General features: G+C 43.2%; 1 protein-coding gene and 1 long non-coding RNA gene across 2 annotated transcripts; one reads left to right on the forward strand and one right to left on the reverse strand.

Moving 5' to 3' along the window:
- Window positions 1–65,744: 65,744 nt before the first annotated feature.
- On the reverse strand, window positions 65,745–107,033 carry PTCHD1 (patched domain containing 1). The gene is made up of 3 exons (XM_086767128.1): window positions 106,249–107,033; window positions 92,219–92,879; window positions 65,745–73,260 (listed from the first exon to the last, which is right to left on the reverse strand). The coding sequence occupies exons 1-3, from the start codon at window positions 106,675–106,677 to the stop codon at window positions 71,606–71,608; spliced, it is 2,745 nt and encodes a 914-aa protein (XP_086623254.1). The 5' UTR covers window positions 106,678–107,033; the 3' UTR covers window positions 65,745–71,605.
- Window positions 107,034–109,031: 1,998 nt separating this feature from the next.
- Window positions 109,032–112,335, forward strand: LOC147602281 (uncharacterized). The gene is made up of 2 exons (XR_015257623.1): window positions 109,032–109,102; window positions 111,415–112,335. It is a non-coding gene; the product is annotated as an uncharacterized LOC147602281 (long non-coding RNA).
- Window positions 112,336–144,179: the final 31,844 nt, after the last annotated feature.

Genomic DNA, 144,179 nt, shown 5'->3' on the forward strand with positions numbered 1-144,179 from the left:
AATAGCAGCAGTACTCACAGTAACCATTTTGGTCCACTAGGAAATGTGACATTTTAAGGAGAAATGACATCTTTTTTAAAATCAGTTGATACAGGTTTTATAGTAGCACTTCTGTTAATGTTGAACTTTATAGGAAAAAGTTCCCCTAGGCAAATTCATGCCTTTCTGCTAAAAGACAGGTAAATACTGATATTCTACCCAGAGAGAGACTTTTTCAGTGCTTTTAGGTGACTGACTAATAAAATTGGAACTGCTTCAAGAAGGGGGCATCTGTATCCAAGTGTAGCCAGTTTGCAGATGCTACAAAACTGGGAGCAGTAGCTGATACACCAGATGGTTGTGCTGCTGTTTAGAGGGACCTCAACAGGTTGGACAAATGGGCTGACAAGAACCTCATAAAATTCAGCAAAGAGAAAGGCCAAGTCTTGCTCCTGGGGAGGAATAACCTCAGGCATCAGTATACATACACTGGATGGAAAGAAGGTTTGCAGTAAAGGACCTAGGGATCCTGGTGAACACCAAATTGAACATGAGCCAGAAATGCACCCTTGTGGCAAAGAAGGCCAATGGTGTCCTGTGCACGTTAGACAACATATTGCCCACAGGCTGAGGGAGATGATGCTTCCCCTCTACTCAGCATTGGTGAGACACATCTGGAGTGGTGGGTCCAACTCTGGGCTCCCCAGTACAAGACAGGCATGGACGTACTAGAGAGAGTCAAGTGAGGAGCTGTGAAGATGATTAAGGCACTGGAGAATCTGACATACTAGGAGAGGCTAAGAGAGCTGGGTATGCTCAGCCTAGAGAAGAGAATGCTCAGGATGGACCTTATCAATGTGTCTAAAAACCTGATGGGGGATGTAACAAAGATGGAGCCAGACTCTTCTCATTGGTGCCCAGTGATAGGATGAGAGGCACAACCTGAAATACAGGAAATTCCATTTAAACATAATAATAATTTTTATTTTTATTTTATTCACTATGAGGGTGATGCAACACCAGCAGAGGTTTCCCAAAGAGGTTGTGGAGTCTCCATCCTTGGAGATATTAAAAACCTGACTGGACACAGCCCTGAGCAACTGTGTCTTGCTGACCCTGCTCTGAGCACAATGTTGAGTTGGATGATCTACCTTCCAGCCTCAACCGATCTATGATTTTGTGAACCCAGAATACATTTTTACTCAGTGGTTAGAATCCTCTCATGGGAACAAGAGCAGAGAACAAAGCCCAGCTGTCCTGAGGGGTAGTTGAAGAAGATTCCACAAAGAGTTTAACTCTGTTGAATCAAACTGAGCTCCTCAAGTTCTTTAGCATTTTGCCCTTTTCCTGAAAAAACAAAGTCCCATGCAGCTTTCAGACAACTGTCCTCCTGGGGACTGGCTGTGATTCCAAATTCCAACCCGCCATCCATGGAAACTGTGAAAGATTTGCCTTTGCCATAAGTGACTAGCACTCAGAGCAATCTTCCTTTCTCACATCATTTTGTAAATAATGCCAGCTTTCCATGTCTTTTAAGATCATAGAATTGTAGAATGACTTATGTTGGAAAAGACCTTTAAGATCATTGTGTCCAACTGTTAACCTAACACTGCCAAGTCCACCACTAAACCATGTCCCTATGCACCACATCAACATGTTGTTCTTTTAAATACCTCCAGGGATGGTGACTCCACCACTTTCCTGGGCAGCCTGATCCAATGCTTGACAACTCTTTCAGTGAAGAAATTTTCCCTAATATCCCATGTAAACCTCCCCTGGTGCAACTTGAGACTGTTTCCTCTCATCCTGTCACTTGTTACTTGGGAGAAAAGACCAACACTCCCCTCACTACAGCCTCCTCTCAGGTGGTTGTAGAGAGTGATAAGGTCTCCCCTCAGCCTCCTTTTCTCCAGGCTGAACAACCTCAGTTTCCTCAGCTGCTCCTTATAAGACTTGTTCTCTCAATGTCGCAAGGAGGCAGCAAAACCTTTCCAGCCTCTCTTAATCAGTGCTCATTAGGAAAATTCCTTCTTGGCCAGCATGAAATCCACTGGCTGTCTCTCGGTGGTGGATCACAGGGCTGTCACTCTGCACTTGATGCTGGGTGAAGAAGCTTGGGCTAATCTATCCTGCCCTGGTCCTGAAGCAGGGTGGTGGCTTCCTATGGGAGTGCTTGTGTGATCACCCTTTGCCCTGGGTGTACTTGGCTTTTGTTGTGTCCCTAACCACTGTGGGCTGATTTATCTTCAAGCGGCCCTAATAGCACCACCTGCAAATGGCAAAAGCAATGAGACATGCAAATGGTCAGATGCTGAGGTTTGTAAATCCTGGTGGGAGCCTGAGTTTGAGCTAGTCCCTGTCTGCTTAGCACTGTGTGGACATGCTCAAGGACTGAACTTTAAGAACCAGAGGAGCGTTAAGGCTGAAAATTCAGTTACCTATAGACAGAATGTAGCACTAGACTCTGAATATGTGAGTGAGATCCTCACTTTTTAGTTTTTCAGGGTCTCAGTATTGGACTGAAGTGCCTACAGGGGTCAGTAGAATGCTAATTTCCATTTAATCCCATCACAGATAGTTGGGTTTTTTTTGGGGGGGGGGGGGTGGTTTTTTTTTTTTTTTTTTTTTTTTTTTTTTGGTTTTTCCCACCCCCCCCCCCCCCCCAAGGGAAAGATCTGCCTGTTTTTTTCTGCAAGTGCAGAAATGACGGAGCCAGTGGTTGTCACATTTACCACAGTCAGGGAGTTGTTACAGTAGTGTGAGCACCATGTTTCACCTCACCTGGCTGAAGTGCAGTGCAATACTGTTGTGGCTGCACTGTTTTTGCGGAGCTGATAAGTGTTGCGCTGTCCTGGTTGTGCTGACTCAGCAGTTTCATCACTGTGCCTTGGCATACCAGCAGTGTGGCCAAAAGGATAAATGAACCTCTCTGGGAGGTGGTTTGGTCTAAGCATAAAATTAGTTCATTGTAGCAACATAATGGGATAAAGTAAAGTGGAGAAAACACTCCTATAAAATAAATCAGATACAGAAATTAAATATCATGACTCTAAGACAGAAGCTGAAAATGTTCTATGTAATGCATTTTATTTTCCAAGCATTTGCAGTGGAAATTTTTCCTTTGAAATGGACACACTTTTGAAAATCTTGTGATTAAAGAAATTAAATTAAAGTATCATCTGCCCTACTTAAAAACTTCTATCTTTTTATATTTTATTTCTGTAGATATTAAGATTAAAAGAAGTGTAAGATAAAAAAAGTAGATATTTGAAAAGCTGCTTTGGGTCATTGTCCTCAAGCAGTTGCCACAGCTCCTAAGTGACAACTTAGGCAGAGTGTTGCAGGGGTGTGAGAACTGAGGCTTGAACTTTAGGGGAACTGTAGGAGATTTTGTGCTAAGACAAGTGAAGGCCTGAGTCCCTGCACCTGGTGGAGATGCAGTCAGAGACCACACAGGATGCAACATGCTAACATAAAAAAAAATCAAAACCACTTTCACAGTGAGAAAGTTCATAAGAAATTGGCTGCTATCTGATTCTAAATTTGCTTAAATAGATAATTTTATCAAAGAGTCAAAGCTGATCTATTCAGCTGGATAACATCTCCACAAAGAAGCAGCATATTTGTCTAATATGTGAACTGCAACCGCAACTCCGATTATAAAGCTTTCATCTTAGTTTTGACGGTAATCAAATGCTTCCTTTCCTTTCCTGTAAGCTGTTGCCCTGCCTGTATAATACAGCCCACTCAACAACCAGGGCTCCATCAATTTTATCAATGGTCAATAATTATCAGCAATTGCAGGTGGTAGTTCCCCAGTCTCAGGACAGCTAAAAACACATGAGTAATTTTGTGTGTTATTTGTGGCGTGTTTCCTTCTTGTATGAAGCTTGTGTGAGCTCACAGATGTGCACACTTAGACCCCAAGCACAAACACATCTGGTCCCCTTCTCATTTCAGGTCCTGAAACTAAAAAAGATGGAATTATCCCAAATGATAAGACTGAATGTCAAAACATATGAAAAAGGAAAGTTTGGATTCCCGTGGCTCTGGGCTTTGTGTCTGGATCCTCTGCAGCTTACTAAGGTGTGAGCGCTCAGTGAAGCCTTTCGCCACGCTTAAGATATTCATAACTGCTTACTTTCTATTTCTCGTGTGCAGTGTGGTTTCTAGAGAGGCGGCAGATTGTTCAACAGCCTCTCCCTCACAGGCAGCATTAATGACGTCTTTCTCTTCCGCCCACACCCTGTTTTCTGAAAATGTGTAGGAACTTAATATCTTTAAGACTTCTTGCTTGTCTTACTAGATCGAAAGTGACCAATGGGCTCGCAGAAGATTAGGGAAGAGACACCTAAACAAAAGACAGAGAGGCACAGGTGCAGACCCCAAGATCCTTGTTTCTTTAAGAAATGTTAACATTTTAGCTTTCACTCTTAAAATGAGGACCAAAGCTGACTGAAGGAATGTCTGGAAAGAAATGGTGCTTTTCTGCTCATGCTGTTCTTCAGACCTGGAGACCTGCAGGACAGGTCAGTGACTGGAGAAGTCTGGTTGCTGGTGTCAAGGTCTCCTCTCCCATGCTTCATCAGTTTGGGCAAATCTGAACATCACTCTGTCCCTGCTGACTTGCTGGCTCACAGCAGGGCTCCATGGGTTGCCCCTCACATTTGCAGTCTTTGCTGACTCTCGCTTGATCTACATTTCCTGGTGGACTTGGGTTTAATGTCTTCCAGGGTATCCACTCTGAGCTGAAGGAAGACATCATTAGCATGTGTCAATGTGGAAAATGTTCCTCTAATTCAATCCTTTAACAAAATATTCAGAGTTTTGCTTTCCTCAGCAGCTTGCTTGCAATGATCCTTCTTTCTCCCCTTTCCTGCTCCCAAGTATCAAAAGCCTGAGTAGATGAAACCTCTTGTGAAAGACCTGATATCCAAAGAGTTAAGTGAAACAGACTTCTGTCATTGCTGCTGGTATCGAGCTCTTCCCATGGAGGCTTTAAACTGGGCCATCCTTTACTCTTCCTCTTCCAGCTACTGAGTTTCCAAGTGCAGATGTTCTGTGCCGGGAATAACTCACCGCTTACAGTCACACACCAGAGCTATAACCACTTACTTCTTGTCTAGATGGGTTCTGGATAGTCCCTCAGCCACAGCAGTGTCTTATCGCTGGTGCTTGATGAGCCTTTTGCAGGTACCTTCAACACTGTCCTGTAAAATACTTGCCAGCAAACCTTGGCTCCCTCTTGTCCTTGCCCCGGAGCCCTGCCCAGCTGCTGGGGCTGGCAGGAGGAAAAAGTCCAGTATGGCTCCCACCAAACTGCTGGCCAAAGTGGCAGCCCCAAAGTCTGAGCAGTCTTGTGTCCCAACAGGACTTCTCCTTTTATATAACTGCATGTTTAAAATAACAGCAGCTTGAAATTTTCTCAGAGGGCATAGAAGGATGTATGTTTTGGAAACAGCTGTGCTCATGCAGGTTGTTACTGTGGTGTGGGAAGTCTCAGAGCTTGCGCTCCAAGGTTTCATTTTGATTGAATTGAAACAGTTGAAATGAAATTAAATAGCAGTGCTTAAAATATTTTCTCTAGACTTTTTCCTTTTTTGTGGGGAAAATTAAGAAGAATATTTTAAATTCTAGACCAGAAAGGATATTTCTTTTCAGAATTACCTGAAGATGTGATTTTGGAGCTCTTTGGTCCCAAAGTCAAGATTTCTTGTCTGATAATTCCTAACAGCTCCTTGTGCTATGGAAAGCAGGGGCTGTTAGCTTGAACACAGCAGATGACTACAGATGCTGTAATATTTGACTTTCAGCTATGCTGTTAAAAGAAAAGCAGAGACAGTCTTACAGGTTGTTAGGCGTCAGGTGGTTTAGTGTACCATCAAAATGACATCACAGTAGCTACCTACAACTTAGTGAAGATGGAAAACACCAATTTAATGTGGAGTCATTACTCATAATTATGTTCAAATTCTGCTTTAATAATGTTGTCCATATTTGCAATACTATAAACGTGAAAATGAATTTGACTGAAAGAGTGCCAGTGTGAAGCAGCATATAATTTTGTTTTTGTTTGTGCTGTACTCTGCATAATTACTGTAATTATGCATATGAGGCTGTTCTGTGTAATGGCACCAGAAGGTAGATTATTTTGTCAATAACTGGCTGCAGCAGCTTGTATGCATTTTGCACCATCCACAGAAGTGCTTTGAAGATCATTTAGAACTGCTGATTTGCCCATAATAGGTCAGAAATTATCGCTCCTGTTTCCAGAATGTCTATCTGGAAGAATTGTCTTCCAGAAAAAAATTAGGTGCTACTGAAAAAATCAGAACTTTTTGTCTGAGAAAACAGCAAAAAAAAATGGGCACACATTTTCAAAGAGGGTAAAATCTTTAATTAGCTGATAGGGCTACTATCAGTGTAATACGACAAGGAGCTGCAGCAGCTTTGAAATCCTTAGAGGTGTATTTCAGGTCAGATTATACTTTGTGCAAGAAATTGCAAATATGCTCAATGCCATTTACTTCTTTTTCAACAGAGTAAGTTTATATCAAGATACTTTAATGAACTGACATGAAAACTTAATTTTAAAATGAGACTAAGCGGAAGCACATTGATAATAGGGAAAATAAACGGGGGAGGAAATGCAGGTGAGACTGGCTCTCCTGCAGCTCTGGCTCCATGTGGCCGCTTAGTTGCAACGCGTGAACCTTCCTCAGCACCGAAAAACCTGGCATGGTGGGTCCTGAGGAGCCAAGCCTGTCCCTCTATTTGAGGCGGGGGTTTCTGGGTGGTGGCCTGCAGATGCTGTGACCTGGGAGAGGCTGGTGCATGGATCTGTACGCTGGTCCTGTGCCCTCTGTGAGCAGCGACCTGCTGGGAATAGCCATTTTCACAGCTGTGTTGCTGTCCCTCAGCACGATGGAGATTGCACAAGGCTTTTTTTTTTTTTTTTTTTTCTGCTGAAAGAAACGTGGGTGGATGGGTAGTTACTCATTTGTCAGAAAAGTTTGGAAACCAGTCACTGAAAACAAATGTGTGGAGATGCTGGGGGAGATGAGCAGGGCATGGGGTATAAAGCTGTCGCGATTTGTTTCTGTACGTTATGCTCCACACACTCATCAAATTAGGAGTCGGGAAGGGACGCCTGAGTGACGCTGCTGGTTAGATGCGTTAAAAATGCCCTCAGCCCTGGAGAAGCAGGAATGCTGCTGCTAGATAAGAGCAGTTTCTCTGAGAGGATCTGCTCCTGCTTTATGTCTCCTTGGGTTGAATGGATTCACTCTGAAGTACAAGCCGCGTGAAATATTTCAATGTCATTTTTAGCTCTGCTTCAACAGGCATAGTTTGGCAGGTCTGATTTAAGATAGGCAGTCTGTGTGGGGTACATTGGTATTTATCGTGTATTGACCTGATAATAATAAGCCGTGCTTTCCTGAGATGCAACGCTTGTGACTCCCTTCTTGTTTGGCAAAACTGACCTGCCGCTTGCAATTCATTCAAAATGCAGCAGCACACCTTATTGTGGATTTGAGCTAGCACATCCTGCTCTGCTTTCTTTTTCTTTGCCCAAATCAGAGTAGTTATACATATATATAGCCCTGAAAGGGACTAGCATTGGTTGTATACAAGAGCCTCTGTTTGATAGGAGTCTGCACTCGCATGCTGTGTGGGATTCTGGGTTTTGCCATCATGCTAGAAGTCAGAAAGTAATTACAGTTTTGCTATGGCAGCTCTGGCAAAACATCATTTATTCCCCTCTGAAATTTGGCTAAACTAATTTCCACTCTTAAAAGCAGTCACAGATAAACATATTTTTCCCTGAGTGATTTGAAATGATGATTGTTGCTTTATTGACTGATGTGTTTTTCAGTCAACCCACTGTTATTCTGTTGACTCTGTAGAATATTTAAGTTAATAAAATGTTGCTTTGTGTTTGTTGGTTACCTCAAACATATTTGTGCTCTTCAGATAAAATTGTTATTGCTTTGGTTAGTGTCTAAAAAAAAAATTACAGAAGTTGCATAGCATTGTTTATCAGCACAAAGTCCCAGGGAAGAATGCTGTCATAATTTAAAACTCAAGTCAAATTCTCTCCTTAATAAGCAGGGTCAGGAAGTCCAGTCAAGTGACAGAACATTGGTAAGAAAACATAAAATTAATCTGAAAATTCAGAATTAAATCAGAAAAAAAAGAGAGAGCTCAGCGGCTCACCTGCGCCTCCCCCTGCTAAGTACTGAGCATGGCGTTTATGGCATGGAATACTCTCTTTGGCCAGTTTGAGTCAACTGTTCTGGCTGTATCCTTCCCAGCTTCCTGCACCTGGACATTAGTGAAACCTGGGAATCCAGACAGTGACCTTGGTCTCTTTAACAACAACTAACAACATCAGTGTGTTTATCAATACTCTTCACATATGAAATCCAAAACACATCAGCTACTGAGAGGAAGATTAACTCCATCCTAGACAAAACTGGGACACGAAGGTAGCGGGACTGTCACTGTGAGAATGCTAAAGAACAGAATTTGAGCTCTACAAGTTAATAAGTTTTCTATCAATTTCCAGTCTAATTAGAATTTGTAATAAGTCAACTTGCTTTTTGAATATTTTGCTTTTAAATCACATTTTGCGTTTAAATCACATTGACACCTACTGATACTTCAAATCCAAATTTCAAAGCTACTCTCCCATAAGCAATGAAGACATGAGACTTGGGCAGGAGTGTTGATCTGCTGGAGGGCAGGAAGGCCCTGCAGAGGGATCTGGACAGGCTGGATTGATAGGCTGAGGCCAACTGTATGAGGTTCAACAAGGCCAAGTGCCAGGTCCTGCACTTGGGTCACAACAACCCAATGCAACGCTACAGGCCTGGGGAAGAGTGGCTGGAAAGCTGCCCAGGGGAGAAGGACTTGGGGGTACTGGTTGACAGCTGGCTGAACATGAGCCAGCAGTGTGCCCAGGTGGCCAAGAAGGCCAACAGTATCCTGGCTTGTATCAGGAACAGTGTGGCCAGCAGGAGTAGGGAAGTGATCATCTCCCTGTAGTCAGCACTGGTGAGGCTGCACCTTAAATACTGTGTTCAATTTTGGACCGCTCAGTACAAGACATTGAGGCACTGGACCATGTCCAGATAAGAGCAATGAAGCTGGTGAAGAGTTTGGAGAACAAGTCTTATGAGGAGCAGCTGAGGGAACTGGGTTTGTTCAGCCTGGAGGGGAGAGGAGGAGGGGAGGCTGAGAGGAGACCTCATTGCTCTCTACAGCTGCCTGAAAGGAGGTTGTAGCGAGCTGGGTGTTGATCTCTTCTCCCAAGTAACAAGCAATAGGACAAGAGGAAATGGCCTCAAGTTGCACCAGGGAAGGTTTAGATTGGATATTAGGAAAAATTTCTGTAGCAAAAATGTAGTCAGGCATTGGAGCAGGATGCCTAGGGAAGCAGTTGAGTCACCATCCCTGGAGGTATTTAAAAGACACGTAGATGTGTCACTTAGGGACATGGTTAAGTGGTGGATTTGGCAGTGCTAGGTTAACGCTTGGACTTTATGATCCTAAGAGTCTTTTCCAGCCTAAATGATTCTATGATTCTAAGATGTTCACTGCATAGGTCTGTCCCTTCCCAATGGATTACCTGCACTTGCCTTCACAGGGATTTAAGCATACATTTGCTATCAGCTAGGGTCCAGTCCAGTTTCTTATTTGTAATTTGCAAATGTAGGGTTTAGATTTAGTGTTCAGTGGGCAGAAATCTCTCGGGCACTCCTTCTCCAGGATGAGTGACACCTGCCGTTGGGTACTGGGATGGAAGCTGTATGGCCTTCTCCATGGCCTTCTGGAGTCTCTGGTGGGGCTGGGGCTGGTGTTGTTCAGATTGCCTGAGGTCTGAACACCTTCTTTCCCCAGTAAATTTTTTAGCTGAAGAGTCTCTGCGCTGCTTTCTTCTGATGGCACAGTTTGTAAGCTTTGCTAGCTGCTGCTCTGCTATTAATACTCTTGTTCTGAGAACATCTTAGCCCCAATTTTTAATCTGTGCTTTCATTTCATTCCTGAGATAATTTTTATCATTTGTATAGAAGTGTATAGCAAAGAGGAGGCCAGACAGATGGAAGCATAGCCTCACTCTGTGCTGCACGTCCCTCAGTGATACAAGTAGCTCTCAGAGTGCTTCCTACAAGGTCAAGCAATTCAAGTGTACTTGAAGAGTTTAGACATAGACTTTCACTCTGTTTTTTTTTCAGGAGATCTCAAATGAAAGTCTGTCTTGTTTTGATGCATGAGACTTTAGTGGTGCTGCTTGCCTAAACTAAATTCTCCAGCACAAAATCAATCAGATATTCAAACTAGTATAGTGGAAAGTCTAAATGTCGTTCATTTACTTGCAGGGACATGACAGTCTTTATTGACTTCTTAAAAGTAGTGACTTATTTGCATTCCTTAGAATATCAAAAAAAGGAGAAAAGGGATCTAGGGAAACTGATATGCCTCATTCTTTTTCTGAATTCTGAATATCAAATTATGGTGAGTATTCCTACCTAACGTAAGCAAAGACATACTGTGGCAAGACCAGGGACCACCTAAACAGGTGTCCTGCCTTGTGTCCAGGAGCAGATACTTGAGCAAGAGAGGAAGACCAATGAAAGTACACAGTGATACTTCCCCAAATACTCTCCCAAATGCTAGGGATTTGTGGCTTAGGGTCTGCCTCACTGCAAGCCTAATCCTAAGTCTGTGGTTTGGTACTCTGAAGTCAAAACTCTCTTCAGACCTGCTGCAGAAAAAGCCCTAAGCCTAGAGGAGCACTTGAGATTCTTATATGTCACAGGCCATGCTGGAGACCTCAGCTGCCCATGATGCGGAAAGATCACCTCCAGCTATGTGAGAAATGCTGATCTTGGCCCAGTTGGAGGAGCAATTGGAGCTGTGAGGCAGAGAAGGCCAAATGTTAAACGTTGTAAGCCACACCGCAGATGAGCAATTGTTCTGGTCACCATCCCTGCAGGGAAGTGCATGATCTGCCCTGACACTGATCCGACCCAACTCAACAGTGTAACTGCAGGTGGAAATCCTTACAGCATCTATTCCAGCATGTGGAAGTGGGCCTTCTCACCTCTTTTCATGCACACTTGTTTATTCCTGAAACTGTAACAGTTGTTGTAGAATCACCTGTATAAATAAGTCTGTGCCAATTGTTAAACCTGAATAGTTCCTTCATGTTAATAACGCTAAATGATTATAGCAAAGTTGTCCTTTCTAGAAGAAGTACAGGACAGACTTGCACAAGTTTTTAAAAATAGTTGTGACTCCCAAACTAAGTTATGATTTTTTAGGTACAAGCCCAACAGAGTTCAATTAGTAAAGACTTGACTATTGGCAATGCTTAAATTGTTTTACTTCAGGTAAATAATAATACATGAAATAAGTCATATGCTGAGCAGATCATGAACAAATAAGTTTCTTTCTTAGTTAAATTTGCTAGTGTGTTCCCAAAGAAGGACATTCTAGTTTTTGATAGAAAAGCAGTTTGGTCTGTTTTTGAATGAGTCAGTTAATTTTTTGCTTACTGCAGCTTTGCTTGGAGTGGATGATAATAATTTGAAAATTGGATGAAGTACCATGAATTCTTTTGTTGTCAGTCCTATGGATTATAACTCTGCCTTAATGAAGAAAATCAATATCCCCACACTATCAATATGTGAGAAACATTGGCCTTAAAACCCAATGTGCTCCCAAATAAGATTTACAGGGAAAAGTTTAGACAATTTTTTCAGGAAAAGCACTATGTCTTCTCTTTGTGTTCTTCTTGCTGATGTGATTTCTTTTAATTATATGTTTTGTGTATGTATAGCAGTAATCTATTATGACTTGCTTAATTATTTTCTACACCTTACTTATTTTGCCTTCAGCTATTACATCAGCACATCCTGGGTGATGTCTAAGTGATTTCAAATGTTAAGATCAGTGACTGAATTCTGCTACTTATTTGTGGTCGTAGTGATAGAACCTAAAAGCTAAGAAGTTACTTTGACTTTAATTAGTAGTTTTCGTTTTGCAATGTTTATTAAAACTCAAGTTAATTTTGAACTGACAGAGATCTCCAGATACATGTAGAATGCTGCCATGCATACATGACTACATCAAGCACCTTCTGAACCAGTTCAGCTACCTTACAGTTATAGTTCATTAAAATAGTTAATATTTTCATAAAATATTTTCAGATGCTTTAGTGTGTGTGTCTTCACATTATTTGAAAGCTTTACCTATGCTTTCTTGTAAAGAGCTGGTGCAGTTGTAGGTAGAGATCTGCCATGGAAACCTACCAAGTGCTATATTGTCAGTAAATCTCCACATGAAAAGCGAATTGTCCAAAGGAGTTGTCCACTCCACTTGTCCAATTCCACTGCAGTGACACCGTCCCTTGGGAGATTTCTTAAATCATTTACCAGCAGAATAGGCAGCAGTATTCTAGCTGCGAGTAATTAATAATGTCTTTAATTTATTATATTTATCTGTAAATATAAACACACATACATATATACACACACATGTATAAAATTGAAATTGTCATATGCAATTGTGCACCAGGGATAATTTTTTATGTCCATGCACACAGTTATAAACAGGATTTCCTCACTTCTAATAATGAGTGTCCAAGTTACAGAGTGGATATTCTTTCAGAAAGGGCACTCAGGGAACAGCCTGATGTCCAAAGAAGAAGGCATGTAACTCCACTCATACTGAGACACACAGGGCATTTTGAATGACTAGGCCTTTGGAGGCGTAAATCTTGTTCCATAGTTTGCTAAGCTTTTGTTGTTTTTAAGAGAAATCATTGCTGTCCCTTTCTAGCTTCTGGCAGATAAAAATGGAAATTATATTTAGGAACAGTATACAGGAGTACATACAGTACAGGAATATTTGACTTTCTTAACCTCTTTTTTTTTTCTTTAGAAGGTTACATTCAAGGTTGAGAATGACAGCATGTATTGATGCAAATGATTTACCGGTTCCCTAACAGATTATGTTGAGAAGAAAACAACAAATCCAACAAGGAGAAAAACCAAGAAGAGAATAGATGCAAATGTTTATAGGCTCATGAGTGAATACAGATACAGATAATTCATGTTGCGCTCTATCTTGCAAGAATTTGTATTAGAAAAATTCAGGCAATGTGGAAATACAAGTGCTTTTGAACACTGTAAATGAACTCCCTCTTTTGAGTCCCTGTTGAAAGGAAATTAAGCCTAATGTAAGAGTATCATATTATCATTAAAATAACTTCATAAAATAACATCACTTACATAGCAGAGGGCAAAAGTTGTAGGGAGAGGCCTGCAGATTTACTGAGGTCCATTCAATCATGTACGATGCAGATAACAGCAACTTGAGTTCCTGTTTTTAAATCAGCACAGATAGTCAGATAAAAGAACAGAGAAAGAAATAAAAAGTCTAGACATTTTAAAAAAATGTTAACAGCACTTACCTGATTTCTTATTCTTATTTAATTTTTAAATTTCTAGAATAAGTGTGTGGAATGTCCTGCCACTAACAGGGCAAGGCCATTAAGCCCAAATGGCAGTGCCATTCACACTGGTGATGATCCTGATCCTTCTGACCATTTCTTGAGACATGTGATCCTTTATGGGTTTTGGTTTTCTTTACTACCCACCTGAAGTTCACTGTAGCTTGCTGGAGTGCTTCATGGCTTGCTGTGACTGGGAGGGAGCAGTAGTCCTCCACGGTACCTGTGATTATCGGGGACTGGACTTGAAGTGATCCATAGATAGATTATGTCTCTCCTTGAAGTTACCATCTCCATTTTCTCATCCTATGTCATCTAAGTTCCTCAGTGGCTTTTCTGTCTATTAGCTAGAAAAGGATCTTAAAGTTTGGGAACATTGCCAGGACTGGTTTTAAGGATGAGACCAGACCCAGGAGGGAGAAAGACAGTGGTAGGCGAAGGCTTATCTCAACTGTTGTGTGTGTCAGCTGCAGCTTTGGCTCTGCTAAGAGGTTGGATATTCTTCTCGTCTTGTCCTGCTGTGGCTCTGGATGGAAGAAGCGCGGTTCTCCCTGAAAACTTGCTCCTTCGGTCCCGCACTGCAGCCTCTAGCGAGACTCAAATGCCATGGAGAGTGCTTGTACTTCTCTTCCTTGCATGTTTTATGTGACCTATTGTCAGGCAAAGAGAAGTCTGAAGTCTTGGCCTGATCACATGCATGAGTTACAAATGTCCCACATGGAGTCAAACTTCCCCTTCCAAGGTGTGCATGAGATGCATGGAAATCTAAGCAAAATTTTATCTCTGAGACTGTCTTCTTCAGGCTTGAAAGGTAGGGCAACATTTTTGACTTTGATAACTTTTTTTTTCTGTGAGGAAGATGGGATGAAATGCACTGAAATGATGGATGAGCTGAGACTAGAGAGAGTCCTTGCTGTAGCATGAGGCGGTGCCAGTACAATCATCGCTGGTGCCAGTGCAGGCTCCGAGCTGACAAATGCTGACTTCTGTAACTCTGAAAACTGCAGAGAGAATTGAAGTTATACACAACCATAAATATTTAATTCCTATTATTGCATACTGACAATTGCAGCACTGTCTGCAAAACACTATAAAACATAGCAGCGTAAACCGTATCAGGAATGCAAATTTGCTGTAAATACTGCAGGGAAAACAGAAGTCTAAAATTAACTCTTAAGCTTATTTATAACTATAGATCTCAGGATTCTCTTGTGCATTGTGGTGATATTTTGTAATTATACCAGAGTTCAAAATGACAAATTTTCTCCTGGCATAAAATATGTTGCGATTTAATTAAAGCAGAAAGCTAATTTAAGTGGAATTGAGAAAGACTAAATCAATTATGAAGAATGCTATTATTAGATTTGAGAATCTAGCAAAATTAGTCAAGTTGTATAGCACCACATTTTCTCCTTTTTAATATAAGAAGAGAGATTAGTCCATCACTGTTTCCTATGGTTCAAGGAGGACAATTCACAAAATTTGAGGAGGTAGCATTTTCAATCTTAAAGATGTAATACAATGATCACTTAGACTTCAATAGCAGAAATAAGTACTTCTTTTCATTGAAAACAGAGGTAGTCCAGCCAAAACCTTGCTTTTGTTTTTGGAAGTGCTGTGCCAAATCCTTAAGAAAGCTGTCATTTATTTTCCCCATGCCTCCATTCTCCCCTGTCAGCCATATTTCCCAGAAGCAATGATTTTCATGAGTGAGGGCAAGTGATGTCTTCAGGCATGATGGGACATGCAGTCGGACCACAGAGCTTGGCCTGCAGCAGGGGCAACACAAGTTGCTCAAATTAGAGCTACTAGTTCTGCTTTGACAGCGTTTTTGATGAAAATATATTCATATTTGAAATGTTGTTTTTCTGTAGCAAAAGTCAGAAAGAGTAGTCTGCTTTTCAACTCTCTGTTTTCAATAAATTTTTTTATCAAGTAGTTTTAAAGAATTGTCCTCCATTGCCTTTATCTCCTCTGTTGACCTACACACGCTGTGTATCTGGATTGGTGGTTACTTTTCAAATGCATTTATTATTCCTGAATGTTGTGATGTGCCAGTCTTTCCACATTGCCAGACAAGAACATTGTGTCTTCTCAATGCACATCCTTTCTTCTGCTCTTCTCTGCCCACTCAGTAGCTTGCTTATAGAAACCTAATGAATGCTCAACTGAAATAAAGATACTATCAACTTTTCTAGGTAGGAAAACTCTGCAGGGGGTATTTTATGGGGCTGGAGCTGCTAACAGAAGTTGTACCAGTGTAGCTTCAAAGAAGTCCTATGGCCAGGGAGCTGAGGTCTGGTAGGGTCAGAGGTGCAGGACCGAATCTTTGCTGATCTGTGATTTGGGGGGTGATATTTCTGCCTGTTCAAAGGAGGGATGGAGAATTGACCATAAATCCTGACAAAATGATGCAAGTGGAGCCCTAGGATATATCTTCTCGAGTCATGGCCATAGGCTACTCTAGAAGACACACAGTGTAGTGGAATAGCTTTACTGCCCAGCCCTCCTATGGTATCATCAGACAAATGCAAAATCCCGAATTGAAGTGGTTGAGAAGGTTTTCAGCACAGAAGCTGTGACTGCTTAGCTTGCTTTCAGACTGAAAGTTGTTTACTGAAGCTGTTCAGGGTGTGGGAGTCGTGATTTCTCCCTCAGTATCAGTGCTGTCTCAAGCTGTCTGAGTTGGAGTAATCCAAACCACTGCACTTTATACTAAACTGGACTGAGGAGATGTGCAAAACTGGTCACTACATCTCAGATATAACCTCTCGCTGAGCAGTAGTAATTTCATTGCTTACGGTTGTGTAATATAGCTGTATAAGCTTCTAACACCAAAAAGTTACATTTGGTATTGTTATGTATACTAGGTATATGAATAAAACAAATGAGGTTAGCTAAAGTAATTTTCCAACAGAAGTACTTCTATGCTGTCAGGTCTAAAAATATCATATGTTCTCATTTCTCCTCTCCCTTCTTTCTTCCCACTATGCCCTCCTTGCTCCCTCCTTCCCCATATAAACATAGGAGGTTATTATACTGGCAAATATTCCAAGAGTGGACAGAGTGGACCTTGCCTTAGATAAGGTGACAATAAAACCTCACTACAGGGAAAGAAAACTCCAACAGATATTCCCACTAGGCTGTTTAACTCAAATGTCTGTATGCTTTCACTTTTTGCAGTAAATCTGTGTCAGTCTGACAATGCTTTAACACTAATTCTGGATGTTCTTGCTTCTGATGGACAGTCTCACCTACCAACACCATTCTCCAGCTTCACCATTCAAGAGTTTCTTCCTCCTATCATAGCAAAAAAAAATATCCTAGAAGTTTTAAAATGCTATCTAATGACTGGTCATACAAATTCGTAAGTTAATTTTAAAAACCTGTTCTTGGAAAACTACTGGATCTTCAATGACCATTTAATAGTCCAAGTTTAAGAGAGTGCAACTTCTCGGTATCTTTTATCAGCAAAAAAACCTTTTCAATATTCAGACAAACAGGTTTGCAGCACTCAAGCAAAAAGCCAGCCAAACTGAAGTGAAGTCTTACAATGCTTTAGAAACGAATTTTAGAAATAATAGTGGTAGTAATAAATCTTCTCACAGGAAACAAAAACCTTGCTCATAACGTTATGTATCTTGCTAAGAAGTTGCTTTTTCAAGGCTTGCATGAAATCAGCCAGTGGTGGCCCTGATTTCACTTCAGCAATAATTTACTTCATTTTTTTTTTTTAAATTACTATGAACTGGCTTAATCTAAACTGAGAGAAAATTTAAATAAGACTGTCTACAGATGAGGTTGATTTAATTTAATTGGTACAGCCAGTCCTTTGGGGCCCTCATTGTAGGAGACAGCGAGATGCATTGCTTTTGCACAGCACCCTTGACTTCCATTTCCTGCGACTCATTTGCTACATGTATTTGGGAGGAGGAGTAAGTTTCTCAGCTCAACTCCTGCTCTCCAGCCACTAATCCTTCTGGATCTGTCTGCAATTTTGACTGCAAAAACACCGTCACGGCACCCAAGCCGAACGAGCTGATTTGGCACAGCAAAAAATTTTATTTATATTCTTCTATTATTATTATTATTATTACTATTATTATTATTACTATTATTATTAACTTTGCCCTAAGAGCACACAGCTTCAGGTAGAAACAGCTTTAGTGTGATGGAGGGCAGCACACCTGTGTTGTGGACCCTGCTCTTAGATGTCTTAAACTGCTGTGGTACTTTGGTATGCAGGTGCCTTGCAAAAATGTCCTGTGACAAGGAGGTGTATGAACGTATAATTAAATCTTAGCTGGTATTTAGACTCTTTTATTTACTATAAGGAAGCCTGTAGCGCGCAGCATACTTCTGATGTCCTGAGATTCCTGTTAAATGTTAATTTACCAGCAAGTTCTGAATATACACTCCAGGTAAAAACTTGCACATTTGACATTACAGTTTAAACTGGTGCTTGTTGCAAGTCACCCAGAGATGATGGATTTTTCTCTTTCTTCAGTTTACTTTTTCACAGGAAAAACGGTGAAGTTCTGGCCAGTGGTAAAGACAGGGGATATTTTTCTGTGATTCTGAAAGTTTCCCCCAGGCTCTCCAAGGTTGTCTCTTGGGAGAGTCCTTGTTGCTGGCGATGACAAAATGCTATCACATAGTTAGTCTTAAAAATCAGGGGAATGTATCTACCGTGTGCTCAGAGCTAGCCCTGCTTTAGGCTCTGCCAGGCTGAGAGCTATGGAAGGCACTTTCAAACTGGTGTGAAATCTTTAGTAACAAAATTTATGAGGATGAAAATGAACTATTGTGATTTTCTGTGGTTGGTCCGTTTGTTAACACCGAGAGATGTTCAGGCTGTCGCTGGCTCATGGTCTGCCTGCCAGGATGCTGGCCTGTGCTGGTGCCAGTCAGCTGAACTGGTGCTAGCCCGGTTGCTGGTTTGTGGATTCAGTTTAGGACACAGTACACCCTCTTGCTTTTCCTTCACCCTGCAGTAGGTGAGGAGGCACCTTTTTCTGCTTGTGTTCTGCTGGATCCTTCCTCTCCCTGGGGATGTGGGTCTGGGTTTCAGGCCACGGTGTGCCTTAAGTGCACAGCTGGAGCTGAGGAAGAGGGTCGTGTTCCTGGTTTGCAGAAGAGATGTCGCTGCTCAGATCTTCTAGTCTTCGCTGCTTTTACCTTTTTAGCCTTTTGCTTCCTTGGCCTCTCTTCCTGCTGGTAGCAACTCTCCTGCCAGCCTTAGAATGGTCCTGTTTTTCCGTACAGACTCAGGCTTGTCATCCTTTAGCTTCTGTGCCAACATTCGACCAGCCCGTTATTACTTCCGAAACTTACAGGTGAAAGTCCACAGTAAAATATCAAAGTAGCTAATGTTAAGTTTCCTCCCTGAGAAGTGTTTCCACCTCTTTTGTTTTGAAATATAACGGCCACGCAGCTCCTACATGTTTCCAGTACTAACTGAATGGTTTCAGGATTGCTCTTGTTCCAGGAGAGGATCCAGTACCCAAATCCTTATTTGAGGGCTGAGCTCAAAGTTCAGAATGCTGGCATCTCTCAGTTCACTGATATTAAGGAGATGTTTTCAGAGAGGTCCCCAGCAGCACCCAGTCTTTACCCAGCAACAAGACGCGTGGATGTTTATTCAGGACACTCCCTTTTGGGTCTTATTCTAGCACTACCTTTTATTGCTGTTGTCTCTCTAACTTTTTTTTTTTCTATTTCTTTTCCCTGCTTTTTTCTCTTCTGTTTTTCATCCGCTTCTCTTTAAATTTCCCCTTTTCAGAGGGTTTCACTGAGCACTCGCACTCCTTTCCCCCATGGTGTTCAGCCCCCAGATTGCTGGTGCCGACACTACAGTGTTATAACTAAGCTGGGTTTTGCTAAAACCAAATGAGCAAAATTAAATGTACCTTAGCTCACCCTTTCAGGCTGCCTGTGGACTGCAGCTAACAGCTCCAAATCCATTAGTGTTCAGCCAGCAGTAAAACACTTTTCATCATATCTGGGAAAGCTAGGAACGCATGTTAATAACCATGTGGTTAAAGCTCCTGATGATCCGAATGCCTCCTCCAAGCCTCGTAAATACGTAAAGTTGTCACGTATTTCATGCTCATAATTTGCCATGGACATGAGCTACCAGGTTTTTTTTTGTTATGTAAGTTGAAGCATAAATGAGAACTTTTTAATTTTTTTTTTTTTTTTAAATTTCAAAGTGTTTGTCAGGAAAGAGGATGGAAAGAATGGGAAGAACACTAAGAGAAGGAAGATTTGTGTTTTTTCTTTTTTTTTTCTTTTTAACTTAATTTAACTTAATTTTCCTTCCCAGCTAACCCAGGCAGCATTTATCAGCTAATAGGCTGACTACTCACTTTTATCAGCTGCAATGTCATAGCTAAATACCTCTGCAAGTCAGGGTGGTGACAATTGTTGTGTGATGTCTGCTGTGTTTTGGGGTGCCCTGGGGACCCAGCAGAACAATTTCAGTGCTTACAAGGAATCTGTCATGTCTTGAGGTGGAACATCAAAAGTACATACAGAAACCAGGAAGGAAAGTGTAATATAAGATCACCTGGGGGTTACACTTGACCTAATGTTTCATCCAGTCCTGCATAATGGAATTGAGAGAGAGGTGCTTGATAACACTAATTAGGAACTGGGTATTAAAACTGATATCGCTAAGCAGTGAATACAGTTGCAACAGAGAGGATTAGAGGAACAGACACAGTTCAGAACTGAAATAGTCATCTAATTATTTCCAATTCCAGTTGTGCCCAATGCACACTCTGAATTGAGTGTTCAGCAGCACCTAGTGTGTCTGTTACCCACCGAGCTCCCCCAGCAGCAAAAGTTTTCACTCACTTGAGCGATTGTTTTTTTTAGGAGATCTTAAACTCTGCTGTGAAGCTGCCTATGCTGTAAACCCAGAGATGGAAGAACCCCAAGTGTAAAATAATTTCTATGATAGTTGTGACAAGTGGAGCCCTACAATTTTGAGCTTTAACATTAAAAATCACAAAATCAAAATTGAAACTTTTGTGGACAGGTGATAACCAATACACAGTGTCAGCAAAATAATAATGTTGTCAATAAATATTCAACCAAAAAAGACTAACAGAAAATGTTGCATCTTCCTGGAAGATATACTAATGCAAAAATGGTAAGCAAGTCTTCAGTGTTTTGCATTTCTACTGGGGCTTTATGCAGTTCAACTTTGAAAACTCGTATATACATGAACAAGTTTTGAGAGTTCTATGTTTTACACTACAGGCTTTATGCAAGTATGTTTTTAATATACATACACCCATACTTTGTGAAATACTCTCTAAGGGTGATACAGAGGACCCGGTATAGAAAGAATTAATGTTTTAATTCTGTGATTAGTTAAAAAATAATGAGCCAAATATTAAATAGATGTTAATTTTAGATATTTGAATACGATTAGGAGAGGTTTAAATGTTCTGCAGAAGAGCAGTGGGTTTTTAAATAATAATTTAATAAAAAAAGCTGTGGAATCGTAGAATATTTTGGGTAGGAAGGCACCTTTAAAGGTCACCTAGTCCAACCCCCCTGCAAGAAGCAGGGACATCTCCAGCTAGATCAGGTTGCTCAGAGCCCCGTCCCACCTGGCCTTGAATGTTTCCAGGGATGGGGCATCCACAACCTCTCTGGGAAATCTGACCTTCCAACCTGAAATATTCTATGATTCTGTGATTCTATGATTCTATGTTGCACAGCCCAAATGGACCTGGATTTGACCAAGAGACTGGGATATACCTGAGGGGATTTCCTTTGTTATGTTTTACTCATTTAGATAAAAATGAAAGTGCAACAAATGTAGAAGTCCGTGGAAGCAACCTTCACCTTGGCTGAGTTTGTTGTCTGAGACCTGATTAACCATGAAGAATTACTGCAAGAGTAACCCCTTGTCGTGGAAACGGCGTGTTTCATTGTACCAGTTTGTACATTAGAGCACTAAATGGGGGTGGAGTATATTTAGAGGCAACTCTTGCCTAATGTTTTTGTTTTAATTTAGTCATGCCCCTGGCCCCCACAGCGTGCTGTGACAGTGGGTGGCACAACCCATTTATCCATTTTTCACGGTGAAATTCAGCTTAAGAAGAGAACAGGTTGAAATTCTATGCCTCCCTATGTCAATGAAAACACTCCCATGAAGTTCAAATAGCCTAGTATTTATTCTCCCCTGTCAGGCATCAAAATTTAAAAAGAAATGATAAGTTTTTTTTTCAAATTGCATCTTGCAGAATCATTTCCATATCCTGTAGCTGAGATGTAAATGTGATGGATATGATGGATGTACTGAGCTGACCAGCATGAGCACATTAAGTAGCCATAATGAAACTTGGATTAGTTGCTTGGGTATACTTGTTTGTCTGATTTTTTTTTTTACTTATGATCCTGCCTTACCATAATTGGTGTGCTCCAGAGTTCTTATTCTGCTTTACCTCTGTGGAGGACCTCTGTCCCTGACCCCTTAAAATGGGCGCTCAGTCATACATGCAATTGTATATGTCCTGTGAAGGCTGTTGCTCATACAATGAGCAAAGAGAACAGGAGAAAACAACCTGCAAACCAGAAGCATGTTGAAGACAGGTACAGTAGTTCACATAAATTAAGCTTATTTGGGGAAAGTATCTGTTCTCGGAAATAAAGGTAACCAAGTTGAAGATGAACTTGTACTGCATTCTTTCAGTCCATATTCAGGAGATGAACTAATAGCCCATTTTGAGGACTCAATTCCTATGCTGATCCAGGTTCAACACATTTCACTAAATGCTGGGCAAATGGCAAGTTGTGTAGGAACAGTGGGATGGTGATACCTGAGGCTGGACCCAGATCTAGATATGACTGGTTGTGAACATGTAGAAACATAGATTTACGATGTGTAATATTTTTGCAATGGTCCAAAATGATTTGATAGGGAAATCAATGGATTTAATAACTCTAATGAGAAAAGTGGTAAAGATTACTGATTTTAATGAGTTCTTACAGGATAGACTGGAGGTTTTGACTCTACTATTTGTTCACATATTTTAGAGAACAGGCTGCTGCTTTGCACACACATGTAGCATACTAATAAGGTATTATTTTCTGCCTCTCAGATCTCTTTTGGATTCAAATATATCTATTAGTATCTTTACAGCACAGCTTATGCATATCCCAAGCCTATATGATTAACTATTTCTACTGTACCATTTGGTGGGTGGCATTGCAAATTACAGGAAAATGCAGGGAGACAGAGTTCTCTTCTGTGGGTCTTAACACCCTGGATGGAAAATGCAGGGAGGAGAAAAGAGATTTAAAACCATTTGGACCTGCATTATTGAAGCTGGCAGGGATCCAGGCTTTGTCATTTCAAGGCTGTGTGAATACGGGTCAGGACAGCGGCTGGTGGAGGGAAGCCTTTGACAAGGCTTCTGAAGGCTGTTTCAAGAGCAGGGGTCAGTACCAGTAAGAGTGGTGCTTCATCTGGCAGAGGAAATGTGTGAGTATGGCTGAGAATTGTTACTCAAAGAAAGATGCAAAGAGAGCGCTGGCTTGGGACAGTCAGCAGGGTAGGCATTATATGTTGCTGACTCTGGGCTAAGGTATTTGGCTGTTCCTACTATGGCAAGACGATGGTAGAAGATGGAGACAGACCTTACGTAGGGAACCGTGGGAGGAAGAATAGGAGAAAGATAGGAATAAGAGCTTGTTTTGCTGCTCTTATGAAATTTGTCAAAGTGGTGAGACACTTACCCCACACTAGCCATCAGCCTGCATGCCCCGATGCCACCTTTGAGAGTACCGGTCTGCCTGGCTTTTGAGGGCTCTTGGTGTGGGTAAAAAAGGCAGTGAGCTCATTCTGGTGCTCCTGCTAGTCACTCTTTCTCCATGTGCTTTGTGTTGCGGAGGCTTCAGGCTGTCCTCACCTGGCCTCTGAGCACAGCTCCAATCTCTGAGAGGTCCCGTCGGATTTTACGTTTCCGGGCAACTCTGAAGGCTGCACTCCAGTCCTGGGAGAGCATCAGGGGTCAATCTGTTGAATAAAATGAGAGCTGAATCAAGGTTTTTTTCCTATTATATGCAATTTTTTTTTCTAGCAGCTAAAACTGAAGTGTTGGTTTTTCTGAAAAATACAGCTGATGTGATGAGCTCTGTCAAGAGACCTAGGGCATGGCAATATTGATTATCAACCATTGCGTTTGTTCTCAGGCTGTTTTGTGGTTTGAGGGAGGACTGCATGGATTGCTTCCTCTCAGAGGCATCTCTGGATTGAACATCTTATTCTTCTTGATCGAAATAGGTTAACCGGTTGCCACTCAATCATGGGATGTGTCCACACTGGGGCTGATTGTAAGCAAGCTCAGGTACAGCTGGCAACGTATGTGGTAAGAAGGAACTCAGCACAGACTGCAAAAGCAGGGCAGGTATTTATGCAATCTCACAGAGTCCTGACAACTCTTCTGCTAGTGTTATTTACGCTAGCTGGCTTAAAACTGAGCTGCCTTGATGTTTTACTGCTCTGAAATTTTGGCATTGGGGTCAAAGAGGGGAAGATCAGTCTGACAGGTGGTGGTGCCTGATAAGTCACGGGGTGTGGGTCTGCACCCCTTACTGCAAGGATATAAAAATGGTGCCTTTCCTTACCTCTCTTTGAATTTAGCTCCGGGGTTACACTGTCTTCTGGAGTGGTGACCTGCTCTTCCTCTCGTTTCTGAGGGCTGGCTTGGGCAAACATCTTTCTAAGCCCCATCTCTAAGTGTTGCTGTTCGTTACAGTCCAGATGGGGCAAGAACAATGTGCTCTTCTATGCTTTCTTCCAAATGACTATCCAGAAACTTCAAGGAAGTGTTGACCATGGTTTCTATCTACCTGGGTGGGACAGATGTTGTAAAACATTTGGATTCTGTTCCCAGGTTATGGCATCTTTTTTTTTTTTTAAATACTACTGTGGTTTTCTTTTCTTTTTTTTTTTTTGTCCTGAAACTCCTTGTTGCTGATGAAGCTGCTTGCCTTGGACCTTTTCTAGAGTAGTGCTGTCTTTTCTGTTGTAACATGCTGACTATCTAAAATGTCTGCCTTAGCATTTACAGTAGTGATGCTTAATGGATTTGACAATTAACTGGAGTTGCAACATGAACAACTCTTGCAAGCTAGATAAGCCTGAGAGACTAATTGTTATCCCAAACCCCATTAGCTGAGTTTAGCTTGGATGCTCTTTAGTCACCTTCTGACACAAGATTCTGAAGCCAGTGTCAACATTTTAAAGTATATCCAATTCATGACGTGTCAGATCATAAGAATGGCCCCATTATGCTAGACCAAAGGCCCATCGAGGTCGGTATCCTGTTTCTGACAGTAGCTGATAATTAAGGAAAGGGTGTAACAGCAGGGAAAGTGTTGAGTGATATTTCCCCAATATGCTCTCCCACCCCTCAGCAGTTTATGGCTTAAAGATTTTCTGATCTTTGTGCTTAATAACTCTTTGTGGACTTGCTTCCGTTAATTTGTCAAATCCTACTTATGCTTTCAGCATCTGCAGCATTTTATGGCAATGTGTTTGGCAATTTAATGATTTACTTTGTCAGAAAGTCTTCACTTTTGTTTGTTTTAAAGCCCTGACTGAAGATTTTATGTGATGCACCCATAGTTCTTGCATTTTGAGAAACACAATTCCTTGTTTGTCTCCTTCATGCCACTCATGATTTTATAGAACTCTAATGAGGACCTAAACTAAATGAGTTTCAGTGTATGATTTAAGGCTTTGTATTATGGTTTATGCTTTCTGGCTGTTTATACTCCATTTGCTTTTGCTTTAGGTTTATTTAATCTTTATTTCACTAATTTAATCAGTTTGAGAAGATTATTTGGTCTAATTAAGGTAGAATTAATCCAGGGACAATGATAATTTGAGAGCCAGGATTTGAAGGTAGTTTATTTAATCTATGTGTCTTCAAATCCTTTGGATTCAATTTGCCCAGCTTTCATACTGATGGATGCTGTATTAAATTATTTAAATAGATGAATTAAATTTGGAGCAAACAGAGGCTAATGCATTTCACCCTCAAATAACATGCTGCTGTAGCCAGAGAGCTTTTCTAGAAGAACTGAGAAGACAGTCGTGAGCTGGAAGCACTGTATGCAAAACGGGGGCAAGGGCCGCATGAAAACCCCTTTGATTTATCCTCTACAACTAATTTGCCAATGCTTCGTGGTCAGATTAGCAGAACAGAGCCAAGAAAGAGCCCTCACAGAGATCGACCGTGTGAGATGGAATAATAAGCAGCTGTTGCTCAAGAGAAAGCTCGGACGAGACTTGCCGGAATGTAATTAGCAGCGCATTGACGGAGCTGCTTGCATGCCCGGAGCTTGCGCGATGCCCATCTACTGGGCAGTGGTAATTTTTCATCTCTCTTTCAGTGAGAAAAAAAATCCACCAACTTCCTTCTTGCTAAGAGTCAGGATGGCTGGAAAGGGATGAAAGAGAGTGAGAAGAGCAGAATGTGCTCTTTAGTAGTACTCAGGGACGCTAGATGGGGATATTTGCTCATTTTGCAGCTCTTTGTAGCCTATACAGCTTCGGCCTGGTGCTGGTGGTGCTACTGATGCATTTAGGTGAGCAGCATACTGTGAGGCTGTGGTAACTCCGAATGGAAGTTATCCCAAGGAAGGATAGCGGCATCCCAAGGAAGGGATTGATCAGAAGGGGTCGCACGGGACTCACGGGGCAACATACAGTTTTTGTTGCCATTTTTTTGCTCTTTGGTCTCTGTCTCAAACAGAGCTGGCCTGTATAGCTCAGGACACACTGAGGTCTCTCTTTGGGCTGTGAGACACAGCCCACCGTCACGGGGGAGAGGTTGACCATTGCTCTTCCTCTGCAGCTCAAGGAAAAAGGGACAAATCCTACCTGTGGAAGAGGGAGAGTCGAGACCATGGCATGTTCCATTCATGGACCTAAAGCATTGCTGCTGCAGGTGTCATTGATGTATTCTTGGGGGTGGGGAAGGGTTCTGAAGCTGCTCTTCATACTCTTTTCCTTTCCACACGTTTGGCTTGCTAAGGGGATGTCATTCAAAGCAGGAGACTCCTTCCCTGACTCCAAGGTCTTGGCTGCCCCTGACGTGTGACCCAGGGTGAAGCTGGGCTGCTGAGAAGGCTGGCTCGCAAGGACAGTGCTGTGGCCCTCGTGGAGCTGCTGGGTTAGGGCAGGCTTTGGGAAATCCCAGAGGAGAGCACAGGCACGAGCACAGGGGATCCACATGTCAGTGGTACCCGGGAAAGATTTCAGAGGTGACAATGGGATGCAAGATGGATCTGACATTTTCTGGCTCTGGGGGATGCTGGTGGCAGTGTTGGTTAATGCTGCTCTGCATGTTTTGTGCATGGTCAGGCTGCAAAAAGGGCTCTAAAGAAACTAAGAAAGCCTTGAATTCTCTTGTTAGGCTAACGAGTAGAAAAAGAACAAAACAGGTGTGTTGTTGCTAGTTTTCAATATCCAGAAAGAATAGACTATGGCTCTCAGTAACATCTGTGGGACAGATGTAATAGAGACAACTTGGTTGGATCACATGTCTACATTTAGTGAATTAGGAAGCTCTGTTGATTTTTTGTTTGTTTGTTTTACTTGCTTGCTTAAATGCCTGTAGTATACAATGAGTGGAATAGTATGCAATGTAGTGGAAATACTACAGGAATAGTACCAAGTATTTAACTTACTACCTTATGACTTTATGTAGATTTTAGGAGAGTTGCGTGAGAAATTAAATTAGTGCAGAAGTTTTCTGCTAATATAGAAAACTGAGATCTTTTCCAATTTCCTTTTTATATTCTAGAAATTTTAGAAAGTTTAGGCTTTGGTGTAGTAAAAGGTATAGTTGGTTTTCTAAAGCAACAAATATCCTTTTTTTTTTTCCCCCATGTAGGTGTACTAGCTTCATTCTACTTCTATAAAAGTTTGCGTTGTAGGTTTTGTATGCTGCCTAGCAGTTCAGCATTTGAATCCCTTGTCTGTAAAATTAACAGCTGATATGAAGCCTCTGGCTGAGCTAGTGGAGATATTGGCATGTCTCTTTCCTCAGGATCAGAAGGCTGCCTGAGCTTGATTATTTTCTTGGTTTAGTTTCTGACTCTCTTATTTTTTGCTCTTCTGCTTTTGCTTTGACAGTGGATGTTCAGATTAAAAAAAGGGAGTGGTGGAGGCTTGTGAGTGGCTCCTTTGATGAGGATTTGTGATGTGAAACGTTAATTGATCTCAACACATGCAGAGTTAAGCAACTGCTCTTGTTGAAATAGGATCTCTATCCTTTTTGTATAAGGGTTTTTATTTCTGAAATGGATGGATTTCTTAAGCTTATTTGGTTTGCATTTTTTTTTTAAGTGGAAATAGAGTTTTCTCTTCAACTAACTCGTCTCCAAATCCTGCCTTTGGGTTTGCCTACATTTGGAAATGTACCAAAATAGCTATTCCAGAGTAAGCTCCCAGGAGGGTATTTTAGAACTAGATTAAATTAAAGTGGAAATAGGAACTCTTATTTTGGAATAAGAGTGCCCGCTTTGGGATTTATATTGAAATAAACCATCTCGGAATAACTATGGCTATTTTGGTGTATTTCCAAGAGCAGATAAGAGCTTAGCAATGTTCTGAAATAATTATATTAAAATCTCATGGATGTGATGGATAATGGACAAAAACGTCAATACCGAGTTAGAATAAACTGGAGTGAGTGTGTCTGATGGTGTCATACACTTGTTCTGTGGTTTTTTTTTTTCAGTTTAAGCAAAAGGCCCCACCCTTTGGGCAATGTATATAATTCATTATTAATATTGTAGTAGCAACCCCACTGTGCTAGGAACAGACTTACAGACATGGGTCCCACCTCTGCATAACTTACAGTCTAGAAAGAATCCAGTTACTTTGTAACGCTACAGATGTCAGCAAGCCTGTTTTGCAGATAAAATATAGATTCTTGACTCTTTATAACACTCCTTGTTTATAACACCTGTTTATAACACTCCTTATTCAGGCAAAACGGCTACTTACGATTTTTTGCTAGAGGGAGAACAGAAGAGGACAGTTACAAGATGACAGAAATTATAAAAATCACACGTTTGTTCTGTATTTGTAGTTATCGTGCCACCTCTCTGCTTAGTTTACTATAGATAGCACATGAGTCATTGCTTACAACGGCAAATGCAATGTGCTTCATTACAACCTGTGGCAAGGAACTGGTATAGATGCGAAATGAATGTGTCACCCATATTTACATACACATAATATGTATATAGAGAGAATTTGAAGTAAGACTTTCTCATTTGATAAGGAATGCTCATGGCTAAGAAAGTTTTACTGTCTTTCTGTGTACCTTTTTTTTTTCTCCTCCCTTTGGGCACTTTCATTTGTGCCTTGACTCCCAGTGAGCAACAGTCAGAGGGGCTTTCTCTGCACAAAGAAAAGCTCTGTATTTACCCGCATCCTTCCCCACTTTATTCTTCCATGTACTTTCAACACTGTTTTGGTCCCATCCTGGAGATCTAAAAAAAGATGTAGAAATTCAGTGGCATAATTTCAAGGTTATCCCACAGGCCAGCAAATCCATAATGTGATTTTTTTTCCCCTTTATGGTACATCATAATAAAAGAAGTTGATACAATATGAAAGGGAAAGGCAGTTTCTTCTTATCAAATTATCATATCTAGCATCAAGCTCGTGCTTGAAGGTAATTTCAGCTAATCCTTTTACAGCAATAAATATCTATTACATTTATCACATTGAATTTTTTTCCCCTTCACTTCATCCAATTGCCTTTTCTACAACTGGAAAATATATCAGAGCTGTCTCCACACTTTTAAAATGGATGTTACCTCACTGTTCTCTTCTTGATCTTTCATCAAGATGTGTTTTAATTAAGATGTTCATGTAACTTGTCCAGATTTATCCTTCAGTATCCAGATAATTGTTACGCTTGCTCTGAAAAGTGGAATACAGCAGTCCTAAGAGCTGGGCTAGGGCATAGAAATTCTGTGGGCATAGAAACTTCTACACAGGTAGCTACGATGCCACAGTTTAGGGTGTTGTAGTCAGAGCTCTGCCAGCATTACTATTATAAATCTCTTTATCAGGTGGTTTGCTGTTTGGCTATTAAAATTTGCATAGGAAATATGGATGCAAATAGCCTCAAGCAGCAAACCTTTTTAAATTAAAAAGATACATGGTTTCACAGTGTAAAAAAGCGTTGGTGCTGCTCACCAGATAGATATTTGCCATTTAATAGCTCCATATGGGCGTGACTGTATTAGCTTCTTGGAGAAAACAGATTTTCCCACTGTTTTCCAACAGAGCCTGAGCTGTATGTTCCTCACACAATGGCATCTCAGGAATTCGTGTTTATGAAGGGAGAGCATGTGTGTGCACAGTACAGGGACGGTGGTGCTTCCTCATCAATTTTATGTTGTGTTTTTTGCAGCCCTTTGTCCCCAGACACATGCAAACTATGGCGTTATAGTAAGATGTGTTGGTTGCTTTTATGCATTGTTCATATCCAATACAGGCTTTTTTTAGCTGGGGTGATATGGAGCCAGAAGATGGCTTAAGACAGAACAAACTGAGTGATTCAGAAATCTGTGATCCGTAAAGAGTTGTCATTAAATGGGGGAGTTTTTATTGGACTCTGCAGCCTTGGCTGCTTTCCTCCAAACTACTCACCAATCCTGACAATAACAAATAAATTAAAAAGCCTCGTGGTAGATATCTTGTAGATGTCATGGAGACTTCCTCCTGCTAAGTAGTGGTGAGGAGAGGGCTGCTGGGCAGAGCTATCCAAATGCTTGTCTGTACATGTTGCTTTGCCAGGTGTACACAAAACTATTCAGAAAGCACGTTGGAAGAAGAAAAGAAAAACATCTGGGGCTGTTTTGTCCAAGAAATATTGAAATAAACATCTACAACAACTTACACTGGTGCCAAAAAACTAGCTCCTCCTTAAGAGAGGGAAAGGAGTTGCTGACCAAAGGCTCAACAATCGGAGGGTTGTCAGCCATTGATGTGAAATTTTCCTCTTCCTTAGGGGCAGCCCGAGGAAGCAAGAAAAGGTATAGGAAAAAGAGTAAGTTTACTTGAACCTCTTTATTGCCTCTTTTTCAGTATATGTCCTTTAAAAGAGGTGATCCAGGAGAGTGATTCCTGAGGTTGATGTCCTGAAATGCTTCCTTACTGAAGGTTATTATCCATGTTTGAGGAGACAACAATATCTGCAATCAGTCACAGATTCACAGCGGAAGATGCTGACCTTTTGGAGACTGTGGGGCTCAGGCCCCTGATTTCAACAGAGTCAGGTGTTGCCCAGAATCCTCTTTTTATTTCAACCATTATGGAAATCTCTGAGTCCTTCTCAAAGTGGTTGATCACAACAAAACATTTGCTGCATGAATGCAAGAGAAGGTAAATCCTGAATAAAAAGGGATGCATCTCCATATTCATTCTGAATTTTATTTAGAAATGTTGAGGTTTTAGGCAGATATTGGGAGGTTCTTTCAGCTGGGAGTACTCCAGGTGGTATTCGCTCTGCCCTGGGTTCGTTCGGATCGCTGCACCGTGGAGGAGCTCTGCTGCTCTGGAATTGTCTGCTGCTGGGCAAGAAGAAAAACCACCCTAGGTATGTCTCACAATGCTACAGCCTGAAGGAATATCTGATACCTACTCAAAATACTTATTCCCTTCTGCTCTCGTGATGCTTCATTGGTCCTGTCACCTGTGTATTGTGATCTCAGAGTGGAGAAAAATATTGGGAGTATTCCAGTTTCCTCTTACAGTGGCAGAGTGGTTTGTTACAGGAAAGAAAAGCCCTTGCAGGGATACCAGTTCCTTAACTCGGGAGCATCCACCTGGGAAGAGAGGCCACAGAAACAGACTCACTATGGTAAAAGTCTGTGAAGCTCTGCCATTTATACTGATACGTTTTACAGGAAGATAGATATGGATATGTTAATCCACATTATTGTCATTGCATCAGGCAAAACATGTTCTGAATAATCTAATTTTCATACATGCAGACACCCAGTCCTGCTCTGGGTGAGGGGTGACAGAGTGCTCCGCAGCTGTGAAAGCCAGGCTCCAGGACAGTCAGTGGCACTCTTATGGTCCTGGTTACAAACGACTGCCACTCATACAAGAAGCAAAACCTGCATTCTGGATGCAAAAAGACAGCAGAAAACAAACAAGCCAGACTTTCAGCTCTTAAAGCTGTCTTTAACACACCAAGAAGAAGCAAGCCATCTTTGAACATTTAGAGGCACTAGCAGAGGACGAGTGCTTAAAGCAGTCAAGAGTAAGATAGGGTAATTCAGTCTGCACCTTGTCTTCTTAAACTGCCTTGCCTGTAGAGCATCACACCAATGCAGCCTGCAGTGTCTGAGTCAAATATGTGGCTACTTCAGCTTCAGCATCCTTCACCTTAAAACTACTGAACTGAGCACCTTCACATGGGAATCTGTTTTTCTTCCTCTGGGAGGGCCATGCCACACACTTACTTTGATGTTAGGACACTCAACCATTTTCTTCTGTTACATAAATGGTCAGATTTTAGTTGGAATATATGGAAAATAGTATTTTCATCTTTTCAAATTTTTCATAAACACATGAGATAAGCCACCGCTTGAACTGAGGCCAGGTGTAGAGGATTAATCATTTTGAAGCATTTCATATCAGAAATGTGCAAAATGAAAATTGCATTCAAAGCTTTTTTCCACTCTTTTACCCCCCTCAAAGCCTCGATCAAGGAAATAAGTATGGCTTCAAATGACAACTTTAGTAAGACTCAATTTCAAATTCAGCAGTCACTACCATTATGAATTATCCTTTCTGTGGTAAAGCACAAATGCCTGGTGCTCTCTCTGTCATTCCCTGGCTATAGGCTGCATTCACCACGTACTTTTCCAGAGATTAGAGATAGAGGCACTTTCATAATACTGACTTGGTGCATCTTCCTTGCTCCTTTCTTCCTTGAGGGCAAAAAACAGATCATCTTGTTCTGAGGATATCTGACAGTAACTACTCCATGTCTGGCAGTCACTACAATCTAATTTTACTGGACTTAATTACCATAATGTATTCCCTGTAGATGGTTTCCAAAAATAGATGTAAGTATGATCCTTGCCCTACAAGGCTCACACAAAAGACAGAGAATTAAAAAGACTGGCAGATAGGGGAGAAAAAGTGAAAAAAGCAATGGCTACAGAGAGCACACCGAGAGAGATAAATTAAATCCAAATTACTCCTTTGGTGTGGTAGTGAGACTTAAAAAGCAAGTTTATTAACGTGAAAAAATATAATTCAGCTAAAAGATAGAGATGCATGAATAGTCCTCAGAATAACAGGCAGAATGGCAGCATCCTAATGGTATAAACCCTACCGCACAACTGAAAAGACCTTTTCTGCAGTTCAAATCACTTATTTCTGGTGTTGTCCGGTCTGTGTGATCCAGTAAGTAACTCTGTCCTTTCTTAGTCATCTGTCTCTTTCCCATAGCTGATTTTCAAATGCATCATTATCTCATTTCCTTGTCACATCCCAAATTATCTTTAGAGACTGCCCTGCTCTCCGCAAGCAATGAAGAAGCTCTAAGCACGTGGCCCAGCATCCAGACTCCTCAGCAGGGCTTGGGTTGCACTTTTCCCTCTAGGCTTGGTGCTCTTTTTGCTTGAGGTTAGCCCTTTTGTAAGGCAGGGATGGGGATGCTGCAAACCCCGAACCTGCTGGTTTTTTCGAGGTTTTTGTATCACTTAGTACCTGCTGCTGCAGGTTCGTATGTGCTCCCACAAATATGTGGGAGCCCTGCCCCTGTGATGTGTGGCTCTGCTGTTGTCCCTCCCTGACAGATTGCCAAAAAACTTGGTTGAGGTTTGCAGAGGAAACATGCAGTTGATCAGGCTTGACCCTGGCTCTTCTGTGGTCTCATGTGAGTGCCCGAAATGATGCAGCCTACTTCCTCTCCTTTAGCCTTACCACAAAGCAGTGGCTAAATAATCCAGCAGTTGTTAATATATATAGGGTAGCAATGCCCAGAAATACTTGTGATTGTGTCCCAGAGCTGGCCAGTTTTAGAAAGTGATGTTTACTGGGTCAGCGACTCCACCAGCCTTTAGCTTGGCATGAATTGCCTGGAGAGGATGACATTGCTCATGAAGACTCATTAGACTGTACATAACTGACCCTCTTCCACAACAACCTCTGCAGACCATACAGCCCCTTATGTGAGTGGATTGTGAGATGGGTCTGACCACCCACTGCTGCCATCCTAAGATCATCTCTAACCTGGCAAGCTTTTTTATCCTGGGATTGATGGACCTGACTTGGAGAGGGACGCAGGTGCTGTGTTACAAACAAGTTACTCAAATTAGGGTGCCCCTTAGCAGCGAGTGTCAGGCTCACCGTGGCAGTGCTGGGACTGGAGGACGTTGTCCGCTGTTGTCAGCTCTTGGTGACTGGGCTGGAGGGGAGATCATGCCTGGCTGAAATAGCCATATGGAAGAAGGGAGTAGCACAGTTGTGAAGGTACTCCAGTGGTCACCTAACACTCTTGACCCCTTCAGCTCTGGATGCCATCCCCTAGGCTTTGCTGATTGCTCTTGTGTTTTGCATTTCTACATCCTGAGTGTTTTCTGTTATTTAGGGGATTTCAGGCTTTAGTAATCTTGTTGGTTCCTCCAAAGCTCTGTGGATGTGCCCTTGGTGGTGATACAGCCACCTGCCCACATCACACACAGCAATTTTTAATCTGGTGGGACATCTGGTGTCATCAGTGCAAGGAGGCTTGTTGCCTTCTTTGTCCTTTGGAACAGGCTGATATCAGAGGGAAAGTCTATATCATAAGGAAGCCCCCATGGACAGGGAAAAAGTATCAATAAAATAATTTACAGCTCCAATTCTGAAATTCCTTTGCATCCTGTAACCTAATACATCACTCTGCTTGCAAGTATATTGTCGATTTTCTTGTCCCATAAAGCCATGGAGTTTGCTTCTTTCCTTTGTGCACAGGAATTTCTGGATAATCTGGGGACAGACAAATGGACAGTGCTGATTTTGGTCTTACATCGAATCACTTGATTTATTTAACGCCATTTTTTGTGTGCTGATTTTGGGAGCAGTCTCCAAGCCTCCATATTAAAATGCTGCTCCCAATGCTTTTGTTCTTTGTTGCTTCATGTCTTCCAGGACAGTGAAACATCTGGCCCAAAGGTACAAGCTGCTGCTCCGTAACAAGCGTACGAATGACGGCCATATGGAAATGTGCCACCTTGTCGTTTTCCCTGCACCTGCCCCCAGCACACTTAGGAACGCCCCCTGAATTGCACCTACAGTGTACCCCGTGGCAGTGGGGCGCGAGCTGCTATGTTCGAAAGGCGAACTGAGGGCACTGTGTCCCACGGGTGGCTACCTCGCAGGCGCCGAGCAATGTGAAATAATGCATTCAGCAAATGCATGCTTTCCTCGGCTGTTCACTTAGTGTGTGTGTAGGTGTATGTGCTGTAGGTGTCTCGGGCTTGTTAATAAAGCTAAGTAGGAAAAATACCTGACTGCTATTGCATGATGCTTCTGCCTCTGTAGTTCCTTTGTAGCAGCAGTTTGGTGAGGGAGGGGATGCTATGGATGCATAAAACCTTAATCCTTCTGCCGTCTTTACTTTCATCTTCCATTCTGCTGGAAGTCAAACAATTACAGTGTTTAAATTTGAGGATATTTTGGCTAAAGCCTTTCTTTAAGAAACAAAGAAATCTGTGTGATTAAATAGACACAATTAAGGAATTAAAAAAATAAAATGGCTTTTTGGAGTATGTTCCATTGATGGTAGTGCTGTTCATTACTCAGTTCAAGATTATGTCTTTCTTAAGGTGGCATGTATTTTCTTACACCTTTTATATGCAAGAAAAACGTTCTTTTATTTATCTTTTAGATAAATAGACAAATATTTAGAGAAATAAAATAAGAGAATATTTACATTTGTAGTTTCTTACTGTATGTTTGCCATGATAGAAGACTATGAAACAGCTTTCTGAAGAAAAGAAGACACCAAAAAATAGCTTTTGAGGAAAGTAAAGAGTGAGGAGAAAGGATGCCTTGAGCTAAGACCTCACCAAAAGAAAAAAGCACCAGGTAGATGGATCTGGCTACAAGTACAAAGCACAAACACAAAGCAGTCTGATTAATCAACTAGTCTGCTTCTTAGGTTTATTAAACATGACAAGAAATTTAATAGAGATCAAAATCAAGGTATTTGTAAAACACTAAAGGTGAAGTGGCTGCTGGTTATAGACAGCAATTTTTATGTTGGGTTTCATAAGGATTGCCTGTCTCTGTCCAAAGCAGACCAAAAAAGCATAAAATAAATATAAATGGTGCATTGTGATCACAATCCTAGGCTGTTTATATATATGCTTCAAATAAAGGGTTTGGTGTCATGGAAACAGCTTCTTCATTTGGAAAGCTCTGCGGCAGCGTGAGAAGGAAAAGGCTGGCGAGAGCGAGAGGAAGAGGGAGCGAGGGAGTGCGTGAGTGTGGCCGTGTAGTCTTCCCAACATCACTGGCTCCCTCCTTTCTCCAGAGAAAAAGGACCTAAGAGGAGGGCAGAGCTCCTGGGCTGCTTGCCTTGCCTTGCTCTGGAATAATGGGATTCATTCCCCCTTTGCTGTTTGTCATCTGCGAGAGCGGCTTATTTTGTAATTAATGCAAAGTGCAATTCTAAATAATTCTTAAAGGGAATTTCTCGACTGAAGGAATGAGTGTATGTGGATATGTCATATACTTTTGTATATGGGCTTTATCTAACAGCCCATAGTATTTATCCGCTAAAAGAAATTACTCCAGCATCTATATAAATACTGTTCTGTTCTTTTCTGCATGTGTACATATATGCGTAGTATGTTTTGTATAATTTTAGTGCTAAAAAGACATTTCTTGTTGTTCTGCATCAAAGAAAAGCAGTCATTTGTGTAAAGAGCTTTTAAATTTTACCAGGAGAGAAATCTCTCCAGTGAATACAGGATTACAATAGATGGTTGGGAATTAACACCACTGCTTGCATTGTCCTAGTTTTGATGCCAATTTATGCTCATTTTGTGGGCACAGTTTAGATTACTCAGTAATTGATTACATTAAGCAGTAACACGAGAGCTTTACTGAGACTAAATTAAGGGCACGTACTGTATTTCTGCTGTGTTGCTATCATGCGTATCATGAAAGAGCAGAAACAGACCAATCCTATACAATGGATTTTTTTTTAAAAGCATAATAAACCTGGATCTAAGATCCTGAGGTGGGATCGTGTGAAGCCAGTGGAGACTTTCCCCACTCCTTTGTGAAGCTCAGGTTGCCATCACGGAAAGACGTGGTCAGAGAGCAGTGTGAATCCTTTGCTTCATTCACAGCGGGGCAAAACACGTCCCTTCCTCTGACTTCTAGATGAAAAAGTCACTCTGCTCTCCACCTAACTTTCTAATCTAGCTGGGTGTAAAAAATTCAGCGATGTAGCCAGGACATTTTGTGATGGTGTCCAGCCCCCTAGAGACCTGTTAGACAGGCAGCTTAATGTGAAAACCAGAACTGAGCCATTTCCCCAGGCCAGGAGGAAAGAGCTGCCCACACCACAGCAGGGTTGAGCTTGAGGCCACAGCATCTTCAGAAGCAAACTGCAATTCCCAAGGGAAGAGTCAGTGAGGAGCTGCTTGATGCCTATGCCAGAATTAATGCCCCCAAAGCATCCTCCCTGCAGCATTAACACGGGAAGCCCTGTTCTGGGGCAGGAACTGTGACAAGGGTTGCAGAATTGCAGCAATTCTGGCACAGGAAAAATGAATGTGCAACTTTGGCACTGACGGTCCCTGAAGAAGATTTCGGTGTTGCTGTGAGAGGTGCTCAGCACTGCAGCAGCAGCATCTATTGGAAAGGTGCTTCCTGACAAAATGCAGCTCATTCTTGTCTGCTGTGCAGAAATAGGTGTGTTAAAGAAACTGGAGGTGGAACGGCTAACTTGAGAAAGCTGCTGAATTCTCAGAGAGAAATAAAATGAAAATTGTCTCATTAATGCAGAGGAATTTTTTTTAAAAAAAACTTTAAAATGATAGAAAATATCTGTCTTAGAATAACTGAACAGGTAATGTAGAAGAGTGTGAAATATCTTTCTTTAGAACGGGGCAGTGGAGTGTAGTTTAGTTGAATAGCTCTGCCTCAGACTTTCATTCTCTTTAGTATCAAAGCAACATGAAAGGTGTAAGAGCTTGGGTAAATGAGAAATGACTGTGCAACCTTTCTTCTCCTTGAGTTGTGCCTTTGTGTATGACTTATTTCGGTGTTTTCAAAGGTGTTGAGGAACAGGATGAAGAAGTGCGCATTTACGTTAGTGGTTTTGTTCAGGTCAGGAATGCATTTTGAAACAGCTCTTCCAATGGCCTGCACTAACGTCATTTGGTTTGCGTTACAGGGCAATCACAGAGCTCAGAAACTCAGATCCTCCTGGATGAAAATGAGAGAGGCAGTCCTACCGCTAATGGCCATTCAGTCCATCAGACCAGACTAGAGCTCATCTGAAGTAAATCCCCCTCTCCCTGCCCGCCCTGTTTTTTTTAATAATGTGGGCATTAGGTCCTCAATACCAACTGTTTATCTCCAGATGTATCTTCTAATTGCAATGTAGACATGGCCTTAGGCTATTGAAATGGCTTCAGTTGCTACCCCACAGCTCCCTGTCTGCATCTCTGGAAGATCGGTAGCTTTCCCTCATTCTGAGGACTGATAGTAAGTGCCTGTTAAGTTTTTTTTTTTTGCAGAAGAAAACAGCTGTTTAAATAGCAATTATTATTGGTAAGTGTGTGTGGTACAACCTATTGCTGTCTTTCTCCTGAATAAGCAATGCACAGAATTCCCCTGAGAGGCAGAGTCATTAAGGAGGTATCTAGATACATATGCTTTTGCAAGTCTTTCATCTAACTCAGAGGTGGGAATGCAAATCTGAAACATGGGGACATCCTGTGGCTTTCTAACACTCTCCGGGAGAGGTGCACTCACTGAGATGAATAGATCTCATTCATATTCCTCGTTTCCTCATGTAACATTTATCATATGGATAATGCTCCCCCTTTAATAAGTAATTAATAATAGCTCAGTGTGAGTTACAGATAGAACTTAAAATTACACTTCATTGTACATAACTCGTAGATCAGCTCAGCCTGGCTTTGCAGACCTGTGCAAGGGGTAGAGCAAAGCTGCTCTGCTGCAGTGGGAGCCCAGGGGCTACTGTGCCACAGGCAGATGTGGGCACTGGCCTTCCTTCAGTGTGCAAGCAGGGACAACAGCACAGGTGGGGACTCAGACCTGCCTCATCTCCTGTCCCTGATCTCCCCAGATGCTTTGGTTTGCTCTGGCAGCAGAGCTTCTTTGAGGTCCTGCCTTCCATCTCCTTGTTCCCTTTCTGTGGTCCTGTTTTTGGGTAGGGAGCCAGAAGAAGCTGCTCTAGTGATGTGGAGGGACCACAGCTGGTGGTCCGCAGTACTTGAGGACCACCTCAATGCTTGTACCATGGGCTTCTTGTTCCTACTTTGCAGGAGTCTGACTCCATATTATTCTTGACATGTAGGGATAGATGATTTGCACCTTGGAACATGTGACAGGGTCATTGCTAAAGAACACGTTTCACGCAAGAGGACACAATCAGCTTTCCTGCTGTCGTATCTCAAAAGACACCTCTCCTGTGCTGTGGAAGGAAGTCCCTGCTGCAGCGTGGTGGGAAGGCTCTCTCGAACACAGCTACCCTGGCAGCTTGGGGCCTGGCTCAGGGCAATACATATGTCTATGCTTAAAATGAAGGACTCAGGTCTTGCCCTATTTCTCTCTCAAAGGTCTGCACTACCATCCTTCATCTCAGCAAAGATATACCTTTGTACAGCAATGCTAACAACAAGCATCCTAGTAAATTTTGTGCAGTCCTTGGAGTTTCTTCTTCGCTGGAGCATGAACTCTGCTTCAGGGTAGTGTTTTTTGTACTATAATTTTTCTTCTTTTTTTTTTTTTTTTAAATTTGTCTCAAAGTATTTTCTTTGTCTCTCTGATCAGCACAATTTGGAGGAAGATCATGGCTGCTTCATGTAATAAAAGCCTGTGAAAAGATGTCTTAGCAAGTTTTTTTTGGATATAACAATTTTAATAAGCACTTTTCACAGACATTTTGAGACTCCTGCTTGCTTCAATAGCTGTAGCACAAAGACTCGGAGAAGATGTATCTGAATAGCTGTGGTCATAAAAATAGTTTTTTAAACTATAGAACAAGAGCTTTCTTAAATTACGGTGTGATGTCAGGAAGGAAAACGTGCCAGGGACAGTGAGAGAGGAGAAAGGAAAAAGAAAGTACCAACAATAAAACCAAGCAAGTTCATTTAAGAGCTGCTGCTCAGTCCTTACAGTAGATTTCTCAGTTCATCTCTAGGACTGTCAATATTGTGCATGTAAAATTGATTTACAAAGAAAAATTCAGCCTTGTTCTTCTCGCAACAAAAGGGAACAACTTGGCAAGCTTCATTGCAAGGCCAGTATAAATTGGACAGTAAATATAAGGCAAGTAAATAGAAAAAAAACGTGGACAAGACTTTGAGCAACTGGCTCGGGTCAGGAAGGAGTGAGGAGAAGCTTGGGAGGGGAATCGCATGGTGCTGTTGCTTGGGAAAAGGGCTTTTGGGTTCATCAGTATGCAGTGTTATTAAGACACGCATGGGGAATGCTTCTGACATGACTGAATGTAGCAGTTTGACATATTGCTCTGGCCTTTGTCGTAGCAGAAATACAGGAACATTTTCTATTCTGAACCCAGCTCCTAGAGAAATGAAATCAATCTTTATTTCCAGCTCCTTGAATAGGCATTAGATTTGACCCTAAATATTTTAAATAGCTTTGTGTTGAATTTCAGCATAAGCTTGGTCAAAATGAAAACATTTAACTTGGAAACAGAGAAGAAAGCATGGGTGTGAGCATAAATGTCAGCTGGGGAAAAAAATACCAGTCAACAAGTTATTATTCCCAGCTTCCCTTTCAGTTTTCATCATACATCACCTGATACCTAGGAGGGATCAGTTTGCTGTTGGGAACTGTAGGTACCACCTCGAAACAAAGGAAAATAGTTATGAAATGCAAAACCCTCTAGCACAAGTTCAAGATCTCGCTGTAGCTGTAGCATTTATTTTTTTCTGTAAGTGGCTTGGATGATGACACTGTTGTCAAATGCAGAATCTCAAGGTCTGTACACTACAGTAAATAAAGAAAAGGATGATGCAGACAACTGTAGGCACTTAGGTAATCTACATTTTAGCCACTTAGGTCAAAAAGCGTTCAAGGAAGACATTTCAGCAGAAAAAAAGCCCAGTGTGATGCAACAAAATATATCATTCCAAAAGCATAACTCAGTATCTTAAAAGACGAGCTGTTTTCTAGACTAAAGAGGCACTGATTAGCCTGTTGTACAGGGAAATTACCACATCCAGTCAGAGTTAATAAGGGTAGCTCTCATTGTTGCCCCAAAATAATAGAAGCATATTTGGAAAATGTAAATAATCTGTTGATTTAAGAAAATTAAATGTTTCCCTCAATTCTAATTTCAGTTGCTCCTATTCAAATGCAAAAAGCAACTTAAGTCAATATATGCATATGAAAAAGGAAGGAAGTAGTTCAGAATAATGATGCTGGAAAAACTCAGATTCAGCTTGACTGTAGATCACAAAATGCCTAAAAAAGAGTAGTTCCTACTGTACGTTGAATGCATAGAAAACTTATTGAGGGAAGGGCTTGATGTGATGTGCATTTTTCAGATCAAACTGAAAAGATGACAAAATAATGAAAGAACTTTACTGTGCTATGGTAGATTTTTTCTAAAAATTGGCATTGTGTGGTTTTAAATCTGTGTTTTAATTTCGAGGGTGCTTTGTCAGACTGTGTGTGTGCATATAAATTACAGAGAGAAGGAACTTCCAGTGCCTAGAGTTGGCAAGCTTAGTTTAGGTTTCTTAAAACTCTCGGTGCTGGTGGTGACGGTAGTAGTTCTCTTTCTGTATACTCTTTCTATCATGATTCATTTGTTTGTGGTTAAAAATTTAAAAAGTCACTTCCAGCATCCTGTGAGGATTTCCTGCAAATCCCTGTGTTTGTGTCAACGGGCCCATATGCCATTTTAGCTCAAAAAATACCTTTGGAAATCTGGCTCCTGGTCTTAATAAAAAATGAGATCATGGCCAAAATTTGCCTCCTCTGTCATTGCTGCTGTAAATAGGAGGCTAGCTTGTATTCTCAAAGCAGAACTTGGCCTTTAATTGGTGTTGACTCATGCTATGTGACCATGAAACATTACAGTAACACATGGGGTTTTATTGTCATTCCTTCGCAATGGGCATGCTTGCTTTTTTTTCTTCCCTGTAGACTGCTGTTTACCAACTCCACTCAAAGAGGAATACCATTTATTCTGTCATAGAATCATAGAATCATAGAATGGTTAGGGTTGAAAGGCACCATCAAAGGTCATGTAGTCCAACCCCCCTGCAAGGAGCAGGGACATCTTCGACTAGATCAGGTTGCTCAGAGCCCCATACAACCTGGCCTTGAATGTTTCCAGGGATGGGGCATCCACCACCTCTCTCGGCAACCTGTTTCAGTGTTCTACCACCCTCACTGTAAAAAATTTTTTCCTAATATCTAATCTAAATCTACCTCCCTCTATTTTGAAACCATTATCCCTAGTCCTGTTGATAACTCTTTATCTAACCTGATCAGTGGACACATCAAGATTTGCTAGTTCATGTTTATCTCAGCTAAACATTACTTGGTGAAACACTGGAAACAATTCTGCTAAACCCAGCCTCTCTATCCATAGTTTGTGTTGCCTTTCTCTCCATAGGGCAATCTGAGATTTTTTTCTATGCATTTTAAAGGTTTTCATTAAATCTTTTCCTTATAGCATTTCTAATACAAATCTGTCACTCCTCAGCCAAACCAACCAATTATGTTCATGACCTTGCTCTTTTGAAGGATGTGGAGATCTGAAGAGGTGAATTTTAGTCATCTGCTTTTTGCCTACAGGTCCTTTGTGGGACTCTACAGAGGAGGTCTTTTTGGTATGTAATTCACACTACTAAGAGTGTTAAAAAGGGGCTGGTGTATTTGCAGTATGAATGAGGATTAATTGGTCTTTTAGGGAGGCTGAAGGGAAGACTGGGAAGTCACAGGGGATAAGAGATAGTTTGACAGAAACTTCTGTCTGCTTCTTATCTGTGGTTATGTGGTCTATCTTAATTTCACATCTGGTTCTGTTTTTGGAGTCTGAGGTTAAAAGGCTGTTCTAGAGTGGAAGTGTTTAAGAACGAATTCCTCCCATTTTAAATTTTATTTGTTCATTGTACAATAGTTGTGTGTGTTAATTTAGGACGAAGATCATGCTACCATGACTATGCTGAATTTTCTCAAGGGTAAACTGCTGCGTATACTCCACCTGAAGCCACATTGAAAATCAATGTGGAAATCAAAATCAGGACAAGGCAATTTGCTTTATGAGCAGGGTGATTCACTAGGACCAAATGAAAGATCCAGGGGAATCAGTCTGATGTCAGCAGAAGATTAGTAACACATGAGAATTTCTCATAAAAATCCAGTTCTGGCTGAATATTTTTATTGTAAACAACTGCTGCTGAAATAATACACAACAAGAGATGCCCGACTTCATTACAATGTTTGGAGTCTTTCTCTTTTTACAATATAAATGCACCGATTTTCTTTGGCTTTTATAGCTCTGGCAGATAAAGTGCAGAGGGTAGCTTGAAGGGTCATCTAGTTCAACCTTTATTAGCACATGAATGCACGAAACAGTATTAAATAGAAAATAGAAACACCTCAACATCATTTCAAGTGTTCAGTTTGTATTTACAGGTCAGGCTGTGATTTGTGAAGATACTGAATGACACATCTTTGTTTCCCTCACTGTTAAATAGAAGAGGTGTGAATTCCAGAGGCAATAAAGCTAAATAAAATCCTCTATTTCATTGTCTTGATTTCTTTACTTTTTTCTTAACTGTATTTAACAGTTTCTCTCTCTCCTGGAATAAAAATTTGTGAATCCTAAATGTGTCATTTGGCTTTCATGACATTTTATTCAGTGACAGAATGTGACAATGCTCCTTTGTTTTTACCCATCAACACAATAAATATGAAGCTGTTAATTATATAAATCTTTTTCCAGAGATGCTGTTGAATTAAAACCCTATTCTAATTTTCCTTAAAATAGAAAGTTTAATTGGAAGCAAGCTGAACACTGTGACAACATGCAGTAAATATATGTATTTTTTTTCCATTCATAGGTTGAATACTCTGGACTTTTGAAGTCAACATGTTGGTTTGCGTACGTATTCTTTCTACTGAGATTTGACTGGTGTGGGCAGGTTCTATGAACAAATTCCAGTTATTTTGTAAAATGTACTGGTAAGCTTTTTCCTTCCCCTAATAACCCTGAAAGGCAGATGTCTAACAGTACAAAGAGTTCCCCTGTCAGCCCAAAGCGTATCCATCTGTAACTCACGTGTAATTCAGAGATAACTTTGCAGAGGCAATAGCTGCCTCTGCAGCACAGATGAGTTTCTGTGCCAAACCAGATTAAAACACTTTTAATCCATATTCTGCTGCAATTTGATATCTACATTCTCCTGCTCCATCAGAGTTGCTATATTCTTTGCCCTTGCGTTTTCTTCCTTGTTTTCCTGCTGCAGGGCTCAGGTTGGTGAGCTGTGAAGCCTCCTGCTGTTGCCAATTCCAGTGCAACGCGTGGGAGTGCCTTGTGTTGGAGTGGGGAGGTGGATGGGGGGGGTCTCAGTGTGGGGAAGGGTAAAGGGGACAGAGCAGAACTGGGAGGACTGGGGCTTCTGGGGGTCCCCGTCAGGACGAACAGTATTTTTGAAAGGATTATGGTATTATGTCCTTACCACATACCATAATTTTCTAAGTGGGTCCATCTAATCGTAACAGTCACTTACTCAGTTAGATGGAAAACTTTGGGATTTTTTTTTCCCCAACATCTGATTTTCCTCATAGAGCCATATAGTTCATAGCAGACCTTTCTGTTTTGTGTAAAAAAGTGTCTTTGGTTTTGTTAGGTCTTCTCCTGCTCATTGAGCTTTCTAGCAGGGTGACACGGGTGAGGTTGTGTTTTGGTGGGTTTGCTTTGTGTTGTGGCAGGAAGGGAGGCAGCCCGGGGGGATGGCGGTGGTGGGAACCAAGGCCGGAAGGAGGGGGCTGGACTGCTGGTAGCAGGTGGTAACCTCTGGGACTTCGCCCTCAGCGAGCTGAGCTCTCTGTCCTCTCAAGACTGCTCAGATGAAAAACGCTTTAGTGGGAACTTGACCTTTTCTTCCCTGGTCACCAGGAGTCTGGGAAAAACAATAAACTTCTATCAAAATTGTTATTTTCTCACGTAAAGGTCACTATATTTTTTTTAAAGGGGATATTTGTGTTTGTTTTTATTGGCTGGTTTTATTGTTTAGTTATTTCCGGAGGGGAGTACAAAGAACCCAGTTGTTTCAAGGCACAAGTCAAGGTGCTGTAAACCAAAGGGATATGGGGGGTGGGCTGGGCATTCTGCAGGAATCATAAGCTTTGACGAATGAACAGATTTCTTAGTTTTCCTTAAACCCATTGCTAGCCAGTTCAGATCTTCCACCTTGTCTTCAACAAATCGGCAGCAAATGCCCCTCCCCGCCCCCCCCCCCCATTTTTTTATATTAAAAAGAAAAGCCTAGCAGAGGTTCTTTTCATCTCCTTGGTTTTGGAGGCAAGGAGCATTAGTGAGGCTCCTGTGTGAGCAGTTGCATCATACTTCTCTCTTGATCTGGTTAAGATGGTTTCTCATGTTGAAGAATAGGAAAAACTGCCAGAAATTTTGTTTTCTGTTGAGTGACTGCTGAAAGTCTTCATTTTGAAGGCTGCTGTTAGTGAGTAAAATAAGCCCAGAGCCATTGAGAAGCCACCAAAGTTCAATATTTGCATGCTTGCTCTTTCTGTTTTGTCCTTGTCAATGTAGAAGGGCTTCAAGCAATCACAAAACTCAAAACATGGGCTTTTTTTTTTGCACTAATTTTTAATTACTTAGCACTTAAAGCCTAAATTACTGTTTTTCTTGAAACACCTCATAAATGTAAAATTTTAAAATGGGAGTACGTGGTAAACATTTGAGGGTGATACCGCGTGTTTCGCATGTTAAACAACACGATAAAACGTAATGTAGCTTAACTGTGGCATGGCAACAGGTCTTCCATAATTAACTCTGCTAGTTGCACATGAGTCTCACTGATTTATTTCAAAGTAGGCTGGAGCATGAACGTTTCTTAACCAAAGCCCAGAGAGCAGAACAACTCATATGTACATTATAAATATGCAAGAAAAACACAGGATGCTAAGAGATTTTGGGTTTTTTTTTTTTTTGCTTTTTCACAGTTTTTCTTCTCTCAAGTTGTCTATTGACAACCATGTGGCTGCTTAGATGAGCGTTTAGTCTCATCAGAGGGATCTTTACCAACAGGAATGCCAGTTCACAAGCAGTACCAAACAGCTGCAGAGCACTGATGTTATTCAAATGTTTGTAACAACTTCCCGGTTTTATGAGTGAATATAGTGAATCCTGTAGATGAAAAATGAATTGGAAAGTGACCAAGCAAATCCAAAGTCAGATATATCTTCTCAATGCAGAGCCATCTTGTATTGCTTACGGTTCTTATGTACATAAACCCTTCTATGCTTATGGACTAATGCCATGTGGTAGTAGGGCTGCAATAACACCCGTGCTTCCACGGGGATGAGTAGCACAGGCAGCCCAAAGCATCTAATGGCATCAGTGTTTCCTGTAAATTAAGTGTGCAGCATTACATTTTATTGACACGAAATAGTTAATTTGTCTCAAGGCATCTGGATCTTGATTTTATTAATCTGCAGGATGCCTAAACGAGAAGCATATATATATAACATTATGTCAAAAAGGTAAGTATTTTCAGAAAGGCATCACTTACATATGAAACACTCTAGTGTTTCATATAACAAGCAATGGAATAATTGTCAATGCTGTACTTAATCATAGAGTCATAGGATCATAGAACAGTTTAGGTTGGAATGGACCTTTAAGGGTCATCTAGTCCAACACCCTGCAAGGAGCAGGGACATCTCCAACCAGATCAGGTTGCTCAGAGCCCTGTCCAGCCTAGCCTGGAATGTTTGCAAGGATGGGGCATCTGCAACTTCTCCCTGAGCTGAGCAGGCAGTCATGAATCTTAGGAGAGCATTGGCAGCTCCAGATGCCTGCTCTCAACCCTCTGCTGCTGTCAGGGTTGGGAGAGGCTGCCTGCACCGAAACCTCATGCTCCCAGCCAGTTTACGTCTTGGGCACGGCTCATCTTGGGCTTTGCTACTGTGATTGTGACAAGTCCTTCCCCTCCCCACCGTCCTCAGAAATGTGGCAGAGCCAGGGCTGGCCAGCCTTAGGGGATGTGTATTTGTTGCATACAGTAAGCACAGATGAGGTATCATTATTTCCATTATTGGTTAGCTTGGCTGCTAACCCTGTATATTCAGGGGAATATACACTGCAATTTTGCCCTGAATTCAGGAGCAAGCTCCAGACTTCACAGTTGTTTTCCCATTGAGACTGCCAGCCCAAGCTCCTGCTGGACCACCCCCCTCGGTGACACACGAGGAGTTTGAAATCTCTCCTTAAATATTGTGCCTGCAGTGCTGGGGCAGTAACCATCAACTGTGAATGAACATGGGGCACAGGCACTGGCGTTTGAAAGAGCTCAAAGCTGTTTAGGGATTTTGAGCTGTTTCAGCGATGGTCATGGTGTCCCAGCTGAGTGAGAGGGAGCTCCTTGTTGAGACAGCAACTCCTTCAACTCCTTACAGGTTATTTTGCGAAGGAACGTCTGCCCACCTTGAAGTGTTTTCCAAAGCTTCCCTTGTGCTGCTGGAGGCAACCTGAAGCTGCAGGCACACGGGGTCCAGTGACAGCATCGGCTCGTCTTAAGCTGGGTGGGTGCTGATTACTTTGGACGTCACAGCAGCATGGGAGGTCGGGAGCCTTGTCAGGCTGGTTTCTGGTCCCAGACCTCAGGCTTAGGCCTAAATGGTAATCTAGATGTGCTGTGGAAAGTCGAGGCTGTCTGCATTTGAAAGGTGATGCTGCAACCCCGTTGGCGTGGGACCGTAAGCCATGATCCGGCAGCGCGGCTACCTGGCACTTTGTATCCAGCTGCAGTAATGGAGTCACTTGGGATTAGTATGACATCCTTTCTTCATGTGATTGATTTGACAGATCTGACAAAACTCCTTCTAAAAATACACAGAGTACGCCCACATGAATCTCCTCCCCTCCCCAAGGCTAACCGTGATCTCTGTAGCACCCGTGGTATCAGGACGGCACCAGGCAGTCTATACTTGCCCCCTACTTCTGTATACACCTAAATCTATAGTTGAGCTAACAGATTATAAATCGATGATGCAAATAAAGAAATATAAACAGTATATAATTTATTATTCTATGATATTATTCTGATATATTATTTCTTAATCACAAATAATTAAATACATACACATAAAACATTATGTAAACAAAGAGTATACAGTTGGGTTAACATTATAAAAATGATGCTTGACAGTCAGCCGTAATCACTTTTAGGTGTGGATAGCAGGTATGATGTTTGCAGAACAGACACTGCTTAGGTTGAGTGAAGCTGTCTGTAAGTCTCTCCGCAGTACAGATGGGCACAATCATCTGATTCACTTGGGATTAGGTCCGTGTAATTTAGTACTGTAGAGAGAGATGAAAAGATTTTGGAGAGGGTGCTGCCTGTTAGTGGAAAGGATAAACTGGAAGTGCAGCTAAAAAGCTTTGGGTCTTACTTTTGGATACAGAGAAAGGACACTACAGAGAGAATTTATCCTGCAATCTCTGACTAGCAGAGGATTGGCCACCTGACAGTGAAAATTACACTAAATAGTGGCGTCATTTAGTTACTGTTTTGTTAGCTGAGGTTATCTGGTTATCCAACACCCACATACATATTCTTCTGTTTGCAAAAGCTTTCCTTAAATAATGTAGCCAAGTAATCAAGCCTCACTCTAAAATAGAGCAATATTCATATAATTGTTTTTCTATGTTTTGTAACTTTGTCTAAATTTAGACATTTCTATTTAAAACTTTCACTTTCAAAATGAGGTTCAACAAGGCCAAGTGCAAAGTCCTGCACCTGGGTCAGGGCAGCCTCCAGTATAAATAAAGGCTGGCAGATGAAGGGATTGAGGGCATCCCTGAGGAGAAGGACTTGGGGATACTGATGGACGAGAAGCTCAACATGAGCCACCAATGCATGCTTGCAGCCCAGAAAGCCAACCGCATCCTGGCCTGCATCAAAAGGAGCATGGCTAGCAGGTCAAGGGAGGTGATTCTGCCCCTCTACTCCACTCTCCTGAGACCCCACCTGGAGCACCGCTCTGGAGCCCTCAGCACAGGAAAGACATGAACCTGTTGCAGTGGGTCCAGAGGAGGGCCACCAAGATGATCAGAGGGCTGGAGCACCTCTCATATGAGGACAGGCTGAGAGAGTTGGAGCTGTTCACCCTGGAGAAGAGAAGGCTCCAGGGAGACCTTATAGTGGCCTTCCCGTACCTAAAGGGGGCTTGTAAGAAAGATGAGGAGAAAATCTTTAGTAGGGCCTGTTGTGACAGGATGAGGGGCAATGTTTTTAAACTAAAAGAGGGTAGATTTACACTAGACATAAGGAATATTTTTTTTTACAATGCGAGTTGTAGAACACTGGAACAGGTTGCCCAGAGAGGTGGTGGATGCCCCATTCCTGGAAACATTCAAGGCCAGGTTGGATGAGGCTCTGAACAAGCTGATCTAGTCGAAGATGTCCCCGCTTCTTGCAGGTGGGTTGGACTAGATCACCTTTGAAGGTCCCTTCCAACCTAAACCATTCTATAATTCTATGATGAAAATGTGTGCATAATTTCTATTTTCTGAAACAACTTGGCTGTTTGCAAGAAAGAGATGCTCAAGTGAAAAATCTCCAAACATTTTAATACAGGTAGAGCTCTAGAGCGGGGCTGGGAAACTGGGTGAGAAACGGGGCTGGTGTCAGGGTTTGTCCCTTACTCTCCCTGTGAAAATACCCCTGAAAGACTGTGGTTTCTGCTGTCTTATTTCATTCTGCGTGCATGGGGCTGTGCATGCTCACTGTGTCTGAATGTCCATGGTGGAGAGGGACAAGGGAGAGGGTAAGGGGTGGGTGGGAATGAGGAGGCAGGAGCAGGAGGCAGGACTGAGGGATGGGGAGGTGGCTCAAGTATGACTGAGCCAGAGGCATCAGGTTACAAAAGCTGCTAGGAGAGTTGAACCTGACCCAAAGAATAGAAGAGGTCAGGGTAAGTGGTACAAGAGTAAAAATACACTTACTGCCATTGCAGAGTGTAGCTCCTTTTGCTAAGAAATCAGAGTGGACATTTCCCATTGGCATCTTTGTGGCACCCGAGCAGGGGATTATTCCTGCCTCATCGGGCAGTTTGGGGCTTCAAGCATGCAACCTGGGAACTTCCTAGCCCCTTCCTCACTTGTTGTCAGAGGTTGCTTACAGCACCAGAAGGAGATACGGGGCAAGAAAGAATATAAGTTTTCAAGTTGCCTGTGCAAACCTGACTTTACTATTCCGAATGGTCGCAAGTGCAATCTCAGGTTACCTGCTCATACACAACACAGACTTGCAAATAGTTCAGGGTATGTGGGCCGGGGGATGTGTCACAGCTATGGGAAGAAAGAGGTTGTCACTTCCAGGACCTCTGCATTATTTACTGCAGGAACTGGGAAAGTGTGCAGTGAAAAAGATGGAGCAAGGGGAAGTCTCCTGACACAGGCTGTTAAATACTGCCCTGGAGAACTTGATTTTCTTCCTCATGCTGTCAAAATTCCACCGGGATTTAAATCACATCACTTCACTGACATTTTTCACAGGTGATGTCTGTGTGTTCTTCAATTTCTGGATTTCTTATCTGAGCCCTTCAGTCTGACTTGTTGAAATGAACACTTGGAGTTTCCAGTGGAGACCAGGAGAGCTCTGCTTTGCTCTGGAGAAATATAGTGCAATAAAATGCCAGGTTCCCTAAAAAAGTCAAACTGTAAATGTTTCAAATGACTTAGCCCTGTTGACATTAATGTCTTTGTGCTGCAAGCCACTATTTGTAAAATGGACATAAGGAAGTCTCCTTATCTCGCAGGACATTTGGGAGAACAAAGTCATTGTTTTTGGGAAAATGCCCATGTGTATGTCAGGAGATGGATAATTCTGTCTCTGCAGCAGAATTTAAGTAACTTGCAATAAGGGACACATTGGTGGAGCACTGAACAAAGATGGACACAATAGAGGGAATTAACTCCAACAGCCATGGATGCTCCTTCGCCATTCCCCCAGTGAGGAGTATCAGGTGAGCAGTTATGCCCCGTCTATTCTGCATAAAAAAAGGAAGGACAGGAGTGTTGCAAGGAGGATAGTGTATGACCAGGCAGTTAAAGGGTACCACAACACACACATGATGGAGCTAAGCCAGGTCTGCGAGGCCTTGCCTCGGGAGCCTGGTGCTCAGCACTGCCAGCTGCTCCTTGGGTTATGGGTGTGCTGCACGATGCAGAGCCGAGTGAAAGGCATCCAAGGAAAGCACAAGGAGGGTGACCCACAAAACGCCATGCAGCAGTGCTCACTTGCTTCTGCCAAGCGGTGCCATGTGTCCTCACCCTTGGGTGCTCTCTGCACTGAAACACATTTGCCCAAAGGTGCTCGTGCACCTTGGAGATAGCAGCCAGTGAGAGCCCAGGGTAGCGGTAGGGACGCACATATGCGACAGGGCTGAGCTGGAGAACTAATTTGCAATTCAAATGTAGTTACTGAGGTAGATAAATTTAATTATTTAGAGACATTCAAGCCAGATTTCTGAGTGCCACACTCATGTGTATTTGTCAAAAACGATCATTTGCTTCATTTACTCTGCAATGATTTTCATATTTTGAATTGTCACCTCAGCTCTTAAAGTTGTGATGTATGGCTGGCACTGAAATATCTGAGGAACTCCAGACAAAGAGTAAATGCTTGGGAATGTGGCCGAGGCTGTTCCTGCTCCACTATGACAACAAGCAGGCTTTATTGCTTAGCGCTTGCCTTCAGAGCTAATACACACCACCATCTGGCAGGTGTGCGTGAAGAGAAAGCCGTGCATCAAAAAGTCAGATTATCATCGTGCCTCGGTGCATAACCACGTGGAGGAGGCCAGGAGCAGAAGATGTAGGTTGCAGAGAATGAAACCGCAGCAGATGAATTCCCCGTGAGGTAATGGGAAAATCTTGTTTGCCTTATTGACCTTGGTGATTTCGCTGAGGTGAACTTGCATCAGAAAGGCAGATGGGACCTGTGCAGGTCTAGTGAAAGATACAGGAGGAGCACGCTTAAGACAGAAATTGAAATTGTAGTGCTTCGGTAGGGCAGAAATGGCAAGAAATTGGGAGTAGATGTGTAGCAAATTTTCCAAGAGCATACAACTAATTTTACTCTTTTCAAATGTAATATCATGAACAGCACATAATTTTCAGCCCAAGCAGGTCTGGCATGAACATATTTTAGAGTTTTTTAATGTGGACAGGCACAGTGCAGCTCCAGGCCCTCCCCTCCTCATGATTAATGTATCCTGCTTTCTGTGAATGAGAAACCTCGAGATGTGCAGATACACAACGGCCACACAAACGGGAAGAATTCAGAAAGGCTTTTTCTCACAACTCCAGTGACTGAAAAATCCAGACAATTTTGCTTATTCATTTCACCTGACCTCGTAGCTTTGGTGAACTCTATCCCTCTCTGAATAAGAAACCTGCTTGTTCTGCTTTTTGATGGATGATTCTGCTTTACTACTTGGCATTTTACAACTAATGCAGTATTTCTGGAAAGGCTCATATTGTGCAAATCAAAGATATGCTTTTGCATCATAACCTAAAATATTATGCAACAGTGTCCTTAAAAAGAATCTTTATTCAGTATTTTTATTCTGTCAAATTTGTTTTCTTGCCCTACCTACTGTACATCATTGTGACACATTCTTTTGCTAAAAGACTTCTAGATGGAAATATTAAGTTATCTTTCCTTCAATATTATGTGCTTGGGGACCTTGATTTTTAAAAGAGAGACAAATCCTCCTCCTGTTTTAGGGCCTAGATATAGATATGTTGGATTGTGTAGGCCACTCAGGAACATATCTGAATTTGTTCCCTTGCTTAGCTGTGGTCAGAATTCGAAGCACACAGTACTGTGATTGTAAGTCACTCCTTCTGGCTAAGTAACATGATTGTATATGATCTATCTTCCCATCCCAAATGAGACATATAGAGAAGCCCACAGGCCTGATGGCTCCCTATGGATTGTCATGGGTCTGGTATCTAGACTAACGTTAAAATGAAGAATCATTAGGCTTTGTGCACTGACAAGATGGCCCTGAAGACCCAAGCCCATCACATTTTAGTGTGTGCTTAAAAACATTAGTGTTTCTCGCTGATGCTAATGCATGGAGTGTCATGTGCTGATGTCCTTGTGTGCCAGCAGGCAGGCAGGGCAACCGAGCAGCCTGCCAGTAGCAATGCCCGCAGTGCCTCTGCCTGTCCCCTTTTTGACATGGAGCACCTAAGTTGATTTGGTGGAAATCGTATATCTGGGATGAAGTGTGGGTCCCCTCTGGCATCTGCACCATTGGGATAGGGCAGTGCAAGGGCAGCCTGGCAGCCCAGCCCCCTCCACCATAGGGCGTGGGTTGAGGACCTCAAGGGAGCAGGGCTGGGGGGCTGGTGCTGTGCCGAGCCGCTACTATAGACCAGAACCCCTCTAGAGAGATAAAATAAGCTGGGAGATTGTGCACTCGCATCTGCAAGGTCAATGGGAAGGTGGGAAATGGGCATGCCCACAAACTCCAGAAACCCTATGGTGACCTGCCAGCCCCTCCAGATTGCCACAGATCTCATCGGCTCCCTGCCCATAGCCCCCACGACCCTGTGTCCTGCTGTGCTTACCCACAGCCCTCCACCACCAAAACTGAAAGGAGACCTACTTGCTCATTTGCTCTTATGATAGTGACATTCAGGTTTTGTCCAAACTGCCATGAAATCTTTGAACGGGTGCCACCACTAAGCATTTCTCTAACTTGTGACACGACTCCTACCTTGTCTGGCCCCTCTTTGCAGGTTGTCTTGTCAGACCCATCAGGTGGATGGATGGAAACATCAATGGTCCAAGAAATGTGGTCTCAGTGTGATGATTCAAGCGTTTGAATACTCACTTTATGTGGATGTTGTAAGTCTGAAGAGGATGAAATGACTGAGTAAGTTTTTTGACTACTCATAAATTTTTCAGTGTCCTTTGCAAAGGGGCTGGGGGAGGCTAGGCAGGCCTGGGTAGCAGTTAAAAGGAACAGCAAAAGAAGAACTATTGATGGGTAGTGGAGAGGTGTCAGTTCACTCATTTATTTGATTTTCCTGTACCGCTTCCTGGCTAGTTCGCATTAGGCCCAGTGTGGATTCATGAAATTTGAATGAGTTTACAATATTTTTCAGATAAGAGCAGTCCTTGTGCAGAAAAAAAAAAAGGTAAGCTGTAGTATTCAATTATGCAAGAACAGGGAGAAAGTACAGAGCAGCTGACTCAAGGCAAATAGACTAAGTGCTGGGGAATGCTGCGGTGCTGCCGATCTATCTTTTAATGATTATTTATTAAGAACAGACAATATGTGAGCTCTCCCTTTCTGGCTTCTCTTCAGCTGGATGCCATCAATAGAGGAAGGCTAGCAACAATGGTTTTGGGATAGACATATATTAGAAGTGCATTAGAGGCTACAAAGAGAAGGAAAAATGGTGCAGGTGTGGAAAGAGTATTGTGTTTAGATTTTCTGCAATGAAAACAACATAGATTTGAATGCTGCTCTTGCTATTGATTCTCATTGACTTCATTGAAAAATATGTGCAGTCAGAGATGTGGAGTTTGATTTTATGTAGCTAAACATTTAAGCAAAGCTGTCAGTGGCTTTTCAAGGCAAAAATTCAATTATTAGGTTTTTTACATCACTTCCTATTTTCTCAGAATTATTTTAAGATCTGGTGTCATCTCTGCATTTTCCCAATATCCTTTTTTTTTTTTTCTTCACTGTTTTTTCCTTTCTACTGAGCATCAGTAAGGTATATTTTGCCTTCTTTTTCTGCTTTATTTCTCATTCCACTTATTTCTTTGCCTCTCTTTACCCCTCTTCTGTTAATCTCCTTTCTTGGATGCTTTCTGTTCTTTCATTTGCCCCTTTTTATCTCCACCATGCAAGCTTTCCCACTTTTACATTAATAGATCAATCACAAACAGTCAGCAGTTTTAGATGGTCTGTCTTCTGCAGTAAAGAAAATGAACCTTTCCATTTGCTTGATAACTTTGAATGACTTTGTCTAGCCATTTGAAATGGTGAAAGAGGAAGTCTGAGGTGGGCTTGTGAGTAAGACCATTCTGCAAAGGCAAATGATGTGCTGTATATGACATTCTCCATTCTGAAAAAGTTAAAGACTACATGCTTAAAGAAGGCATTTGATGGAGCTGGGTGCATTAAACATCTAAAACAGTGGGTCTTGCTATCAAGTGCTGCTTGTAACACAAATACATCATAGCATTCTGTTACTGAACCCCTTGATTGTCTCCACTGAAGTCACAGGCAAATTTACAGAACTACCTCCATTTAATGTGATTATTGAAAGATCTGAGTACATCTGGAAAAACAAATGTAGTCCTGTTTAAGCTTTCCTTCCTCTTCAAAATTCGCTTGCTGAAGGACCTTGCCAGTTCTTTGCCATTGTTTGGCATCCTCATTGTGTTATACAACAGGAACAATGCCTGCTGTGTTAGCTGGTCTGTCTGGCATACCTAAATTTCATGACAGAGGTGAATTGAAAGTTCCCCACACAAACATTTGCTCCACACAAACTTCTGCTCTTTGTTCCAAAGAGCAGGAAGAGAGTTCCTCCTGTTGGTCTGTGTACTGTACCTTACCATCCTCTTTGACCTGAAGTGGAGGAGACTCCCAGTACGGTGGTAGTTTCCTTTGGGTAGGGACTGTTAAAATGAGATTTGAGAATAAGTTCATAATCTTTTTCCTAACATTTCTCTGCAAACTGAGTGTAAGCATATGCAGAATACACAGTTGGACTCAATGATCTTAAAGGTCTTTTCCAACCTAAATGATTCTATGATAATGGTGAATGAGAACAGCTCAGTCAAAACTATGGAAGATATGGGGGACATAAAGGGCAGAAACGGGATGCCTGGAGGAGTTCTTCTTCTGTTTCCCTGGTTAATCTTGCTTTTCTTCAGCTAGCTAATTTGGAAAATGGGAGCCCAAGAGGGTCCCCAGTTTGGCACCGCAGAAATTCCCACTAGCCAATTTGATCCAGATGCCTGCATCTAATTCAGATGCTGAAGTTAGGAGGTTAGTGCCCTCCACTGCACCAGGGGAGAGGGAGATCCTGCAGAGCTTGTTGAAAGCAAGGAATCTTTGCATTGAGGATAAAAGGAATCTGGTGGGACGCTTGCCTCAGGTAGGTGGTACTCAACTGTGGAGCAAAGCAAGTGCAGCAAAAAAGCCCTCACCTAAAGCTATGCTAACCTAATTTTGAATAATAAATGTGTGAGAGGAAACCAATTTGCTTTTAGATATCCTACAAACAGGAAAAAAAATCGTGAGATAAATTATTCATCGTGAATTATTTGCATAGGCCTATAGGATCTCATTAAACACCTCAAGACTGATTTGGAAGAAGAAATGGAGAAAGTCTTTAGTCTGGTACTTCTCTTCTCCTGAACTTGCAATAATTGTCTCTCCAGCAATTGAATTTGTCTCTTTCTTCTGCTGTTATTCTCTGCTTCCTGGACCACCCTTATAGAATGTTTTATGGCAGAGTTTTCCTGTGAGCCAAAGAGCTTGAATTTCACAGCTACATATTAAAGTGCATCAGAAAACAGTAGAAGACATCATATTTTCTCCAATTACTTGTGGCTAAATTGCGACAAATTTTTAAATTGCCATACTTAAAAGTATTAGCTACAGATACATAAATCTCCCATTTTTTTCAAACACATCCCAGCCTCTACAAGCCAAGAATCCAGCTTTTACATTAAGTAATATGACAAGCAATTCTAGGTGCCTCTGTTTCTGAATACCCAATCTGAGCCAATTTAAAGTGACATATCTTGGGCCAATCTAAATCGCTATATGATATTCAAGCTGAAAAATACTGGATTCTTGTAAAAAAAGGGCTGAATCAGTATATAGGTTGTTTCAAGCAGTTTTTTGTATAACCTGTTCTTCAACCCTGCTGAAGATGGTTCCACAGCCAGCCTAGGCAGCGTATTCCCAGTACATGCCTATTCTTGGAATTAGGATATGCAAATTGAATTATATTTGCTGCAAATTAAGCTGATTTTGTCTTGTCCCACCTTCAGGGGACACAAGAAACATTTGATACCTGTCCTTCTTGTATATCCTTTTCATACAGAAAAGTGTTACTGTGGTTCTGCTCAAATTCATCTCTCCTAGACTAAGCAGGCTTTCCTGCAGAAGGTGTATTTTCCCGACCCCTCATTCTCATTCCATTCTGTACTCTTTCCAAGTGTCATGCCCACAGTGTTCAGCTGAAGACTCACCAGCTCCAAAGTCAACAGCAAAAAACTGTCTTCCCCCATCCCTGCAAACATTCAAGGCCAGGTTGGATGGGGCTCTGAGCAACCTGATCTGGTTGGAGACCTCCCTGCTCCTTGCAGGGGGGTTGGACTAGATGACCTTTAAAGGTCCCTTCCAACCCAAACCATTCTATGATTCTGTGATTCTATCTGTGTGTTATTTTTTTAATACATTGGGTAAGGATTAGATGTGGTGGCTTTGTAATGTTGCCATAGTTTATACTCGTGGTGAAGCAGTGACCATGTGCAACCTCAGATGCTCTTCTGCAGAACTGCTGTTTGAACAGTTTTTCCACATCTTGTGTTTGCACCACTGATTTCTCTTTCCCTTGTGAATTGGCCTTTTCTGAATTTCTTATTGTTGATTTCACATCATTCTTCCAATGGGTCAAGTGCATTTTGACTTCTGTTCTCAGTCTTTGAAATTCTGCAGTCCTTCCTGACTTAGACAGACAATACATTATTAATATACTCTCCCTTCCACTATCCATACTGGTGGTAGTGAAAACGTTGAATAAAGCTGGCCCTGGACAGCCCATGTGGGATCTCCCTTTCATGTATCTGCTAAGGGTAACATTGAGTGCGCAAAATATATGTATACACACACATACAGTACCAATGTGTAGCGATAGAGTACCGAGATGGAATTGAAATTTAACATGATAATTCCTATTGTGCCACAATAACTCTGGAATTTGAACATAATTAAAATTCAGTCACTTTTTTTTTCCCAAATAGTGCCATTTGACAGTGTAATTGCTTTGTAGTCGAAGTACAGATCAAAAATGCTACCACAAAAAATACTATGATTCCATAACCATTGTCAAAAATAATACGGCCTCTCCATATAGGATTTAATTCTAGCAGTCATTGTACTTACACTAGACTCACAGTACATTTTTTGGTAAAATATACTACCATGCTTGCCCCTTGCTCTCTCAGCAGTATTTTGGATATTAGTCATTAGATCATCTTTCCCCATTTCTGTGGTTCAGTGAGGAAAGCAGAAAGTTGTTCATTTTGCCAGAATTACCGATTGCTTTCCTTTGCCAATGGAAGTTGTGTTGGCTTAAGCTGGAGGGGAATGGGCTGAGATCACCCTTTTGTATTGGAATATCTAAGGTGAGCGTGTGAGATAAATGAGGATGAGAATAGATGAGGAGAGAAGAGTAAGACGGCAGTGTGGGAGGGCAAGGTGCCAGAAAAATCTCTCTCTAAAGAAAGACAGAGCTGTCTGGAAATGTGCATCGTCACTCCCACAGGAGAGAGGGACAGTCCTGCTGGAGGTCTGCAAAGCAGTGCCTTTGCATGTCGTGGAGACTTGGTGGGACAATAAGTGGATCCTTGGGCAAACTGGCAGGAACCTGGCTTTCTGCAGAGCTGTATGTCACTTCCCTGTTTTAGGGCACGCTGGAGATTTACATGTTCTCCAACTACATCTGGAGGACTTTTTTCCCTTTTCCTTTTCCCATGGGCTTTGTGGCCCAGGAGAGAGCCCAGTCATTAGAAACTCCTTGGTGTTTCACTACTGGCAAAACGGGCCGCAAACACATTGCTGGAAGAATGCAGTCCTTTACGTAGTGACCTAGTTACGGCTTCTATGTCTGCAGAAATTTGATTTTACCACTGAGGCAGCTCCTAGCTAACCACTGGTAAGCTGTTCCTTTTCTCTTCCGCTCTCTCTGGAAGGCTGTAGCTTTCTCTTTGCAGGTGTAATTCCATCGAACAGGCATTGCATATTCCTCCCTAGCCATCACCTAGCTCCCCAGGCACTGACCCAGTCACTGCCGACCCATCAGCCTCACCGGAAAGTTGCACAGTGCTGCAGAGACACAATGGAGAAAGGGATATTTTTAAATGTGTGCTTTATTTTTTTTTAAACCTGTATAAATAAATACAAAATGACAAAGAGGTTCATGTTTACTAAACATTGCATTTGATTGTATGACATTACACAGTGTGTGTCACAATAGTTCACCTTGTAATTGTGTCCTTTTAGCTGTTGGTGCATAATTCTATAACTCATAGGATACAATTAGTCCTGAAGCTGCATCCAGCCACCCTTTTAGTGGAACCCCTGAGTGCTTACAATTGCAAGAGTGGATTAGGGGAGGGCTCGAGCCAATTGGCCGAAATTGGGGAATCATAAGAGAGGTTTGGCATAGCAAAAGAAGAAGCTAGTGGGAGGGGTAAGATAGATTCTCGAGAAAATGAAAAGTGTTAAATCTTTGGAACATTTTTATTTCCAATTTTCTTCACCTTAGCGTTTAACAGAAATATATCTGAAGTAATCAAAGTCAGCAGAGATCACAGGTTCATTTAGGAATATGATTTTTTTCACGCCCGCTGAGAGCAGGCAAACAGGCAAACATTGCATGATCAGTTTTTACCTGAAGAGCCGGTTCGTATTTTGATAAGGGTAAAAATATACTCAATCACTTGATGAAATGCTGATTCTCCAAACCACTTACCATCCTCACCCAGTGAAGGTCAACTGCCAAGGTTTTAGAGACATACTCGGGTCATTTGCTTGCTTGCTTCTTTAAACCGCACTCCACGTGCTTTTTCACATTCATTCTCTCTAATTCTCTTCAGCAGGCTGGAATAGAGCTACTTTACCTTCACATCTAGAGCTTATATAAGTATTTGCCGGAAACAATTTTTGCATTCTGTTTGGCATGTTTAAAACAAATTGTTGTTTTCAGGTAAATTAGAATTTTATGTAGATTTTTTCCCATTATTCTGTGAAATACATATATTTCATATGTATTCTAGGAATGGGGATAGCTGAAAGGATGACCGTTGACTACTTGGGATCTATGACTGGCCACTTAAGTATGGTTTATATTTGCTCACTGGCTGACAATATCTACTAATGGGAACTATAGCTAAGGAAACAATTATGGATTTGATTGGTGTGTGAGCACCAGAGAACCGGTGACATTACACATAAACTGTAACAAGAAGTTAAAAACCATGGAGAGGTTTTGGACTTCGATGATCTTTCCCTGGCTTTATTTTTCCTGCATAAGGGGATTTTTTGGTAACATTTAGCTGATTCTGCATTCAAATCTGTGTTTCCATACAAGTACCAAGTTTGCTATTGTTTGCATTTGCTATTGCGTTCCTGTGAAGTGCTACTCGCTTGCGGTTCATCTGCCCCTCTTCCTCAGGCTGTGGAGTTAGAGCTCAATACCTGCCTTTCCTTCAGCAGTATTTTGAAACAAGTTTGGTGAGTATCTGCCTTACTGGGGAACTACTTAACACTTTATTGTTCCGTAAAACGATAGTATCCAAACACAGATACCCCACTGCTTTGATATTGGACAGACTGCTGCTACCTGGGTCTGTGACAAGGTTGAGACACCACAGTAGCAAGTCAGAAAAGATAACACATTTTCTCAGCTCACCTTCTGCCTCTCCCCTCCTGCACAGGAGTTTTTGTAAATTATTTTATATCCTTCGAATTTGTCAGACTCAGTAAGACCTTCCTATCAGAACAAAGGCAAAAATATGAACTTCTTTTTAGAAAAGAAAAACTAATATTTTCTGCTGAAAATCTCAAATCCAGCAACTCTGTCCTCCTCTCCTCCCCTTTCCAATGTCTTATTTCCACCAGGCAACATGTTTTGAAGCCAGTTGTTATACTCTGCTTGGAGTATACTGAAAATCCATAGGTCTTCCTGGCTTAGGGGTGGAATTTTGAGCACCATTTGAAAATTTGGTAGTGGAAAAAGGAAGCTCTCAAAATCACTGGTAATTGAACCTTATAAAATCAGCTGCAACTTAGCAAAAATAGTGGGACTTTTACTTGCTTTCTAATTCTCTCCTTCCTGCTGTGGCCATCTTTGTTTCCAAATGTACTAAGAGAGAATAGAGATGGCAGGTGTGGAAACCCTTCTGAGGTGAATAAAACAGTTCATATTTTAAAAAAGATTTGCTTGATCTAAACAAAGTCTCTTTCACCAAACAGTTATATCAATAAAACCTGCAATACGAATCTCAGATGGGCTGCATGGCATGAAGCCAAAGGCTGAGGGCTACCAAGCACTGGAAAAGTGCAAGCATAAATATGCCTGGATGGCATCCATAGCACATCTACATCTTAGTGCATCTACAGAGTACCACAGAGGCCAATTTTTCTTATAAGCTTTTAAAGAATATTAAAAATATGAATGCCCTCTTTTCCACATTTCTCTGGTGAAGGAGTAATAAAGCTCTGCCCCGCAGTGGCTCAGGTATGGATTGTTTCCCATTACACTCATACTGGTGCGTGCACACCTCTGTGTCCCAAGTCCTCGCTCACTTGGGCAGTGTCAGAGGGACCATCTGCCTTAGAAAGTGGACTGACAAAATGAAACTCAGCCTTTGCCTTCAAGGAGAAGAGGAAAACAATTGTCTGGAATATGATGGGCCATGCTTTAAACAAGTATTATTAGCTATAACGTCTATGAAATCTATGGAGAGGTGTTGATGCACACAAAGAGTACCTCAGCAAAATATTTTTTCCACTGTTTTTTTTTTTCCATTTCTCCCTTACGCATATTCCACATTTTAAAGCTCTGTTGGTTGCAGCTGTCAATAATTTAAAAATCTTACCTTACTTTAAGGTTCGTGCTGGAATAGACCACCTGAAGAGGTCTCCAGGGCTGTGAGTACTTTGGGGAGTTTTTCTGTGTAGGTTTTTATGGAGTCCTCTCTACAATAAATTTAGGCATTTCTCATCTCAGCTGACTTTTTGTCTCCCTTGACTTTCCCATTTCCAATATGTATTTGCATTTCTACCTATGAAACTTATTCTCCATAAACTTATTATTTTCTTCTCTCTTCAAACATTTTGTATTCTGAGATCTTGGCTTTCGAAGCATGCACTGGGCAAAACGAGGAACTCACTGATGCTAGCAATACTTTCTGTAATTCTGAAGTCACATGTCTCAGCTCCAAATGTCCTCTTTCTAAGCCCAATTCTTTTAATCTTTTCTTGTAAATTAGAGTCTTCAGGCTTGATGTCACCACTGACTGCGAGGCAATAACTTTTCCTTTGATGGAGATCTTTGGAGAGTGCCAAATGAGTAGTTTAAATGATGTTCTCTCTCTCTCTCTCTTTACTGTCCCCATTTCTGCAACTTCCATATTATAAACCTCCTGTCCAGCATCCACGCAGATGGTGATAGTAAATACAATATGATATTCTGACACTGAGTTTTGAATGTTTCTCCTTTCTAGATCTAATCATACATGTAACTTGTATATATCAGAGGTGTGTCAGAGCAGCAAAATGTTGTTGGCTTTCCTGTGATAGCTGCTGTAGCCACCCTTCCACTAAGACCCAAGCTATTGGCAGAAATGGCTCCCAACAGAACGGTTAATGAGCAGAAATAATCCTGAAGTTATAATGCGGACACTGCCTCTGGAGCCAACACCAGAAGAGACTCGGCAGAATCCCACTCACTTTGTCCAGAAAGAAAATTTATCGCATCTTCAAAAGAAAAAAAATCCCTCCAACACATTTTATTTATTTATTTTATCAGGAAGGTATGGCTATTTCAGAAACATTAAAAGTCAGCTGCTCTTCTCTAAGAACTGTAGTGAAAAGAGAGTGAGGGTCCATTTGTTATTTTTCAGTAAGTTATGAGCCAGAATCTATTTGACCGATCTCTTTTTCTGCATGGTATTGTAAATATATCATGCTAAAGTCTCCAGCTCTGGGCTCCAGATTAGATTATGAATGATATCTACCTTTTATTCCGAAGCAATGAGGTATGGAATCTATATTTGAATTAATATAATTAGGCAGCTGTGAATTTTTATTTTCCATACATGGACAGACCCTATCTTTCATTAGACAGAATTAATATACATTACAGCTTCAAATCTTACATATGCTCATATAATTTTGCTCACTCTTCATTCTACCTTAAACCTTCCTTTCCTTTGCAACTCAATTTTATATATCTTTTCTCTCCCACTCACCTGACAAAATAAAACCTGAGTATTTTCCATTCCCAATAGGTCTGCATTTCTGCAGCTAATTTCTTTGTTCGTAAACTCCTTACCAACTTCTTTATTGCTTCCCTCCTGATGACTCATTACTAATTTCAGGACAACTAAACCATCCTTCCTATCAGCTTTCAACTGCATTTCTGGGTTGGCTTTTCCTCCTCTTTATATGGAGCCAACTTGAGTTGGGTGTATAAAAATAAATAACTGGTATGGGGGTGTATGCACTATATATATATTACTGGGGCATCTTATTTTTCTGAATATATTTGATAAATATAAAATCATTTTTACTTGTAGCATCAGTGAACAGATTGCTTATTATGAAATATCATCAGTATGTGAAAGTGTATTTTTTTTTGCAAATTGTGTTTTCTGGCATCAACCTCTATACATTTAAAATTTTGCTTCCAGCAAATTTCACCTGCACAACTCAGTAAATTCTAGGAAAATAGGTGTCAGTCTTGCTCAAAAGTAGGTATGTCTGTTCACAGAATAGATCATATTTAAGGGGACTGAATGTGCTGAGGAGAATCAGAATAGAATATTCTGCATTCATTTACAACATACTCTATGGTACATAGTCCAGACACCCAGCTACTAGGGTCTTTAACATGATTCTTGCATATCTACAAATTTTCTTCTTGCATATCTACAAATTTTCTTCTTGCATATCTACAAATTTTCAAGTAGACTTTTATTTCTGCTGATGGACTGTTAGATGTCTTATTCCCTGGTTCTTTCTAGCTAGGTGCTTGGCATATATTTCAGTTATTCTTTGCCAGTAAACTGAAATCAGCAAAATAAATCCAGTTCTCCTTAGTAAGTTCTATATTGCCATTAAGCTTTATATGTTTAAGTGATGTTTACAGGACAAATGTAAATGTCAGCACACTTCACTGTTTTGACTCCATAATCCTGCCAAGTTCTGTGTGCAGATTAGTTGTACTATACGGAAATGTTATATTTTGGAATGACAATATTCTGATTTGTAGGCAGCAGTGCAAGAATTGCAGGTGGAATTGATGTGCCATTCGTGAATATTTGTTGGGCTTAGCTGTATTCCTTGATAACCTGAAAATCAGACATAACATGCCTCTATTCTGAAGGTATACACATAGATGAATTTTCAGAATAAAACGTACTGATTACAAATTTGAAAAGCCTGATTTTCCTAAATTAGGTCTATGGAGAATTGCATGAACAGCTCTTGCTAACATAGACAAATGAGGTGCACCAGCCCCGTATGGGAGTTTTGTTCTTTGAGTTCCTATGCGATGCTTAGACGTAGCTTCTCTTACATTAGACTAGCAAGTAGAAAATTGATACAATTTGATTTTCTGTTTCAGCCAGAATTTCTGCCAGCAGTGCTAGGGGATCCTGAATTTAAGGCAACGTGAGAAAGTACGATTGGAAGGGACAAGACCAGGAGCCATAACAGGTGACAGAAGTCACCTTTAAATTGCAGACCCAAACTTCTCATTAAACTAAAGTGGCCGAAAGCCCTTGGCAGCCAAAAGCCCAGCAGCTCTCAGGCCTGATGCTGTTTGCAGTGACCCAGGCTTGAGTCTGGCTCGCCTGCTTTTTAGAGTAAATTGATTTTTATCTCATTGCTGCAACCAGGTGTGACAGAGCAGCCATAACTATCAATCACCCTTGTCACTCGGTGCAGTGGTTTGCTTCTCCATCTAACCTATTGGTCCAGGTGGGCCTGTAGGGTGCTGTTCCCCTTCCCCAAAATACTGGAAAAAGGTGTAAATAGGTGGTGTACTTGAGTGTGGGAAAAGGATGACAGACCACAGTCACTGGAAGATCCTGGGGCAGTGGCTGTGGTTCTGCTGGGGAGCAGGAGAGGTGGATCTCTCAGTGATGATGGGGCTTCCTAACTGTGGATTCTAAGGTGTTATTAATAAAATTTTAATAGTAATAATTCTGTTCAATAGTAATACTTCAGGTCTACCTACCAGATCTTGGTAGGTCTAGTTCTTGTCTGAGCAGGTAACACTAGTTTTTGGTCAAATCAATTTGAGATTTTTTCCTTAACTGTTGCTTTTCCTGCTTGGGCTGGGATTCTGCTGCTGGATTAACTAGGAACGCCACCCAAAAAAGACTTGGATCTCAATAACATGGAAATGAATAGATGTGAAGTGAATGAATTTTCCTTGTGCTTGCAACTGCAGCCTGGGAGAAGAGGGGCTACTGGGGAAGCAGTGTGTGTCTTTGGGACGTTGCTGGCTTCGTGCTGCAGCTGAAGCTTCGTGCCCCTGAACTGCTTCAGCACTCCTCTGTGATAGGAACTGGGGAGCACACACAGCCTGATTATTTGGGTTAGGCCAGGTAAATTGGTTTGTTAGGTTGGTGATGGCACGGGACTTCTGTAGCAGTTTGGGAGCACAGGAAGCAAAGAGAGAGACAGCCATTTTATTTTAGGCTTATTCTATACATTGAGATTCATTTTACAATTTTTTTTCCCTAAATTAATACAAAAATAGTAAAAATAGGTTAAAAAAAGCCCAAACAAAAACCCCTGACATCTTGCAAGCCATTTATTTGACACACAGATTAAGACTTCTTGGAGCTTAAATAACCTAGAATTATTTACGCTGACCTTTTTTTTTTTTTTTTCCCAAATTAAAAAAAAGGTGATGACTTGCAGAATGCCAACTACATCAGACTGATTTGTGCCTGAGAAGCAGCTGCCCCAGGCAGCCGCAGGTGATGCTGAGGTGCCCTCTCTCCAGGCAGGAAGCTGTGCCAGGACCACGATGGGGCGAATGGTGGCACGTTGAGGCATGCCACTCTGTCCCAACCTATGTGCCATAGGGTAGGAATATATCTTTGAATCGCCTCCTGGGATGTCTTTGCCATATTTCTTTCTCTCAAAAAAAAACCAACCCAAATCCAAACCAGAAGTTCTCCCTTGCGCTTTCCTGGTAGCAGATGTGTTTTGCAAGTACTCCCTCGGGGCCCATCCTTGCTACAATTTGGAGCTAAAGCTCCTCCCTGTTCTCTAACAAGGTTGGGGAGAAGGTGAGGGGGGATAAGATTTCCTCTGCCTCTGCAGTGGGCTGGGGGCCCTGGAGGTGCCTGTGGCAATGGTGTGGTGCCTGGACATGGGTGGAAGCTGCTGCCCACCTTTGAGGAGGGGAAGGGGCTCTCTCTCTCCTCCATGTCCCTTCTCATCAGACCTGTGTGTACCCCAGGAAGGCTTACTTATTTAAAAATATTTATAAGAAAATAAATGGCAAGTAGTTTCAGTGATAAATGTAGGGATAAAGCCACGGAAGAAATACTTTGCCCCTATGTAGCTAACTGTACAATCTGATTTGTATGGATTGGGGTTTTAACACCTGTGAAGGCAGGGGAGGAAAAGGCTCTGGGTAATCCGTTCTGACCAGGGTCTTCCAAAAAGCGGCTTCCCATGGGGCTCGTGCCTTACCACGCAAGCTCTGGTTCAGCAAAACCCAGCAGCGCTGTCATAATATGAGGCACGTGTGGAGCTAGCTGTGCGCGCACAGGAGCTCATGCACGCTGCGGGCTGCGCATGTCCCCGGGAGCCACCGGACCGGGCTGTGGGCCAGGGACATGGGCAATGACCCCACCGCAGGGCTTGGTCTGGCACCGTCACCACCCACACAGCAGAGCCGTCCCTTCCCTGGATCTTCTTGAACACACTATCTGCTTCCAAAGTTAACAAATAGGAGAAACACCAATTTGCTAAGTTTTGAACCAAGCAGTTCTTCTCCCACAAAAACCACTTGCTAAAGAGCTGTTTCTGGTTTTCTCACTGTTTTGGAGAGAAATCATGGTCTTCCTTCTGACTCTCCTGAACCTTGCCCAGTCATGCTGCCACTCTCTTTTGTTTTCTCTTTGAATAAAAATAAACAGGGTGTTGGTTGAGGTGGGATTTGGTGGCTAGCAAGGAGGACAGTTAGCCTAGAGACAAGCATTTAAAAGGACACCTTTCGGTTTACAGTACACATTTTACCTGAATTCAGCGCTGGCTCAGAACGCTTCTGAGAAGCAGATGCGAATCCTCACGTGGCGCAACGTAACCTCAGGCCACTTTGGTACTGTTTTCCCTCCAGGTCCATGCAGTTGACCATGGTAAGTGTGTTTGCTTCTCTTTGGAAAAGAAGCTCCTTTTCTTTGCCAGACTGGTTTTTCTCAGTCTTCACAGCTCTAATTTTAATCTAACTAGAACATTTTCACTTAAAGCTTTGGGCAGAAAACTCTGGCTTCATCAATCAATTTTTATAGTGAAGTTATTCCAGCTATACCAACTTTTCTCTCTTCATTTTTTCCCTCCAATTAGAGCACTCATAAATTGAAAGTGAACTTGTGCTAAGACAACGTTGGGAATTATGTTACAAGAAAACTGGACTGATCTCGATGGTCGTATGCACTTAGGTTGGTTCTTCTTCCCCATGCTTACCCCATAGTAAAAATATACTGTACACCATACCTTACTGTATAGAAATTTTAATGTTTGTAGAAGATATATGTGCTCAGTGAGTCACAGTCCTATATATTTTTGTTAGCCTTGGTTAAAATTTTTGCTGTTAAATTTTAGTGAGTGCCTGACAGCGTATAATACTCTGTTACTCACTGAATTTATACAAAAATTGGGTCATCTATATTGCAAACAAAACCACAGTGATAACTGGGCTAAAAAGCCACCAGATTATGACAAAAAACTGCTTAAGCCTAGGTAGTCTTCCAAAATGGAGGTTCACCAGTAAGGATAAAATCTTACACACAGTTAGCCACCGGGAGTGCTTTGGACTGAGAACAGAGCACAGCATCTGCACCTCTCATCAATCGGCACAGTGAGGACCAATTGACTTCGGTGAAGATAATTGCTCCAGAGGAAGAAGTCAAAGGGGAGGAAGGCCAAAGTGGGTTAGCATAGTCTGAAACCTTGAGAACACGCCATTTCTGGTTCATGTTGAGGTATTCATGCTACCTGTAGTGAAGGATTATTTGGTGCATCTCTCAGACTCACTAGGATTCAGGCAGAAATCTCATGAACCTGGGCTGAGTACACCTTGGACGTTTTCATGGCTTTATCTTGCCAAGCCTAGAAGTGGGGAGCAGAGTGATGGCTTGAGGTGAAACATGGTGAGAAATGTACGTTAGTAATTTTCGGCTCTGTTTCAGGTTTCTGAGGGGGTGGGGAGGCTTCCCCAGAAGACTGTCTCCTGCCTGTGCAGAAAGGGGCATGGCACCTCTTCCCGCTCCCAGTCCCATGCGGCCAGCAAGAGTTACTTGTTACTGGTGGGGTAACATGGCACTGGAGGGAACTGCTAGGGGAGGAATCTGCCCTTGAAAAGATTCTTAAGAACGAGCTGGATAAAAACCTTTCAGAAATTATTTAAATGTCGCTGGCTCTGCCTTGGGGCAAAGAGGTAGGCTGCAGGACTTCTCACCCTGTCGTCTATGGACACCCAAGCACAAACTGTGGCACTTCGCCATAGAAGTGCTTCCACATCCATTTTCTGACAGGTTTGGAGACAGAGGAGCAGTTTTATCACTGGTTTTATCACCTTTCTTGAAGATCTCTGAAGGCCTCACATGCTGAGATTTAATGAGAGACCTGTGAAACTACAAGCTTGTCTCTGGACATCTCTTTAAAGATGCTCCTATCTATGCATTTCAATTAGATGTGAAGAGTTTTATGGCAGCCATCCTTGCATCTGGTGTTTGCAAGTGACAGCATCAGGGATAGCAGAGGTGTAAAATCAGTGTTCGCCGTGTATTCCTCTCCGCAGTGTACAACCAACCTCTTTCACACATCTCCCATTTCCAGGTGTCTCACAAGCCAGTAGACTGCTGCTGCCAAACGTGGTTTGCAATTCCTCAGTAACTCTCAACTAATTTGCTAATACCCTCAGAAGTTTAAAAGCCACTGCAGCTGCCTGTTGAACAGCCAGGAGATGGAGTGATTGTTATTTAAACGACATAATGACCATCACAGAAAATCTACAGCGAAAGTATACTTAAGGAATGATTTTTGGCTGGAAACCCCCAAGCCTGAGTCAAAAGAAAACAGGGGAAACAGATCTTTCCCCTCACCTCGCATTCATTTGGCTGTCTTCAAGGTGTCCGCCTGACTTCTGCCAAGGCTGAAGTTGTTGTTACAGCTTCCCAGCTGCTGCCGCAGCAAATGATGTTTGTTCAAGCAAAGGGCCTGTGCATTCCCAGACAAGCTTCCTTTTCTTCTGGTCAGAGAAGGGACTTATCTGGGGGAAAGCAAATGTTGCCAGCTGCACTGCCGACTTGTTTTGCTAGTCAGTATGTAACATTTTGCTTCAGGGCAAAAATATCTCGTTCTCTTATTTTCTGCTAGTGAGGAGGATTCAGAAGTATCTCTTTGCTAGAAAATGAATATTCACTAGGCGGCATTTGCAGGTTTTGCACAGGGCATTTGGGGGGTCACTGGGACTGGATGCTAAGAGAGAGGTTTCATGCAATGAAGCATACCCTGGGTTTGTGACCACAGATGTCCTCATCACCCTATGGGTAATGCAGGCAGCCTCCCAGGGGTCCAAGCCCCACGGCTCCTGCAATTTCTCTTTGCCTTCCAGATAGCATGACTGGGGCAAACACTGTGCCAACTGCCGAAAACTTTTCAAGTACTCTTACTCTCCAGACAAGCTGTAAAAAGGAGTTCGGTTGCAATACATTCACCTTGCACCACAAAGCAACAGTTCATATATTCGTGAGACCACCCGACACACCAGCCAGCTTCCTGCACCTGGGTTTTTGCAGGCAATGTACAGTCGGATCACTCTCAGCAAAACCTACAGAATTGGCTTAGGTATCCCCACTTGGGTTCAACCGCATGATAAAACCTTATAGTAATGAGCCTGTGGCTCTTAAGGGTGGAGGGGGTGGAGGAGGAAAGAGAAGATTCCTTATCTGCATTACTCCACATCACAGATGCTGACAGAATTATTGATTTAGAACTCACAGCTCCAAAAGGACTCAGTAATGTAATCTTTTTAAGTATTTTTTTTTTCCTTCTTTCAGATGTGATGTTTTCAATAGGCCCCTTAGATATGGGCTCTTTGGGGATGTCGTTAAACTTCCTGCTGCTAAACCGCAGTCCCAACCTTCGGTTTGTTTCATACAGCTCTCACTGTCTCTTGGAAGAGCCCATAGCTGCAAGGTCTATTGCTTAACAGATACTCTAGGAAGATTCAGGGATTAAGTTATACATTACGTAAAACTACCCACTAATCCTCTTAGTGTGCATTACCAGTGAATGGCCTGAAATAGACTCTCACTAAAAGAGCCCCAACATTCACTTTCTTGATGACAGTTTAGTACTTGAGGTTTGTGTCATGGATTTTGGTGCTGAAATATTCAGTACACCATCTTCTGTCTGCTGCTAGATCCACTCGCACGTGTTAGTAGAGTGCTAACAAAATTACAGTTGGTAAAGCAGATTACGTGTTTAACTAGTAGCGAGACATGTATAAAACAGAATTATATATTTTCTAGAGTGACAGAGTCACTGGGATTTTTTTTGTCCTTTTTTTTTGTTCTTTTTTTTTTATAAGAAAAAGAAACAGCTATAAAACCATGATTAAAAATGTTACAAGGGATGATTTACATTTTAAAATGATATTTTTAGAAAAAAAAAAGTGATTTATAACATAAAACTGTTTGGAAAGCGTTTGGTTGCTATGTACTGCCTTCTTTCCCAGTACAGTTTGCTATTTGTTATACAGTCTTGCATAAATGTTTAGATTAGGGGAGAAAAGAAAAATTAAATGTGATGGCTAAGACCTGTAAGAGCTGACTCACTGACTTGAGTTATTGCTGTGCAGAAAGTTTGTAAAGCCTTTACATCCAGCGAACATTTAGTGCTACTTCAGCCTTGACAGTTGACCTTTCAATCTGATCGGGTTTAGCCACAATAACTGCAGCATCTGCAGTACAGGCGATGCAGATGGCTGCTTAGGAACCCAACTTCTCTCATTAGATCTTACTTCACGCGTCTAAAATTCAACCCCTCCTTGCACGTGTGTGCAAATTCTCTCATAATACCTGTTATAGGAGCTGAGCAAGGCACAATTCCCCAGCTCTTTTTACAAATTTATTTTTAATTTATCCCATCATTTTGAATATTCCTGGATTTAGATTAGAGGGGGGAGGGAAAACCTCCAAACCCCTTCCTCTCCCCAGGTATTTAGTCAGTACTGGTTTCTTTTTTTTTTTTCCTCAGTAAGACCTAGTGTAAAAAAGCAACAAACAAACAAGTTAGACTGTTGTAATTTGGTCAACCACTCGGGTGCTATCCATATCCACCATTTCAACACACTCGATTTCCTCACGGTTTTCAGGATTCTTCTTCTCTTTCCTCTTCTTCTTGGATGGTGGCAGGAAAGTCAGTATCACAGGTAAAATGGCAAAGCAGTGAAAGAAGGTGACTAATGCTATTAAAAACAAGCACCTGAACAGTGTACGGGTCAGATTTGAAGGCACAGCTGCAAGAGGAATCAGACCAACAATATAGCAGAGGTAGCTCTGCAAAATAGCTACCCCATGCACTTCCAGGGCATTTTTCACCCATTTAGTTCTTGTGAACTCTTTGCCCAGGACAAAGGTTGATAACAGTGGAGCACAGTTGTCAATTGTATAATTAATTCCGTAAATTAAGCACAACACAGAAATACAATCTAGTTCCACTTTCCACAAGGTCATAAAACCTATAACTCCAAACTCAACTGAGGCAACAGTTAGAGTGAGCCAGACATTGATCAGAGAGTCTGCCACCAGGAATGCAGAGAAGAAGAGCAGAAATAAAGCACTAATGCAGGAGTTTTGTAAGGGGGCTCCCACTGAAGAGGCATAACGATCCATGTACACAAATGATGGATTGAAAACGATGAATTTCACCTTGGAGGTGAGAGAGAGCTTCCTCAGGGTCTCCAGGAGGTCATAAAGTTCTTCCCTCTTGGTTTCCATTGTCTTTGCCACCAAGAACATCCTGGAGGCCACAACATCGACTTCGTTGTTGTATTTCTTGGAAAAGATGATATCCTCTGAAAAATGGGCAAACTGAGGGGCCTTCAGGAATGAGTTCCTCAACATATCAGTGAAGTTTTTCTTGGGCAATCCGGTAGATATGTTGAGTTTCCTAAGGTAATTTAAGTAGCTTTCAAACCAAGATATCCTCACAAAGCCCTTGGTATACTCCAGCACGTCCTCCTGGACACTGGTGTTCCAGTACTCGATTGACTCGTAGATGTAGAACCCAATCACCGGGCTGTAGTTACTGAAATACTTCTGCTGGGCAGTCGTATACTCAATGGTCCGTGTCGCGGTCGCTACGATGTTGCTCAGGTCTGACCCTTCACTGACCTGCAGGTAGCCCATTAAGGCAAAGGAAATATAAACAAGGTAAAAGAGAACTACAAAAGGCTTGACGTAAGTGTTTGTTATCCAGTCACAATAATAGCGTTTAAGGAACCACACCAAAAGATGACTCTCGTAAGTGTTCGTTTCCTCTGAATCTGCTGTGTCCTCGCTGAATTTGGCTGTCAGAAGAAACCTATACCATGCAGGCTTCTCTTGCAATACCTCTGGCTTTGGTACCTTTCTGCAGAAGATACTATGCTGGTAGTTGTTTTCTATGTAGCCAGTAAACACCAGGCTGGAACCATAAAAGGAGAGTACATAGAGGTAGTTGAACAAAATTGCAATACAGGAATTGCAGCAGAAAATCCTGGCTGCTTCAATGTTAGTGAAAGGACTGGCACCTATTCCAAAAGTGACCAGGTACATGGCAGTGGTGAGAGAAAACGAGAGCATGGAGTCTGCAAATACGGCTGCAGTCCTCTCTTTAACATGTTGGTCTTCTCTAGTTTTTCTCCAGGAGGACAACATTTCAAAAGTCCCATACAACCCATGACCTACAATAGAGAACAAAGCGAGTGTTTAAAGTACTCAAATCAACATGTGGAAAAACGCAACGTGGGCATGCTAAAAGGCTCAAAGGAGACATAGCTTGCTGTTATCAATGGTTGAAGTAAATGTCCTGCAGAAGAGAGAAATTATTACGGTGGTCTAAGCCACAGGAGTGCATTCGCTACCTGACTAGCAAACCTTACTCCCAGAGCTTGAGGAGAGTTCTGCATCGCTGGCGCAGGGCTGATGGGTTAAAGAAAAAGGATTTCTTTCTGGTTGGCTGTTTTGTTTCATTATTTTGGAGTGCCTGTGATGGAAGATGCTTTGAAATTAGTTTTTCCTCGTGATGGGATCTGACCTGTGGTGAAAACAAAGAAATACGACCTTGAAGTGTCTGTGCTGGAAGCAGAGCATTGGTTGGCTGCTTTGTAGAACATCTGTAAAAAAAAATGCAACCTTCATATAAACTGAACATTTTCAAGTAAATCAGTCACTGATTTCTCCAATTGCTATATAAATTTTCCATCAGGGAAAAGAAATCCTAGAAACGGAACAAACAAAACCAGCACAAATAAATTTCAGAGATGCAGAATAGTAGAACTGATATGGAACTACTTAAGGCATTGGTCTTCTTACTTTAATACGTCTAAGGGCTTGTAAAACCAAATACAGCTCTATTTTTCCAGCGTTTTGTAATGTATTTCATTAACTCTTAAAGTGGATATAGCATTCATGAAAGGAGATAAAGACCTGCAGACCTAAAATCCTGTGTTTAACCCCCAAGTGCAGGTAAACCAGGAAAAATGCATAGTTTTATCTTAATCCCTGCTTGGTCATCTTCCTCTTATGGTTTCTCTTTCGTGATTGACACCAAGACACATTTAGAGGACACAGACCTCTGCTCCCTCATGGTGGACATGAGCTGGGAACGCAGCCATCAACTAGCTATCAGATGAGAGTGGCTGAGATAAAAGTAGGTTGGCGTTTTACACATAGATGAACATAAAAATATAGTCCTTGTATCACACCTAAAATGTAAGACTTGAATATTTTCTCAAAATAATTTCTATCATCATGTTCATCTTTACTTAACAGACCCTTTCCATCTAATCCCACCCTCTTTGCTGCCTTTTGATTACTCCTCTTACTCCTTCTTTTGCTGGTTTTGCTGTCCCCTGTCTACCTCTCTGGTCCTCTTGCATTATCTCTAGAAATTCCCAAAAGCCAGTCCACAGTGTTTTGCTCTCACCCATTCCCTGATAACATTATGTGTTGGGTTTTGGTGGTGGGGGCTACAGGGGTGGCCTCTGTGAGAAGCTGCTAGAAGATTCCCATTTGTCTGGTGGACCCGGAAGGCTCCAGGGTGGACCCACTGCTGGTCAGGGCCGAGCCAATCGGGGACAGTGACAATGCCTCTGTGATAACGTATTTAAGAAGGGGAAAATAAAACTGAAGTGTAGGCATACAGGGGAAGGTGCGAGCCTCGGGCCTTGGCCCTGGCCTCCTGCTGGGCAGTTGTCTGTGTTGGGCCTGGACCAGCCTGATGGTGGGGGGAGAAGAGGGACAATATGTGAGAGGAACAACTCTGCAGACCCCAAGGTCAGTGAAGGATAGGGAGGAGTAAAGTCGCTCCTGGCAGAGATTCCCTTGCAGCTTGTGGTGAAGCAGGCTGTCCCCCCTGCAGCCCATGGAGGCCCACAGAGGAGCAGAGATCCACCTGCAGCCCGTGAAGGACCCCATGCTGGAGCAGGTGGATGCGCCCTGAAAGAAGCTGTGGCCCCATGGGGGATCCACACTGGAGCAGCCTGTTCCTGAGACACTGCACTCTGTGGAAAAGGACTCACACTGGAGCAGTTTGTGAAGAACTGCAGCCCATGGGGAAGGACTCGCACTGGATAAGTTCACGAAAAACTGTCTCCTATGGGAGGGACCTCACGCTGAAGCAGGGGAAGAGTGTGAGGAGTCGCCCCTCGAGGAGGAAGGAGCAGCAGAGACAATGTGTGATGAACTGACCACAACACCCATTCCCCCTTTCCCCCTACCCCTGCGCTGCTTAGGGGGAGAGAAATGGAGAGTGAAGTTAAGCCTGGGAAGAAGGTAGGCATCGAGGTAAGGTGTTTTAAGATTGGTTTTATCTCTCAGTATTCTACTCTGGTTTGATTATTAATAACTTGAATTAGTTTTCCCAAGTCTTTTTTTACCCATGATGATAACTGCTGAATGATTTCTCCCTGTCCTTATCTCAACCCAGGAGCTTTTGGCTGTAGTTTCTCTCCCCCTTCAGGGAGGGTGAGCAAGCAGCTACGTAGTATTTTGCTCTCAGCTAAGGCTAAACCACAACACATTAGATAAAACAATCAGGGCTGAATTAGTTGAATTAGTTGCTGATGACACTGAAGTGCAATCATTGGACTTCTGAAGCTGATGCTCCAGTCAAGCAGGCCAAGGTAATTCAGAGATCTTTGTTAGAATTTCAGGCTGGCTGCAGAGTACCACAATTGCTGTATCAGCTCTGTTCTCTCCACCTGCAGATGATTATCACTTTTGCTACAAGGGCTATGAATATTGGTCAAGAAACCCCCAAACAAATGAGGTATTCTGAAGAACCAGAAAACCAGAAAATGGAACTAGATAATCTTTAAGGTCACTTTCAACTGAAACCACTCTATGATTCTATGATTATGTTTATTCTTAAATGCCTCATGTAAGCTAAATATTTAATTAACTTGACAAAATAACCCTTTCGCGGTCAGTACCTTTTACTGTAGGGGCAGTTGTAGTTGATTCAGTCCACCCTTCCTGCAAGGAATATCCTATCTACATTTCAACAGATGGCAGAGCTGATCACTCTGTTAATGCTGAAAAGAATAGGTATGGGCTATTTTATAAAGAGTTCAAAATACAGATCTCATAAGATGAGATAATAGGACAGCTAGTGTATCTCCTTATCATGGTCACCTGGTATTTCGAGTAACAAAGTCCGTGCTCTCATGTATATCAGATATCTTACCCACATTGTTATTTGGAGTTGCAGCATGGACCATAACTGTCCAATCTGTAGCAATATTACGCTCCTGGTTTTGGTACGGCGTTTGGCATTCATCTTAATTTTGCCAAAAATTTTTTTACAGCTGCTTTCAGAGGCCAGGTCAAGACTGTCAATTTGATAACCAGCACTGTGCCTCCTCTTAAAGCTAATGGGGAATACTGGAACTCCCCAGATGTAAAATCAAGCAAAAAGCACAATCAGTGACTGGCATCCTGTTGCTAATTATGCTTCAAATAGTTATGTCCTAGGCTCAGTAGGGAAAGCTATTAAGCTTGCTTTCAGCGTGTTCTTTGTAAAGACAGACTGACCTTTATTTAAATGTAACTGATCACTTGCCAAAGCAGGGAGTGAAACGTAGTTTAATCCATTTATGACTCCCATAAGTCCTGCCGACAGGCTTGTCTGAGAATTTCACATGGCATCATATGCATTAGCTTTGAGTGAGCAAAACAGTATAAAATGAGGTCATTGAATATTACAAATTACTTCCATCATGAGCTTTAGCTATAGCATGTTTTTGTAAAAAAGCATTTCAGCATTAACAGGCTCTTGCCCAAAAATACTCAAATAGCTGCATTAATTTAGAAAGCCTTTGACTTAGCAATGAATAAAATAATTTAGAGCTAATTAAATATGATGCTGAGCATGACTTTTTAACAGGTATAAGATTTCAGCAATGTCTGATAACATGACTCCTGATAGAACGTATTTTCTTTAAATAGGAAGCAAAAACAATTAAATAATTTGCTCTTACATAATCTTCGAGACTACCCTAAAATGGAATTTGTTTTAGAGAACGGCTCAAGTAAATGCACGAAGAGGCGTCACCGCATGCACTCCACAAAGCCAACAGAAAAAACATTTAGATACTCTTCTATTTTAGGATAGGTTCCTTTTGTTGTTTGCTACACAATCTGTGTGCTACGGATTGGTATTTTTCTTCAATTGAACAATTTGTGATTCCTCTGTCCATCTGTATAACAGCCACAAAATTTTCATTCACCTTTAGGAAGACAAGCCTAAATGACAAACTTGCACACTTTTTGCATCAGTGGCACTACTGACCTGATCCTGCATCCTCTGAGTAAAAGATTAAGCCCAAACTCGTGTACAAATTAGGCATGACAGTCCAAAGATTAGCCTTATTTAGCTAGAATGGAATTTACCTCACCTAATTTGCTCCTCTAAATACTGACTGGAAGCGCAACTTGGGGTGACAATCTCCAACATTGTGTAACTCACTGATGCTTGTATGAATCTAACCCACAGAGATTAGGGCAGATAGCTCCATGGAAGCATTTTGTGAGAATTTCTTTCACTATTCTGTCATTTCAGAGTTCCAATTTTTTTGTACTCTTAACTGATTTGGGTCGATTATTTCTCTTGCTGGTGCTATGTCATCCCAACATAATACTAATGAGAAGAAGGCAAATTTTTCCTTGCCAATAAATTCTGTAATTGCTTTAACCAATTTTCCCTTTTTACTAGAGATTTAGCTACAAATCTGTAATGATTTAGAGCAATTTGTTCATTATTCACAGTCATTCAGTAAATAATAAATATGAACTCAAACAGCTAATGGGCTACCGGAGATCTTTTCCTATTGACATTTGCTATTATGATTCACTGGTCGTGCCCTACAGTTAGGCTGCACAACCATCAGCTAAGAAGAAGGAGTACATGGAAAGACAAGACTTTTTTTCAGGAAAAGATGTTCTGAATGGGCAAAGGAAAATTTTAAGAGAACAGGAGAAAGGTATTGGCGAAAATTGGGACTGAAAGATTTTTTTCCTTATTCTCTTTTTCTACTACTTTGCATTGTGGGAGATACTCCTACCACACGTCTTGGATGACTGAGGACAGAAATTCTGGCTTTTGTAGCCAAAGAAAATGAAGAAGATAGTCACTGTTATTTCTGAGGAGCTTAAATTTTATGGGCTGAGGTAGGCTATCTTTAATTTTGGGAGATAATAACAATACCAGCAATAAATCCAATAAATTATGATTAGCTTAAATAGAGCGCTTTTATGAGTAGCCTGAAAATGCTATTAAAAAGTTTCATTTGCCTCCTTCAGAATCAAGTCTTGCAATTACACATGCTCTGCAAAATCAATGCAAAGCATGCACGAGAGAAAAAAAAGCACGTGCAGGAAGTTGTGAAAAGTAAGGCAAAATTTTCTGTCACTTAAAATTATCAAATTATTTACCTCATTTTAAACACTACTTGTGTGCAGGCACTGAAATTGTTATTTTTTGTACCATTTTAGAATCTCAAAAAAGAAATACATCCTTTCCACTGCGAAGTGGTTGTTCAAGCAATAGGCCTTAATGAATGGGCACCAGCAGCCTAGGCTTAAAGTTAGCTCTGCTTCTGCCTGGCAAATGGCAGGACTGAAGCAGAGAGGGGTGAAGGGATTTAGAGCAGCCCCAGAGCCAGTGGGAGGGCAGCGAAGTGACCTCCTGGTCAGCGGAGTCACAGACCAGCTCTCCATTCGCTTGGCTTAATTACTTCCCTAAAACAAAGGCTGCTGCCTGCTTTTATTGTTTAAAGATTAAGGTATACGTGCAATTTTGCACTAAAATCAAGTGAGGTTTCAGTCTTAGCGTGATAAGAAGAGGTCAAGATATTCAAATAGGCTACTTCTGTAAGAGAAAGGAAGGGGAATGACTGAGAACAAGGTTTTGGTTCCTCTTCTTGCAGTTTTACTCATCTGTGAAAGCAGAGAAGAACAGTACACTGTGGCTCTCATTTTTTTGTTCTTACTGTTTTGAAGGTGTTGTGTCTGTGTTTGGTATCTGAGTACAATCTCTCAGAATGAAGTCTCACTTAGAGGTTGTGAAGTTCCAGCCTTCTGTGTGGAAGGTCACGTTTCAGGGATAATTAATTTCATTCATCCCATTTTAACGCAGTGGCACACAAAACAGTAATAATGATTGATTTCCACCTCAGTGAGGCTGAATGCTGCAACAGTATGTATGTTGCCCATTAACTGGCAGAATTAAGACTAATAAAGCACTAAACTCTCTTCCTAAGGGGGCAGACTCCTCTAGCAGCAGAGCTGGGCTAAGAGGTGTTTCCCCCTTCTCAGGCACTGCTTCCCCTCCCCTACCAAAGTTTGCTGCTCCCTCATTGCTACTAATTCACCTGTTTCTAGCCTAAATTTGACTACAGGAATGGTCAAGATTAGAAACAGCAACATTTTTTTTCTGAGGGTTATTTGTTAATCTGAAATATTGGACTGATGCTGATGGCATGAAAGACCGGCTGAAATTGTGAATGACTCATGGCAGGATGTATGGGAGCCTTATAAACTGGGTAGGCAAAAACCTGAAGCGGAAGTATGCTCTGACAGTTACTGAGGTTAAGTCTGGATTTTGATTTAAGGTTTTTGCTTGTATTGTAATGGCCGCATCCTTGTAACACTATCCGTTCAGCTGGACCGATGCTGTCTCACTTAGGTTGATTTAAGCCTGAAATCATCCCACTGAATAGGAGCACTTGTCTGCAAGAGGAATTTAGTGTGCTATGAAAAAGTGTGTGAATTTACAGAGGACTAACTATGTTGCACCAGCTTTCCTTGTGGAAATCTGTGAAGAACAGCTTGATTCACATTTAAAGTGGAGTGAAATACCATCCACAGAGACAAACACTGGGTGAATTAACATGAAATAGCTAGGATGCTATGAATTCATATCCCAGCTTGTTGCCAATGTAGGCAACATCTCAAGAACTGCACTTGTGCAAAATTAGTACATGGGAGATCAGCACCACGCTGCAGGAATTGCCCTTTCCAAAAGGATACCTGTAATAACACATGATATAATGAAGGCGCAATGAGTTTTCCTAGCTGACAGTATTAAAAATAACAATGTACACTGCTCAACTCTGGGATTGCTTTCCATGGTAATGTCAACAAAGAGGCTGAGGTAATTTCTCCCTGCTGACTTATTTTTTCCAGCTAGATCAGTGAGCTCATCAGCTCCCATCTTCTGAAAAGCCAAGTGAAACTGCTAATCCGGACTCCCTTTGTCACAGGAGTTGCAATCAACCAGTTGACTAAATATGCGACCCGCCTCATGCGGCCTCTCCCAGCAGGCACAATTGTAACTCAGAACATATAACTGGTTCAAAGTGCTACTGAATATGCAAGCAGAGCAAGAGAATTTGCATCCTGTTGAAGCAAACATCTGGCTTCATACTCTCTTCTCCCTAAAATAATAAAATACTGCAGACAGAATTAGCACCAAGCCTAACTTACACAACAGTTCTCACTGAGTTTATCAGAATTTAGTTACAAGGGTTGAGCCAAACAGTTAAATCATCGTTAGTATGCTGTTAGCTGTCAGTTTGTTAGCTAATAAGCTGTGGGCTACTTTAACCAATGTTTACCTTTCTGGTCTATAAATGGTGCTGCAATGCTACAGTTTTGCTGTGTGAATGTCAGACCTCAAAGATGGTGCATAGCATCGGCCATCACATCATGCGCAGACTTGCCCGTCCCAAACATTTCTGCTGAGCAAAGAAGACGCACTGCAAACCCTATTTGCTTTTCCTACACTTGCCTGAATATTTCTGGGGACCCAGTTCACAGTGTAGAGTAAAATCCTACAGGAGACTAACATACTATAAGGTACTCAGCTGATCAACTCCAGGCAGCAGTGTTCGTCTCGGGAGAATTCTGGGAAGGGGACTGAGGGCTGTAGGCAGTTGAGCAGTCTTAAGTTGTCCTCATTTGCAAAGTGAGGGAAGTCCCAGGCACAGCCTGATTTCATTTCATACCTCCAAGCACAGGTTCAAAGGGCAAGTAAGCATGAAGGCTACATGGAGGAGTGGTACCTCGACGAAGAAGGACACAGGAAGTGAGACACAGGGTGGGATGCATCGGTATAAGCACAGGCTGTACCCATTGCAACACCTTCTTTACCTCCTGTCACACACAGCCTTACATGTCTGTACTGTAAATGGATCACAGGTATGACAACACACCTCAAAAATATGACAATGCTGTTGGGTTTAGTATTTGCAATTATTGCTTTAAAGATTACTAAATTTTACATGTATATCAATCAGATGTACTATGCTTGCAGATGTTAATATCTGACTTGGGATCTTCCCAGAAGTGAAACATGCTGAAATTAGGTATGTCAGTCTGTGAGCCATCTAGGCATGATACCAGCAGATCAATCTCTGGGATTGCTTTACATCTGAATATTAGCCATTCATTCTCAATTGTCAGGCTGATCTCTCCAACTCTGCTTACAACAGCACCGGTCATCCCGGTCAGAAAGCCCCAGGCGTGTCCATGTATTCCTTAACTTACTACTGGGATCAAAACCATAAGCCTCTTGGTGCATCCACACCAGATAAAAATCTGCCTCAGTCTCCGGAGAGAGAGTTGTGTTTTGTGCTGTATCTACTTGGCAACAAAATAAGAGAAACTGAAATGTTTAATAATATGCTCCCAGTATCTGCTGTGTTTCACAGCTGTGGGTGGCTGTGCCCACAGAAGCACACCGAAGAAGAGAAAGTGTCCCCGTACAACACACCGCATTGGTTGGTGCATGCAGAGAAGAAACCTTCAACTGGTGCTCAGCGCTTCATGCTGTGAGCCCACAACGTTATTTTTAGCTGCAGATCCTGCAGAAAGACTTGCTGGGCTGTTAAGCCTGCGCTCAAACTGCTCAATGCACAGCCTGGGAAACAGGGTGCCTCTGGAAATCCCGCACAAGGTTTATGCCTCATTTAGGTCTGCTGTAGTGCCGCCAAGCACAGCTTAACAGGGGGACAGGTTGCTCATAAGACTCATATGGATCTGCTGCACCAGAGTAATTTTGATCCCAGTCTGCTGGCAATGCATGTCTGCCATAATATCCTACCTTTTCTACATTTCTCCTACCTTTTCTATGTTTCTAAGCTTAACCTTTGGAAAAGCAGCATAGGATTAGCTCTCTGTTCTCCTGTGAAAGTCTGTTTTGGTCAGGCGTAGCCCTCTCTGAGTTATACTAAAAAGTACACATTTGCACAGAGAATGCTCTGACAAAAACAAATCACCCTCATGCCCTCAGTCTCACCCTAAATGGTCGGGACACAGTCAGCGATGTTTGGGGTATCTGATGCATCCCAATTATAAACTCCCCAGTACTAACCTCTATTGGGGCGAACAAGCAACACTGAGCTGATGTTTCCGAAAACGGTACAAATCACAAGCTAATTTTAAGAGCGTGATCTACATATTACTATTGAAGTGAAAATCATTCTACATATAAATCTCTAGCTCTGAAGAAATACATACATAAGATGCATGTAGACATTCCTGTCATTTTTCTACCTGTATAAGAAGTACTGATTTAGGCTTTGGGAAAATGCTGGGTTTTTGCTTGGATCACCCTTTTGTATTATTGAACCAATGTAATAGTTGAAGTTTTGTTGTTATAGTGATAGCAAGAATGTCAGATAAGCACATTTTAAAAACAGAAAGGGCTCTGATTTCAAGAAAGGCAAAGCAAGTTACAGTTCAAAATCTACTTTTATATATAAAATGAATATTTAATTCCACTTAAGAATTGGTAAAGGCTTGTTTTGGCATTTAAATAGCAGGCTGTCAACTCTGTTTAAACATGTGACTTGCTTTCCTCTGCTTTCATGAAAGACCTGGCAAAAGTTAAAAGTCGTATTTCGTTCAGCGCAACAGAAGGAGCTGAGTGTTAGCAAAATCTGGTTTTAGCTGCTGGAATATTTATGTCTGCACGGTGTGCTCATCTCCTTACAAGCCAGACCTTGTGCAGATCCGAACTGAAACCCTTTGAGCCAAACCTACGCCGTGTGTGTAAGCCTCCAGTTCTGGGGGAAACAGCAGGAGAGCATCTAAGTCCTGTTGGCCTTCAAAGGGTCTCCTTGCCCGAGAGTCCTTTGCTTCTCCCAGTAACGCCTCTTTGCCATTTTTTACTCGGAAACACCTGAAAATGTCCCAGTGCCCTGCCTAAGCTGTTATTTGAAGAGATAAGGAGAAAGGTTTAGTTTTGTGGCATGGAGGACCACGAGAGGAGGAGGGCACATGGCTGCAGCTGCCCACCACCACTGCTGGCGTGGGGCCTGGAGTGAGCCAGGACCACCCTCTGCACCAGGGGAGTCACATAGGATGGCAAACTCTGATGCCAGGATAGTAAAGGAATAACAGATGTGGCTGGCAAGACAAATTTCCCCTGTGATGTATGTACCTCAAGCCTCACTAGCCAAGGAGGTGGTTAGATGTAGAGTTGTATATTCAGTACTACTGGGCTTGTCTCGCATATGACATGCTTAGATTCACATCAGCAGAAAAAACTGCAAAGTGATTTTCCCCACAAAGTGAGTTTGTGACAGATTTTATGTAGGCTGTATAAAAAAAATTACTTAAAGGTAAATGAAAGCTACCTGCAACCATCTGTGCAAGGTTAATGTTTACCATGGTACAGAATAGCCGAATGACATATAGTACATGACAGTTCCTGAAGACAGAGTGAGACACAGTGAGTATATCTGGGGCAAAATCATGTTTTGAATCTGTTTAAAATTTCTAAGCTCACAGCCAAAGTATCAATAGCTTCTAGGAGTGTTTTCCTAGTGGAATATGGATTAGTTTACCACACTTCAGGCTCCCCTTCTCTGGTGAGAAAGCTGCAACCAAAACATCTCAGGCATACCCTTAAATTCTCCTGTTTAAGCAACGCTTGTCATTACTCCTACTCATAATATATAGATCAACCATATGTGAATCACAATGTTCAAAAAGTTGCAAAACTTCAGTTAAAACACATAAGGCCTATTATGTTTACTGACCAAAAAAAAAAAAAAAAGAAACAAGAAAAATCATTGCAAGTTTGGAACTCAGCTTGGGCTTTTTACCAAGCACCCAGATTTTACTTATTCCAATTTAATTTAATCCATCTCTGCCAGTGTCCTCTGCCAGAATGCAGCAGTCTCATGACCTGAAAATGGCAGGCCCCCTCCCTGCCACACGGGCCTCTTGGCTAATGCCTGTTTGGGGGATGTCATTTATTAGATGCACAAAACGTGCACCATCTCTCTCACAGAAGACCTAAAATGAAAAGTCACATCAGTTCCTACTGACCGTCCCCAGGTCTTCATTGACCATCTGAGTCCAGTAGGCACATACCACAAACATATCTATATATACACAAGTATATATATTTCCTACATGTATATATAAAGATAGTAAAAGGTTTCTTTTCTCTAACCTGTGAACTTCCAATATATTTTCATATATGTGGAAGTTTCTCTTGAGGGACTTGACTATTTGAAGAAAACCAGGACGTCAGAGCCTTTGACTGAGAATTCTCTTGACGAGCCCTTCCATTAAACCATCGCACGCACTGACTTCTCTGCAGCTAAAAGAATGCAGACAACAAAACTATAATACCTTTCTGCTACTGTTTGCATAAATGAATGCTTAGTAAATGTACTGCATCACCCGTAACGCACTCTTCATATGAAATAAGTGCCTATTGGAGCATCACCAGTCAAGAGGCAATGCCTGATTCTACTCAATTATTGTACAGTATTTGGTTTCAATATTAAACTCTTCTCTGGACTGACTTCCTATAGATACAGCTCCTCTTTTTCAAAAAGCATTATATTTACTGAGTCATCAAGACTTCTGAAACCAAGAAGCACGTATGTGTGCAAGGACTTCACTGGGGTTTATGGTGGTGAGGGGGGAACACAGACACATGTTAGCTGTGTTGCCATCACACATGACCGGCTGCACGCTCTACTTGCTGCTTTTGCACTGCACGGGCAAGGACTGCTACAGATGTCTAAAATACTCTGCCACCATTTGTATTTTAGGTCTAATTCCTTCTCAGGCATTAGGGGCTTCTTGGTGTTTGGGTTCCTCATTGGTTTTGGGGCATCATCCTTCAGGAGAATTGGAGAGAGGGAGACCAGCAGGTGGAGGAGGTGGTCAATGATCTTGCCTTTGGGTAGAAAACACTGACTTTAGTGAAGAGACTTGTTGGTACATTGAGTGAGAAGGGGTGGCCTGGGGGCCTACTTCTGCTCTTCCCTGTGAGGAACAGAAATGCCAGGTGATGCCTGAGGGACTGCAGAAGAGGCATGGCTGCTTAGAGAGCTCAGGAAGACTGAGGGACTGACAAAAGAAAAAGGAGAGGAAAAAGGAACGACTAGGAAAATAACATGCCTGGCATTCTGCTCAGGGTAGATAAAACCACAGAATTTTATTTATTTCTTAGAAGGGGAATGAAAGAAACAAAACACTAATGTTTTAGGAGTGTAATTGAGCTGTGTTGAGTTGAACTGGGAAAGCTGAGCAGATGGAGTGACAAAAAACGAACTGTACTTCCAGGGCACTTTTGGAGTCCTTTGGCAGCATGGAAAAAAGCAAAGGATGAATGGTGGAAATCACTGGGAAATGTGAAGCAGCTGAGATACAACTGCAGGGTATGGTGGTGATCTGTTCAGGAGCCAAAGAAGTTATCCAAGAATATAGGGAGAAGGGTAGGAGCAATGGGCCCAGCTGTGGCAGATGAGAGGGGAGGATAGGAGAGATGAGAAACAAAAAAAAAAAGCCAACAAAATGGCAAAAGGGACATGCTAGCATGAGTGGGCAAAACAGAAGAAAAGATGAAGGAAGCTCAGGGAGACCAAAAGATGCTGAGAGCTGCGCAGGCATCAGGAAGGAGATGCCGTGGCCTGGAGTAGGGAGATGGGTGAGACCTGATGGAGGAGGCTGCCAGAGATTGCAAACAAGATGGATGAGATGGGAGAAAGGGGCAGCAGGGCAGCCAGCTGAAGGAGAACACACTTCTCAGCACGAAGAGATGGCAGAGGGGCGGCCAGATAGGGAGAGCGAGAAAGTTTAGCTCAGTGAATAAAAACAATAGACACTCAGTAAACTTCACGTTTTTATTAACTGACAACAGGAAAATGGGTGGGAAAGTACTATATAAAGTCAAACATTCATGTGTGTGTTGTCTTTATGTGTGGACTGAAGGACACTGGGGAGACCTGTGCAGGGGCTGTTTCTCTCTCTTTGAAACTCTCTCTTTATAACCAGTGTTGACACTTCAGGTTTATTGAATATAGCAAACACTTGGGTGCTTGATAGGGAGTTTAATGAATGCTTTTAGGGTGTACAAATCTGGCATATGTGACAATTCCCTACCAGCATGTTCTTCCAGAAATCTGAAGAAGGAGCTGGGCTGGGTGCCTTACCAGCACTGAGGCACAGCTCCAGCAAGCCACAGGTGCTGGCATGTGCTGGCCCAAGCACCCTCGTCCTCTCAGGGTTTTCACTGTGGTTGTTAACTGCCCTGCTTGGTTTAGCTACCTGTTGCCTTCATGGTCCCTAACCTTCAGCAATCCTCTCATTGCCCTCCTGTGCTTTTCAGCCCCGTCATCAAAAATGGTGACCTCCCCTCTTCTTCTTTTTCCTAACGTTTTCCTTCTGACCTTCTTCCCCAACTGTCTCTGACCTCAAATCCCACCTTCGTCACTCCAACTTTCTGTATCCATAAAGTCCCTGTGCTGACATCTCAGCTCACTCCTCCACCAGCATGACTCTCCCCCAGACAAGCCATGTGGAAGGTGTGCATCAAACAAACTTGTGTTTCTGAGATGCAATCGGCACTTCCCTGCATCTGAGAGGTGCTCCTATGAGCCCTGGTACCTCTGCGTACCTCCCAAAGCATTTTCCACCTCTCCTGCTCCTGTGCCCCTTCCTGCCAGATGCAGTCCTGCACAGTTTCTTCCTCCCCCAGACTTTCCTCCCCCATGACTGAACCTCAGCAGGACCCTGCCTGGGTCCTGCCTGACACTTCCACCTGCTCCTTCCCAGTTGTCCCTCCCTGGATTTACTCTGTTGACCGTTTTCTCCTTCTTTCTTCCCAGAAAGGGGATACCAACAGGGCGGGACGTGACGGGAGGAGGGAGAAGAGGTATTTGCATTTGTCCCTGTTTTGCTGAGTTTCACACAAGGCTGGCTATCGTTTCTGTTTACAGCAAGCTGCAAGCTCAAGCCGCTCTCTTAACTGCTAACTGGTTTTCCCCTGCCAGCATCGGAGGCTAAATATAAGCCCGTGGAGCCGGCCCTGCGTCCCTGCCCGTATCTGGCAGCGCCTGGCATTCCACCGCGATTTCACAGAGCCGATGCTTTTCACGAACTTGGCAGCTGAAGAGAGCCGCCTCTCCCTGAACAAGCTGTAGGAGTTTCTAGAGGAATAGGAAACAGATTGCTAGTTTTCTCTTCAGCGTAAAGCGCAATATTGCAATTTTCTTCTGAGTCTCCAAGTTAAATGCTGCGCTCCACCTCTGGGAGATAAAAAAAGTCACGCCAAAAACTTGTTCAGCCAGCTTGTTGTCCAATGGTTTGTTTGGTAACACTGTGGTTTTTTTGAGGAAACTGCTATTTTTACAGGACTGGCAGTTATTAAACAGCATTCAATGCGTAAGGGAAACTTATGATGAATACGTAAGCATCTGTGCCAGACCAAACATCTGTAGTTTTTAGTGGAGCAGGCAATAGAAAATCAGAATTTTAATTCTGCTTTCCAGCTGACACTATAAATCAGCTATTTTAAATTCAGCCAAATTGAAGAATTTAATTTTTTGGTTCTTAGGGTAAAAAATGAATAGCCTTAATTCAGCAAAGTATTCCACATGAACTAGGCATGTGAGTAATCTTGTCCTTAAATTACTTGCTTACACACTGATAAATCCAGATGATAGTTTTAAGAAACCACGGAGGCATATGCTAAATCAAAACATGCCCAGATGAGTGGTGGGAGCCTGCCAAGTTTCACAGGTTTTAGGCTCCATTTTCACGTTAGAAGTACCTGTATAAATCCAGAGGTCAAGAAGAAAAGTTGCCAGTTTGACTTGACAACACATCCCTAGAGAAGAGAGCGGCTGCAGTCGGCCCGCCCTCTGCTAGCTCACCCGCAGTGCAGCCCCTCCGCAGGGGCTCAGACCAGCCCCAGGCACAGCCTCCCACCCCACCACATCCTCACAGCTGGACCTCCAGTGACCAAAGGGGACCCCTGCTATTTTGGTGGTACCTGCTGGGGAAGGACATCTCTGGCAACATCTCTCCTGGCTTCAATTTTTGCCATTCAGTTAGCAACCAGTGAGGGCTAAAAAGAAACCTGCCACAACATGAAAATCATCACAGTAGTGATGCACTCAGGCTATGTACAGTCATCAACGACAGAGTTATTCTGACTTAATGAGTTACCTTTTGTGAGCTGAGTTACAGTAACCTGCCTTAATTAAAGAGTAAAATAAATTAGAATAAACTACCAGGAAGATGAGTAGACTCAAAGCACGAAGCGTTAAAACCAGTATGTCAGATTTAACAGGTAGGGTAGGCAAAAGATGTTCCCTCCTACACTTACACAGTCTGAGCTTAGGAGTGCAACTTGGCAAGCCACGGTAATTTAATAACTCAAAATTGTTCTACGGATGCAAAAGCTATGGATTCAACACCTACAGAGGCTGGTACCCTTCATGATAGCTTTTTTGTTCTTGGAAATGGCTGATGCAGAGGAGACGTCACAGAAAACAGGGTGAATGAAATACAGTATTACGGAGCATGCTGAACGGAGTATTTTGCAGACATATTGCCTAAATTATTAGAATGGGCTTGTGACTGGACAAACTACTTACACTATTCAGAAGGGAATTCTTGAAAATATGAAAAAGGCGTTAATTACAAAACATTGCTGATCAACTTCAGTTCATGCACCTTGGAAGGGCAGTGATGGTCTGAAGATGAACTTAATGAAGAGGAGCAATGGTGTCAGATAAGCAAGCCGTAATTCAGGAAGGACAAGGGCAAACTTCTACACGTTGGTTGGAATAACTGATTGTGCAAACAGGGTAGAAAGTGACACGAAGGATCTGTGAATTACCATGTGCCACCCATCAAATGCCAACCATTTCATACTGCTGGGGAAAAAAAATGAATGTCATATGGGGATGTACAAAGAGAATTGCCATATGCAAGATGTGTGAAATCATCCTCCTACTCTAGTTGCTGCTGAAAACCTCAGCCTGAATCCTGCGCCTGGATTTACGCACCACACTCCATGGAAGATGTGGAGTGGCCCAAAGCAAGAAGATTGCTTGAAGTCTGGTAAGCATAGTCTGAGAAAACCCGGGATGAAAGGGAAGAGGACCGGGCAAGTTAGAATGGTCTTAAATATGCAGAGAATAAGAAAATAAATTATTTTCCAGATGCAGCTGAGTTGCAAATGGGGAATTCAGGTTAGATATGATGCAAACGCCACAGCGGTAGCGCAGTGAAACACAGGGGCAAGTGGCCCAGGGAGGAGACGAAGTGCAGGACAAGAAGTATCTGTTAGGAAAGACATAATCTTGTCCTGTGGCAGAGGGCAGATGATGTCTGCAGAGCGTGCTCCCCACCCCCGGCTCTGCAATGCTGATGGAAAGTTAAAAACCTTCAGCTGCTATAAACCGGGGAAACTTCATTAATGATTTATACTAGTAAAGGGGCCTTCCCTGAAATGCGTCCAGTGTAATCAATTTTTCTATCTAATTTTTGCTTTTAGCCATGAGATTATGAGTAATAGCTACGGGGCTACACTGTTAGCCAGAAATCCTTTAGCTTTCTAAAGGTCAGTTAATCTATGATCTAATCGGATGGTCACCGAAATTAAGTGGAAGTAGTTCAGCGGGCTATAATGGAAGATGGTTTGTGTCTCTAGCCTTCAGTTACCTTGAGTTAAAGCATCCTTTATAAGCAAAACACCATCTAGGAATGAGATAAATTTTGAAATGCATGCTGACTCTTTCTTTTGTACTGCAGGGAAAAAAGGAAACTCTGCCTTTCTAGCTTTCTGCTGGTTTAAAACAGTTCTCATTAAAAGCTCCAGAATGTCTTCAGTGCCTTCTGTTCACCTGTTGGTATTCCTGTCCCTTGGGAGATTTTATGCAGCTGGGGAAGCAGGCAAGATTCAAACGAATTTGGCTGCTCTATCTTGACTTGTTCACAGCGAGAGCTGAGCTGCATATTTGAAACTTACTCCTTTCAAGAGTGGAATACTTCAAGTAAGCAAGACCAAAAAAAAAACAACCCAGGGGAAAAAAAAAGGAAAAAAAAAGTGAAGTTGGCTATACAGCTCGGCAGTTAAAGAAGCACTAAAATAGAAGTGTGAAACTTTTCATAGTTATCTGTAAGTCTTCAAGGATTTCAAGTCTCAGCATAGTCACTATTGGTGAATTAAAGATCTGAAAGGTTGTCCCAGCGAGCAGATGCTTTGATCCCTAAACAGAGCTAATATTTCATATTTTTAAGTCGCTTTCCCCAGGTACTTTCATTTCATATGGCTGGACTTTAGACTGCTTTATTACTGTTCTTGCAACACATCTGGAAATCCCCTCCTAAGTAATACTATATATAATATACTCTACTTAGTTTGAGGAGTTGACTTTTATAATATATGCACAGCCATAAAAACCCACAAAAGATACCAAAGACTCAGGTAGCCTTCTTTTGACTCTTTCTCATGCTGCATTTCCACTAGATTATGATACAGTTTAATTTTAATGGATGTCATCCGAAAATGAGAGCCGATATAATGTAGCTGAATTCTCTTTGTCACTGAATATATTCTGTACATTAACTGGGAGTGCGATGCACCGAAGCATAGTCTTTAATTAAAGTGCAACAATACCACAGCTACAGCGCGGGCACTGCATAGGAACCTGGCGCCGGATATAAAAATAGCTGTGCTGAAATGTGTCACATCACTACACGATGTGACTAAGTCAGTGGAGACACTCTTACACTTGAAACCTGAACTATTAGTGAGCACTGATTTTCAGCTGGGGAAGCTGCGATCAAATGCATGTATTATTCTCCACAAATGAATAATGGCACGACTGAGGACACATTAAACACTTACAGCACACAAAGCTTTTCACACTGCTTATGAACCAAACACAAACAAAGAGCTCTCGTTTTGTCTCCTGTGAAGTCCTCCTGCCTGTTTGGATACCACATGCGGCATCCCCACAAGCACCCTGGTGCCGACAGGAGAGGGTACTGATTTCAGGCTGAGAGCAAGCTGACCACCCTTCTCTCCTCCTCTTTCCTACCCTCGAGGAAAACAAAACAAAATGAAACCACCCCATACCCCACGGTGAGTGAAGGTGGTACGAAAACCACGGATATGAAGACGCCTCTGCTGGCACCAGAGCCAGGGAGCGGCCGATGCGGCTTTCTCCGTAGCCCTGTGCCATGAGATGCGCTGGCACTAACCGGACGAGTCCGTCCCTGACTGGGGAGGCAAAGCTCTCCACTCCAGGGCTGTGAAATCCTCCTTACCCTCGCTCAGCCAACACTGGGGCTTCAGGAGAAATGCAACCCAGAACTGAACACTGCCCTTATACCCTAGACAAGCCCCTGCTGATCCAGGACAGCACTGCTCTGCTCTCTGAAGGAGCCCACGCTCTCTAAATGCCCAACGCATGCAGACCCTTTGATCTGCCGGCCCAGCTGACGCTGTCATTGCAGCAGGGGGACCTCTGCAAAGGTTTCCCTCCAACGTCAGCCACCAAAACTAGAATCAAATATCCACAGAAAAGCAGCAGCTGGGTCTGCCCCTCTGTGCAAGGCACAGCATTTGCGCATCCTTGTTCCTCGCTACCATGCAGGCACCGCATCCTACGGCAGGGCACTATGCCACATCGGAGCCTCAGGCAGGATTTTAATGCAGTACAAACAGTTCAGGCAAAGAGGCCGTGTGGATTTGGCACGGGGCAGCGTTGCAGGGAGGGGGCACTGGGAGCCATGCAGTGACGCTTCTCTGCTTGCTGGGAAATGCGTCAGGGAGGCACAAACACACAAAAGAGAGAGGAGATAGGAGATAGTTACCTAACATGACGAAGGGGATTCCCAGGAAGGTGGAATTGTATTTCCCACCAGTGAGATTGATGATCCCAGCTGCAGTCAGGGTGGCAAGGGTCACGGTCAGCAATCCCAGCAGGCCAAGCCAGGGTTTGCTGCGGACACAATCCTGCATGGAGCAGCAGAGAATGGCCAAGGTGACCACAAGGACCAAGCTTGTGATCAGGTAGCGTTCTGACACCCTGCTCGTCTTCTGGAAATCCTCCTTCAGCGAAGAAGAAGTGAAAGGATACATTTTCACTTTCCTGTTGGATTTCTGGAAAAGTTCAACAGTGTCACAAAAAATGGATTCCCACTTCTCTGCCACCATGTCATTCAAGGAGTTGATTGCCTGCAAGTAGTAGGTGAGCTGAATGGCTTCTGCAGACTTCACCCGGTCTTTGCTGTGCACAGTAACCCCACCAAGCTGATGCCCGTTATACACTTCCCTGCCATCCTTTAAGTGAGTAATCGGATAAGTGATTGCAAAATTAGTTCGATTAGAAGAACGAGCAGCCTTTAATTCCTCCAGTACATGCACTATGTCGTCCACTATGCATGTCTTGTCATTGTTCAGGATACATATATGGGCAAACGTGTAATTGAAACCAGGTCTTTGAACTTGGATCCTGGTCACAGCAGAGTGCAACTACAAGGGAAAGAGAAATCACACACGTTATTCATCAGTTCATCTTGCACAGTAGCAGCCAGAACAACAGTGGCTCCTCACCTCCGTCCCTTTCCTAGTTGATCTAAGCAACAATAAAAGTGTGACTGCAATATTAATAGCACACTCATTGCAAGAAAAAAAGGAAACATGCATTAAAATAGCAGTATTATTCCCCTACGTCCTTTGCTGGTAACTCAGGGATGTTGCGACCCGCATCCGTGCCGTGCGCATCTGCTGTTCGGCCTCTCTGAATAAGCAAACTCGGAAGGCCCGGACCTCCACTTGCAAGTGATCTGGACAAACATAAAAGGGACCATGTCCGGGGACACCATCGTGCTCGGGATTGCCAAATTACTCTTTCGACAGATGAACATCAGGTACAGAAGGATGAAGGGCAACGTGACTGGAGGTGCCACCCGTGTGGGATGCGCCGGCAGCGGCAGGGGACTAGCGCTCGCTCCCAGAAAAGGACAGGCCACAGCTGCACGTTCCAAGGGTAGAGACTGTCGGCATAGCGGGAATAAGATAGCTGGCATTAATTAACTTGTCCTCTTTTCCCCTCCCTCTTACCCCCATCAAATCCTCAGCAAGTGTGAGAGTGGGAAGCGATGGCGGAGACTGACACTGTTTTTCTCTTTCTCTCTCCAAGAGGTTCTGTTAATGAGGGAAGGCCCTAATTTTAGGGCCTGCAAGTTATTACCGCTTATTGGTTGGTCCAGCAGCTTTCAGGGCAGCCTCCTTTCTAAGTTGTCTTGCATCCTTCTGAAATTCCCCATGCCTGAGCTCTCACCCAAAGGGCATTCGGTTATTTTTGAGTATCAGAAGGGCAGAAAAATTACCCTCTCTTCTTGAAAAAATAGAGAAAACTCTTGCAACCTTTTATGAATCTGTTTCAGTCAACACAGCAAGAAATCTAAAAGATGGTAAGGGAACAGCCCCAACAGGCTGAGGATACAATGTTTTTCAAAAGTAGAATACTGAATTTTCTAATGTTGGGAGCCTTTGAAAAGTGCAAGTTGTTTTTTTGCACATGTTCCTTGCAAAATGTGCAGGCCTCACCCACCGCCATCACCATTTAACTCCTGTGCCGCTCTAGTTGTGCAGAGAGTACCAAGACCATCTGTAAGGATGCTGCTGAGGCCAAGCGATGTTACCCACTGCCAGAAGTCTGAGCAGACTTCCCCTGCAGCTGTGATGTCCCTCATCGTGGGTAGCCATGAAGTTCAGGAAGGGGCTTCTTCGCCAACTGGCACAGGAGATACCTGACATCCCACATACTGGAGGACCCTGCACGCTGCGGCATATGTGCTTTGTGATTTCCTTGAGCGATCACGAGGTGCCAGCAGGAACGATGCTGAGGGGTATGCGCCCTCATGCTGTCTGGTCCCAGGGACCCTGTAGATGTGGGAGTCCACATAGCTGGGTCGCATGGGTGGCCATGTCTGCTGCCATGGGGAGAGGAAATCATCAGATCCACTCTGAGGAACCACATGGATTTATCCCTCAAGTGCTTTTACACTGAGGGAAATGGTTGTAGGTTCAAAGGTTTGGCGACACAACCAGGGCTGAGAGAAAGAGAAGCCCTCCTTCACCTGCAAAGCGGGGAGACCACAGCTTTATCAGGGAGCTGAAGAGCCAAATTAAGAATGACTATAATTTATTTTCCTTAAAGGGGGAATAGCTATTTTCTGCCTTCAGATTTTGAGGAAGACAATGAAGAGTGCCTACGGCGAGATGATTCCTTTTTTTCCTACTTGCATATGCTGTTTTCCACTGCAATGCAAAGAGGGCAGGAGGCTCTTATGTCCAGTAAAGAAGATGGGATTAGGTGATATTTAATGGAACTGGCTTCTTCTGAGGACAAACACTGATTAAAAAATTTAAGATACAGTACCCAAGAGCAGTAGAGCTTATATACTCATCTGGTGGCAACGGACAAAATATCTAATAATCATGGCTAAAATCCTGCATCTGTTGAAGTTAAATAGTCATAGTGACTTTTGTGTGGTATTTCAGACCTACTTCCAGACAAAAAACACATTTACACAATACTATGAATCTGATTGTTTTGTGATTATATTGCATAATCTGTGATGGGTATAAATTTAGTTACACTGCCTCCGTTCCTCAGGATGATATGACATCATATAGAAAAAGGTTACGGAATTCCTATATTCTCAACTTGTTTCTCCAGAAGCTTTGGGGTGTATTTTTCTACATTTGAGTAGTTTTTATTTTTGACAGAACAACAGTTCAATATTGACATTAGCAAGACAGGTTTGAGAAACGAACTGAACTAACAGATCTTTTCACAGTACTGTGAAAACACAATACCTGGCCATGGTGAGAAGCAAAATTCTCCATTGTGGTGGGAGAACAAATAACTCTGTGCAACAGATTACGGGCTTTTGCACAACTTTCTTCTAAAATGAAACAAACTAAAAGATTTACAGGAACATGCCAAATAAATTAGCTTTTATGGGGAATCCTTCCCATCCTTCCTGTTTGCTTCTGCAAAGCTCCACTGTTTTGGGGTACAAACTCAAATGTATGTCATTATAGTTTGGGGAAAATGCCCTGATTTACTGATTTAAAGACAGATACCTGATTTTATTTTTTTTTTACAACGGCAGCCACTGTATGGTTTTCATTGACAATGGTTGTAAAATCAGACATCACATAAAGAAGCGCAGCTGAGGACAACTAGAAGGAATAGAAGGAATTGCCTGCCTGTATTAGATTCACAATACAACCCCTTCAGAGAGGACCCATTGACTGACACAACACAGCAGACACTCAACTGTCATGAAACTTTTATCAAACAATGTGTGTTGCTATTTGCCTACCCTGCCTCAGTGCTGCATTTCCTTCTACATCTGAAGTGCTTGCTTTTAATATTTAGGTTATAAAATAACCTCATCTGTCACAGCCGCTACTTCATCTTTAACGAAAGGCTAGAAGCTAAATGTCATACCTAAAATACTCATTTCTTCTTGGAAACGATCATTGCAGACTCAGGAGCCTGTTCTGCAGTGGTGGCCCAGTGCTTCCTGTGAGGCCGTGCTGGGCTGAACCGGGCGCCACATGGTGGGGACCTGCCCATCGCACCTCCCAGCACTGGGGCTTCCGGGAGGAGAGGGGAGCAGGCAGCCAGCTCCATGTTCTGTTGCATCCCAGCAGCCGAGCAGCCCTCAGAGCCTGCTGCATTGTGCAGTTTAGAGCAGCTCTGAGATATATTCTGAGCTTTGCCCGTGGCCACGCCATTTGGTCTCAGGGTGGAGGCAAACAATCAAAGTGGAGGAAAACCTGCCATTCCCTCCATCTTTTCGAAGGATGCCAAGCACTGCCCCAGTACACTGAAGGATTCAGCTCTGGGAAGCCTGATTCAGACTTCCATCCTCAAGACAAACACATCACTTTACCTACACTTTGTTTTTTTCAGACCCTAGGAAAAAAAAAATTCAGTTGCCTCAGTGCCAGGCAGGGGTGCGCTGCAGCATGGCTGCAGGCTGTCTCTCTCCCTTTGCTTGTCCATGGCAGCCCGTGCGCTGCGGGGCTGCTGCCTCTTCCCCGCTGAGAGCTGCAGTCCCACGGCACTCTCTGTTCTGCTGCCCTGCTAGGGGCTCAACTGCGGCCATGCGGGTTTTTCCACTTGCATCCAGAGCCCAGACCCGTGGCTCCGGGTGACTGGCTTCTGCAGAAAACAGAAGGTCCAAGAGATTACAAGGGCATGTCCTACAAGTTCAAGGGATTACATGGTCTGCAATTTGGCTTGCCCATGGTACACCAGAAAGTCCCCCAGGAAACTTCAGTTTTGTTAATAGTAGACAGTAAAAATGGTTGTGTGATGGGGACAACATTAGCAATACGCTAATACCTAATGCATATTGTACTCCTCAGTGCAGTAGATTTTAATAGCAAGTAACCACATTCTGAATAAACCTGTCACCTAGTACTGGGACAAATGACTGACCACCAGATTCTCATTTATGCAGCTGTTTTCTTATCCTTCCCGATCCTATCAGGAGAAAGGGAGATTTAAAGGAATAACAAAAGCTGAATGAATGTTTTTTCTTGAAGGGAGACATGCACTGCTTGCTCATTGCTCACAGCTTTTTCAGCTAGCTAACAGTGCAAGGAACCAAAAAGCAGTTTTCTGCCGAGATGCCAGAGCACTGCAGCATGAGAGCTGCACAGCATCGCCTAAGCTCCCTTGCCACGGTGGCATACCGTCCCTGAAAGCGCTCAGGCACGAAATAGTAACTTCCACCTCCCCCTTTCATCCTTGTTTAAACATTGACTACCACTTGCAATTCTCCTCTCCCTTCCGAAAATGGTGTTTATGTGTGTCCTGTACCACAGGAGAGATTTCCAGAACAGTTTTCTCCTCCTCCAGCCTTTAGCCATTCACATTTGGTAACATCTTGGTCTTGGTCTTTGTTTATTCTAAGTAAGTCCCATTCTTGCTCAGTTATTTATTTTAGACAGAGAGGAAAGATAGCTTCAACTGGGAGACAAATCCCTTTCTGCAAACATGTCTAGGTGAGGGCTGTACCGGTCTCACATCTCCACACCAAGCCACATTTCAGCCCATGGCACAGCTGACAGAGGAGACGTGGCGAAATCGCACTGCCCTGCCAGCTGGTTTTGCCCACGGGCCCAGGAAGCAAAACCTAAAATCCCTTCACTTATCCTAGGCTAAAGCATTTGCTCCAGGGTCTCAGAGTGCCACGGCTGCAAAGATTTCTTCAAGCTGTTTTTGGCTGCTGGTCCACCTACCTCTGCCATTGGCAGAGGAAGGCAGGTGCAGGGAAGCAGAGCCCCCCAGTAGGCTCAGTTTGGCTCTCCTGGGATGGCCAAGCCCCATACAGGGCTCTGCGAGACGGCTCTTCCCCGTACAGAGCTTGGCACAACTTTTCAGCAGTGGCAGCAAAGCTGAACCTGAAGGCAAAGGGGTTGTATGCAGAGATGTACACTCAGGCCTGAAAGGAAAGCTTAATTTTATTCTTAAGTCCATGCAAAAGATGCAGGGAGCTAGAAGAAGGGGTGAAGAAAACCTCTAGCCCCTTTGCTTTGTTGAGAAGTCCTTTCTTTAATTCCAAAAGTGAGCAGGTATTACCGGAATTCTGTCAATTTAATCAGGTAACAAAAAAGTCTGCAGCCTTTCTGCGAAGCAAACAGATCCCATCCCAGCAGGGAGGGGTTGGGAACTTCTGATTCATCTGCAAAATGGTCCAATCCCAGAAATCCCTTAAGCCCACATCACACAGCCACCATTTGCAATATTAAGGATGTGTACAACTACTTTCTGCTTATCATAGCACTGCAAAAAATGTGTTTGGTTTTGCTGCTAAGCGGTGACGTGCGGTGTTTTATAGGGGACATTACTCATCGTAAGGACTTGACTATGCTTTGTTACTTGACATATAGCCGATGAATGGCCAGCTTGACAAAACTACCTAGATATACGGATGTCCTCCTGTACTGCAAATGATCTGGTAGAGAGACGTGTTTTACTCACAGGAGTAAGATCTTTGCAATTCCATATTTTTATTGTTGTTGTTGTTGCTATTATTTGACCCTATTTAGTCTTTCAGTCTACATCTGATGGTTCAAATTAAAAATAAGCTTCACTCTACTCGGTGTTGCCAACTCTTACATTTTTTTTTACTGTCATTTTCACCAAGTCTGTTTTTCCTCTGAGCTCTAGAGCCTGAACTATTGTGATTTAAAAAAAAAAATCTCAGCTTTCATTAAAACAAAAAGAAATGTCTGATTGGAGGAAAGTCTAAGAAGTCTCAAAGAAGTCTAAGAAGACTCAAAAATGAAGTGAAGAATGACCTCATTATCTATTGCTGCATCAGAAGTAGTGTGGGCAGCAGATTGAGGGAGGTGATTCTGTCCCTCTCTTCCACTCTTGTGAGACCCCACCTGGAGTACCGCGTCCAGCTCTAGAGCCCCCAACACAAGAAGGACGTTGGACCTGTTGGACAGGGTCCAGAGGAGGGCCACAAAGATGATAAGAGAGCTGGAGCACCTCTCCTATGAGGACAGGCTGAAAAGTTGGGGCTGTTCAGCCTGCAGAAGAGAAGGCTCCAGGGAGACCTTGTAGCAGCCTTCCAGTACCTAAAGGGGGCCTACAGGAAAGACAGAGACTGACTTTTGACAAGGGAATAAAGTGATAAGACAAGGGGTAATGGCTTTAAACTGAAAGACACCAGTTTTAGATTAGATAAAAGGAAGAAATTCTTCACTGTGAGAGTGGTGGGGCACTGGAATAGGTTGCCCAGAGAGGTGGTGGATGCCTGGAAACATTCAAGGCCAGGCTGGACGGGGCTCTGAGCGACCTGATCTGGTTGGAGATGTCCCTGCTTCTTGCAGGGGGGTTGGAACTAGATGGCCTTTAAAGGTCCCTTCCAACCCAAACCATTCTATCATTCTATGATTCTACTTAACATCTCATCACTGTTTTGGGCTCAAGACTGAAAAACTAGAAAGCAGGACCAAGACGATTTTAAATATAGGCTTCATTTTCATGTGAAGCTGGTTTACTCTTTCGGTAATTTTTACAGGTAACTTGTGCCAAGGAAAATGAAGAGGAGAAAAAGCCTTTAATGGATTGCTATAAATTTCTCCACTTTTTCTATGATCTCAGTAATCTCTGGCATTTCCCATCTTTGCAGAGTGCTTTTTTATTCACTTCAGGAGATGGCCTCAGTCAAAATGTAAAAGGGTTATGAGAGGGAAAAGACTTGCACAGCTCCCAGCTTAATTCACAAAAGAAAACACCGTGAGCTCTGCAGTCACAGGCAGAATTAAACTACTAACTGTGTATTTTCACCAGAAGAAGGTGCAGAGAAGGAAGGCAAGGGCATTCCCAAAGAGGGCTGTGTCCTGCTGTCAGTTTGAGACCATGGGCCCACGGCTGAGGTTCAAAGCAGGGGCTAGTGGTCAGCAGTGTCCTGACCAAGCCATTCCAGCCGACGGGTGGAGAGCATGCACACGGCCGATGGAGGACGCCAGCAGATCCTAATGGCTCAGGATAAACATTAGAAGTCGCAGCTGGAGAGCATGCAGCGAGGAATGCCATGGGTAGCTGGGCTCTTTTTCTAGCAGTCCTACAATCAGGTTTCCTGAAGAGACACTAAGATAGTAATTATGCAGGCTATGTATTTTTCTAACTAATTTTTTCAGCTGTCCAAAACATAGTGAATTATATTTTCCCCAAACAATAAAATCAAAAAATTATTCAAACTACAAGTCATCAACTGAGGGACAACTATTAGTGCTCAAAGTGGCAGATGTGCGTGCATTTACATTTCCATCTGCCTTCTTGGTAGCTACAGAAAATTGCTAGATACGATTTTTCTTTTCTAATGTGAAGTGGAGAAGCTTTATAATCAATATGGTCTTAATTCTGACAATTGCCCTGGCAATTCTGCCTGAATTTGTCCCACCGAGAGAAGCCCATTCTGGTTTTCAGGCTAACCACTGCTGGAGGACAGGACTGCTGGCACACGGCTCCAAGACTGATTTTTCACGATGGGGAAAAAGATGAAAACTTTGCTCGTGTGGCTAATCTCCACGTGCCCCAGACCTCTCCATAAACACCCCTCCGTCCTTACGGCACTTCTCAGTGAGCTGGAGACACAGTGCAGGCTTTTAGGAAAGACTCCTCCAGCAGAAGTGTGACCAATGGTCCCTTCCTGCAGAAACCCTCAACAGCTGCAACTTCGCAGCCCACTGTGTTAATTGACATCTTGGCTCCTCCTCCCTTCCAACAGGAGAAAGGGGGTTCTCCTGCTCCAAACCCCAGCTTAAAGGCAGGGCCCAGTCACAGCTTTCGGGAAGCCCAAATGTGGTTGCTGGGGAGCCCTGGCAGCTCTCCTCAAGCCATGCAGCACTGCCTGGGGCACCAGTGGCCCTGACCTCCAACACCTGCCCTGCCTGCTTGCTGCGCTTTCCCGGGGGCTGACATCCCCCATCACACATGCCCAGCTATCTATTGAGAAAATCTGTCCCCTGTGCACTCCGTTAAGATGCGAGGTGAGGTCTCACCTTCCAAGGCAAGCAAGACGATGTAACACAGGACACTGGGCGTCCCCGGCATGGGCTGCCCGGCTGGCAGTAGTTCGGGGCGCAGGGGAGCATCGCACCATGATGTGAGGCAGGAGGGAGAGCGGAGGGGCCCTATCCTGGCCAAGGTGGCTGGCACTGCCGGAGCAGGGCAGGGAGAGTGGCGGGGACCAGTGGGATGTGGTTGTCCTCCCAAGCACGGGCAACTTCAGGAATTCTGCTCCGGCCACCGGTCAACACTGCAGGACAGACGAAACCCTCTCGCCCACAGGAACCACGCTGAGGAGCTGCTGCTGCTGACATCGGGAGCTCAGGGGGGTTTCTGCACACGCTTCCACGCTGTCCTTGCAGCGTGCCGTTTATCTTCCCTGGCTGTGCCCAGATCTTACCTGCGTATCTTAATTCTCATCTGTTTTCGCATAAGATACATTTTAGCCCTGCAGCATTGTGCTGCTATGACAACAGGCTTGCACTTCTCCTGATTTCACACTCTTGTTTTTCTTGTATTAGGACTCTTCCCCTCATCTTACAGCCTTGCTCTAAAGACATGACTTCATCCTTTAAATCTGTTAGCAGAATGCACTATTTGTTCTGTTGACTGTTTCCCTATAAGTGTTTTTAGTGCCGGAGCTACCTAGAGAAGGTGGAGAACTGCTATACCCATTGCTAGATCCACAAATGACCGCCTGTGTCCTGGCATGCAGAAGTAGCCAAAGTTTTAAAATAAAGGGTGCCTTGCGTTGGCCAGGATCGAGACAGACTCAGCTTTCAGCTCTGCTGAACAGCCAGAACCCACTTCCACTGACTGTGAAAATAATGGCTTAAACCTGTCGTGTTCGTACAGCAAAGCAATTGGAAATACCACAGAACACGGGAACATAAATACGGTCATCTCCTCCAGGAGTTTCCTCACATATAGAAAATGAGTGAGGAAATCTGGGAAGACCATAGACAGAGCGTGCAGGCACACACGTTAACAGGGACATAATAATCAAGGAGCAGAGAGAGGAAATAAAACCCCAACAAGTATGAGGTCTACACAATTTTGAAGTTAAATTGTCTTGTTCTGCAGTAATCAGAAGTTATGCAGTTCTTAAATAAAGGTGTCCTTCAACAGAAATACCTAATTTTACTATTTGCTTGCATGTACAAATAGATACTTAATCGGTTATCTAGATCCATTGATGGTCAGTTTATATGAGAGGGGTGATGTATAAGCACTGTCTGAAAATACATAGTCAGGAGAGGTTTCTTTAAAAAAAATAAACGCTCATCTACAGATTTTCATGGAGGCAAACTGCAAATGCAGTCCCCTTCGGTAAGGTATGTTACATTTCATTCCATTTTCATCTTTGCATCTTGTCATCTTAAGGAGAGTTTTTGCCAAAAAAAAAAATTAGTACTGCATTATTGTTATAAAGACAATAAGGTAAGTGGAAGAGAGGCTATCCTTCTGCAAAAAAAAACCCAAAACCTTTTTTTTTATTTTTATTAAAAAAAAAGTATTTTGTAATATAACACAGTTCACTCACTCAAAGTATGGAGGAATGAACAGGCTCAAAAGGATGGTTGTCTCCAATTCTGGCTAAATCAGAATATATTTTGTGGGACTAAAAAAATCTGGCTAGGCCTGTATGCCTTCAACCTACCAAGTTTCTAGCTGCAAGTGGAAATACCGCCATGAAATGGTAGGGGGCTGCTCTTATGCTATTTTTAGGTGGGATTCTAGGCTTAGACGATTTGGACAGGCTTTACATAATCATTGAACTTCTGCACGACGGTCCAAATCAATTATCCCAATTTCTCCAAGCACTTTTTCGAAATACAGGAGTAAAAGCACACTTTCTTCTCTTTCTTTTGAAAGAGTGAAATCTTGAGGGAGAAACGTCCTGCACACTAACAGCACAGGATGCCAGTGCCCTGTGCTCTACTATAGAGCAGGTGCAGAAGTAAGAAAAATTTCATTATTGCCCTCCCACAGTATCTCAGTCTCAAGATGCACCTCTTGCATATCCCAGACTCTACTGAGGGTTTTTGTTGGAACATCTATTCAAAGTCAGAGATCCAGGATACGTTTAGGCTTCTCTCTTTCTTCTGCAAATGACTCTGCTAGCTGGAAATGCAACATGGGGATGGCAGGCCCTGAATGGTTTAAGCATTTATGGGGAGTTACAGCAACTACGGATGGAGATTTATACAATATTTTTTTTAAAAAAGTCTACTTGGCATCATCTCCAAGTCAAAACTATTATACGAGACGGTCGTGTGCCTCCCTGCTAATGAGCAGGAGAGACCTTGTGTAGAGCAGCTTGTACATTCAGCAAGACCTGCCACTGTCATGTGAGCAGCCAACGTCGAGCTGGCATGTGTATGCTGTCAGTGGGGAGTCCTACGGCAGCTCTGGGAGCACCGCTTGAGGTCTCAGTCGAGACAGTTGTGAGGCTGAGCCCTTCCCTAAGTCTCTTCCCAGTTAACAGGGCATTGTGCAGTAGTGGTAATTGCAAGTTTCTCAGGCTGATAATGTGCCCACGAGGAATTGCACTAAGCCAACCAGAGCATTTTAGAGATGCCACCAAAGAAGTTATTTCATTAACTAATTAATTGATTACGATGTTAGAGTGATTAACTTTTGACAGTACCAGCTATGCTTCAATTTCAACTGCTCAAACTCCAAAACTTTGTATCCCTTTACTAAGGGGACAATAATGGAAGCTGACTTCTTCTCTTGCCGAAACTACAGGACATCTTCTCCTTCCCTTGCTATGTGACTAGGGCAGCTGTAGCAGTTCAAGGCTCATTCCCTTCCCTTCCCTCCTTGATGGATGACGCGGGATACAGCAGGTAAGAAAATCGAGAAAAGGTGCTGCAAGAGCAGTCGGTGCCTGTCTGGGGCAACCATCCTCCTAGGCCTCCCATCCTCCTGCTAGAGGGTGGAGGTGCAGCAACAACCACGCAGGAGGAGCCAGTGTCCAACCCAACACCTCTTGCAAAGCAAAACCTCTGCCCCTGGGGAGGTCATCCTTCTCCAGAAACAGAAAGATAAGCAAAAGCTGCCGTGTAGGTCCTCTACCCTGATCATCCCTACACGGCAGCATTTTCAGGAATGCAGGTGGGATTACTCCATGGTTTCACCCACGACACTTGTTTACCAGCACAGCATTTGGAGTTGGTTGGCTCTGGAGTGGGGCCGGGGGGGGACTTCAGATGCCTTTGCTCTCTTCTCCCCTCCACACAACTGGACACATATAGGAAAACCTTGATGGCCACCTTTCCCTTTCCCCTTCCCTTGACGAGTCTGGTTGACACAAAATGATGTAGCCCTGCATCACCACGGATATAAGAATATCGGGAGCTGGGAGCCCTGCCTCCTGGTTTTCTGCGCTTTGACCCGCGGGGCCGTCCATAGTGCTGGAGAGGCAGCTGCCTGAGCCTGGCTCTGCCCACAAACAGAAGAACAATTAGGACAAAGGATGTAATCTAGTCTGTACAAGATATACTGGAATTAATTAGATAAGTAAAGAGTTGGAAATAATGCATCACATATGCCTGACAATGTCAGAATAACAGTAAGAGTAAACAGTCAAAAGGCAATGGTGTTCATTATCTCACTAAATGAAAAATAATCATTTTGTTGGCAAATGCTGTCTATTAAAAATGAGGCAGCTTTAAATACTGACAGAACTTTTAAAGTTATAGCGCTTTTGCTGATGTGATAAATCTTATGCAGAAGTTTGCTTGCGGAAAGATCCCGAGTACCATTTATTTGCGTGTCACTATGCTATTGATAAAAGTATAGTTCTCTAGAGAAAGCAGTACAGAGAAAAAAAACCATTATCATTATTATCCTATGACTGAGTAGATGTGCACATACTGGATGTGAATGCAGTTCCTGGTACAAGAAAATGAAGGAATGAAAATCGTCTCTGGAGTTTTCTCGTTTGCCAGTAACGTTCCTGTTACTGTACTTGGTGAGTCGACGCTCATTAAATCCATTTGCTGATTACCTTTGGGTGATATGTCAACAGCAAAAAAAGGAAAACATAACATACTGAGTGGCTCTCTACCATAGTTGTGTATGTGGCTACAGTGGAAATAAAACATAAATAAATCCACCGTAACAGTTATTTCCTTGTTCAGTAAAGAGAGAGGTCTCCTCAAATACAATAGGTATTTGCATCTCTTTTCTCATTTTAGAAGAGACACTCCCTGAAGCTATTAAAAACAATTAACATTGACTTTTGTACGGGCTACCAGTTTGACACTCAAGGAGAAGTGAAAAAAAAAAAAAGCGATGCTGAGTCTCCGGGGTTTCCACACAGCAACGGTGAAAACGTGCAGGACTGAGCTAGCCACACCTCTGGTTATTCGTAAAGGTTCCTTTCCTTTTTCTTGCGTGAACTTGACTCTCCTAACACATAGGTTTTGCATCCGTCCTCCCTGGTTTTCCTTCCAAGATTACTCAGAACTACCGGGGTGTAAACTAGAGTACCAGCTTCAACAAATGCAGATTTCCGACATGTTATGACAGATAGTAGGGTGAGATGTCCTGCTAGATTGCGACTCGCACGCTCCGTGCTGCTCAAGTGACAGGCAAAGATGCTGCCCGCTCTAACTTGAACCGGCAGCACAGGCTGCACCATACCTGCAACCGACAGCTGAGCTGGATTTTTTCTTCATCTATGAAACCAGCATTTTCTGTGATGGTGGGTTGGGAGCGGAGGGGAAAAACAAATACTACCCGCTACAAATAATCAGCGGAGCGATGTTGTTTGTCTTCGCGAGCTGTGAGAAGGAGGTTTTGTGCTACCCCTCTCCAGGCAGAAGTGCAGTCCAGGCACAGCAGCAGCCCCTAAAAGCATTCTCGGCAGCTTGGCAGATTGCTCCCTAAACTGTTTTTGAAGTTTGAGTTTATCAAACCCCGAGTCGCCTGTAACTCGGGAGCACGACTGCAAGGCGAGTACGGTGGCACCGAAAAACGATGGAGGCAAGCAGCCTGCCCTTCTCGCTCACCCGAAGCAAATAAAACCAAGCCCGGCAAAAAAAAAAGAAAAAGCGGAAAAATAAAAGTGCAGGGGGGAGGAGGCAGGGGAGCCGGCGGTGCTGGCATCCCAACTGTTGCAGGGCGGTGACCGGTCGGCCGCGGCGGCAGCGCCCGGGGCGGGCAGGAACCGGGGCGCACGGGTGGGTCCCTGCGGGCGGAGGGGTGCGGGGCAGCGGGGCGGAAGGCGAGGGAGCCGAAGCCAGGCGGGGTTGGCGGCCCCGCCGGGGTTACCTTGAGGATGAGATCGGTGTGGTGCTGGTCCAGCATGTTGGCCTTGCGGAAGGAGGTGATGATCACCCTGCCGTACCTCCCCGGCGTCTGCAGGTCGGAGTAGAGCCGGTGCTTGGAGCGGTTGACCGGGAAGAGGCTGTCCACCAGGTTCCTCTCGATCTTGGCCAGGCTGTGCGTGGGGGCCAGGAGGTGCTCCACGCTCTCCTCCACCTGGTAGCGGCTGAAGCTGGCGCCCAGCAGGATGGAGATGAGGACGGGCGCCGAGGCGAAGAACACCGGGTGGCTGGCGACGAAGTGGCCGAGCCGGGAGAAGGACGTCCCCAGCCCCCTGTGCAAGACCTGCCGCAACATCCTAGTGCGGAGGGCGCGCAGGAGGGCGAGCGCCGCGCCGGGGCCCCCGCAGCTCCCCCACGGCCCCCGCAAGACCATGGGGCAGCCCCGCCGGGCGCCGCCTCCCCGCCGGCCGCGGCTGCGGGGGGCCGGGGGCCGCCGCCGCCACGCGTGTCTGTGTGCGTGTGCGTGCGGGCTCTCTGTGTGTGTGTCTGTGTGCGCGCCTGTGTGCGTGCGCGGGGCGCTCGCCCTCCCGCAACGCCGCCGTGCCCGAGAGGAGTTTCCCGGCGCCTCGTCCCCTGACTTGCCAACCCGCCGCCCCTCGCCGCGGCCGCGGACCGGACCGCCGCGGGGGGGGGGGGGGGGGGCGGAGGAGAGGGGGAGCGCAACCCCACCGCCCCTCGCCGCGGGAAGGGGCAGGCGCCGCTCAGCCGCTCCCCGCCCCCGGCGCGGAGTTTGCGCGGGAGCGGGGCTGCCCGCAGACTGCTGACTAATCCCCTGGTCGCGGCAGGCGGGGCGGGCGCGGAAACCCCTCCGCGGCGGCGCCCCCGCCGCCGCCCTCCGCCCAGGGGCGCGGGGCCACGCCGGGCGGCGCCTACCACGGGGCGGCGGGGCGCAGCGCCGCGCCTCCCGCCGGGGCCGCCCCGCGGGCCGCGCTCGGGACGCCGCGGCGCGCCCCGCCCCGCCCGGCTGCCGGTCGGCTCCGCCCGCCGCCGCCGGCACCGCCGCGCCGCCACATCCCCGCCCCGCCCCGCCCGAGCCACCGCCCCCCGGGGGCGGCCCGTAGCGCGGGCTGCCCGCGCCCTCGACGGGCGTGTGCGAGGGCGCGGAGCGGACGCCCCCTCTTCCCTCCCTTTTCGGCGGAGTGGGAGCTGGGCGGATTTCGCGGTGGGGGGCTTTGGCCGCCAAAAACGTCTGGGGCGGGCTGCGTCCCGGGGTGCCCGACGGCGCGCCCCGCGCTCCCGCCGCGCAACACTACCGCGGCAGCGCCGCTAGCGCGGCCCGGCCCGGCCCCGCGCCGCCCGAGTGGGCATGTGCGGCGCCGCTCGCACATGCCCATTAGTGAAACCGGTCGCCGGCGGCGAGCCTATTCCTGCCCCTGTCCGCCCTGCCCTCCCCGGGCACCCGGCGTTGTCCCCGGAGCCGCCCCGGCAGCGCCTCGCGCGGGGAGCCCCGGCCGCCCGCCTGCCGGTACCACCGCACCGCACCGCGCCGCGCCGCGCCGAGGATGCGCGCTGCCGCCCCCCGAACCGCAAGCCGGCAACCCTGGCAAGTGGCTGTCCGGCAGCCAGAGGCTGAGCACGCTGCCCGCCTGTGCGTAGGTACAGCCCTGTCCCCCCGAGGGGGGCGATCGGGGGGCACGGCCGCGTTTATAAACGCGAATTGCGATGAAATAACAGAAATGGGAGGAACGCTCGTGTGGGTCGCGGCAGCCCTGGCAGCTGGGGCGCGCTGGTTCCTGCCGTTACCCCTGGCAGCTATTTCTCGAACCGAAGGTGTTTGGTGTGCGGTCACTACCCAGTCCGGTGGTTTTACAAATCGGCGAAAGGGAAGTTTCTGTTTGACAGCTGTTACACCTGTTGCTGCATGAAACCGCAGCAGGTCCCTGTTTTGGTTATTGACGGGCTGACAGTCATTCTTCCTTTTACATTTTGGTAGTGTCTGACCTAAGCTAATGTTTTGTCACGGACGCTTCGTGCAGAAAACCTCCTTGACATCATTCCCGTCTCTTCACTCACAGCCAGGTCACGCAGCTTGAATGCTAAACTCATTTTTTCCATGTTTGAATGCTAAACTGTTTCCATGTTTCCACCGCTTCTCCTGTGGTGACCGAGAGCTGTGCCGAGTTACGGCCGGTAAGGTCCCCGCATTCCCTGGTTCTTCTGGGGTTTGTGCCCAGGTCTAGGAAAAGCTCCAGGCAGTGCCTGCAGGGCCAGTGCGGCTGCATCTGGACTGCCCACTCCCGGGATGCTGGGGTTTGCGATACCATCGTGCTGCTGCTCGCTTCCGCTGCCACGGAGGTGGATCCCCACTGCTCCTATTGGTCCTATGTCAGTTTAAGAAAAAACAAAAAATAATTTGAGAAAACCCCAAAGATAGAGATAAAAGCAGAAGCACCAACATGGGTGAGGCTTGGGCCTGAGTTTGGGTGAAGTTCGGTATCTTGTCTCCAGTCCAGCGCTCTCCCCTCGCTGGCCATTTCCAGCCGTACGCAGATCGTAGCGTAGGCTTAGTCACATTATTGTGTGTGACACATCGGGATGTGCCTAGTGCTTTGTGTCGTTAGCAACAAGCAAAGAGCTTTTGTCATTGCTGCTGACAGTATCATCTCTGCTGATATGTTTTGTTTTGGTTTTTTTTTTTTTGGTCTCCATTAAGAATCTTTTATCGTTATTAAAAATGAAGGGGATTATTAATTATTTCAGTAACCGTCCAGTGGCTGATTTGCGGTTCTCCAGAGTACCTCAGGAAACCTAGTTTGAGGAACTAACATCCAGCCCAGTTGCCAGCACGTTGACTTTGGGTAAGCTGTAGGTCACCCCAGGAAGAATATAGCCATTTCGCGGGGTCAGAGAGGAACACTGATGTATTAGCAGTTCTGCTGAACGTTCCTGTCTTCCCAGACCACTGTCTGTTTTATTGCCTCTTGCAACCAGCATCAGACTGTTAGCTGCAGTGCAAATGTCTTTCCACAGGTAGTTGTAGCTTTTCACCCCACAAAATTCTGCCTCCCCTTGTTCCAGGGAATTGGCCTGCCTTTGACAGGGGGTTGCCCGTGGGGGAGGGACACAGCAGTGGAATGTGAGGCAGCTTGACTTGTGCTGCTGCTGGAAACACAGCTCAGCCGCGTGCGCTGAAACCGTGCTGAGTGAGAATGTTACAGCCCGGCAAGCATCCTGTAGATATTACCAAACCAGAGGGGAAACCTGCCTACTCCTAACTCTGCAGATAGTGAAATCACCTTGTTACTGATCGTCACGGCCCTGGCACTCCAAAAATTGCCATCAAAATGTGTTCACAGCACTCTGTGAGGAGCAAAGCAGGGTTGAGCTCTCACCTCTGTGGTTGAGCTCTCGCCTCTGTTCTAGGGGAAACCTCCGGTAACCGGAGCTCTTGCTGATAACATGTGCGGGGCCGTGCACATTAACCTGCTACGCGTTAACCTGCTCCGCCTGTGTTTTGGAGGAAATGGAAGGGTAGGATTTCTGTCACGTATACCTGCTACTCTGCTACAGCTCTGAATGGCGCTTCACAAAATAGATAATGATGCCTTATTGCTCTAGAGAGTTTCCAAACTAAATTAAGAAGAGAATGATTGGAAGAGATGACCATACAATGAGGTGCAGATGCTGGGAAGAGGTATAATGAGGGGGAGGACAATACGATTACGTCCTTTCAAAGCAAACGCCTCAGGGCAGCTACTTTTGGGGACAGAATGTAAAAGGGAGATGGGGGGGACATGACTCATAAAGACATCTGCACAGGGTTCAAGGCTGCTCTCAAAAGCAGACCTGTCCCCTGTGGAACCTTTGTTGACTCTCAGACCTGTGCAAAGAGACTGCCTCAACCCATGCTCAAGAGCTCTCAAGGCCAAACAGGTCCGGTGGCTTAGCATGAGGCCATGCAGTTCCTGAGTTCCTGAGTTCTGCAAGGCCTGGATGGGTCAAACACCCCACAGCCCAGGCCAGAGGGCTTTAGCCCTTTGTGAGCACAAAGCAGGATGCTTTCAACATCCCGAAACGAGCATCTCTCTATGCATCTGCTCAAATCTTGTTGCGATGGCAAGTTTTAAAACTAATGTGAGAGGAAGAAGTGGACAAGGTTTTATTTAAAATAACCTCTTCCTCCTACCTCCCCAAAAGGGGTCCAACAAAAGAAACAGCTGAGAGAAGCGTTGGAGGAGGGGATTCCTGATGAGTAACTTCAGAGTGAAGAGGGCCTAGGGGAAAGCAAAGGTAGCAGGAGCAGCTGGGATGGCTGTGGGAGGTATGCAGAGAATCAGGATTTTGCGTTGTTTAGTTAGGCATAAAGAACCAGAGAAGATATTTTAGGAGTGCGTGCAGGGGATTTAGTGCTGCAAATGGGGAATGATTTTTGCAACAGAGCACTGAGCAATGTGTGATGCAGGTTCCAGCTGGAGCTTGGAGAGAATGAGGTTACCCACAGTGAGGAGATGGGTAACAAAGATTTTTTTTTTAAAGGGAACTGAAAACAAAATTGTCAAGGAGAGTTTAATAATTACGGCTAGATTCTTATGGGATGCAAAACCTTTTTCACTGAAGTTCTCTGTGTTACGCTCATCTATACCCACTGAAAGTCCGGCTGGTGACGTGCAAAGACATTGTCCTTTGTGCCAAGGGATCAAAACGACATGTAGCCAGGCCAGGATGGCTGGGGAGAGCAGTAGCTCTCATCGCATCGCCCGACCGAGCTCTGCTCTGTATTTCTTGGCCTTAGGCCTGGGACCCGGGCCAATGCCAATTAAACTGGTGAGGGCAAAGACAAGGTTAACGATAAAGTTAATCTCCCATTGCTGATTGGTGAGGGAACCTCACAACTTGTAGCTTTTGTCCGTTTGCAGTTAACAGAAAAGCAAAGCAGAAGGAAGCTTCCTCCTTATTTCCAGCCTGGGTCCCATCACAGCAGGAAGATTACCCCAAAGTGTCACTCTTTTCACTGATACATGCAGCACTTCTCCAACAAGGATGGCAATGTGCTTATACTGAAAAGGACTTTCTAGAAGCAACCATGGGAAACTGTAAGCCAATCTCAGTGTAGTTAATAGTTTGTATTTAATCAATTAAACTGTTCACTTTTCTCTTTTCGTCTCCTCAGTGTCACCTTCTCTCAGCTGGCACCAGAGAGTGAGGCATCATGGGCATGAACAGCATGATCACAGTTTGAGAACCCTAAAACTAAGGTGATATTTTAAACTCTGCAACCAGAGAAAGCAGAAATGAAATAGAGGATCAAAGCAGAATTTTTAGCATGTGTGATCTCTCTCAGAACAAGTCCTTTGGGGCGTGAAAGATGGAGCTATCTGAACAATGGCTGCCTTCTTAAACCCAACGTACAAACCATGAAGCAATACACTACCAAGAGATGGCCACACATCTTGCAGTCTGCATCCACAGATTTCATTGCCAGAATTCAAGATGGCTGATTTTTTACCTCCTGGAACAGGCTACTGACAAAATCAATGGTGTTGAAATTTCTCCTTCAGCATGCATAAGCCCCTAGCATTCACCAAACAGAATGGAAGAGAGAGGTAAAGATGAAGAAAAGCTATGGCTGTGCACGCATTTTGGCATTGCATTCCCCAGTGCCCTGATGTTCTGCCTCCTGTGACAGGACATACATACCCTAATTGGACTTGCTAATGCAGATCCTGGGAGAAGTCACAGGAATTGGATTTTTTTAAATTTTTTTTTTTTGCATCAGCTAAAAGGAAAGAAATCCTCCCTCCCGGTCCTGCATGACTACATCTCCTTTTTTCAGCCTGTCCTGTAAAATGCAAATACATAAATGCTCCTTGCTGGCCTGTTTCTCCTACTGGATACAGAGATAAATAAAAAGAATGTAAATCATCAAGAAATACTTTGACAGCTGGCACCTGATCCTTTCCCGAGTGCCCTGATGGTCACTCTTTGGCAGCTCTTTGCTGATTCATGAGGACTGCTAAGAGAAAGCGTGTGTGACTTATCTTTTATAGAGTGCAATAAAAAGAGGGAAGTGCCCTGTATGGCTGGAACTGCAGTTCTGTGGTCTGTCTCTGAGATGCTCCATTAGCCTGCTGCTGGCAGTGATGACAGAAAAAATTGGAGATCCCCGAATGTACCGTTAACATGAACAGATTGAAAAAAACCAAACTGAAATGTAACAGGGAGCCTGTGCTTTCTTTTTTTTTTTTTTTCTGCTTGTATGAAAACTCAGTAGAGGAGAAGGATGGTTCTGTTCCCTTGCATATTGGCATGGGCTGCACAAAAGCACAGCTCTGCTTTTGTTAGGGTTCTCCCATATTATGTTAGATCTAGATTTACTTCTTAAGCTGAAGCCTTTGAACCATCACTCTCTGGCTGTATTTTTGGCTGGGCTATCGGATATTGTGATTGATCAGGTTATTAATCACGTCCTCTAACCTGTTTATTTTAAAACAGTGGCTGCTGACACTTCTGTCAGCCCTAGGGAAGGGTCTTTCCTTCCCCATAAACAATAGTGGCCTGGAAAAAAATCCTTCCTTGCAGAAAGATGGATTTAGTTCTTATTTTGAAATGCAGTCTAAATGGTCCTGATGCACTGAAATGTTACAGCTAATATAAGCAGACGAGTCAATTTGCAGCTTTCATACCACATTTTAAGAAACAAAACAAGCAGACAAGACAGCACAATAAATCTGCCTGGTGTCCGAGTCTAGTTCTTAATTGAACGCAGTTGTATCAGGTAACTAGATGATGCAGCTTCCTCAAAAAATGGGAAATGCATTAATTTTGCCAAGATCCTGAATTTGTCCAAAGAAGTAGAGGGCAGACTTAAACAACATGTTATTTGGGAAAAATGTCTGTAAGCCAGTGAAGAAGCATAGCTGTGGATGTGCTATCATGTGTACACTATACAAAGTTCATGTTAGAATAACCCTGACGATACTAGAAAAACAATGATATTATTTGGGATTCGAGGGAGCAAAAAAAAAAAAAAAGATGTATCATTTGTGGATAAATTATTTTAGAAAAATAGGAATTGATAATTTAGCTATCACAGTTAAGTGTATAAAATGTATGGCTCCTTTGCTTTAAGAGTAAAGCACTGCTTTAAGAGACAAACAACTTTTAGTATAAAGCAAAACATTAACTGGGAGTTTAGTAAATATATCTGGAGACACTGGGATTTTGGCAGAGTGTAACTCCTAGAATAGTGTGAATGTTTTTTTTTCTGTTTATGTGTCTTCATACAAAACTGGGCAAAACAAGTAATTTGCAAGTGAAAGCAGAAGAAAACACATGGAGCTGTTGAAATAGGTCAGCATCTGATTTCAAACATAGGAATAAATGCATACATATGCACACATATATATGTGTATGCGCACACACATGGCATGTGTATGTACACCATGTGGCACATATGTAAATGCTTTTTAATATATATATATTTACATAGACAGGCTTAAATGAAAGAAAGGGACATTTGAGTCAGATACCAGCAAAACTTTCTTTCTTATAGTAATGTGGAGCACTAGGGTTACCTGGGAAGGGTGTAGGTTTTCCAATATCGGAGGGTTTTAAAAGCAAGCTGGGTAAAAGTGTCAGGTGTGATGTAAATATTGCAAATCCCACTTTGGGGTAGAAAAATGGTCCTTGAGGTCTCTGTCAGCCAGCACTACTTCCCTGTGACTCTAGGATATAGCCAAAGGATGGGTTAGGTGTTACACATCCACATCTGATGAAGGAGAGGAAAAATAGCCTGTGATTTGCAGAAGCAGGGACATTTGCCACTGAGCACAGAGGACAGATCCTCCCTGGCTCCCCTACAAGAGCAGAAAACATGGGCTTGGTGGTAGTCCCTGGCACAGCAGCCAAACTGTACAGACAGGGCTGATCAGCCTATTTCTTCCCTGCCTTACTGCTTCACATTCTGACTTATGTCCCCTTTATAGCCTTTGGCTAGGCTTTGTGTCTCTAAAGCTGTTAGTAAAGACAATTATCTAAATATAAATTACAGATGTACAGCTTTGGGACAGCACGCTCTGACTCAGAATCGTCTTCATATTGCTCTGTCACGTTCTTCCACCTGCATCTAGATTGCGTATTGAGTCATATTGACACTGTAGTTGGCTGTAAAGTAAAAGACCTTCAGTAAAGGACATTAAAAAAAAAATCTTAATTTTTCTCCAGTCTTTGAGAATACGTGTATGAACTGGTATCAGATTAACTAGATTTTATACAATATCACAGAGGTTTTGCATCATTTACAGGATGCAGCACAGGTGATGGAACAAGGACTGAAAGCTGCAGGAATAAGGTTCTGCCCCTGCTGTATGGTCACAACCAATCCACTGTTAATTTCCCCTTGCCTCAGTTTCCCCATCTTTAAAACTGGAATAAGAAAGGTTGTCTGCCTCTCACAGAGTGTGGAATGAGCATAATTAACAATTTAACAGCACTTAGGAAATACAGTATGATATACCAATGTGGGGTTGTAGAATATTCAGACCAGAGAACTCTTATTTGTAAGATCATTCTTAACGTTTTGCATTGTTATGCTTTATCAATTGCTATCAAATGTCAAAATGAGTCAAGTAAAACAATGAAAAGTAAAGGAGAAGTGAGCTTTAATTGCTCTTCAACCAGCCCATTTTCAGCTTCCCACAAAAATATAGATCCCATATGGCCATTGTCACAGCCCTGCCCCAGTGCTTTCTGAACATACACGAAGCAATTGCAACAGGTACGTGCTTGACAAGAGTTTGGATGTACCTCCATGCTGTTTCTCTGCTGTGCCTTGAGCTGCTGCTGTCCTTTCTGTCTGTCACAAACATGTCTTTCCTCTGCATTGCTGTAAGTACCCATGAATAAAGTCAGAGACTGGCTGCAATTAGGAGAAGATAGTAGAAGAGGACCAATTAGGACCTTTAAGTAGCAAAACAAACAAACAAAACAAAACAGCCACATTATTTTAAAGCAGGGAATTGGCCATTCATACATCCCTTATGTTACACATGATCACTGAAAAAGTACCACAGCCATATTTGAGTAGCCCTTAAAAATGTCCCGTTACTTGCTTACGCCATGTTGCCATGTAAAGAACATGCAGGACAGCAGCCAAAGATTTATTTGAGGACTGTGTTTAGGGCAAGACAACAACCTGCCTGGTTTTATTTTTAAGCAGTAGAAGTCTCCCATGACAAAGCACGGAATGTACAGTGCTGTAAGAAACCCACTGCAGTAAGTCACAGGTGTACATTTTATGAGCAGGTGAAATGCATACAGCATTTGATAGAGAGCACTTACTCTTAAGGCGTACATTTTCAGTTCAGAAGCATTAGATATTTAAGCAGGTGTATATTCAAAGTAAGAAAACATTGGATTCCTTTTTCTCTTACATGCTTTTCATAGGAATGGCTTGATTTTCCGATTGTTCCTGATGTTCCTGAGATAAAACAAGAAGCAGAGAATTATCCTACTGTACGACGTATATTTGGTCTCCATAGGGTTTTGGGGTTTGCTTTCTATGAAAGCTGCATTCCAAACAGCGCTTTCTGCTCATGAATATAGAATTATATTATTACTGTAAATGTAACATGTTATTTTACATTTTAATCGAGGAGCTGGTGTTCTACCCGGGTAAGTGCCCATCAGCATTAGATGATACACAATTAAAGCGGAGTGTCAAAACCTAATTTTCTAAGGCAAATGTTTAAAATCGCATATGTACCTATTTTTGGATCAAAAACCCTTATCGAGCTGTACACTGGCTTTCCTAGCAAATATGAACATGCAGACCACGGCAGTATGAATCATCAGCTTGCCTCTGATCAGAATTCAGGTTATATTCTGGTTTGTGTGTAATACTAATTGAGTTTGGCTTTGCACCTGAAAGCACACACTTTATTTCGACTGCATGGGAACATGATACAAGGAAAGACTGTTTTATATTTCAATGAAATTTACCGTATGTTTGAAGAAATCATTAAGACTATTTTTTTTTTCCTCAAGGCTGCTGCAAGCATACATTTTGGTTCATGGGGGATGAATGTTACTCCTAAGACTAAAACCAGTATTTCATTATTCTGTAATATTTATGTCACAGAGGTACTTAGAGCCTCCTCTTGCTGTTCCTGTAAGTCTTCCCAAATTCACTAAATCATAATAATCTCCAAAGTCACTATTTGCACATGCTTAGCAGATGGTTCCTAAGAGATGGCTGCTTAAACCACATTGTATTTAGCATGCTCAGTTTGGGGCTTTGCAATTACTTTTTTTGGAAGCCAGGGGCTGCTCTGGTCCCTGGCAATTTTGCTAAGTTCAGGGAGACTGTTTTCCTGGGTTTTTTGTTTTTTTTTTTTGTTTTTTTTGTTTTTTTTTTTTTTATGCGTCCCCCTCTGATATCAGTCTGACTGGAATGGAGAGGAAGAGAGGTGCATGGAGATACAGAAATCTTAGAAAGCTGATGGGGAGTAATGGTGCAGAGAGGAACTGGGACCAGCAGGTGGGATACAACAGTACGAGAGCGAATCCCAGGCCTGCGGAACACATTACTTACAGGAGTGGAAAATTAATAGGGAGATGTGCCTGTAATCACCACCATACATCCCCCTTTTTGTATTCCCCGGTCTCTTCTGTTGCCAGAGGAGAGTAGTGACAATCACAGTTAAGGGAGTGTTTCATCCTCCCTTGGAAAGTTTCCCTCTAGGCTTGTGAGGTCTAAGTCTGTATATTCAGATCTGCCTATGGGTCCTCTGAGACAATACTGCACGCAGGGATTCATGTGGGGGAGGGGAAGCCATTTGCTTTAAAATCCCACCCCTGCCCCATCCCAGAATTTAGATACAGGTATATATTTAAAGAGCATTCAGGTTGCAGAGTCAAGCACTGAAATGTTCAGAAACACATAATTTGAAATGCAAGTACTACCTTAACTTGGCCTCAGTGTGCACACAGATTTTACTTACATTGTAACACATTAGCTTTTATTTTTTTAGGATTAAGCCCTTCCTTTATAGGTGTCCAGGATCAATTAGGAAAGGAGTCAGAGTTGTATATGGAATGAGTCTGTTCCCTGGAGGCCAGACCCTGCGTCACTTGCTGTAGGTGCTGGAAGGAAGCTGCGACTGGAAAGAAGAGGAAAGAGGAAAAGAAGAGGAAAGATTAATGAGTTACGTAGCTGCATACCCTCCTGCAAATCAGATTTTGTCCTTGCTTCTCACTGCTGTGTCTGACTGCCTGAGGACTCTGATACTTGAGAGCTGGGAAGCATGATTTTGGGTAAAAGTACGGGAGGAAAGGGCTTGTTGAGTGGTGAAAAGCTGCAGTAAGGTGGGTGAACTCAGCCTTAGCTTCTGAAATTTGTTATCTGTCTTCTTGTCATAGCCAGGAGATCCTCTGAGTGAAAGAGAAAATCAAGATAAGTGACACTAATCTCTGGGTCACTGATCTGTAGCCAGAGGTCCAGGTGGCTTGGAATGTCCTGGACAGAGGTGAAACTGGCTGCAGCTCAAGAGAGGAGGAAAGGGAGATGGCTGTGAGGAATGGCCAGGCTCTGGCACAATCAAGTTCACAGATGTGAGAAAAAAGGTAATGAGAAAGGTAAATCTTCAGTAAGGTGGAGTTCAGGGTTGAGAGAGATCGCTAAGCTCCAGGGTCTCTTGGCAAAGTTTCATAATTTCTTCCCATTTGCCATTGCTGAGGCTCTGCTGCTTTCAGCAGTCACTGGGGATGCCACCAGCCCGCCGATGCATCAGCCGCCACAGGCTGTAAACACAGAGGATTACCTGGAGAAAAAGGTCGATTAGCTTTTGTAAAGAAAACAGCGCCTTCCATGCACATTGACTGCATGTGGTAGATGCTTTGCAAAGAGCCTGTGAAGCAGCTCGCTGGCGCACTGGTGAGCTGCTCCGCCAAATCCCAGCGCTGCGGCAAGGCAACATCCTCACCTCTGCCGGGTTGGTGCACAAGGCGTTGTCGTGCCCTATTTCCACATCAGATCCTGAGCTTTCTGCTCTTCCTTGTTCTCCTTGACTTTGTCCTCGGTTTCCCTCTCTTCCTCCCCACACTTCCTGCCTTCAAACCCCGCTACGGGCTCCCACCGCCCGGGGCCGCCGCGGGCCCTGTCCGCTTTCCCCACAGGCAGCGGGGAGCCCGGCGCGTTTCCCTTCGGGGGAGAGATAAACAGCCAAAAAAGGAGGGGTAGGAAGGGAAGGCGAGGAGGCCGCGGAGGGCGGCCGGGCGGCGGCGGCCACGGGGCGGCGGTGTTGCGCAGCGCTCCCGCCGGCTTAGCGGGGCCCGGCGGAGGCCGGGGCTGCGGCCCGGGCCGGTGGCCGCCGCGTTATCTGGCAGAGGGGCCGGCCCTGAGGGTCCTGCCTGCACACCTTGCCCCGCCGGTGGACGGCACCGCCGAGGGGCCTGTACCTGGAGGCCTGACGGGGCCCAGGTGCCATTTCGTGGGCGCGGGGTCGAGTGGCGTCTCCTGTGGTGGCCTGGGCCAAGCTGGGTGGCTCAGGTCAGCCGTGCTCCCACTGTGGCCTCCCACTTTGCATTCACGGGCATGGAAGTTATTCCCGATGCAGACAGCGCTGAGGAGCGCTGGGTGCCGGACGATGCCTTCCCACTTGCAAACGGACAGGCCGTGGGAGATGGGCTGGGGAGCAAGCGTGGCCTCAGCAACAGGCTGCAGCCCGGGCATGGCTGTAGGACTTCTTGTGTCGTTCTGGGAAAACAAATCAAAATCTCTGAATTGGACGCTTCAGCTCCTTAGCTGAAAAAGCAGCTGGTGTTGCATCAAGCGTGTGAGTGTTACCCAGTCAGCATATCAAATACAAAGCAATGCCAATATTTCTACCCCAAATAAATGATCAGACTCTATTCTTCAGGTTGTTTTTTTTTTTTTTTTTTCACCTTCCAGGTACAGGTGGATACCACTGCAGAGAAGGGAGGCAAATCCAATGCCATAGAAAAGCAAGGCAGAAGGTATAAGGAGCTAGGGACAGCCCTGGTATGGCACTGAGGTGTAGGAAGTCAAAGCATTTCTCAGCAGCAGCAGCAGCAGCGGCAGCAGCAGCAGAGTGTCTCTGAGCAAGTGTCAGAGTGTCTTGGCAACAGTACAAGATGTCTGCAACTTTCCTTCACTTATGCAGAAAACACGTCATGTAGGCAGTGCAGTGGTGCGTGAACACAGCAGCGTAGGCTTGGTTTTGAAATATTTGCATCGAGAGCAAAGGCTTGTTTGGTTGGTGTAGGGAGACTGAAAATTTTGTGACAGAGGCTATGGCATTTCTCTCTCTGGCCATTAATTGGTTGTTACAAATCTGCAGTGCAGTCATGTTTTTTTTTTTTTTTCTTCCTCCCTCCTTTCCTCTCCTTCAAATTATTTATTCTAATAGTAATATTAGTTTTAAGTGGTGTGGAACATGAACTAGTTTCTTTGGTAACCAAGTCGGTTACACACCCACACAAAGTTAGAATCTTCTAGGTGCAGACATTTTCCCTTTTAGAAAAGATGTGGGTTTTGAAAACCACAGCATTAGGGCAGCAGTATTTGTTCTCAGGGAGTCATTCCAGAAAAAGTTCCATATACCACATGCAGATTTATATCAAAGTTCTGATCTTTTGTTTATACATACATATGGAACTTGAATATATTACCTATATATTGATTTCTCCAGTGGTTTCAGGATTATATACTTCTTTCTCATCCCAGTATTTCATCCTTCCCACTTTCCCCCTCACTCCTCCCCACTTGTAGAGAATAGGTGGCTGCGAAAGAGCATGCAGTAGGAACACAGTGCAGGTGAATAAGCTTGCAAATACATGCTGCATTGCCTCTTATTTTATTTGGTGTAAGTAAAAATTTGTACTGTTCCTTAATTTGTCCCCTGAAATTATAGAGGTGAACTGTGGTGACTTTTGTAGATAACTGATATTTCAGGATTTAAATATAAAAGTGGACTTCGTGTTCTTGGTAGTTTTTTGAATGCAAATAGGTACATGAAGGATTAAAATTAATTTGTGAATATTAATTGTAACAATTAATATGACTAATCTTCCCTGTCATATTGTCTTGATCACGATCAGTGGTTTAGTCTATAGCAGAAGCCTGGAGACTTTTATTGCACTTTCTCTAGCGACCCGTCAAATCCCTACAGAAGTAAAACATGTAAATTTTTCAACATACTTCCCTTGTTCCTGTGTATGAGGCAAGATGGCACTAGTACCTAGAACTGAAAGGCAGCCATAGACAGACGCTGAGCCTGACAAGGCCATTTCATTGTTCTTGTCTGAATGAAATGTTAAAAAGGAAACAAACAATAAATAAGGAAGAGTGAATGAGAAAGTTTTACTTTCTTTCCTTTCCTGTTCTGAATCATCAGTCATAAAACAGAATAGTAGGCATGTTTTTAGTTAAGTATGGGGTTTTTTTTATGCTAATGAGGTGTATTTTAACTGCAGTTCTTCCAGAGTGGGAAAAGCCTGACACAATTACGGAGGGCACCTGAAAGTACTCTTATGCAGTACTTGTTATTTTGTAACATGCCTTCCTGCACTACAACAAAGTAGGTAACATTTACTAGTTTACAGGAGCCTGATTAAGATTGAGCTGGGTGATGTGCAGTAAGCACTTTTTATAGTACTGCATAGTTAAAATTTAATCCATTATAAAAAAAAGGTAATGAAAACATTAGTTGGAAGAAAAGCCTGACTTGAAGAAAACAGACACGTATTGCTATCCTCCTCTGGGTCACTTATGTCATCCGATGGCCACATCACTTTCTTAAGCCTGTAGGGAACATTTCCCTCTGGGCTTCTGCACATTCTGCTGTCTCCTCCTGGTGCCAGACACAGTCTTTTCTACAGCATCTTTCTCAGGCACTTCCTGTCTCCCATTGCCATAGAGACAGCGTGTGCCTATTAGAGGCACCGCAGAGATGTGCTCAGTCGAACCCAGGGATGGCTGAAGAAGGCAGACCATGAGCAGACCTGTAGGCTTAAGGTACAGTGGAGAGGATTTGGTGGCCAGGTTCTGGTCTGCGTAGCTGTTTCAGTACAGAAGGGCAACAGGCTCCGGAAATCCTCAGCAGGTGAAGTGAGTTCATGGGGTGCAGCCAAAAGGCTTAACGAACTCATTGCCAATACCTGGCTTATCTGAACCATGGCCTAACACTATTTCAATTAAAGATGATGCACAACATCATTTCATGTTCTCAAAATACTGGAAGGCAGCAAGCAGGAAGGCTGGGCTTGTAATACAAGAGCTAAGCAAGGACTCAAGTCAGCCTTGGTTCCCCACTCTGGTCCAGTGTTTCTGTGTGGTCCTGACCAAATTGTCTCCCTTAGTTTCTTCTCTTCAGAATATGGATATTATTTTATTGCCCCCCCCCCCCCCCCCCCCCCCTTTGTAGGATAAGTGGGACCCTATGGCCATCAGCCAACCTAATCTCCATGCACATCCACACTGGCCACTTGCTTTCACATTTGCTCCAGAACAGGCCTATTGCAGCCCCTGAGCAAGTCAGCAAGCTTGAGCACCTCTGGTGCCTGGCCGAGGACGTGTAGTCTGCTGAATCCAGTTTGGAGAGGCAGGCTCCAGGCAAGGTGCCTCGAAGCACGGTCTGCTACCAGGTATCCTAAGTCCTACTTGTGCTGAGTAAGGTTGGCACTTTCGGTCTAAACTGCAGTTGGAGTAGCAGGAGTGTAGGTGCAGAATACATGGTGACAATATTCACCGGGTGTAAACCTGTGCTTAGTCCCAAGTTTGAAACAGCACTATTGTAATAGGAGTGTATGTGGTTACTCTTACGGTGAGCAGCAGCTGTAGAACGTTGTTTCTGCTGAGCTGGTGCCTGCCCTCTCCCATGCTTGCAGGTGAGAGTAGTGGGAAATAAATGGTGGACAGAATGAATCATGCCTGACCGCTGCACTGGGGGAGCTGGGGCAGCACACTGCATCAGGGACAGACCCAGAACACGTGGCACGTCTGTGAGCAGGTGCCTGGTGCAAAGACCCTTGGTCCTGTGCTGGCCAAGCAGTGTCCCTGGATGGTAAGGCAAGGTTAACAAACGTGCGCTCAGGCTAATAAAGCTTGACTCTCAGTGGGGCTAATTAGCTTCTATACAGCAACACGGCAAAATGAGTGGCAGCTCTGCAGCTAAATCACTGGGCACAGTCCCGTGCAGAGCTGTTCTACTTTCCTTGTCTGCTTGAGAGATTCTTCTACTCGTGCAGCAATGGTAAAGCCGCAAGGACAAGGAAATGCAGCTGCCAGTAAGGAGTCAAGGTACAAAGGTGGTATCCATCCTTGCTGTTGTTTCTATGATGATAGCTAAAAATAGCAAAGGCCATCATTTACAGATACAGTTTTGCACTGATATTCTAATACTTTCAGCCCTGTTTTTTTCAGCCCATTTTTCCTGCTCTTTCTTCTTCTTCTCTCTGTCTCTTCAAGAAACACATCTTAGTCCACAGCAGCCCTTAAAAATGTATAAGAATGTGTTAGCGTGTGGGCTGCAGTAAGCACTACTGTTACCAACTGTGAAGAGAAACCAGCTTGTAAGAAAGCTTGGTGTCAGCTGTACAAAGAAGCTCAAGAGAACCTATGTCTACAAGGAGAATGAGTATGCAAACTGCCTGAGGGTCTCTGGGGAGGGAATAAGTTGCCCAAAGAAGGAGGTGATGGGGGACAGTTCCCCAGTTTTTATGCTCCCAGACTTCCGTTGTGAATTAGCAACTGAAACTCATCATATGGCCCTCATTTAGAAAAGCTCCAGTGTGAGCATTTATTACTTTTGGGTTTGCATGTATGTGCTTACGTTTGCTTATTTACTCAAGCCACAGCTGTTGTCCCCACCCCTCATGGAAGGGATGGAGGACGTGGCTCAGCTGCTCGCAGCGTGTGGAAATCCTTCTGCATGTCTGATCCCTGGGTCAGGTCTGGGTTTCCTTCTCATTGGAGTCTCTCTGTGTTTAGGTTGCCAAACACCACCAGCTCTGAATTAAAGGTGCATAATGTCGCAAAGGCCTTATAAGAACTTTACATTGCTTTAATCGAAACTTGGATTAAGCTCATAATAATGGCCTTCCTGTGCTGCAAATACATTAACACACTTCTCTGAGACAGAGCCTGCTTCCATTACGCTGGTTCCTGTGGCACACAGGAATTATTGCCTACCAGAGAAGTGTTAAGTGAAATGTCGCCAGGGGATTATCACCTCCCTTTCCTGCTTGGTTTTGCTAAACTGAGCAGGAGAAGAGGAGCTCTTGCCACCCTGATAGGAAGGCTTGAGGAGCAACCCTGTTTTGTGCTTTGTTTTAAAAGTTTTGGTTTTTTTTTTTTCAATAGGGGGGGAAGAAACATTGTTTTGCTGTATGTTTTCCTGGTATGAAGACTTGTCCCTCCACAGCTCATTCCCAACACTTCTAGCTGCCTTTGTGGAAAATATGGCATAGCCCAGAAAGATTCACCTAATGTGAAGCTCTCCCTCTCCCTATTTCCCTGCGTGCTCCAAACACACCTCTGATGGGGTTTTACTGTCTGTACAGTTCTTACAAGAACCACTGTAAGTTTAGATGCTTGTACGTTTTGAGTTAATTGTATTCGTCGTCTGCCAGCCTTTGCTGCCAGCGCAAGCAAAGGTTTTTTGACCTTAGTGTCTTTTCCTTACCCTGGTCACTCTCATCTTCCCCAAGATGAGTGTGCCGTACTGTGAACTCTGGTTGTTATTCACTGTGATTATTGCCTAATTGTGATTTATGCAAACTGGTGTCACCTCAGACGAGGGGTATGTACTCTCTAGCTTGTGTACACGTGCAGTGGATGGCAAGATGAAAATTGCTTGACATGTTGATATTTTATGATGTTAGATGGGTACATCCTGGAATGTATTTCAGTTGTGTAATGCTGTAGAAGCAGGCGATCGTAAGACATTTTCTACAGCAAATATAATGCCTGGGACAAAGATACATGGATTTAGGCAGTGATAGATTAAAAACTAATTGTGGTGCGATGCTGATGCCAGTTTAAAAGGTTAAACATTGCAAGCAGCATTTGAGGTTTTCAAGCTTCTGTCATAGCGGTGATATCTTTGCCAAGCTGAAGGGCTTGCCTCCTCTTTATTTTGCATTTTTCCATGTGCTCCCAAACACCTAAGGCACCTGATGTGCAGAAGCAAAGGTGCAGCCCCTGCCTGGGGAGGGCCCTGGGCAGGGCACAGGGTGAACACTCATTATGCAGGGCCAGGGAGAGGACTGTAAGCCACTGCAAGCCACTGCACCACTCATGCCTGCCAAACACGGTCCCTCTTCTTGCTTTGAGAAAGTATTATCTAATCTTTGTGAGAGAAATAAAAATCATAAGCAGGCAAATAGAAGCAAGGGAGGAGAGAAAGGGAAGTGGGGAAGGTAAGGATAACACCATTCCTTACTGTAGCATGAACATATCTCGGGGTCCATTTAATTGCAGCCTTTCCTCCTCCCTGTCTTTACCCTTCCGCCCCCTCTCCAGACAACTTGTGTGGGAACTGGAGTGAGAGGAAGGAGATGCTTGGGAAGTGAACTGAATATAAAGAAGCATGTGGAGCAAAATACAAGAGCTGGGGAAGAGGCACCAGGTGTAGGAACACAAACAGGCAGATGTCCTGTGGTGGCTTGGCAGCTGAAGGTGACTTTCAAGTAAAGCATGTACAATCCTCAATCCAAACCTTTCCAGAATTGTGGCCAGGCATACTTTATTGAGGAAAAAATAAGGGTATTTAGGTTGGAGGTGTTGACAAAGCAGTGATGGTGGGGGCTGCACAAAAAGTCACAGAGGCAGAAAGGAGGTGATGTGTGGGACCCACATTGCTGAAGGTACAGTTGGGGAATTTGAACTTGGCATCCACAGGGTGGACAAAATCGCCTGCTTGTGGAGTTGCAGAACCAACACCTAGAAAACTTTGGCTTCTTGTAAGGCTTCCTGTGAGAGACGTTATTTTCTGTGACTCAGCTTCCATAACTGCTAAACAGAACAACAGTGTATTTGTCAATGTCATGGGAGTCAGCGCATCAGTTCTGGAAAATTCCTGTGAGGTCTTTGGATGGACAGTACCATGAAAAGCACTTTAGGCAAAGAATCATCATAAAAACACTTAGCCTGGTGTTTTACCATTTCTATTTTAAAACAGATATTCTTAATACCGTGCTCTGCAGAATGAGCTAGTGTTGCTGTTAATTTAAAAGTGACTTGCAATGTTATTTCTGGTTTTGTGATTTAAAAAATGCCTGCTTTGTTTTGCTTGCTGGCTCCTTTTTTTTTTAAAAAAAAAAAAATAGAATAATATGTCTGTCTTTTTTTTTTAATTTCATGTTTGGGAGATGTAAGTTTAGAGCTGAATGAAAATTGGTGTGTTTTTTCCTGATATTAACTTTTATCCAGCCAAGAAAAAAACCCGTTGAATTATCAAAATGTAAAAAAAATAAATTCTGATGGGGAAACAATTAAATGGGCATATAGAACAATTTATGAATTACAGTTTTTCTAAATTTTGTAGGCTATTGAAAATGTTTCTGTCATTATTTTGCCCCAGTCAGAGCCAAATGTAGGTCTTGCAAGGAGTGGCAGAAGGCTGCTTTATAACAGGGGAGATGAGTCTGCTCAGGAAAACTGGCCCAACAAAAGGTGGGGCATGGAGCTATAGCTCACAGCAGGAAAATGTACCATTACAGTGAAATCCAACCAAACTGCTCTGGCACATAAGCATTTAGTGTTAAATGAAATATTTACACCTGAGTGGGACTACCTAAACCAAGACACTTTTAAAAGTTTTTGTGGTTAGTGAAAGCAGAAAGTAACATCAGATATCCCCCTTCTCACCAGTATTTTATTATGTGAAATTTGCACTATCTGCTGAAAAATCTCTCCAATATAAAGTTTCTACTCCAATTCTACGCAGGATGAATCCAAATACAGAGTGACTGCCTCTTAACTCCTCCCATACTTTAACGTGTTTGTTAGTCGCTACTGAGATGAAGAGTATTCTAAAACATTAGCTATCTGAGAACAGGGAGGGATAATGTTATGAGAAGCGTTTTGCTGAATTAGTGACTTTGTATTTCGGTGAGAAGTATTTTAATATGTTGCCTTACTGTTTCTATAATTTGTTCAAAGTAAGTTGGATTTAATACTGTCTGGCTTGATATAGCTGTCAAGTTAGGCATATACAGCAAGACCTGAGAGTTCAGATACAGATGTATGTGAGGTACTCCTATATTTAAGAGAATTCTGTTAAATTTAAGACCCAGATTTTAGCCACCTGCTATGATAAAACACATTAAAAAAAAAAATCTGAATTCTAATTCTACTTATCTGTTGTTGCTGAAAAACCAGAAGGAAAAAGTGGTGTGGCACCTAGAGTACACCTGTAAGGATTTCCTTTGCTACAGAGTCATCTATCAGCAAAATGATAACGAGCCAACCCTTTTGTCAACAGAGCACTATTAAATTTATCATTTAGATTGGTAGGTAAACAAGAGAGTTAATGAACCAGAGACAAGTTGGTCATGATGGACAAGAAATATAGAGATTCTGCATTGCCGTCTCCCTTGTTCATCCTTTCATACCTGTGCTATTTTGATTTGGCACCAATTTTACTCCTGTTTTACACTTGTCTTGCACTGCAGTAAATTATTACACAAAGATGAAGACAACTGCAAATCAGGCTTGACATATTTCACAGAGCAAATTGCAGGAACCATAGTTAGGAGTCCTTTGGTGCTTGCCTTGGTTTTGCAAATCACTTGCTATGTGACCTTGGACAATTAACCTTTCTGTGTTTCTGTTTATTTAACGGTACTTACCTCCTGGGGTGTTATTAGGCTTAATTTATCAATCACTCAGTAAGCTCTTATAAAATATTTTGAAATCTTTGCTGAAAGAGACCAGGTAAGTGGAGAATAGTATTTAGAAGAATAATTCATCTATTAAACTTTGTTTATAGCTAGTTTGATTTATTGGGTTTTATCAACAGGATTTGATCCAAAATATCTAGTAAGAAGAGGTGGAGAAAACCAGGAGAGGGTTATCAAGATGATGGAGCTTTAAAAAGATGAAAAATTTCAATAAGTGCTTAAGGAGTCTCTTTAGGCATGATATGACACTGAGTCTTTTAAACAAGCTTAAATAAATTAATATGTGATTAATATGCATTACTCAGCAAAGTATTCTCAATGTTTTAGCTTGCAAGCCAATAATGAAAAAGCATGAAGATTTTTTTTAAAAAAATCTGTAAATAAAGCTAGTCAGAAAAGAAAATTTCCAGGATTTTTTCTTGTCTTTTAAATGAAAATTTGAGTTACCTCAGAAAGAAGCAGAATTTGCAAGGTGCTTGTCTGAGCTCATGCATCCCTGTGACTGTAAGGTTTAAGATTGCAAGTCCACACTTGAAGTAGGCAGAAAAGCTTTTTTTTTTTTTTTTTTTTTCCCCCCAGAAATCTCTTCTTGGACGTAGGAAATCACCTTCATATAGTCAAATTTTCTAATGATGATGATTATAAACTCTGTCTGAAGTTTCATCCACTGGAGACTATCTTTTGCTCTCCTTACACCAGCACAAACCAAGAGGGTTTGGCAACGGCTCCTTCAAGTTTTACACCAGAGGAAGTGGGAGCAGCTGGAAAACTAACCCCAAATTTATAGGTGCCAAGGGAAAGCACAACAGAAACTGGAACCACAATGGAAGTATGAAGCAAGGTGCAGGTGTAAATGTTGATTTTTCTGTTTACAGGAAGAGTACCCCAGCATTCGCAGGGAGGGAATGAGCAGGGCACTTTGCAGATAGCCTGTTGGACACATGGCATTGTAAGCAAATAACGCGGAAGGAGAAATGGATATGCAGCCATCAGGGAAGGCAGCTGTAGAAGTTGAAGGAGCTACTATTTTATATTGAAGGAAAGTTTGGAAATGTATGTATTGTACATAAAATTATTCAAGATGTGATGTTAAGACTGCATATAATTTCATTTAGAAATCAATCCTGTGTGCTAAATAGCTGTGATAACATCATTTCTTTCGTGATTAACAGGGCATTTTTCCCTCTTCTAAAGGCTCAGGACTGAAAAAATTCCCTTATTTTGCTTATTGCAATATATATTCAAAGATTTGGAGAACTTACTTCTCCATCAGGGAGAATAGCCGGGAGCCCAGCTCGATGCCAGGCTCAGGCTGCTGACTTAGCTTTTCTTCAGTGAGCACTGCAGCCCTTTTGCCTCCTACTCCCATCCCGAGCTGCAAACTAATAAGGTTTTTTTTTCTCCTGCTAGCTGCAAAGAAAGCAAGCAGTTGAAAGAATGTCATACCTAGGCTGAAATACTTTGGATAGGGCTGGCATATTATGGGATATGAGGGTCATAACAGCATAGATATCAGAGGATAATTAAAGTGATGTGAGAGTGATTTTTGCAGTTTGAACATTCTCAGGCTGAAGGCAATTTATCTTTATCTTTACATCTGTTGTGGAAGCACTGTGGTTTATTCATCTTTAGCAGGAGCTTAATTTTGTCTGATTTAAAGTTAATGTTTTGAAGCCCAGCAGATGAAGTGCCACAACAGGTCTGGTTCTCCACCGCTTTGTGCTCTGAGTGGTCATTCAGATTTGCAGAAAGCATCCCTCTGTGCTGCCTAATCAGACCCCACTGTTCATATTTGTAGGCAGCATTTCTAGCTGGAGTATGTGCACCATCTTGTTTTTCATTCTGCAAGGCAAAGGAGGCTCAACCTACGGGGCAGGGCTTACAGTTATGTTCTTGCTCTGTCCTCAGTATGGCATATCTTGACGTTTTTCATCTTTTTCCTCTAAGCTGAGCGAAAAGCGGTTCAACTTTATGTGAACTTCTGTTGAACCATCACTAAGTCTGGTTTTGGGGGTACTGGTTGTCTGGTTCTGGGTTTAAAGTCTCTCAGGCTTTCTTTGGGTGTGCAAGCTTATTAAGTGATGGGCACCGATAAAGAGATTTTATTTTCCTTACAAATTAGAAGCTTCTGAGTGTTGTTGCTACTGGGCTGCCATATTTATCTTCTTAGAGTGCCTGGCGGTATCACACCTGGGTTACTGATTATCATATCTTAAGTGATTTACGTATCTTGAGTGGTTGAACACAGACAATTTCTTTTATTATATGGACGTTCAATAGAGGAGATAGTGGAGGCCTGAATTTCCACAGACTGAATGCACTTTAACCTCTATTAGCAGACTCAGAACGAGATAACTTTGCTGGTAGAACAGTGGTGTCCGGGAGCAGAGTGTCAGGCGTAATGAGTCACCCTGCTCTTGCTAAGTGGCTTGTGCACCTTTTCGGGATCCCTTACGCATGGTTAACAACACCTGCATGGGGGAGGTTGCTTTCTTGCTGACTAACACTCCACTTTCTATTCAGGACTCAGCTCATTGTTATGCCAGTGTTTTTTTTTTTGTCAGCCAAGAAGTTGTAGGAAGCAAAACCCTTCGAAAAACAAAAATTATTCATCAATAGTTTATACATTGGTTGTTGAATTAAATTATTTGTGAGCATCACTGCACTGCTCTATGTGGAAGAGTTATAAGCCCCTGGTTTTGCTTACTAACTCCTGACCAAGCTTTCCTTGGTTGTTTCCACTCTCTCCGGCATTTCCTTTTTCCATTGCTTTATTCATAAGGTGGTGATTTTTATCGCTCTCTGCTCAGTAATAATGTGGTTCCTATCCTTCCTGCAAGAAGAAATTTCTTATTCTTTTTATTACGTATAATCATTCTTTCCTTAATTTATAGCATGTCATGTATTATTCAGTGACATCTCTTGGCTCTGATTACAGGTTCTATATAATCTTACACACTTCAAAAATGATTGTTTAAATTACAATAAAATAATATCCAGCTCATTTATCTGGTGAATTTGTCTTTCATTTGCAGTTATCTGGGCCAATGTTTTATACAAAAGAACTTTCTTCAGGAGCCTTGCAGAGAGGTGGAGCTAATGTTCTGGCATTCCTTGAGAAAGAAACAGCCTTGGGGAGTACTACCTGCCTCGGGGGAAAGATGTTGAGGTTTGGAGAGAAATGGCACAGAATCTGTGAATCACTGGAGGCCTGAACCAGAGTGCACTGAAGACGGTGAAAGCAATGTCAACTGATGGCAAATTATGGTCTCAGCATGTTTTAAAATTCTTCCAATGGTGGAAAACTGAATAAAGCTTTCTTGTCCTCCTCACCACCTAAAGACAAACTCTGAGCTCATCGTAAGGGACATGCGAACACCGGGAGCCGTGTGCCTCCATCCCTATGCTGTTCTCTGGTGGCCTGAGCCAGCTAGAGCCAAGTGTGGTTTGATTTGGTTTGAGTTGAGATGAGAAGAAGACTCGTACAGGAGATAAGGTCAATGGAAGAGACATGCTTTTAGGAAGTGGAGAAATGAGGAGAGGCTTGAAAAGCTGCTCTTCCTTGTCCCTGATGAAATTAATTTTCACACAGTTTCTCAAGATCAATGAAATCACCTGTGTTGTGGTATTTTCCTATCAATCCAGATACAAATTACTTCTATTAATAGTTAAATATTGTGGTAGTGTTATGCAAACTCTGTTGGAAGTTTGGCTTCTGTTGTTTTTAGCAGTGGACACATACAAAGGACAGCACACCTGCTCATTTTAACTGCTAGTTTCAGCCAAAACTTGCCGGTCCTTCTATTTACCCTTTCCCCATGCATTTAGAATATGTCTGGTCCTCTCCTGGATCCCAGCTACCTGTTTCTGTCTGAGAAAGAGAAAATTTCCTGCTGTGCTGTTGAACAAACAATAAACTGCAGTTTAGCCTGGGCTAAATCCTGTAATAAAGCTACTAGAAGTATCCAGGCTTTTCCCTGGCTTTGTGGAGACCCAGTGACTCAAGGGAGGAGACCTTTGAGTGGGTTTTCAGCCTGCTGTTAGGACTGAGTGCTGTTGATGTGAGTTATGGGTCTAAGCTGGCTACCCCTTCGGCTCCCTGCTCCTTATGAAATAATGCAAAAGCTCTTATGAACTCACCTGATTTCCCAGGAAGATCTATTGTTTTCTTGCTCCTTCAGTCTACCTCCACTTCAGAAGAGGCTGCTGGATGCTCCTATAGCTGGTGCAGCTCCTCTGGCCACCTCTATGTTTGGCAGGAGCCATTTCATAGCAAAATCACTCCTTCATGCCTCAGTTCTCTTCCCAACCAGCTCAAAGTCCAGATGTCTTGAAGGGAACACAAATCCTGCCCAGGAATTTATTTTGTCTAACTTCTAATCTTCTCAAGCTAGTGACACATCTAGGTCCCGACCCACTGGGCAGGCCAAATTGATATCAAGATTATGGATCTTGGGCCCATTTCTAACCCATGTTGTAAAAGCAGAATGGCACACACCAAGGAGCGGGCATGTCTTTTCCAGAGTTACTACAAAGATACTGCTGCTGCGTGATTTTTTGGCCAGATGTCTGTATTTCAACTTCAGCTTTCTCACTTTTGAGGGAGAGGGAAGGTGCTGGGTATCTGTGCCCGTTCTGAGCCCCTTAATTTATCCTTTTTGCTCTCACTTGGATTAGATGCAGGATGAGCTGCAGTGGGTGACTTCTCCCCAGCAAGCATTCCCAGGATGGCACCGAAACCACTTCTAACATGAAATCAGTTCCTATTAACAAAACTGCTCACTGGAAGCTTTCATTTACACTCCCAATGCCAGGAAAAATAACATATTTCTTACTCCTCTCACACAGACAGTTCCTACAAGCTCTTTCTTCAAATAAAAGCAAGGGAGGTTTTTTTGTTGTTGCTTTTTGTTGAAGATCCCTGACTAAAAACCCGCAGTACCCACTCTTCTCTCTGGTTAGGATCCAGCACTGCAGAAACTCATTTTCACTATAGTTCAGCTGAAAACTTTAAAGACTGCGGACAGGAGTTGGAGCAGTCTCTGGGTGCTGATTCTTGTCAGGTTTATAGATGTTTTCCTAAGCAAGTCGTTTCTGTTCTCTGCAGGATGTTGCTTCTATCTCTAAGGGCTAGGTTATGTAAAAATAATGGCAGAAGCCTGCCTTAACCTGGCAAAAGCTGGGAATCCTGACTGTTCAGTGAAAAGCTGCCTTTTCAGTCAATCCTCCCCCCTAATTAGCGCTGCACGGTGGACCTGATCTTTTAATAATAATTACAGAAAAGCACAATTAGGTTGATGATTGATGGGAGAAAACCTGAATACGTTGTTAAAAGTGCCAATCAGCTGTATCTAGAGGGGGTTTAATAAAGAATGTATTTGACAAAAGTCATGAGATAGATTTTTCAATGTGAATCACTTGAGTGGCTCCCCCATGTTGGTGTTATATCTAATGCAGTCTGGTGTGACTCGAGGGGACAGAGGCTGCCATCACCAGCTTTACTTCACGCACTAGGAAAAGTTACCCTTGACCTCAGCAGGCCTTACTGGAAAAAATGCATTTCACTGGGGTAGGCTGAGTGTGCAGAAGAACAGAGCGGGCCAAGTCAGCCACGAGATGTGGTTTTACAACACTAGGAATGAAGACAAAGCTGAGTTGATACACCTTAATAGAAAGGCTGATTGTGGCTAATAATTGCATTTTGGTCTGACACTGTTCTGTTTTCATCAGTTCCATCTTGAGGATCAGTACTAACGAGTCTGAAATTGTAGGCCTAAAATGTTATGCTAGCTTGATGTGGGAAGTATTTGCTGGGTTAAAAATCTCTTACTTTACTGCGAGATTAACTCAAGCAAATAGCATGAAGGGATATGATCTTTTGCTACTCACCTGCATTTGAGGAAACAGAGCTAATAAAACTCATGGACTTATATCCCACAGGCCTCAGTATGCAAATACACCGGAAGCCAGAAAAATAAATTCCTTTCATCTAGAAGGAAAAGGGAAGAACAATCAGAAAGGCTTTTCTTAGGTGGTTAAATTGCCTCAGTCTCATAATGGAAACAAAACATTACTGAAAATGCCCTACAAATGTATGAACTTATGCTCTCTTGTAGCTCCTCCTAGTATAACCTCCCCCGTTACGTGGCATTAAGGGTTCCCTGAAAAGCCCCAAACTGAGCCTGTGAAGTCCCTTACCCAGCTCTCGTTGCTGTGGTATCACCTGGCCAGTTAGTGGTAGCAACTGGGATGCTGGGAGTGAAGATCAAAAGGAAACGGATCTGAACCGTGCTATTTGGAATAGGACTGCATTAAAGCCAGAAACTTTCCTATGCCTTTTCTCAGGCACAAAGGGCTAGTGGATGTTGGTTGTGTGCTATTCTTTTGCCTGCCAGTTTGGAGGTATTGACTCCATCCAGCTTTAACTATATTAACACCAGTACACAAGTGAGGGGGTCAGACTCCCTACTGAAGACATACTCCTTCACTGGGCAATCCAGCATGCCCAAGTTAAACTCTGAATTACCCTCTGGGGGAGCTTACATCTCTCCATGGACAATATAAGGAGGCTAGCCTCCCATTTAGGTAGCTGAGTTAGTTGATGCAAATACCTGCGTAGTGGTGTGTATGTAATCTCACATCAGAGCCGTGGTTCCTCTCAGTGTGAGCCAGGGCAGAAGCTAACTGATTGCAACCAAGCTTTAAAAAGAAATGTAATTAGATGTAAGTCACCATTTCAGAGCAGTTGTGCTGACAGCTAGGGGATTAATTCTGCTCTTACTTATTAAGCATATGCTCCAGATTTTTGATATAATTTAAGTTGAAGAGAATATTACATGACAGGCATCCCTTTAAACTTTTACAGCTTCTTGGATCTCCTTCCAGCGTTAATTGTAATCCCAAGCGATGAGCCTACCCATTTATTACAAACTCAGTAACGTTTTCTGCCTCTGGTGAAGTGGCTGCTGGGTGTGGGGTGTCATTCTCCTGCTCCTGGCCATGCACCCAGCCAAGGCTGGTTCAGGGGCTCAGTCCTGCAGTGGCTGGCATAAGCTCTCTAGGCACAAAGAAAACAAAACTTCCCATTTTGTAAACTGCCTGGTCTTACCCTCGGCTCTGCTCCATTGTCCTCCATTTATTGTGGAAGAAACTTTGGCTCTTCCTCATCGCCTGAGGCTGTGGCACCCATCACTGTGGGTACCACATCACAGACTGTACTTACAACTGTAACAAAGAAAGATGTCTCAGCTAGACAAGCAAGTATTAATGCTGCTTGCAACACTAGGAGTACTGCAAGCCCTTAGGCATGGGTTTTCAAAGGGCTGGACAAGCCTGAGAGACCCAGAAAACTCATGTAAGAAGCAAAGGATAATCTGTAGTGCTCATGGGACCAGGACAGGCTAGGCTAGAGAGGGGGGCAAGAACATGGGGTTTTCACTGGGTGGTTTTGGAGTTGGAGCCTCTTTTTCTCTTCAAGATATAAGAACATAGGTGTTAGGTACCCTGCTGAGGGAGACTGGGGGGTCACAGGTGGCACCCAAACCACCACCCTCAGTGAAGCACTGGAGGTTGTGCGATGCTAGCAGTGTCAGAGCAAGCATGGGTGAGCAGTCACCCTTCTGTGGGCAGAGCCGTCTCTCCTGTGAGCACCTCTGTGATGATTTCCCCAATCAGGCAGCTGTACCACATTTGTAAATAGTCAGAAAGGATAGTCATCCTGCTAGCTGAGGGAGGTATAATAAGCAATCTGAAGCAGGCAAGAAAACTGCATTAGGAAAAGAAGCCTTGGCTTTCTCCCTCAGCAAAATGCTTAGCTAGTTAATGCTAGTGTAGCTGAATCTGAGCTGTGTCACCCACCTCGATATTGTATTTTTAATTCTATAACAATTGTGTTGCTATTCTGTACCACGGATGGGGATTTTAACTATTGCATTAGCTCAGTGGGAATGGTACACAGAAACAGTTTAATTCTGTAGGATTATACTGAGTCACAGCACTCAAAGGAGCAAATTCCAGGATACTAGAATAAATTTGGACACCGCCAGCCTCCTCACAACACAGACTTCAGCTAAGATCGCTCTGACTAAAATATGCAGCTAAGGCACAGCTGAACGTGACTCATAGGAAATAGCACGCTGACCTGAATATGCATGCTGAGTACATGCTGTGGGTGGGCAGCTTAAATGCTTTGTAAAACCATTTCTTAGTCCTGTTTTCCCCCCTCCTGATCAATGGTGAAAACCAAACTTTAATAATCTGAGTTTTCCCTTTGCCCTGCAAAAGCCATAAATAGGCTATCCCCACCCTCCCGACATCAGGGACTCCTCTGTCACAGATTTATGTAGAAAAGCTTCTGACAAATGTGGCACAAGGCTTGCTGATGAGTAGTCAGGAGGGTTTGCAGCTGGGAGAGATGTCAGAGGCAGTGTGAGGCGAAGGAGTGGGTTTGGGGGAAGCACTGGGCTGCCAGGGTGGATCTGCAGGGACTGCTACAGCTAGGTGGAGGTGCGACTGAGTCCCTGCATGGACACACACGCTGCCCTGGCTGGACGCTGGGTTTCCGTGTGTCGTCTAAGGTGGTGCTCAATGAAGGCACTTACCAGTGCAAAAATACAAATGCTGATACGATTATAATGCCTGTTAGTTTACAATGGAAAAAGGGTCCACAATTCCTAATCCCAGCCTTGAGCTGGAAAAAGGGCAGTGATGAAACTTCTTTTCTTCGTCCACTCAGGTCTCAAGCAGCAGGAGGATTAGGCAGCCAGAGCGGTTGCAGCCTCACGTAGCAATCCCCACAGGCTGCGTTTGGGCACACGTTCCGCTACAGGCACAACCTGCCGCTGTAAGGGGAGTTCAGGGAAAAAGAGGAGCTTATGTTTTCTTGACGTTAATGAGAAGGATCTGGCATTAAGTGAGAGTAATTGACAACATCAGGGCAATGATAAAGGGCTGGTCTTGTTGCCAGAAAGACAGATTAGAGGGAGAGACATTTTTTGAGTCCAAGAATTATTCCAGAGGAAAGGAAGGGCATCCTCTCAAAATCCACAGGGATATATAATGGATCTACTTAAATTTTCATATTGCTGCATAAAAACTTTCAGTCTTTGAAACAGCGAACCCATCCCCCCCCCGTGGAAAAATATAGATCAGGATTATACTGGTCTATTGGTATCCATTCCACGGTCTGCAGCTTTTGCTAGAGAAAGTGAATCCATGAACATGTTACCATGACACTGTAAGTTACTGTGTGCCGGCTGAAATGCACTAACGGTGAGAGAAGATTCCACCAATGCATGAAACATTCAATTTTTTCAGATTTTTTTTCTTTCATGTGCTTTTGTGCTAAATATTTACAGGGGATGACAGTACTGTGTGAACTGTAGTTCACTGGTGTTCACCGGCACCAGCGTTTCCGCTGTGTTGGGGCATTCAATTAGATGACCTTTAAAGTTCCCTTCCAACCCAAACAATTCTAGGATTCTATGATTCTGTGACTGAACAATCCTAAATGTACACAGGACTGCAGATAACTGGGTGCCTTAAGACTAGAGCAGAACTACGCAGCTGGGACTTCATAACTATTTAAGTATGGAGTGTGTGTATAGCAACTGGTCTGCTGGAATGGATACCTTAATTTAGAAAATACTTATGCCTGTGGAAATGATGTAGCTCAGGTAAAGACATCATGTTCATAGCTGTTCTCTTTCTTACAAATAGGAGTGAGACATTTAAACAGCTTTAGAATATAATATGCTTTGTACCACCTAGCTCAACTTTGAACTTTTGAGTCACCGAAAGTGTGTGACTGATTTTGACAAAGTGGATTAGAAAAAAATAAGGAAAATATGCAAAATTATGTACAGAAAAAATATTGATCTAACTGTAGTCTTTTTGGCATCAGTATCAAAACCCACACCGACTTCAGTGCAAGTGGAATTTAGATCAGTATCAGTGACTGTTTTGGAACAAAGAGACAAAATCAACATCAGCGAGTCACTGGGATGAGATGATACTCACCCCAGCACCCCGGAGGAACAGCAGGATAAAGCAGCTGAGCTACTAGCTGTGGTGCAAAGCCTCTCTCACAAGATTCCTTGTTTTCTATGGTTTGTAAGGAAGTAAACAGGATGCTGTTTTTTAAGGGGACTAGGGAAAATGTCATGAGAGACAGACATCTGTACTGAGCAGATCTGTTGAAACAGTAGTGTAGAATCTGTGGAAAGAAGGATGACTGTTATGTATGGAGGAGTCGCTACGTCTTTTGTAGCAGGAAAGCGTGCCTCCTGTTGATCTTCTTTTCATGTAGCTGCAGCAGACCTGGTGATACCATCCACATAAATTTCCAAGTCTTTTGACAAAATATAGAATAGAATAGAAGATAACTTAGAACAAAATAGCTGAGCTGGAAGGGACCTCCAATGATGATCTAGTCCAACTGCATGACCAATTCAGGGCTGACCAAATGTTAAAGCATGTTATTAAGGGCTTTGTCCAAATGCCTCTTAATCACTGACAGGTTTGGGGCATTGACCACCTCTCTAGGAAACCTGTTCCAGTGTTTGACAACCCTCTCAGTAAAGAAATGTGTCCTAATGTCAAGTCTGAACCTTTGCTGGTACAGCTTTGAGCCATTCCCATGCATCCCGTCACTGGATACCAGGGAGAAGAGACCAGCACGTCCCTTTGTTGAGTTCCTCCCCAAAAGGTTCCTTTAGGAAACTAGGCAGCCAGGAATAAGAGGGAAGGCCCTCGTAAGGGTAAGTAGTTGTTTAAAAGATAGGTAACATAGGGTAAAAATAGTCAGTTCTCCCAGAGGAGCGAGGTTACTAATAAAGGTCCAGGATGCTTTGTGCTGAGATCTGTGCAATTCAACCTATGAAGTTATGAATTCATTTATGAATAATCCTCTGTAAAATGGGGTGAATACAGACTATTGATAAACTGGTACTGATGATACTAAATTCTTCAGAGCAGTAAAGATGAAAGCTGATTGTGCAGAACTGCAGAAAGATATTTCATGGCTGAGGAACCGGGCAGTAAAATAGGAAAAAAGGAAACTGAATCTAAAATTGTGCGTATTGGAAATCAACAGTCCTGACTTTGTACATAAGAATGATGGACTGACCTGGTCATTAGCACTCAGAAATCTATGGAGATTACTGACTACACAGAAAGCACTTCAGGCTCAGAAAGTTCCTGAGCTGCAAATTGGTGGAGGCGGGAGGAGAATTCAGGGTAAGTAGCTTATGTGCCTCCCTGTTACACTCTGCTTTAGCTGCCTGCTTCTGGCTGCTGTTGAAGACAGGATCCTAGCATCACTGGACTGTCGGTCAGAGACAGGACTGTATTCTTACTTTCTTAGGCTTTCAAAAATCTCTCTCTTTGTAGCGTTTACTGACTGAGCCACTGAGAAATACTTCTCCGTTTGGACAAAGAGTTTGTAAGAAACAGAAAAAATATCTCCAAAAGTATTGACTAAATCCAGAACATTTAATGGGTTTTCTTCACGTGTGTTTAGAGAAAAAGAGAAATGAGATATATTGAACCTGTGATACTTAGGAAAGTACCACTGTTCTGAACAAGTTAATGCATCCTGAGGTCAAGAGACATGAAAGTGAGTTATGGGTTTATTATAATTTATCTGTGGAAACAAAAAGATTTATTTTTGATTACTTTCTTGAACTAGCCAGCATAATGCTTGCTTCTATTTTTATCTTCTGTTATTTTAGAGGTATAGTCATGTACGAACATATATTCAGACTTAGCAGTTTTGGAGGAAAAGATATTCTTATTTTAGGGGAAAATGGCATTCTGTATCTCAGCATCAATAAAAGGAAATGGCTTTTGCCTAATATTATTTCCCATTTTGATGACAGAGAACACAGTTAAAATAGTAAAAAGAAATTTTAGAGCCTGCATACTGCTTAAGACCTAGGATTTTCTGTCTATGCAAATGAGAACATCCATATGCAAATGTTACCAGAAAATGCCTTGACAAAGTCTGCCAAAAATTTATGTGCATTTAAATCCTTGTATAGAGAGAATCATGCAATCATAGAATTATGCAGGCTGAAAGGGACTTCTGGAGATTGTCTGATGTCACCCTCCCCAGTCTCCCCTCAAATGTCCTGTCCTGAGGCCCTCTGACCATCATGGTGGCCCGCTATTAGATTTGATCCAGTATGTCAGGCTGTTTCTTCCACCCAAGCTACAACTCTCCCCATCACCCCACCTAGAAAACCACTGGACATGAAAACCTCAGGATAAGCTGAAACAGGTGTTTCATGACAAATATAGTGAGTACCAATCTACAATAGCAAGCCCTGAAACGTTTGACCTGTTTACCTTGACATGTGCCATTTTTAGCACATAGGCACCAGCTGAAAGATGGGCACAGATTATATTTGTGAATATAGTTTTAACACAAGAACACATGACTATTGTGGAAAGAATATCTGGTCACCTAAAAGCAATAGTCAAAAAAAGTGCATGGGTGTGGCATATTTTCAAACCAGTTTGGTGTCCGTGTGGCCACCTTTTCAGAACTGCCTGTGGTAATGCTTTAACTGTTGCAATACGGAGCTGACTTCCAAGCCCTTTTGAAAAACTAGTCCTCTTTCATGCCCTGCATTGGGACACAATCTGTTTTTTAGTCCCAAAATACAGAAACTAATGAGGGCTTTCTTTGAACATTTATTTCCCAAATCTCTTTTGTTGCTATTTGCTTGTGTGATAAAATTGCTTGAACAATCAACCCTGGGCTTACTGAGGTACTTAAACATATGCCTAATGTAGAAGGTATCCTACTGAAGCCATCTACTTAAAGTCAGGAATGTGTTTGTACTCTGGGAAGAACTGGTCTTCATACTTCATATTTAATGTGAATAGGGATGTGTACAGAGAAGACAGCCCTTTGCTTTTAAAATATTTGCGCTTTTGGTCCCTTGATATAGTCATTTCCTCAGTCTTAGCAGGATATTCCCTTCCAGAAGTAAATTGTGGCATATTTTTTTTGCACTAATATTCAAGCAAGATTTCTTGTTTTAAATGTCATTTAATTTGTCAACTTTATTGCAGAATAGGGAAATGGTGCTGAATGCAGCTGTCACCCTCAGAGCTTGGCCTTGGCAGGTTTTCCAGCAAGAATGAATCTTACAGCTTGTCTACCCTCCAGCCTTTAGTTAGCTGGAACTATTTTACCATTATAGCTGCTCAGCTGCAATTAAGAGGGCATCTGAGTATTTGGGAATTCCTTGGACCATTAGCTTGAACAACTCTAATTACTTTAGGAAAGTTTTTTTTTTTTTTAATTCTGTCCTTTTAATTACCTAGAAATAGTTTATCTGAGAGGAAACTATCTGGATTGTTGAGAAATTTGCTATTTTTTAAACCCAGTCTTTCGGCGATACAACTGTAGCTTTTACCTAGAGCTGTCCAAAACCTGTCAGTTTAGTTTCAGTGGACCATTTATGAGAATTTCCACCATTTCATGCAACTCTTAACGTTTCTCTGTTTTTGCTTTTTTTTTTAGTTATTTATTTAGAGTTACCACAAAATACCTGTATTTACACCAAATACAGGCAGACAAACACACACCCACAAAGCCAAGGATGCCTGTAACCCAGCTGTGTGTACCTGAAGCTTGCTGCTTTTGCTCATCTGCATCCAGCCCAAAACTGTGTGGCTTGCCACAGGCTCCACCTCTCCTCACCGATCCAAGGCTACACAACTTGAAAGGAAATTCCTGCTGTTCAGAAAAGACCATCTTGCTTTTGATATTTATTACATGGTTTTTGTATTCTGCCAAGCTGTTTCTCTCCAAAGGCAAGACTTTCCCTTTGATTCTGATGACTGCAAAGAGTTTCTAAGCCTCCAAAAGACTACTTAGAGGAGCCTTCCCATTGACATCAAATAGCTTTAGATCCAGGGAGGCTCATTCTGAAGACGCTGAAAACAATTCTGAATTTTTTTCAAACTCTACATTGTAATATCAATGTTTGCAACTTATCTGCTCCTTCCAAACCAGTTTTCCTCCATTGAATTTAGAATTACTGCATTCTTCAGCTATAATATATATATATATAGTATCTATTTAAAAAATTGATGTTTAGAATCACTTGTGGGAAAATTTTGTCTCAATATGCTTAATAGCTGTAAATGTTGTAAATTTTTTTTTGTAGATAATCATACTGAGACCATTTAGCATGCATTTGTCTTGAGTCCTATTTGTTGTAAGTTCTGAGTCTTAAAATCACAGTTTCTATTAGGAGTCATTAGCTTCTTTGTAGAATGGCTTTTTCTGACAGCAGAATTTCCTGCAAGTCCTGAGTCATTTGTCACCACTTCAGTGATAATGGAATTTGCAAAAACAGTTCATTCTGTGCTTTTTCGATGTACAGGTGTCAGCCAAATGTCATCTGAACAAAGTGCTGAGTAAGCAGTATTACAAAAAAGAAGAAAGAAAACTTTGACAGCAAATACAAGCAGCCTCTGCTTATCGGTCTGGTTGCAGAAGGCAGTCTGCATCCACAGCCACTGCCCAGCCACTGAGTATCCAAACCAGTGAAAAAACACCGGGGCTGGGAAAAGGAAGGCCAGATAGCTTTTCTCACTGTACCTGGGGCAGCTTTTCATTAGTCCTGTCCTTAGTCTGTCCTCCTTGACGTGGCTAACCTCTGTGGCAGTGCACGAGCAGAGATGAGGGTTTCTAACTTGAAACTGGAATGCAGTGATTTAGGAGGGATGTTTGCATGCTGTTCTCAGAGTCAACAGCCTTTTAAATCAACAGCAGGATCCCACAAAAAGAAATTTGTGCTCTCCCACCTCCAGAATGAATGTTTGAAATATTCCCGTAATTTAAGGGGTTCCATATATCTGGATAGTTGGCTGTGGCCAACGAGACGGGCTGTGCAGCAGCAAGAACAATGAAGAATACAAGAGGATCTCCACCTTTACTATAGGGACAGCCTTAGCGCTTGGTAGTGATAGAGGATGTGAAAGACAGTTTATCAGTAAAATTGCCTCTATAATGCTGGCATAGATGTCAGGGAAACTCATGTTATGGATACGCTGCGGGTGGAAGAGATGGGAGTTAGCTCCCCTTTCTGCCTAATTGGCAAGTGAGAAGATAGACAGAAATCTGGCATATTGCATCTCAGTAACAGGTCAGTTGGACTTGTTCCCCAAAAGAGAAAGCCTGCATTGCTCAGCTTTTGAAGTGTGAAGGAAAAGTCCTGAGTCATGGTTGTGTTGGCAAAAAAAAAAAATCTGAAATGCACCTTCTTTCCTAGGTCAGGAAGCTCATGTCTGTGTGGTCATCAGTGAAACAGTGTACCATAACCAGATGATCTGGATATATCCATGGTCCATCTCATGGGCTGCAGCATGTGACTGCCTTACATCTCTGACATTAGAATCACCCTAACCTGTGCAGTGCATGGTGCTGACCAGTTACTTTAGCCCCTGCGCAAAGCACTGAGTGTCAAACTTCTAATGAAGCCAGGTCTTTGCTTGAAAAATATTTTTTTTTCCAGATAATTTGTATTGCTAAATTTAAACCATTGCAAAGCTAGATGTGTAATCTAAATGAGGCATTTAGGGAGTCATTTCATGTATTTCCATCATCTGTTTCAGGACAAAATGCGTTGCCCTCTGGAGCACGCCCATCTATCTCAGTTGACTACACAGGAACAAAACCCACAGAGTTTAGCCTGGACTCTTAGACAGCTTCGTGTGATGAATCTTGCCCTTAGTGTACTAGCTCTCAGTTTGAAGAAAATCATGATATGCAGGCAGGGGCAGGAAAATGTGTAATATCTACTAGGTTCGTCCACAACCTAACACATAAAAACTATTATCTCCACGACCTTTTCCTTTTTGAGAAAGACTTACTCTTGCGGAGAGTTAACTCTCCCCAGTTGCTGAATGCTTTCAGCAGCAGTTGGAGTTTCTGTGCAGCTGATGGGGGGTACGCAGATCTTTCCAGCACTAGAGCTTTGGTGGTCTCATGCTGCTTCTGACAGCTCAAACTATCCTTTACAATGAAGGGGCAGAAAAGTCTGGAACTGGTGTAGGAGCAGGCGGAGCGTGTAGGCACACTTCTGAGAGCAAGGCCTGTTGTTATGGCTGTAAACTAGCTGATTAAATGTTAATCCTAGCCATATGGGACCTGGCTCACCAGAGGTGTAATTATTTAATCTGGAAATGTAATGGCTTTGGATACGTAAGGAACCATGCATTTAGTTATAGAAAGATTATGCAAACTACAATGATGAATTTACGCTGTGAGCATACCCTGTGTAACGTGAGTCCCACTACAATGCACCAGTTATTTGTACATCTTGCATTTCCCCCTACTAAATTGCACGTGTGTTCTTAAAGTTAAGCAGAGTAAAACAGTAATACACATCTATGAAGCTGAATAACATGACCTCTAAATGCCATCTGCAAACTGGGGCAACAATACCAAAAACCTATTCAGTTAACTACAACCTGTCAAAGAATGGGAAAACTTTTTGTGATGAAAATGGGCCCCTTTTTTTTTGTGGGAACAGGTGAATTTTGCATTTGTCAGCAAGCTCTTTCAGTTTCTGCTCAGAAATATAACTTCTTCTGGCCTTTTATAACTATGCTATAGAACTTATAACTTAATTCATTTGCAGAAAGAGGAGAAATCGGCTTAATTTCTTCCTTGCATTGTAGCTTGACCACTCTCTTCTGGATTAAAAAAAAAAAAAGTAAGGAGGGTGGTCTGTCAATAGGAATGGGTTCTATTCTTCTGTTTTATTTAGGGCAATTTTTTTTAAGCTCTCTCTCTTTCTCTCTTTGCCTTCTAGATTTAACTTACTTTTGCCTATCTTAATCAACTCAGTGACACCAGTATTAATCTACAGGCAGTTTTGTTCTATCTAAGTCTGTGATTTTTTTCCTGCATAGGTAACCACACCATTTGAATCATGAGCAGAGGAGAGAAACTGGATGGGGAAGAGGGCAGCAAACTTCAGAGGCACAAAA

The sequence above is a fragment of the Chlamydotis macqueenii genome, chromosome 1 (genome assembly GCF_036417535.1).
Source record: "Chlamydotis macqueenii isolate bChlMac1 chromosome 1, bChlMac1.mat, whole genome shotgun sequence".
In the NCBI taxonomy this organism is placed as follows: domain Eukaryota; kingdom Metazoa; phylum Chordata; class Aves; order Otidiformes; family Otididae; genus Chlamydotis; species Chlamydotis macqueenii.

Bases quoted from the DNA above. Each gene is read 5' to 3' on its own strand.
- PTCHD1 (XM_086767128.1), bottom strand. From the start codon at position 106,677: ATGGTCTTGCGGGGGCCGTGGGGGAGCTGCGGGGGCCCCGGCGCGGCG. The intron at 92,880-106,248 runs GTAACCCCGGCG...TTTCCCTTGTAG, and splicing joins ACACCGATCTCATCCTCAAG to TTGCACTCTGCTGTGACCAG. The intron at 73,261-92,218 runs GTAACTATCTCC...TCTCTATTGTAG, and splicing joins AATCCCCTTCGTCATGTTAG to GTCATGGGTTGTATGGGACT.